The 123,514-nt window shown below is 32.4% G+C and overlaps 12 protein-coding genes, 1 long non-coding RNA gene and 2 pseudogenes across 14 annotated transcripts; 8 read left to right on the forward strand and 7 right to left on the reverse strand.

Moving 5' to 3' along the window:
- Nucleotides 1–271: 271 nt before the first annotated feature.
- LOC148191516 (uncharacterized) lies at nt 272–3,224 on the forward strand. 2 transcript variants are annotated; one of them, XR_015783081.1, is made up of 3 exons: nt 272–404; nt 508–599; nt 3,006–3,224. It is a non-coding gene; the product is annotated as an uncharacterized LOC148191516 (long non-coding RNA). The 2 variants fall into 2 exon arrangements; XR_015783080.1 differs by lacking the exon at nt 3,006–3,224 and adding an exon at nt 2,415–2,516.
- A 7,750-nt stretch (nt 3,225–10,974) lies between these two features.
- Nucleotides 10,975–16,448, forward strand: LOC148191517 (uncharacterized). Its single transcript, XM_088101398.1, has 3 exons — nt 10,975–11,378; nt 11,482–11,573; nt 13,390–16,448. The coding sequence occupies exon 3, from the start codon at nt 13,989–13,991 to the stop codon at nt 16,446–16,448; it is 2,460 nt and encodes an 819-aa protein (XP_087957524.1). The 5' UTR covers nt 10,975–11,378; nt 11,482–11,573; nt 13,390–13,988.
- Nucleotides 16,449–17,008: 560 nt separating this feature from the next.
- LOC148191518 (uncharacterized) lies at nt 17,009–21,401 on the forward strand. The gene is made up of 5 exons (XM_088101399.1): nt 17,009–17,093; nt 17,988–18,539; nt 18,932–18,998; nt 19,102–19,193; nt 21,011–21,401. Exons 1-3 carry the CDS (start codon nt 17,009–17,011, stop codon nt 18,958–18,960), a joined length of 666 nt encoding a protein of 221 aa, XP_087957525.1. The 3' UTR covers nt 18,961–18,998; nt 19,102–19,193; nt 21,011–21,401.
- A 20,435-nt stretch (nt 21,402–41,836) lies between these two features.
- LOC124841940 (putative GTP diphosphokinase RSH2, chloroplastic) lies at nt 41,837–45,732 on the forward strand. Its single transcript, XM_047318320.2, has 6 exons — nt 41,837–43,003; nt 43,113–43,298; nt 43,760–44,220; nt 44,608–44,766; nt 44,848–45,199; nt 45,280–45,732. The coding sequence occupies exons 1-6, from the start codon at nt 42,323–42,325 to the stop codon at nt 45,589–45,591; spliced, it is 2,151 nt and encodes a 716-aa protein (XP_047174276.1). The 5' UTR covers nt 41,837–42,322; the 3' UTR covers nt 45,592–45,732.
- A 7,620-nt stretch (nt 45,733–53,352) lies between these two features.
- Nucleotides 53,353–53,882, reverse strand: LOC124841939 (uncharacterized). The gene has a single exon (XM_047318318.2). It carries the CDS (start codon nt 53,829–53,831, stop codon nt 53,439–53,441), a length of 393 nt encoding a protein of 130 aa, XP_047174274.1. The 5' UTR covers nt 53,832–53,882; the 3' UTR covers nt 53,353–53,438.
- An 888-nt stretch (nt 53,883–54,770) lies between these two features.
- On the forward strand, nt 54,771–63,936 carry SPL2 (E3 Ubiquitin ligase family protein). Its single transcript, XM_088102189.1, has 6 exons — nt 54,771–55,226; nt 56,972–57,073; nt 61,867–62,040; nt 62,232–62,353; nt 62,818–62,937; nt 63,241–63,936. Exons 1-6 carry the CDS (start codon nt 54,861–54,863, stop codon nt 63,521–63,523), a joined length of 1,167 nt encoding a protein of 388 aa, XP_087958315.1. The 5' UTR covers nt 54,771–54,860; the 3' UTR covers nt 63,524–63,936.
- A 398-nt stretch (nt 63,937–64,334) lies between these two features.
- Nucleotides 64,335–66,422, reverse strand: LOC124819553 (GRAS family transcription factor). The gene has a single exon (XM_047291103.2). The coding sequence runs from the start codon at nt 66,146–66,148 to the stop codon at nt 64,529–64,531; it is 1,620 nt and encodes a 539-aa protein (XP_047147059.2). The 5' UTR covers nt 66,149–66,422; the 3' UTR covers nt 64,335–64,528.
- Nucleotides 66,423–69,709: 3,287 nt separating this feature from the next.
- MIA40 (Cox19-like CHCH family protein) lies at nt 69,710–72,662 on the forward strand. The gene is made up of 4 exons (XM_047291105.2): nt 69,710–69,979; nt 70,084–70,115; nt 70,203–70,328; nt 72,297–72,662. The coding sequence occupies exons 1-4, from the start codon at nt 69,880–69,882 to the stop codon at nt 72,474–72,476; spliced, it is 438 nt and encodes a 145-aa protein (XP_047147061.1). The 5' UTR covers nt 69,710–69,879; the 3' UTR covers nt 72,477–72,662.
- Nucleotides 72,663–75,577: 2,915 nt separating this feature from the next.
- LOC148191519 (auxin-binding protein ABP19a-like) lies at nt 75,578–76,395 on the reverse strand (annotated as a pseudogene).
- Nucleotides 76,396–83,554: 7,159 nt separating this feature from the next.
- LOC124837135 (auxin-binding protein ABP19a-like) lies at nt 83,555–84,396 on the forward strand. Its single transcript, XM_047312430.2, has one exon. The coding sequence runs from the start codon at nt 83,566–83,568 to the stop codon at nt 84,205–84,207; it is 642 nt and encodes a 213-aa protein (XP_047168386.2). The 5' UTR covers nt 83,555–83,565; the 3' UTR covers nt 84,208–84,396.
- A 4,127-nt stretch (nt 84,397–88,523) lies between these two features.
- Nucleotides 88,524–91,983, reverse strand: LOC124827000 (uncharacterized). The gene is made up of 2 exons (XM_088101400.1): nt 89,634–91,983; nt 88,524–88,729 (listed from the first exon to the last, which is right to left on the reverse strand). The coding sequence occupies exons 1-2, from the start codon at nt 91,981–91,983 to the stop codon at nt 88,524–88,526; spliced, it is 2,556 nt and encodes an 851-aa protein (XP_087957526.1).
- A 5,168-nt stretch (nt 91,984–97,151) lies between these two features.
- Nucleotides 97,152–97,964, reverse strand: LOC148191520 (auxin-binding protein ABP19a-like). Its single transcript, XM_088102236.1, has one exon. It carries the CDS (start codon nt 97,949–97,951, stop codon nt 97,325–97,327), a length of 627 nt encoding a protein of 208 aa, XP_087958362.1. The 5' UTR covers nt 97,952–97,964; the 3' UTR covers nt 97,152–97,324.
- Nucleotides 97,965–105,923: 7,959 nt separating this feature from the next.
- LOC124829609 (auxin-binding protein ABP19a-like) lies at nt 105,924–106,900 on the reverse strand. The gene has a single exon (XM_047303152.2). The coding sequence runs from the start codon at nt 106,879–106,881 to the stop codon at nt 106,255–106,257; it is 627 nt and encodes a 208-aa protein (XP_047159108.1). The 5' UTR covers nt 106,882–106,900; the 3' UTR covers nt 105,924–106,254.
- A 3,636-nt stretch (nt 106,901–110,536) lies between these two features.
- LOC124829604 (auxin-binding protein ABP19a-like) lies at nt 110,537–111,515 on the reverse strand. Its single transcript, XM_047303144.2, has one exon. The coding sequence runs from the start codon at nt 111,465–111,467 to the stop codon at nt 110,838–110,840; it is 630 nt and encodes a 209-aa protein (XP_047159100.1). The 5' UTR covers nt 111,468–111,515; the 3' UTR covers nt 110,537–110,837.
- Nucleotides 111,516–117,398: 5,883 nt separating this feature from the next.
- Nucleotides 117,399–118,437, forward strand: LOC148191521 (zinc finger BED domain-containing protein RICESLEEPER 1-like; annotated as a pseudogene).
- Nucleotides 118,438–123,514: the final 5,077 nt, after the last annotated feature.

The following is a 123,514-nucleotide window of genomic DNA, read 5'->3' on the forward strand; positions in this document are numbered from 1 at the left end:
CCTGATAAAATTAACACACTTAAATCCATTCTCTGATCACTGTTTTAAATTACCTGCCACGTCAAAATTCCACTAAATCCTCTCTACATGCACTGAATGCCATATGTCAATTTGGAAGCTTCTAAAATCAGTATTGGAAACCAGGTGGCAGTGAATAACTGCTCAACCGTTTGACGAGGGAGAGAAAGTGATTTCTCTGAAAAACACTTCTCTTCATTCCATGCAATCACCTTCTTCCTCTCCAATTTCTGATCTTCCATATTCTCTGCATTTTCTCTGCACTCTTTCATCTCCTCTCTGAAGTAACTCACCATAATCTACTCCAATCCCATTTCAGAACCAGTAGAAAAGTTCCCTGCACCGTGAGTATCAAGTTGATCCGAACAGAATTGAGAACTGAACTGGTAAGTTCTCATTCTGCATAATTGTTCATTTAGTTTATGCGAACCAAAATTCTGGTTGCATGCAGAATTAGAAATCTGATCTGTGATGATTTTGGTGTATTAGATTTAGTGGAAGTGGTTGAGTGATTTACTGGATAGAAAGCCGTGAGTGCTAGAGTGAAATTTTAAGCAATTTGGAGAATACTGCAGTAACAGGTAAGGGAAGCTTTAGTAATTTCATTAATATATGTTTGATCTGTATGACAGTAATGAATAATGTTGAATGTCTGAAATGTATGAAATACGTGATGTGTAATTATGTGTGAAAAGAACTTGTTGTACTGGTTGCATATGAAAGATGAATACTGTTGAAGTGTGCTGGTTGTCTGAAATGTATGCCATAGATGAATTTTGAGTGTGTGCATGAATCAGCAGAGTTGAACTGGATGTATATCAGAAATGTTGTTTGAAATTATGCAGAAAATGAAATGTATGGACTGTATTATGATTTGAATTCTGGATGATTTGGAATGATACGTTTGAATTGGGAAATTCTGTAAGGTATGAAATAATGTTGGAAATAAAATTCTAAGTTTATGAATCATATGAAAATCTGTGAAGTTATCGAGTTGAAAAATCTGGAAATTTCATCTTCTCTGATTGATCATGTGCGCTCGTTATCGAACGGTCTTATACCGTTCGGTTTCCCTGGAACATCACTTAAAATGAGGATCCTTTCATTTGGAAAGGACTCTGATTTAGAACGAGCGTTATTGGTGTTAAGAGTTAGGCGTGAGCGTTCGGCTTAGCCTAGCGTGTCCAACCATTGAAAAATAGTTAAGTATAGTTGGGACGCTCGGTTTTGTTTACCAGCGTTCGTCATAAGGGGCGCTTAGTATTTTACTGAGCGTTCGTCCAAAGTAACTCTCGATCTTAGATTGAGCGTTCGTCCTAGTTAGCGTTCGGTCTGATAACGGACGTTCGTTCAAGTGCACGTGCGTTCAAATGCGCGTTCGTTCAAAGTACACGTTCGTTCTACTTGGTGCTCGATCATTGATCTGGCGTTCGTTCTGAGCAGCGTTCGGTTTTGTAATTGAACGCTCGTCTTTCATGGCTTCGTGAGCGAACGTATCTGGCGTTCGTCCAAATTATTAATTAACGTTCGGTCTTAGACTGGCAGTGTTGTTTTCTGAATTCAATTATATTTGGTTGTTTATCTAAATAATTCTTACTGGTTTAATTCTTTGGATTCTGCCTGGAGTCTTTATACTTAAAATTTTTCTAAGTATTATCCATAAATTCTAAGATCAAGCTTTTTAAAGTATTAAGTGTCATCAAGTATCAAGGGATAAATGGCTCGTTTCTATCGTTCAGAAACGTGGATGTATGAGTACTGCAATATGTTCCTTCCTATCTATTGAGTGATGGTTGTTCCTTAAAAGTAAGAGAGTGAATACAGAATGAAAATTTGATTAAGAGAAATTGTGAATATGTGCGAATTATGGATTGAATGGATTTATTGGAATGGATTGTGAAAGAGCGTTCCAAGGAGGAACGTCTCCATGATGTGAATATGAGAAGTAGTGTAGTATGACCATGGATAAGCTACTGATGGCTGTTCATCCTGATATTCCGTGATTGCTCATCCTCATGTAGAGGAGAGTAGTTCATGCGTGGGAATGGCAGGAGGCCCTAGTCCTTATAGTACTTGGGCTGATAAGGGTTAACCTCGGGTGGCAGCTGTTGAGGGTATCCCAGTTACTACATCACCCGGGTGCAAAGAACGCCTGTAGATACATGGATCATACAGTCCGGACAGTCTATAATTATGAGAATTTGAATGAGTTCCTTTATGCGTGGATTTATGTTTAATGTTGTATGAACTGTATGATTGATTTTATTATGTTAAATCATGTTGATTGTATTGAATTAAATTACCTAAGCTTACCCTTGCAATTTTCCTTGTGTTGTCTACTGTTTCTGTATGTCCGTCTTGTCAATGCAATGATCATCCGTTGTGGATGTGAGCAGACGGTGAGGCTCCCCTTGAATCTATGCTGGAAGAAGAAAATTTGGAGGATGCCAACCTTGTGGAAGTTGAAGTTAAAGCTGAGCAGTAGAGGCTCGTTCTATAGCAGCTTTAGAATTTTGGGTGCTGTATTTTGATATTCTGTATGTAGTTTTACAGCACTGTTTATACAGTATTAGCAATAGTTAGTCTTCCTGTATAGCATTTTGGGACGTTGACTGTATAGTGTTGCAGAACGTTGGTCCAGTAACTGGTTCTGTTTTTTTTTATTTCTGAGTACTGTTATGTGCTGTATGTTCAGTTTTAGATTTCTGAACAGCTTCTGTAAATTACTGTACGTGCTGTTTTATTTTGGAACAGCTGTTATTTATATTAAGACTGTATTGTGTTTACTGTAAATGTGATTAGTTCTGATTAATGGTAATTATCATTTATTGGGATGTTACATTTATTGGTATCAGAGCAGTTTTGTTCTTTTAAGGACATATAGGGTATGAGTGCACTGTGCTTTTCGTTGTGTGCTTGATATGTGTTTGATGAGTTAGTAATTTTTAACTCTTGAACATAGCTAACGTACGTTTTCTCTGATCCAGAAAACGAATGGCTCCTAGACTTCCTCCCCCACCTCAGCCGAACGAATCTGATGCAACAGTTAGTGCCCGTGTGTTGGAGGCAGTCATAGACAGGCTTCAACAACAGAACGCAACTTTGGTGGAGCAGAACGCTGCCTTGATGAGGCAAAACCAGGAAGCAATGCAAAGTATGGAGGCTTCTCGTGTTCATTCAGAAGCAACGCAGAGACAACTAATGGATATTTTGGAGCTGGCAGCAGTCGTGTTTGCTTTAAAAATCTGGAGGCATTATCTGTATGGTGCAACGTTTCAAGTATTTAGTGATCACAAGAGTCTCAAGTACCTCTTTGATCAAAAGGAGTTGAATATGAGGCAAAGGAGGTGGCTTGAATTCTTGAAGGATTACGAATTTGAATTACTGTATCATCCTGGAAAAGCAAACGTGGTGGCTGATGCATTGAGTAGGAAAGCAGTAAGGGTTTCGGCAATGATGATAAAGGAGTGGAATTTGGTGGAGAGTTTTAGAGATCTAAGATTGCAGTTTGATGTAGGAACGGACGTTATCAGATGCTGTAATCTTAGAATTTCCAGTGATGTGTTTGACAGAATTTGGATGAAGCAACGTGAAGATGAAGAATTGGTGAAAATCTTTAACGTGCTCGGTAAAGATCAGGCTAAGGGATTCAATGCTGGAACGGATGGCATGTTACGTTACATGGGTAGAACGTGCATTCCAAACGATGGAGAGTTGAAAAGAATTATATTGGAGGAGGGACATCGCAGCCGTCTTAGCATGCATCCTGGCATGACTAAGATGTATCAAGACCTTCGTTTATCCTTCTGGTGGCCGGGTATGAAGAGTGACATTGCACGTTTTGTGTCAACTTGCTTAACCTGTCAAAGAGCTAAGGCTGAACACCAAAGACCTGGAGGATTGCTGCAGCCATTGGAAATTCCAGAATGGAAGTGGGATGGCATCTCTATGGATTTCGTGACTCATCTGCCACGCACAGTCCGAAACCACGATTCAATTTGGGTGATTGTAGACAGATTGACTAAGAGCGCTCACTTCCTTGCTGTTAATTTGAAGATGTCTATGACCAACTTGGCAAAGCTGTACGTTAAGGAGATTGTTAGACTGCATGGAGTTCCTTCAAGCATTATATCAGATAGAGACACGAGATTCACATCTCGTTTTTGGCAGTCACTGCAAGGAGAATTGGGAAGCAAACTGCAAATGAGTTCTGCTTATCACCCTCAAACGGATGGCCAATCTGAACGAACCATCCAGACTCTTGAAGACTTGTTGAGAACATGTGTGATAGATCATATGGGGGTTTGGGATGAAGTTCTGCCACTGGTTGAATTTACCTATAACAACAGTTATCAAGCAAGCATAGGAATGGCACCGTTTGAAGCTCTTTATGGAAGAAAATGTAGAACTCCTTTGTGTTGGTTCCAAGAAGGTGAAACTGCAGTAACTGGACCAGAATTAATCCAGCAAACAACAGAGAAAGTGAAATTGATTCAAGAACGTTTGAAGACTTCTCAAAGTAGGCAGAAATCGTATGCAGATAAGAGAAGAAGACCCTTAGAGTTTGCTGCTGGAGATCACGTGTTCCTGAGGTTGAATCCAGTCACTGGTGTGGGAAGAGTCCTGCGTCCAAAGAAGCTTTCTCCCAAGTACGTTGGACCTTATCAAATTCTGAAGAAGATTGGAGCAGTGGCGTATGAACTGGCTTTGCCACCTCAACTGTCCAACCTGCATCCAGTCTTTCATGTTTCACAACTCCGGAAGTATATAGCAGATCCATCACACGTATTGGAGTTAGAAGATATCCAACTTAGGTCAGATCGAACACTGGAGATGCAACCTGTTTGTGTGGAAGACAGCCGCACCAGACTCTACAAAGGGAAGGATGTTCGTCTTGTGAAAGTGGTGTGGAATGCAAAGACTGGTGACTCAACATGGGAGGTTGAAGAGGCAGTGAAGGAGTTGTATCCACATCTATTCCCTGGTAAGCCTTAGAATTTTCGAGGACGAAAATTTTTGTAGTTAGGGGGAATGTGAGAACCTGATAAAATTAACACACTTAAATCCATTCTCTGATCACTGTTTTAAATTACCTGCCACGTCAAAATTCCACTAAATCCTCTCTACATGCACTGAATGCCATATGTCAATTTGGAAGCTTCTAAAATCAGTATTGGAAACCAGGTGGCAGTGAATAACTGCTCAACCGTTTGACGAGGGAGAGAAAGTGATTTCTCTGAAAAACACTTCTCTTCATTCCATGCAATCACCTTCTTCCTCTCCAATTTCTGATCTTCCATATTCTCTGCATTTTCTCTGCACTCTTTCATCTCCTCTCTGAAGTAACTCACCATAATCTACTCCAATCCCATTTCAGAACCAGTAGAAAAGTTCCCTGCACCGTGAGTATCAAGTTGATCCGAACAGAATTGAGAACTGAACTGGTAAGTTCTCATTCTGCATAATTGTTCATTTAGTTTATGCGAACCAAAATTCTGGTTGCATGCAGAATTAGAAATCTGATCTGTGATGATTTTGGTGTATTAGATTTAGTGGAAGTGGTTGAGTGATTTACTGGATAGAAAGCCGTGAGTGCTAGAGTGAAATTTTAAGCAATTTGGAGAATACTGCAGTAACAGGTAAGGGAAGCTTTAGTAATTTCATTTAATATATGTTTGATCTGTATGACAGTAATGAATAATGTTGAATGTCTGAAATGTATGAAATACGTGATGTGTAATTATGTGTGAAAAGAACTTGTTGTACTGGTTGCATATGAAAGATGAATACTGTTGAAGTGTGCTGGTTGTCTGAAATGTATGCCATAGATGAATTTTGAGTGTGTGCATGAATCAGCAGAGTTGAACTGGATGTATATCAGAAATGTTGTTTGAAATTATGCAGAAAATGAAATGTATGGACTGTATTATGATTTGAATTCTGGATGATTTGGAATGATACGTTTGAATTGGGAAATTCTGTAAGGTATGAAATAATGTTGGAAATAAAATTCTAAGTTTATGAATCATATGAAAATCTGTGAAGTTATCGAGTTGAAAAATCTGGAAATTTCATCTTCTCTGATTGATCATGTGCGCTCGTTATCGAACGGTCTTATACCGTTCGGTTTCCCTGGAACATCACTTAAAATGAGGATCCTTTCATTTGGAAAGGACTCTGATTTAGAACGAGCGTTATTGGTGTTAAGAGTTAGGCGTGAGCGTTCGGCTTAGCCTAGCGTGTCCAACCATTGAAAAATAGTTAAGTATAGTTGGGACGCTCGGTTTTGTTTACCAGCGTTCGTCATAAGGGGCGCTTAGTATTTTACTGAGCGTTCGTCCAAAGTAACTCTCGATCTTAGATTGAGCGTTCGTCCTAGTTAGCGTTCGGTCTGATAACGGACGTTCGTTCAAGTGCACGTGCGTTCAAATGCGCGTTCGTTCAAAGTACACGTTCGTTCTACTTGGTGCTCGATCATTGATCTGGCGTTCGTTCTGAGCAGCGTTCGGTTTTGTAATTGAACGCTCGTCTTTCATGGCTTCGTGAGCGAACGTATCTGGCGTTCGTCCAAATTATTAATTAACGTTCGGTCTTAGACTGGCAGTGTTGTTTTCTGAATTCAATTATATTTGGTTGTTTATCTAAATAATTCTTACTGGTTTAATTCTTTGGATTCTGCCTGGAGTCTTTATACTTAAAATTTTTCTAAGTATTATCCATAAATTCTAAGATCAAGCTTTTTAAAGTATTAAGTGTCATCAAGTATCAAGGGATAAATGGCTCGTTTCTATCGTTCAGAAACGTGGATGTATGAGTACTGCAATATGTTCCTTCCTATCTATTGAGTGATGGTTGTTCCTTAAAAGTAAGAGAGTGAATACAGAATGAAAATTTGATTAAGAGAAATTGTGAATATGTGCGAATTATGGATTGAATGGATTTATTGGAATGGATTGTGAAAGAGCGTTCCAAGGAGGAACGTCTCCATGATGTGAATATGAGAAGTAGTGTAGTATGACCATGGATAAGCTACTGATGGCTGTTCATCCTGATATTCCGTGATTGCTCATCCTCATGTAGAGGAGAGTAGTTCATGCGTGGGAATGGCAGGAGGCCCTAGTCCTTATAGTACTTGGGCTGATAAGGGTTAACCTCGGGTGGCAGCTGTTGAGGGTATCCCAGTTACTACATCACCCGGGTGCAAAGAACGCCTGTAGATACATGGATCATACAGTCCGGACAGTCTATAATTATGAGAATTTGAATGAGTTCCTTTATGCGTGGATTTATGTTTAATGTTGTATGAACTGTATGATTGATTTTATTATGTTAAATCATGTTGATTGTATTGAATTAAATTACCTAAGCTTACCCTTGCAATTTTCCTTGTGTTGTCTACTGTTTCTGTATGTCCGTCTTGTCAATGCAATGATCATCCGTTGTGGATGTGAGCAGACGGTGAGGCTCCCCTTGAATCTATGCTGGAAGAAGAAAATTTGGAGGATGCCAACCTTGTGGAAGTTGAAGTTAAAGCTGAGCAGTAGAGGCTCGTTCTATAGCAGCTTTTAGAATTTTGGGTGCTGTATTTTGATATTCTGTATGTAGTTTTACAGCACTGTTTATACAGTATTAGCAATAGTTAGTCTTCCTGTATAGCATTTTGGGACGTTGACTGTATAGTGTTGCAGAACGTTGGTCCAGTAACTGGTTCTGTTTTTTTTTATTTCTGAGTACTGTTATGTGCTGTATGTTCAGTTTTAGATTTCTGAACAGCTTCTGTAAATTACTGTACGTGCTGTTTTATTTTGGAACAGCTGTTATTTATATTAAGACTGTATTGTGTTTACTGTAAATGTGATTAGTTCTGATTAATGGTAATTATCATTTATTGGGATGTTACACAAAACAATAAGATATGCGACGAAACATGTGACTTTTCTTTTAGTAGTAAACTTTATTTTTAATCTCTCGTTTATTCAAAAATTATAAAAACCTAATTATAAAAAAATTGTGTTATTGGTTGTTCATTAACAACAACAACATCTAAAAATTGGTAAAAGAGAAAACAATTAGTAATTCTGAACCAACAAAATTTAGATAAAAATGAAAAACATAAATATAAAATAAAAAAAAATAGAGGAATATCACTCTTTTTATTTAGTTCCCACACTTTAATCTCCTATAAATGAACCTGTCTGAAAAATTGTCGAAAATTGGTATAAAAACAATTTATAACGAACTTGTTTGGAAAATAAAGTAAGACTTTGTGTGTTCAATTCTTTAAAGAAAAATACTTAAAAAGATTTGAGATCAATACAAAATTAATGCACTCGTATAAAATATGGTTTTTAATTTAATTCGACGTGAATTTATGACCTTCTTTTTCTTTATATACTACTTTTACTGACCACTTTCACATAAAGTGAAGCTTCAAAACACCAAATTGGTTTTATAAGTTTTAAAAGTTTCTCTGAAGTGAGAACTCTTGAACTAACAAGAACGGGTCCTCTGGGCAGTTCCTTTTCTTCAAGAATGATGATACTATAAAGCAGCTTTGAATTCACAATCAATAAGAACAAACAAAACTTTCTTTCCATGTGTAACAAAAAAGGAAATCAACTTATAGATATACGCGGAGACAACTTTAATAACACAAGTTTATCATAGTTTGAGACAGTCAAAATTTAATACTTCTTAATTTCCCACTTTAATTTCTTTTTTTTAGTGCTGTGTGTGAAAAATTGAAGAATTGATTTAAGTGGTTAAGAGAAAAATAAACAGAAAGTAAGGAGGTTTGACTGATTTAATTAAATTAATAATGGTCAGTGTGTTATTTTTTAGTGTAATATAATTCTTTTTTCTTTATATTTATTTTTAAAATAATTATATTTAAATGTAAGAAATATAATTATTTTAAGAAACCAAACGTTGTGCATCAGAATAAATTATTAATTTACCAAATAATTCTCATAAATCCACTTGTTTCTTTTCATTTTGTATTATATCTCCTCTTTTCAAAACTTTTCTCGCAAATCATCGTAAATTACCTAAACTAATTATCATTATCATAAATCGTCTCAGGTTAATCTCAAAAATAATAAATTATTTGCCACTAACAATGCCTAAGAGTTGTTGAAAGAAATGGTAAATAAATCAAGTGATAAATTAATATTTCAAGGCGTGTGATTGAGTGTGATTGAGATCAACAATCTAAAGTATGGTGAATCGGTTGAATTTTAAAGTTTGTTTTTAAGTATGAGTTATAGGTTTAACGCTCATTCAAATCGTTTGGAGATACTTACATAAGATATTTTGATATCCAAGTCAGTTTAACAATGACAGTTATAAAATAGTGACGCAATAAATGCAATATCACATATTTCTTCATTTCAAACCTGTATTTATAGGTTTCAGACAGGTCTTCTTTTATTAATATTGGTCTAATCATGACCTAATTGTAGATAATCACATTTTATCTTTAAGTTAATCAACATTAATCAGTTTAATTAATGATCAACCGTTTTGCATCTTGATCGATCGATTTTTCAAATGGTTCATTGGATGATCTAAGTCAAAATTAAACATTGACTAATCAAATCATCATATGATATTACTAATAAATGGAAATATTAACAAAAGTAAAAATAAAAATTAAAAAATCAATGTAACATTTATCTTTTTGAAAGATTTCTTTGTACTTACGTATTTAAGCAATAGAAATTACATTTTGTAAATTTCCTAATCAAGACTAATAACAGGAGACATGCGTGGCGCACAGACACTCGGGTCCATAATAAAGTTTCGGCTGAGATGGGTCAACCCGTTTTTCAGTTGGTCCTTAATACTTCTTTTAATCAACTTTTTGAGTTTCGGTCAATTTATGTTGTTTGAATCCTTTTGAGTTGTGAACTGGAAAGCATTATTAGAACGAAACGACCAAGTCTTATGTGTTTCTCGCAAATTCATTACTATGTTTTATACTGTAGCAGCATGCTTGTGGTAATAAATGACAAAAGATAAAACGAAAACGAAAACAAAATCACTCTCAAAAATTGGTCAAAGATGGTTTGTAGTGAAAAGTAAAACCCAGAATAAAAAAAGAAATTTACCGAATTTATTATAAAAGTACAATCTATTGTTTTTAAAACATACAAACTTTAAAAAATTATCAAATAAAATAAAACACATTTTATTATATTTTATTTTATATCACCTTTCAAATAAGTCATGTTATAACTTTTGAACTTGTTAAAAGGGTGCATAAACTGACCTTAATTAAAATGAATTAAACGGTTCGCATTATATTTGCTTAGTCTGTGTAATTACTTCAATATTTACCATTATTGTTTTTTTTTTCATTTTTCATTCCTTTTTTTCAAACTTTATCTTTTTCACCCCCACCCACCCTTTCGAGTCAATAATTTGATTCTCCATTTTCAAAGTCAAATTGTTCTTATAGTATATAAGATATTAGGTTACTTACGTCACTATAGTCCTACAACCATGGTCATGTTATCATAAATTATTGAATATAGTATCATAATTTGAGTATATATTCCATTTCTCATTATTTTCTAAGTCTTCTAAAGTGACATAGTAAGTTACCAAGCATGAGCTGAACTGTGGATGATTGCTGGTTTATTAAAATGGAGTAGGTTCTTAAATGGAGGCAGATTAAAATTTCAAACCTTGGAACGGCGTCGTCGTTTTGGACAACCCTAAATTATTCCTAATTAATTACTGTATTAGTCAAGATTGTGAGTTTATGAAGGATCCCAGACTTTTCAGGGATGATGATAATACGTGGGGTTTTTTGTCCTCCATTTAAAGAACAATATTATTGAAAAACATATATATATAATTTGATATTATTCAGTGCTTATTCGTTGATGCATTACCAGAATTTATAGTAGATGAAATGTGCTATCTTTTGTGTAAAAAAATGTATATGTGAGAACCTGATAAAATTAACACACTTAAATCCATTCTCTGATCACTGTTTTAAATTACCTGCCACGTCAAAATTCCACTAAATCCTCTCTACATGCACTGAATGCCATATGTCAATTTGGAAGCTTCTAAAATCAGTATTGGAAACCAGGTGGCAGTGAATAACTGCTCAACCGTTTGACGAGGGAGAGAAAGTGATTTCTCTGAAAAACACTTCTCTTCATTCCATGCAATCACCTTCTTCCTCTCCAATTTCTGATCTTCCATATTCTCTGCATTTCTCTGCACTCTTTCATCTCCTCTCTGAAGTAACTCACCATAATCTACTCCAATCCCATTTCAGAACCAGTAGAAAAGTTCCCTGCACCGTGAGTATCAAGTTGATCCGAACAGAATTGAGAACTGAACTGGTAAGTTCTCATTCTGCATAATTGTTCATTTAGTTTATGCGAACCAAAATTCTGGTTGCATGCAGAATTAGAAATCTGATCTGTGATGATTTTGGTGTATTAGATTTAGTGGAAGTGGTTGAGTGATTTACTGGATAGAAAGCCGTGAGTGCTAGAGTGAAATTTTAAGCAATTTGGAGAATACTGCAGTAACAGGTAAGGGAAGCTTTAGTAATTTCATTTAATATATGTTTGATCTGTATGACAGTAATGAATAATGTTGAATGTCTGAAATGTATGAAATACGTGATGTGTAATTATGTGTGAAAAGAACTTGTTGTACTGGTTGCATATGAAAGATGAATACTGTTGAAGTGTGCTGGTTGTCTGAAATGTATGCCATAGATGAATTTTGAGTGTGTGCATGAATCAGCAGAGTTGAACTGGATGTATATCAGAAATGTTGTTTGAAATTATGCAGAAAATGAAATGTATGGACTGTATTATGATTTGAATTCTGGATGATTTGGAATGATACGTTTGAATTGGGAAATTCTGTAAGGTATGAAATAATGTTGGAAATAAAATTCTAAGTTTATGAATCATATGAAAATCTGTGAAGTTATCGAGTTGAAAAATCTGGAAATTTCATCTTCTCTGATTGATCATGTGCGCTCGTTATCGAACGGTCTTATACCGTTCGGTTTCCCTGGAACATCACTTAAAATGAGGATCCTTTCATTTGGAAAGGACTCTGATTTAGAACGAGCGTTATTGGTGTTAAGAGTTAGGCGTGAGCGTTCGGCTTAGCCTAGCGTGTCCAACCATTGAAAAATAGTTAAGTATAGTTGGGACGCTCGGTTTTGTTTACCAGCGTTCGTCATAAGGGGCGCTTAGTATTTTACTGAGCGTTCGTCCAAAGTAACTCTCGATCTTAGATTGAGCGTTCGTCCTAGTTAGCGTTCGGTCTGATAACGGACGTTCGTTCAAGTGCACGTGCGTTCAAATGCGCGTTCGTTCAAAGTACACGTTCGTTCTACTTGGTGCTCGATCATTGATCTGGCGTTCGTTCTGAGCAGCGTTCGGTTTTGTAATTGAACGCTCGTCTTTCATGGCTTCGTGAGCGAACGTATCTGGCGTTCGTCCAAATTATTAATTAACGTTCGGTCTTAGACTGGCAGTGTTGTTTTCTGAATTCAATTATATTTGGTTGTTTATCTAAATAATTCTTACTGGTTTAATTCTTTGGATTCTGCCTGGAGTCTTTATACTTAAAATTTTTCTAAGTATTATCCATAAATTCTAAGATCAAGCTTTTTAAAGTATTAAGTGTCATCAAGTATCAAGGGATAAATGGCTCGTTTCTATCGTTCAGAAACGTGGATGTATGAGTACTGCAATATGTTCCTTCCTATCTATTGAGTGATGGTTGTTCCTTAAAAGTAAGAGAGTGAATACAGAATGAAAATTTGATTAAGAGAAATTGTGAATATGTGCGAATTATGGATTGAATGGATTTATTGGAATGGATTGTGAAAGAGCGTTCCAAGGAGGAACGTCTCCATGATGTGAATATGAGAAGTAGTGTAGTATGACCATGGATAAGCTACTGATGGCTGTTCATCCTGATATTCCGTGATTGCTCATCCTCATGTAGAGGAGAGTAGTTCATGCGTGGGAATGGCAGGAGGCCCTAGTCCTTATAGTACTTGGGCTGATAAGGGTTAACCTCGGGTGGCAGCTGTTGAGGGTATCCCAGTTACTACATCACCCGGGTGCAAAGAACGCCTGTAGATACATGGATCATACAGTCCGGACAGTCTATAATTATGAGAATTTGAATGAGTTCCTTTATGCGTGGATTTATGTTTAATGTTGTATGAACTGTATGATTGATTTTATTATGTTAAATCATGTTGATTGTATTGAATTAAATTACCTAAGCTTACCCTTGCAATTTTCCTTGTGTTGTCTACTGTTTCTGTATGTCCGTCTTGTCAATGCAATGATCATCCGTTGTGGATGTGAGCAGACGGTGAGGCTCCCCTTGAATCTATGCTGGAAGAAGAAAATTTGGAGGATGCCAACCTTGTGGAAGTTGAAGTTAAAGCTGAGCAGTAGAGGCTCGTTCTATAGCAGCTTTTAGAATTTTGGGTGCTGTATTTTGATATTCTGTATGTAGTTTTACAGCACTGTTTATACAGTATTAGCAATAGTTAGTCTTCCTGTATAGCATTTTGGGACATTGACTGTATAGTGTTGCAGAACGTTGGTCCAGTAACTGGTTCTGTTTTTTTTTATTTCTGAGTACTGTTATGTGCTGTATGTTCAGTTTTAGATTTCTGAACAGCTTCTGTAAATTACTGTACGTGCTGTTTTATTTTGGAACAGCTGTTATTTATATTAAGACTGTATTGTGTTTACTGTAAATGTGATTAGTTCTGATTAATGGTAATTATCATTTATTGGGATGTTACATTTATTGGTATCAGAGCAGTTTTGTTCTTTTAAGGACATATAGGGTATGAGTGCACTGTGCTTTTCGTTGTGTGCTTGATATGTGTTTGATGAGTTAGTAATTTTTAACTCTTGAACATAGCTAACGTACGTTTTCTCTGATCCAGAAAACGAATGGCTCCTAGACTTCCTCCCCCACCTCAGCCGAACGAATCTGATGCAACAGTTAGTGCCCGTGTGTTGGAGGCAGTCATAGACAGGCTTCAACAACAGAACGCAACTTTGGTGGAGCAGAACGCTGCCTTGATGAGGCAAAACCAGGAAGCAATGCAAAGTATGGAGGCTTCTCGTGTTCATTCAGAAGCAACGCAGAGACAACTAATGGATATTTTGGCAGCTGGCCGAGGCACACCAGGAGCCTCTTCTTCTAACGCTGCACCTCATGCAGAATGGAGTTTAGAGAGTTTATTGCAGCACCATCCAGCCAAATTCAATGGCAAAGGGCTTCCGGATGAAGCTGATCAATGGTTGAGGGATATGGAGCGTATCTATGATGCCAAAAGATGTCCAAATGAAAATCGTTTGGCATTTACAGAGTACTTATTGACTGGTGAAGCTAGTCATTGGTGGGCGAGCATGAAGGCCATCCTAACAGATGCGCAGAATCCAATTTCCTGGGAGGTTTTTAGAACCAAATTTTATGAAGAGTATTTTCCTGATAGTGTGCGGTTTGCTAAGGAAGTGGAGTTCCTTCAACTGGTGCAAGGTGGTATGTCCGTCTCGGAATACACCAACAAATTTAAGCATCTGGTCCGTTTTAACACCATGGCTACAAACGAAGAATGGCAGTGCAGGAAGTTTGAGAATGGACTTAGAAGTGATTTGAAAGTGTTGATATCCTGCCTGTGCATTCGGTCTTTCCCTGCCATGGTTGAAAGAGCAAAGGTACTGGAGAAGAACGTTGCTGAGGCTGAACAACTGAAGAAGCAGCAGATGAATAGGGGGCAGGTGGTATCCAGAAACACAACGAACGTAAGAAGGTCCCCATACGTTCGTCCAACTCAATCATCAGGTGGATCACAAGCCTTGGTCACTGTTGGCCAAACTGGGCAGCAGAGGAGTCTGACGTGTTATCAGTGTGGAGGACCGCATTTGAGATGGGCGTGTCCTCAACTTGCTGGAGGGAAACATTGCAACAAATGTGGGAGGAACGGACACTCGGATCAGGAGTGTAATATGGGAGGCCGTGCAGTGATGAGACCTCCAAATGCTGGAAGAACTCAACAGGGAAGAGGTGGACGTGCACAAGCAACAGGAAGGGTGTATGCCATTACTGGTGCTGAAGCTGCTCGTTCAGGTACACTAATCACCAGTACTTGCTTACTGTTTGGGAAGCCGTGTGATGTGTTGTATGATTCGGGGGCAACTCATTCCTTCATCTCGAAGGCGTGTGTTGAGAAGCTGGGATTAGTGGAGAGCGAATTACAGTTTGATCTGGTGGTGTCAACCCCAGCAGCTGGTGGGATTAAGACATCTACAGTTTGTGTGAGATGTCCTATAGAAGTTGAGGGACGTAAATATAAAGTTAATCTCATTTGCCTACCCCTTCAAGACTTAGAAATAATTTTGGGGATGGATTGGTTGAATGTCAATCGGATCCTCATTGATTGTGGGAAGAAGGAGTTGATCTTCCCAAATGAAGAAGAAGAAGAACTGTCTATTACTCTTGGACAGTTTAAGGAGGACATTATGGAGGGAGCAAGCTGCTTTCTGATTATGACGTATGGAGATGATGAGATAGAGCGTTCATCCACTATTGATAACAGTGGAGGACGAACTGTAATAGATGAATTTTCGGATGTTTTTCCGGATGAAGTCCCTGGTCTACCTCCCATCCGTGAGGTAGAATTCACCATTGAGTTGGTAACTACTGCTGCACCCATCTCGGTTCAACCTTACAGAATGGCACCAGCTGAGTTGGTAGAGCTTAAGAAGCAAATTGAAGATTTAATGGATAAGAAGTTCATCAGGCCGAGTGCTTCTCCTTGGGGAGCGCCTGTATTGTTGGTAAAGAAGAAGGATGGCAGCTCACGGCTATGCATTGACTATAGACAACTCAATAAGCTGACCATCAAGAACAAGTATCCTCTTCCAAGGATTGATGACCTGCTGGACCAGTTGCATGGTGCGTGTGTATTTTCTAAGATTGATCTACGTTCGGGCTATCATCAAATCAGAGTTAAAGAGGAGGACATTCAGAAGACTGCATTTCGGTCACGCTATGGCCATTATGAGTATGTGGTGATGCCCTTTGGAGTGACAAACGCACCTGCAATCTTCATGGATTACATGAACAGAATTTTTAGACCGTACCTGGATAAATTTGTTGTGGTGTTTATTGATGATATCCTCATTTATTCCAAGAGCTTTGAAGAGCATGAAGACCATTTGAGGACTGTCTTGAGTGTATTGAGGGAGAAAGAACTGTATGCCAAGCGTTCAAAGTGTGAATTCTGGATGAAGGAGATCCAATTTTTTGGGACACGTTGTGTCTGCTGGTGGTATTGCAGTGGATCCAGCCAAGGTGAAGGCAGTGCTGGATTGGGAGAGTCCACGTTCTGTAACAGAAGTTAGGAGCTTTGTGGGGCTTGCGGGCTACTATAGGCGATTTATTGAGGGATTTTCTAAGATAGTAGCCCCTCTAACTTACCTCACCAGGAAGGACCAGCCGTTTGCTTGGACTGATAGATGTGAGGAGAGCTTTCAGGAATTGAAGAAGAAATTAACAAGCGCTCCTGTGTTGGTCATTCCAGACACGGCCAAACCTTTTGAGGTATATTGTGATGCATCGTATCAAGGTTTGGGCTGTGTACTGATGCAGGAACGAAGGGCAGTGGCATACGCTTCTAGGCAGTTAAAAATTCATGAGAAGAATTACCCCACACACGACTTGGAGCTGGCAAGCAGTCGTGTTTGCTTTAAAAATCTGGAGGCATTATCTGTATGGTGCAACGTTTCAAGTATTTAGTGATCACAAGAGTCTCAAGTACCTCTTTGATCAAAAGGAGTTGAATATGAGGCAAAGGAGGTGGCTTGAATTCTTGAAGGATTACGAATTTGAATTACTGTATCATCCTGGAAAAGCAAACGTGGTGGCTGATGCATTGAGTAGGAAAGCAGTAAGGGTTTCGGCAATGATGATAAAGGAGTGGAATTTGGTGGAGAGTTTTAGAGATCTAAGATTGCAGTTTGATGTAGGAACGGACGTTATCAGATGCTGTAATCTTAGAATTTCCAGTGATGTGTTTGACAGAATTTGGATGAAGCAACGTGAAGATGAAGAATTGGTGAAAATCTTTAACGTGCTCGGTAAAGATCAGGCTAAGGGATTCAATGCTGGAACGGATGGCATGTTACGTTACATGGGTAGAACGTGCATTCCAAACGATGGAGAGTTGAAAAGAATTATATTGGAGGAGGGACATCGCAGCCGTCTTAGCATGCATCCTGGCATGACTAAGATGTATCAAGACCTTCGTTTATCCTTCTGGTGGCCGGGTATGAAGAGTGACATTGCACGTTTTGTGTCAACTTGCTTAACCTGTCAAAGAGCTAAGGCTGAACACCAAAGGACCTGGAGGATTGCTGCAGCCATTGGAAATTCCAGAATGGAAGTGGGATGGCATCTCTATGGATTTCGTGACTCATCTGCCACGCACAGTCCGAAACCACGATTCAATTTGGGTGATTGTAGACAGATTGACTAAGAGCGCTCACTTCCTTGCTGTTAATTTGAAGATGTCTATGACCAACTTGGCAAAGCTGTACGTTAAGGAGATTGTTAGACTGCATGGAGTTCCTTCAAGCATTATATCAGATAGAGACACGAGATTCACATCTCGTTTTGGCAGTCACTGCAAGGAGAATTGGGAAGCAAACTGCAAATGAGTTCTGCTTATCACCCTCAAACGGATGGCCAATCTGAACGAACCATCCAGACTCTTGAAGACTTGTTGAGAACATGTGTGATAGATCATATGGGGGTTTGGGATGAAGTTCTGCCACTGGTTGAATTTACCTATAACAACAGTTATCAAGCAAGCATAGGAATGGCACCGTTTGAAGCTCTTTATGGAAGAAAATGTAGAACTCCTTTGTGTTGGTTCCAAGAAGGTGAAACTGCAGTAACTGGACCAGAATTAATCCAGCAAACAACAGAGAAAGTGAAGTTGATTCAAGAACGTTTGAAGACTTCTCAAAGTAGGCAGAAATCGTATGCAGATAAGAGAAGAAGACCCTTAGAGTTTGCTGCTGGAGATCACGTGTTCCTGAGGTTGAATCCAGTCACTGGTGTGGGAAGAGTCCTGCGTCCAAAGAAGCTTTCTCCCAAGTACGTTGGACCTTATCAAATTCTGAAGAAGATTGGAGCAGTGGCGTATGAACTGGCTTTGCCACCTCAACTGTCCAACCTGCATCCAGTCTTTCATGTTTCACAACTCCGGAAGTATATAGCAGATCCATCACACGTATTGGAGTTAGAAGATATCCAACTTAGGCCAGATCGAACACTGGAGATGCAACCTGTTTGTGTGGAAGACAGCCGCACCAGACTCTACAAAGGGAAGGATGTTCGTCTTGTGAAAGTGGTGTGGAATGCAAAGACTGGTGACTCAACATGGGAGGTTGAAGAGGCAGTGAAGGAGTTGTATCCACATCTATTCCCTGGTAAGCCTTAGAATTTTCGAGGACGAAAATTTTTGTAGTTAGGGGGAATGTGAGAACCTGATAAAATTAACACACTTAAATCCATTCTCTGATCACTGTTTTAAATTACCTGCCACGTCAAAATTCCACTAAATCCTCTCTACATGCACTGAATGCCATATGTCAATTTGGAAGCTTCTAAAATCAGTATTGGAAACCAGGTGGCAGTGAATAACTGCTCAACCGTTTGACGAGGGAGAGAAAGTGATTTCTCTGAAAAACACTTCTCTTCATTCCATGCAATCACCTTCTTCCTCTCCAATTTCTGATCTTCCATATTCTCTGCATTTCTCTGCACTCTTTCATCTCCTCTCTGAAGTAACTCACCATAATCTACTCCAATCCCATTTCAGAACCAGTAGAAAAGTTCCCTGCACCGTGAGTATCAAGTTGATCCGAACAGAATTGAGAACTGAACTGGTAAGTTCTCATTCTGCATAATTGTTCATTTAGTTTATGCGAACCAAAATTCTGGTTGCATGCAGAATTAGAAATCTGATCTGTGATGATTTTGGTGTATTAGATTTAGTGGAAGTGGTTGAGTGATTTACTGGATAGAAAGCCGTGAGTGCTAGAGTGAAATTTTAAGCAATTTGGAGAATACTGCAGTAACAGGTAAGGGAAGCTTTAGTAATTTCATTTAATATATGTTTGATCTGTATGACAGTAATGAATAATGTTGAATGTCTGAAATGTATGAAATACGTGATGTGTAATTATGTGTGAAAAGAACTTGTTGTACTGGTTGCATATGAAAGATGAATACTGTTGAAGTGTGCTGGTTGTCTGAAATGTATGCCATAGATGAATTTTGAGTGTGTGCATGAATCAGCAGAGTTGAACTGGATGTATATCAGAAATGTTGTTTGAAATTATGCAGAAAATGAAATGTATGGACTGTATTATGATTTGAATTCTGGATGATTTGGAATGATACGTTTGAATTGGGAAATTCTGTAAGGTATGAAATAATGTTGGAAATAAAATTCTAAGTTTATGAATCATATGAAAATCTGTGAAGTTATCGAGTTGAAAAATCTGGAAATTTTCATCTTCTCTGATTGATCATGTGCGCTCGTTATCGAACGGTCTTATACCGTTCGGTTTCCCTGGAACATCACTTAAAATGAGGATCCTTTCATTTGGAAAGGACTCTGATTTAGAACGAGCGTTATTGGTGTTAAGAGTTAGGCGTGAGCGTTCGGCTTAGCCTAGCGTGTCCAACCATTGAAAAATAGTTAAGTATAGTTGGGACGCTCGGTTTTGTTTACCAGCGTTCGTCATAAGGGGCGCTTAGTATTTTACTGAGCGTTCGTCCAAAGTAACTCTCGATCTTAGATTGAGCGTTCGTCCTAGTTAGCGTTCGGTCTGATAACGGACGTTCGTTCAAGTGCACGTGCGTTCAAATGCGCGTTCGTTCAAAGTACACGTTCGTTCTACTTGGTGCTCGATCATTGATCTGGCGTTCGTTCTGAGCAGCGTTCGGTTTTGTAATTGAACGCTCGTCTTTCATGGCTTCGTGAGCGAACGTATCTGGCGTTCGTCCAAATTATTAATTAACGTTCGGTCTTAGACTGGCAGTGTTGTTTTCTGAATTCAATTATATTTGGTTGTTTATCTAAATAATTCTTACTGGTTTAATTCTTTGGATTCTGCCTGGAGTCTTTATACTTAAAATTTTTCTAAGTATTATCCATAAATTCTAAGATCAAGCTTTTTAAAGTATTAAGTGTCATCAAGTATCAAGGGATAAATGGCTCGTTTCTATCGTTCAGAAACGTGGATGTATGAGTACTGCAATATGTTCCTTCCTATCTATTGAGTGATGGTTGTTCCTTAAAAGTAAGAGAGTGAATACAGAATGAAAATTTGATTAAGAGAAATTGTGAATATGTGCGAATTATGGATTGAATGGATTTATTGGAATGGATTGTGAAAGAGCGTTCCAAGGAGGAACGTCTCCATGATGTGAATATGAGAAGTAGTGTAGTATGACCATGGATAAGCTACTGATGGCTGTTCATCCTGATATTCCGTGATTGCTCATCCTCATGTAGAGGAGAGTAGTTCATGCGTGGGAATGGCAGGAGGCCCTAGTCCTTATAGTACTTGGGCTGATAAGGGTTAACCTCGGGTGGCAGCTGTTGAGGGTATCCCAGTTACTACATCACCCGGGTGCAAAGAACGCCTGTAGATACATGGATCATACAGTCCGGACAGTCTATAATTATGAGAATTTGAATGAGTTCCTTTATGCGTGGATTTATGTTTAATGTTGTATGAACTGTATGATTGATTTTATTATGTTAAATCATGTTGATTGTATTGAATTAAATTACCTAAGCTTACCCTTGCAATTTTCCTTGTGTTGTCTACTGTTTCTGTATGTCCGTCTTGTCAATGCAATGATCATCCGTTGTGGATGTGAGCAGACGGTGAGGCTCCCCTTGAATCTATGCTGGAAGAAGAAAATTTGGAGGATGCCAACCTTGTGGAAGTTGAAGTTAAAGCTGAGCAGTAGAGGCTCGTTCTATAGCAGCTTTTAGAATTTTGGGTGCTGTATTTTGATATTCTGTATGTAGTTTTACAGCACTGTTTATACAGTATTAGCAATAGTTAGTCTTCCTGTATAGCATTTTGGGACGTTGACTGTATAGTGTTGCAGAACGTTGGTCCAGTAACTGGTTCTGTTTTTTTTTATTTCTGAGTACTGTTATGTGCTGTATGTTCAGTTTTAGATTTCTGAACAGCTTCTGTAAATTACTGTACGTGCTGTTTTATTTTGGAACAGCTGTTATTTATATTAAGACTGTATTGTGTTTACTGTAAATGTGATTAGTTCTGATTAATGGTAATTATCATTTATTGGGATGTTACATATATTAATGTACTTTATTTTCTACTAAGTACAAAATTAAAAGACAAATTTAAGAATGAAGAAAATAAATAAATGTGTTAATTAATATACTAAGCATGAATTGTGATTTTTAGTGAGGATATGTGAGATTGAACAAACAAATATAAAAAGATGGCTAGAATTTAGGTGAAGAAGTTGAAAAGATGATCGAAAGTGGAAATATAATATGTGAAACATTATTATTAAATTATACGATGAATTGTAAACTGATCGAAATTATTGTTGAAGATGGCGGCGTCCACGTTGGGTTATGTTGATGAGTTTATCGTACTTTTGCACCCAACTTGAAGAATATTATGGTTAAAACAAAGAACAAAAATACAACAAATATCAAACAAAACAGCTCATGAATGGGTTGGGTGGAGTAGTAGAAATGTTCAAAGCAGTCATTGCAATTTTTTAGTAAATTAACTTTAATTTTAAAAGGTAAAATAACAAGTTATGCCACTTTAAATCATGCAATATTAATTATTAGGTTACATGGCTTGAGTGAAAAGGAGCATTATTTTCCTTTTTTTTCAAGGTCATTTTGACATAAATTTTACTGACTATCACAACTACATATATTATAAAAACAAAAAAAAAATCTAAATTTTGGTGGAATTGATTTAAACTAAAAAATAAAGTGTTTTTTGAAAAAAAAATTCTTAAAAACGAAGAATCTATTAATGCTTGGTTATGATTAAAAAAAACATTTTTTTCACCAACTATGTCCATTTGAAAACAACTTTCACATCAATTTATTTATTTTCATGCCTGTTTTTCTTTTCTTCTAAAAAATAAAAAAAATGTTTTGTTTATCAAAAAATGGTTTTCTTCTAAACAAACTCACTCTCAATCGGGTTCATACAAAATACGAACTTTTTAAACCCTAACCTAACCCACAAATTGAAAATTTAGTATTAGTTTTGTTACTGTTTATGATCAGTCTAGAACACAAATATATTCTTAATTAATACAAAAAAATTGGGGTACATTATACAATTAAAAAACAAAACTATAATAATGCAAATACGTTAAATATGTTTTGGTGTCAAAATATGATCATGGTCATTCAAAAAATAATACAACGTAAATACATAAAGTAAGTTAACTAAAATGAATCAATGTACAAAATTTAAATAATCATTCAATTAATTTCATTAATAACATTCATTTATCTCATTTAATCAAGTCAAGAATATAGTTAGACTACTAGTTAGAGATTAATACTTGTGTGATCAATATTTGTTTCAAGTGATATATCTATCTCACTAATAACCTAGATCCCCATAATTTACCTTTTGAAAACACTCTAAAACTTAAGAAATGTATGCAAAATTACGTAATTAACAAAGTAAAAACCTTCATTATATGAGGTTAAATTAACTTAATACTTGCATTATATTAACAATACAATTTTACTTTTTTAATAATAGTCAATTAACATAAATCACTTACTTATGCTATACAACTCATTTTCATTATTCACATTCATAGGGACTTAAACTAACATTTTTTTTCATCAGTTCAGATCATAACGAAATCTCATTCATGAAAAAAACTAAAAGTCAAGAATTAAATATCTAGATAGAAAAATTTACGCAAAAATAAAATTTATCTGGTTATATTATTTTTTAGTCTTTTTGTAGTTGAAAACAAAATAAAGGAACAGCTTCGAAAAGTAGAGAAAAATAAGAAATTTTTTACTTTAAAGAAATAAAAGAAATGAAAAAAAATTATATTATATTTAATTTTAAAATGATAAAATACTTAATACTCATGTAATTTAAGATACATCCTTTGAATTTATAAAATAATTGTTACCTTATTATATGTTTTTCAACTAAAAATTCATTTTATATTTTCATCATCTCACCCTTTTTGAAGTTCAAATTTGCAAAATCAGTCCCTTATTTAAAATACAATAGTTTCATTAAATAAGTTATTCTTTATCACCAAGATTACCATAAAAAATATATCTCATTTGAACAAGTTATGCTATATATCATCAAAAAATCAATAAAAATAGAGAAATGACAAAAATATTATCTAACAATTATTTGTGAGAACCTGATAAATTAATACACACTAATTCATTCTCTGATCATCAATTAATGCACCGTGACACGTCAAAATGCACTCACACTTCCACTGCATGCGCCTGCCATGTGTCACGGTTGGAGCACTCTGAGAATGTTAGTGGAAGACAAGTGGTGTGTGGAGAATGGGAGTTAGTTTCTGTGAAGGAAGGAAGTGAATTTTCAGGAAAACTCTTCCCATTCTCTGCGTGCAATCACCCTCTTCCTCACGAAACTCTAGCTTTCTTTATCTCTGCCTTCTCTCTAAACTCTTTCATCTTCTCTCTAAGATCACTCACTACCAACATCTCTGCTTCCATTTCAGAAACCGTAGAATAATTCTCGGTGTTGAAAGCTTTCATTAGAACCGAACAATTTAGAATTCTGTGGCTGGTAAGTTCTCTTCCCTTAACGTTCTCTTCTTCTGTTTCCGCAAACCAAATTCTGGTTGCATGAATGAATTATAGGTCTGAACTGTATGTGGTTTTGGTATCTTAGATTAAGTAGAAATCGTGGGGTGAATTTCTGGATAGAAAGCCGTGAGAGCACTAGAGAAACCATAAGCATTTGGAAGTGCACTGCTAGATCAGGTAAGGGAAGCTTGAGTAATTTAATTTAATACTTGTTTGATGTTTATGACAGCAATGAAGTGTACTGAATGTTTGAATTGTATGAAATCTATGAATTTTGGAGTATGCAAGCACGAGTCTATTGTACTGATTGTATATGACTGATAAACTTGGGAATTATATGTTGATGATGTTATTGGTTGAGCTGTATGCAGAGAATGAGATGTATATTCTGGAATGTGATTGAAATTCTGTATGGGGTGGAATGATATTGTTTTGAACTGTATGTAAATGATGAGATGTTTGAACTGGGAAACTGGAAAATACTGTATTGATGAGATTCTAATATGAATTCTGTAATGTATGAGATTTATGGTGAAGGTGAAATTATTAAAGTTCAAATCATATGAAATCTGTGAAATTATCGTGTTTGAAAAATCTGGAAATTTTGATCTTCTCTGATTGATCATGTACGCTCGTTATCGAACGGTCTTATACCGTTCGGTTTCCCTGCAATTTCCTTTAGAATAAGGGTTCTTTCATTTGGAAAGGACTCTGATTAAGAACGAGCGTTATTGGTGTCAAGAGTTAAGTGTGAGAGTTCGGCTTGGCCTAGCTTGTACCACGATTGAAAATAAATTGAAGTATAGTTAGGACGTTCGGTTTTGTTTACCAGCGTTCGTCATAAGCAGCGCTTAGTATTAGACTGAGCGTTCGTCCAAAGGAACTCTCGGTCTTAGATTGAGCGTTCGTCCTAGTTAGCGTTCGGTCTGATACCGAACGTCCGTTCAGATGAGCGTTCGTTCTATTTGGTGCTCGGTCATTGACCTAGCGTTCGTCCTAAGGAGGGTTCAGCTTCTACTGAACGCTCGTCCTTATCATTGCTCGTGAGCGAACTTCACAGCGTTCGTTCAATTTATTAATTAACGTTCGGTCTTTGACTGGCAGTGTTCGTTTCCGAATTTACTAATGCTCTGATTATTTATTTGAAATCATTTAAACTGTGATGGTCCTTTTCATTTAATCTCAAGTCTTTATACTTAGAATTTTCCTAAGTATTATTGGGATCTTTTAGACTCAATTTCAATTAAATTAGTCAATTGTCTCAACGTCCGTGAATGAATAATGGTGCGTTTCTTTTGTTCAGAAACGTGATAGCAGTGTATTGTAATACAATCATCTGAATCTATTAAATGATAAACTTTGTTTAAATTAAGAGAGTGGAACACAGAATGGAAATCTGAATAAGAGGAATGGTTAATAATGTGTGAATGATAGTGTGAATGAATTTTATGGGATTGGATTGTGAATGAGCGTTCCAAGGAGGAACGTCTCCATGATGTGAATATGAGAAGTAGTGTAGTATGACCATGGTAAAGCTGCTGATGGCTGTTCATCCTGATATTCCGTGAGTGCTCATCCTCATGTAGAGGGGAGTAGGTCATGCGTGGGAATGGCAGGAGGCCCTAGTCCTACTGAGTACTTTGGACTGATAGGGTTAACCTCGGGTGGCAGCTGTTGAGTGTATCCCAGTTACCACACCACCCGGGTGCAACAACGCCTGTAGATACATGGCTTCATACAGTCCGGACAGTCTTTAATTATGAGAATTTGGATAAGTTACTGTATGCGAGAAAATATATCTAATGTTGTATGAAATGTATGATTGATTTACTATGTTAAAATATGTTGATTGTATAAATTAAATTACCTAAGCTTACCCTTGTGTTTTCCTTGTGTTGTCTACTGTTTCTGTATGTACGTCTTGTCAATGCAATGATCATCCGTTGTGGATGTGAGCAGATGGTGAGGCACCCCTGGAAACAATGCCGGAAGAAGAAAATTTGGAGGATGCCAACTTGGTAGAAGTTGAAGTTAAAGCTGAGCAGTAGGGTGCTTGTTCCGTAGTGGCTGTTAGATTTTTCTGTACTGAATTTTGGAAGTTCTGTATATAGTTTTGCAGAACTGTTTCATCCAGAATTGATATTGTATTTTGATAGATCCTGAACGCTGTAATTGTAGTACGTTCAGTTTTAAATTTTGAGCAACTGTTGTAAATATTAAGACTGCACTGTAGTTTCTGTAAATGTGATTAGTTCTGATTAATGGTAATTACTATTTATTGGGATGTTACATTATTCATCTTGAACATAATCAAAATTTTCTAAAACGAGTAAATCATGAAAATAAAATTAACTAAAAATAAAATAATTGGTTATTTTTATTGCATTCAATAGTCTTATATTCTTTAAAATCCAAAATAATTTAAATATATATTTTTTTCAAATTATCTTTTAAAGATAAATCTGATGGAATTTTACACTTTAAAACAGATAATACTCCAAATATATAATGTCATTATTGATATTGATCTTGAGCACTTTTTGGCACCTTTGTTAGGTTAGTTTAAAATCTAACTCGTTAATGATGAAGTGTGTGTGGTCTAACCTATTTTATCATACTAAACTTTTTAACAATAAAAAATTTGAGCCAGTTTTATTTGAATTTTGTGATTTCTACAAGAGTGTTTGACAGCAAATTTTAAGTTTGAATTTCATTCATACATTTTTTTTTTCTTCTTTAAAGTTTATATGATTCTGTGCAGCTTGATTCATTCCACAAATTCGGTGTAAACAAAAAAAAAACTATTTCTTACTGATTTTTGACTTTTTAAAATTAGTATTGGAGACAAATTGAAATCATTATTATTGAAAATATATGCGTTGTGTGCTAAATTATATATATATATATATATATATATATATATATATATATATATATATATATATATAATGGTTATACATTGTGTAAATATTTTTATAATGGTTAATAAATAAATAAAATATTTCTTGGAATAATTATTTTAAAAATTAGTAGTTTCATCTTGATTAGATAATAATATAAAATATATTTATGCTAGGTTAAACTTTTCATAAGTGTTTAAAAGTTTAAATTAATTAAGTCAATTTTGTCTCAATTAATCTAAGTAAAGATAGGTATTTTAAAGTAAGAGAACGTTATTTTATGAATGAAATTTTTATTAACATATTCATACCCATTACATTAAAGTTATGATTTCTTATTCGTCAACAGTTTGAAATTTTGATGATTCCTGAAATGTGATTTTTCATTCTGATCATTAAGAAAATAATTCTCCAATCCCAACAATCAAAATAAAGAGTAATTTGTCTAAGAGTAAGTTGGAAGAAATTAAAAATAACACATGCAAAAAAACTAAGAGGGGTTATTTTTAAACAGAGAAAGAAAGTAAAAGGTGAAATTTGTCTAATTAGTTAAGTAAAATATTTTTTTAATCTTTCAAAAAATATTCTATTCGATTTGCTTATGAATAAATAAATAAATAAATAAAATTTGAATTAGGATTTTTCTTAGCGAAAAAGTATTCCACTAATGTTTTGAACAGTAAAATGAAATTGCGTGAAAATGTGAAACCATGTTTTGCACGGGCTATGACTGGAGATTGGGTCCAATAACCAACCCACTATAAAACCGCTTTTATACACTTATTTTGAATTCTCAAACCTCTTCTTTTCTTTCTTTCTTTCCTGAGTGTTTCATTATTTCATCTGTATTTCCAAAAATTCTACTTTTAATTTTTTTAAATTTTATTATTATCCTATATCTCTAATTTTATAAAAAAATTTATTTTTAACTTAATAAATATATTTTTATTTTTTTCTTTTTCTTGCTCTACACTACTTTAATAATAACTAAATTTAAAATTCAAATATTATTTAATAAAATTTTATATTCTGATAATTATTAAAATATAATTTGTTATAATAATACTTATATTAAAAATATAAAATAATTAAAATAAAAATAATAATTAGAAATTAACTATATATTACATAATTTTGAACAATATTTTATAGTGACTTGGAAATGCATGTGTTTTTAGTTCCTAAACTATCAATTAAATTTATTTTTAGTCCCTTTTTTAAACTAAGCTACATTTTGGTCATTTTCCTTAAAGAAACCTTAATTTTTTGTCTTCCAAAACCAACAACGTTAAAAATAAGCTGAGGTGTCTAACGTCTGGCTACGACATCTTTCCTTCCTAAATTTTACAACAAGGGTGAAGGGGTCGAACGGTTAAGGGAAGGAGGGTGAATGGGCCGAACGGTTAAGGGAAGGGGGTAAAGGAGCCAAACGGTTCAACACATAAGAAACCATTCGACCCCTTCATCCTCATTCCCTTAACCGTTCGGCCCTTACCAACATGGCAAAAGTTAGGAAGAAAAGATGTCATCGTGGTCAAACGTTAGCCATCTCAGCTTTTTTTCAACGCCATTGGTTTTAGATGACAAAAAATTAAGATTTTTTTAAGAAAAATGACCAAAATGTACCTTAGTTTGAAAGATGGACTAAAAATAAATTTGCTTGATAGTTTAGGAACTAAAAACATGTTTAACCCAAAATTTAATACAATCCAAATAATATTTTTGATAAAGGGTTATAACTTCCTTTTAGATGTTCTTTTATTTGAATGTAACAAGGAGGTGCATGTAGCAAATTGAAGGTCCAAACACTATATTTTAAGTTTTTAGTTTTACTCGGAGCTTTCAGGCAAAAATCAGTTACCACAAAGAAGGGTTGGGTGGCTGGGTGTTGACACTTATTCTATTCATTTCTTATGACTCAGTGTGGATTGACTATGAACTAAAATAATGTTACATGACATGTTTTTATTGGATCCATATGGAAGGACCCAAAACTCTTTGTTTTAAAAGACTCAAAAGAAAGGTCCATATACTAAAATTTTTAATGCAAAAGCGTCTTTCTACTCATAAAACTTTGCATGATAAAAGATGAATATGGAGATGGGGCTCTCTTTGTGTTAAAATAAGGGCAAGGAGGGAAGAAAACGACGAAGGTTGTTGATGACAGTGGAGGACAAAGGTATGAATGCAAGAAGGGTAAAATGGATATTTTAAAAGTTAAGGGAGAGTAGGACCAAAAAAATGGGAGTGTACGAAGAAATGGCCTTTCATAACTTTTGAAGACCTCGTAACTACCTTAGGACCATTCACTTAGGCCTTTTATATAACGAATTTAAAAATATATATAAAATATAATGGTTTTTGTTACTATGGGCTCATAGCTGACCGAACGGTAAAAGTGCAGAAGAGTCGTCCGACCGATGATACCTCGCAGGTTAATGGACCGATCGGTAAAATTAGCCCGACCGATGATACCTCTCAGGTCAGTGAACCGATCGGTTAAATCAGCCGTTAAGGTAATTAATAGTAATAATTGTCTGGGAGTTGATGAAAATAATTGTCATTTATTGACAATTAATATTGTCATTCATTGGTGGTTAATAAGTCAGACCTAACTGTAAGCTCATTATAATTTATAAGTATTTGTCTGGCAAAGGAGACAGGTAACTTTAACTTGAACTGAAACACTCAGAACTCAGATAACTAAATCTTGATTACAAGATTATGACGCAAAGTCACTGACTTGAGCGTCGGAGTGTCTTTTGCAGGCACCATCCCCCGCGGCTCGGACAAGGAAAAGAGTGAAGACAGCACAACTGGACATCGGAGCAGACAACTTTGGATGTTTTGGATTAGGGTTCCAAATCCTGCTGAAACATATTGACAATTATTTTCATTAACTCCCCGACAATTATTACTATTAATTACCTTAACGGCTGATTTAACCGATCGATTCACTGACCTGAGAGGTATCATCGGTCGGGCTAATTTTACCGATCGGTTCATTGACCTGTGAGGTATCATCGGTCGGACGACTCTTCTGCACTTTTACCGTTAGGTCGGCTATGAGCCCATAGTAACAGTTTTAATTATTATTTTTCTTTTGCCTGTTACAATTATAAAAACTATATTAAAAAATTATGAAGATTAAAACTTGCGTAGCGTTTGGTTGTAATATTCTCTTCTTCATTAGATATTAGGGATGTCAAAATAAGCTAATTTGGTTCACTTGAGTTAACTTACAAGGAGTTAAATTAAAAATAAGTCAATTCAACTTAATTTACTATTTAGTGCCTTAGAAATTTTGCAATATTGACCCATGAGAGATTAGTAGGTTAATCAATTAACTCAGTAGTTAAGAACATTTCATTCTTCTAATTCATTTTATATATTTATAGTTGTACACTCAAATTAACTTTTGTATAATAGAACGATCAAAATGATCATGCATTTCAACAAATAATATTGTTAAAATAGTAGTTGAAAATTAAAATATTAATATACATGTCAATCAAATAAACTAAATATTTAAACTATTCAAATATTCAAATATTACTAAAGAACATTTTAATATTTAAGAAAATGAAAAATATTAACCTACACAATTAGCAATTAGTGTAATAAATAATTATAATAAAAAACTAATATAAGATTGTTAACAGTAGTCTATAAACCAACTCACTTTTAACCTATTTAATCAATAAATAAGTGAGTCAGGATTTAATTTGACCCATTTTGATATATGTAATTGGACACATTACTTAAAATAATCCATAACTTATAAATATGTTTTTTTTTAACTAAAAAGCTTGTATGTTTTTCTTTATTAAGTTTTTTTTTTCTTTTTGAAGTAGTCTTGCGTTTAAATGCATTCTCCTTCGAACAAAAAACAAAAAAATGTTTGTGCTATGAAGTTGAAAATTTTAATTTCTCAACCGATGCCAAACCAAAAGTACAAATCCCTTTTTAATACTTAAAAAATTGACATGAATAACAAATGTACGATCTATTTTAATACTTCAAACATATAACGGAATAACTTAAAAAACATTTAACTATTCATACAAGATTTCGAAATTTTAACATTGTTAACAAAATTAAGATAATTACTCCATCAAGATAGCATACGTTAACATAAGTATAATTTTGATCACTCCTAACGCTCAAAACATTACATATATGATCTTCAAGAATTTTATCTGTAAAATATAAAAGAAAATCTTTTTACTCTAAACCACAAACTTAAATCACAGGTAATCACCAAAAAGTTAAGCATAAATACACTATGACTACTGCATTTGCATTTTACAATTAGTACATTTATTTCTTCCCCTTATAATTAAACAGCGCGACCAGTTCCGCAGACAACGTTTAATACAGGTTCTTAGAAAGTTCTTTCAAACGACAAAAATGTTGTGTAACCGTTGAGACTAAACTGACAGTTGTAATTGTAACCAAATAAGAACATGAATTGTCAAAGTTTGAAGCACAGTTGTCCATTACTCTGTCTTATACTGAACTTAGGTTTTATTGACAGAAAGGGTGGTAGAACACAACACTCAACAGTCACCATCTAAAACTAATAATAACACGTATATAAATTATATTTCTCTTTTAAGTTCATTTGAATATTCGGTAATGGGAAAAGGAAAATAATTATTAGAAGTCCCACATCGATTAAAAATAAGATCAATTCATAATTTATAAGTGAATGCAAATTTCACTTACAAGCTGATATTGGATTGAATTAAATTTAAACTTACTTTTTAATAATAATTAAATTCAACAAAGGGAAAGTGTATAAAGTCATGTGTTTTCCTAATTTTTTTTAAATATATATTTAAAAGTATATAAAGAAAGTTATTGATTAAAGTAAAACAGTTAATGTGACAGAAAATATGAACACATGTGTTTGAAGTGAATAAAATAATGGTGAATGCAAAGTGCAACGTCCAGCGTGTCAAACAATCGTACACACACGCTATTTTCTGCCTTGCACGTTTTTCTTACTCTCCTTCTCAAGTAACCACGCCCAGATGCATGCCATTACTCATGATTCCGTATATCTATTTTCAGAAATGATATTTTAATACACATAAATATTTTATATTTATTTAATATTATTCTTTATTATTTTTATTTTTAAAATAAATGTAAAAGTCTTACTATTACTTAATATGTTTTCTACTAAATACTATTCAAAACAAATGAAAAACAAGTAATTGTGATTTCTTGAGTTTAGAGTTTTACTAACAATTGCTTATTTTTCTAAGAGTGTAGTGATGCTAAAAATTAAATTGAGGCTGTACAATTTTAATTTAATTCAGAAACCAGGTAATTTATGTTTTTATTATGCTTGAAAGTATATAAGTTCTTTTACGAAATAAAAGTAAAATAATAATAATAATAATTTAAACTTTAATAAATTGAATTTGACTTATGAATAAATTTAAAAAGTTATTTAGAATAACTTTCAAAAATCAATTCATTGGACTTTGCTTCCGTTAAATGGGTAGGTAGCTGCTTTTGACAAAACCGTTGACAGCACAGTAGATTACAAAATTGAATTATGTATATAAAATGGTTTGCCCTTCTCTTCAACGTGTGAATTTAAGAATTTTATTTTGTGGAATGAGTTCTCACTTAAAATTTTGATTGTTTAGAAATAGTTTTAGGAGGATTTATTACAAAATTCATTGACTTGGAAGTTAAAAAAAAATAATGAGTTTATCTTTTATATGTTTTTTGGTGTGATAATATAATGTTATCTTTTTTTATTTGTTTTATTATCAGTTGTGAAAACTATAAAGGAATAAGTACTTTTATTATTATTATTATTATTATTATTTTGAAAGATTTAAATGATAAAAAAATCATAACAAATTTTACAATTCAACTGTGTTTTCTTCTATATTTTTTAAATTAAGAAATTATTACAAATGAATAAAAACAAATCTAACAAATATAAGAATAATATTGTTTCTGATTTTTTTTATGATAAAAATTTTCAATATTTACACTAAAGTAGAATGGTTTCATTTGTGGACATGAGGATAACTTTCATATGCTAATTGATTTAAAGTGAATATTAATAATGTAATACATATCCTTGTTTAGTTTCTGTTGAGAGATACAAATACCAATGAGATCTGAATGAGTCTGGGATTGACAATACTCTTTATAAAAAATCTTAAGGCAGTGAGTTAACGAGTCTTTCACCTTTTTATAGTGTTCTACTTTCTCACTTTATCAAATGTGTGTGGGATTTAGACTCACACTTAGATTCCTAACAGTTTCATGTATTGATATTTTTAAAGGAAGTCATGGTGAATATGTATGTATTTTTAAAACCTTTTTAGAGATAAAAACTTTTATTTATAGAGTTTATAATAAGATCATTTATACTGAGGAGTATTTTTGGAGGGAGTACTTTCAAATACTTTAGTTGAAAAGTAATTCTTTTCTGAGTTGTCATGATTTTTTGGATTAGTGAGTGATTTTTTTGAGTTTTAAAAAAGAATATAGCATCAATACTTGAATTTGTATACGTATACTCAATTCAAAATTTCTCATATTTTCATAAACAAAATCAATGTACTAAGTTAACTAATTTAACTTATTCATAACAATATAAGTGATTTCATATTTTACATATAAGTGATTTAATATTTTATCTCCATGTATTTATTAATAGTTTTTTTATAATAAATATAGTGTATCAATGTTTAACGAAATATCAATTTTATTATGAGTTAGATTTGTTCCTTCATACTTTGTATTCTTTTTATTTTTATTAGTGCTTTAATAGTTGACAAGCTTTTCAAATATCATCATAACTAACATATGAAAATTCATAATAATGTCTAACATTATTGTTTCGATTTATTGGATCGAGGTCAGCGGTCTTCTAAATTTTGTTCGTCCAATTCTTAACACGTTCAGTTCTAACCTAACCTATACAATACAATTATCTTATTGAAATTAATACCACTTTACTATAATATTTATAATAATTATTTGACATAATTTTTTAATTTTTTTCTCAATATTTTTTGTATTAATTAAAAAAATATAATATCTTTTATTAAATTGAAATTAATATTATTTAAAAGATAATAATTTGAAAAATGGACATGATACATAACAAATGCTTTAAAATAGTACTTTTAGGGTGCACATGAATGTCATTTCTTTAACTTTTTCTAGGTGGGGATTATTTTTTATTTTCTTTTTCTCTTGTCATTCTCTGTAAAAGTTTTGACACCTCCTGCAGAAAAGTAATTATCCATAGAAGAAACTTTGCTTTCAAACTTTATAAACAAACAACTTTATTTGCTTAAATATTGCAGTTGTTATCAATTTTTTCACCACTGTACAAAGTTTGCTTTCCACATAAATTTTGTCATCCATTACAAAAATTTCACTTCAAAATTTTGCAAGCATTTAGTTAACTGGTTTCTAAATCTCGCATTTGTTAGATTTTTTTTCACCTATCACTCAAATATTGCTTCAAACTTTCTGAAGTGTTTAATGAATAAACCAATTACATAATTATGAAGTCTGAAAATTAAGTAAAAAAAAATATTTAACTGAAAGAACCTACAATGAGAAATCTACAATTATCAATCTACAATTATCAATCGCCATAACACAAATTTAGTCTTCAAATCTCTCATATATTCCATCTGAAAAAAAAAACCTATTTTATTATTATTTTCAATCTTCATAAAAAAAATATTTTTACCTCTGACAAGTGAATACACAACTCATACAATATTCACCAAAATATAAAATGTCACATGAAAAATATTGAGGAACTACATTTAAATAATTATAATAAATTTGAAACTAAAGGTGTTATTAACTTTTTTTTAAAATAGAATTTAATGAGATTAGAAGATAATTGGTAGTCAAACATACGAAGAATGTTATAAAAAATTAATTATTTTCATGGAATGGGATTGAGTTATAGTTTCACATGGTTAAATTAAAATATAATTTTAATCAAATTAAATTTAATAAATATAAATTGATTTTATTTATGATTAAATTTAACTTAATAAATATAAATTAAATATTAATGTTAATCATTTACATATAATAAATATTTAAAAATATAAATGATATGATATTATATTTAATTCGTTTATAAATAAATATTAAATATAATTTATTTATAATAAATTTTATCTACAAATATTTATATATACATGAATACTATTGTTGTTTCTAATAATAATAATATAAAGAGATGTTTGAAGAGAAAATTGTAAGGAAGTAAGAATAGAATTGTATGGAAAGGAAAGGAGTATGAGTGGGTAATGGATCGGCACGTGGAGCGAGTGCGACACGGTGGAGCGTGATGGTGTCCACAAGAAGAAGTATCAGCGAAAGGTGTAGAAGATTCATTATTCAATTCAACTCGTCCAGTGGCAATAGTCGTCACTCCAGACCACGTGTCCACTAAACTCAATCTATCACAAAAAGACACACACATCCTCTTAGCCTAAATCTCCAACCATCTCTCTCTCATCACCATCAGCAATTTCCACTTTTGCCCCTCTTTCCCTTCATTCTCTGTTAATTCAAATTTAAAACCACTTCTACATTCTTACCTTTTATATAAACAAAAAATAAATGGAAAACTCGTGAAACCACTGTGTCAACCTTCTCAACTTCCTCTTGTTTCTATTATACTTTTTCTAATACTTATTCTACAAGTAAACTCCTGCGTCGGTGCTCAATTACACGTAAATCATTTTTATCTAATATTTTGCAAAAATAAATAGTCACACTTTTATTCTCATTGCAAAAAAAAATATACTCTGTGAATATACGCATTCTTTTTCTTTGAAGGGATTTGCACGATATATTAAAAAGATTATTAATACTTTTATGTTCGGAAAATCATGTCGGACTGCTATGTATGTAGGAAACAATCATTATACGCAGGGAATAATATCTTACAGATTTTTGGTTAAAAAATATTAAAGAATATTGTATGGTATACACTCAAATCAAACGGTTAACACTTAGTACTATTCGGTCCATCAGTTACATTGATCATAATTGGATCGACGTTTAAGTTATTATTGTTTAAATAATAACAATTATCTTTCTTTCGATTAAAAATACAACCAATCGAAGCGGGTGTCGAAAAATCCAGACTGAAAACAAACGGTTCTAATTATCAAGACGAGTATACGTTCAAAGATAAGAAGACACGTTGAAAATATTAAACTCTCGATCTAACTAATCCCTACCCAAACAAATATAAAATGTTTTTCAATACAATATTTTATAAAGGAGTATATATTTAATAAAAATATTTAATTTAATTTAATGTATACAAAGTGTTATCGGCTTTTTAAAATAATAGTTGGAATCATCGTATGGAAAGAAAGAAGACAAAACTGAAACATAATCTTATCATATAAAATTCGACCGAGACACTATCTATTTCGCTAGTTACTTGTCTGAGTGTGGAAGTTTAATTATGATGTCTGCAACAGTGTGTGGAATTAAGATGCACATATCTACTTGAAATGATACCAAATTGTGGAATAGATATATTCTATAAGTGACACCCAAAAAGTTTTATGGATACGCTATGATATATGCTGCATTAAATTAAAACTTTTATTTCATTTTCTCAACAATCATTCAAATCTAACATTCATGGACTACTTTTGCATTTTTTTATCATAAATATATTAAAATGAAGCAATTTATGATGTTCTGATAGATCAATAAATGGTGCTGAAATGTATTTTTGTGTCTGAAATATGATGGAGAGAATTCTGCAGGTGTTGACGGATTCAGAAGCTCCAGAAGTCAATTCTTGGAGATACAATTATGGAAGTTATCTCTGTATTTTAAATATACAAATGATGATTGAAGAGTAAAATATATATGTAACTAAGTTAAAAAAAAAATAATAATAAATAATAATGGTGTTAATTAAAGATTTATAGAGGATAAGTACGAAAATATAATAATGTTAAATGAAGAACTTGGGTGGTAGAAGATAAGAAAGTGGGAAGTGATTGGATGTACGTCTCAATTGCGTAATGCATTGTATTGACTCAAAATTGTCCCCACTTGCCCCTCGACATTGATGAGACTACCAACCTTCGAAGATTTTTTATATTCAATTTTTCACTGTTCTACGTCATTCATGTCCATATAATATATTCCTATCACTTATACTTTCGTATTATTTATCAATTAACGTTAATTATAGTTTAAATATTTATTTTTTTAATTATTTGCTGAGACGTAACTGTAACTGTAATGAATAAAATTATAAAAGGAACCGTATTTATAATACTTAATTTTAACAATATCATTTCACGAATTTAAGACTACAACAAATTATCGTAGATTTGATAATAAAATATTCGATAATTTTTTTAGAAATAACGAAATAATTTTTTTAAGCTCGGTTCATTTCTAAAGAAAATTTTGTTTACACAAATAGATTAAAATTAAAATTTTCATTTATATAAATTGTTAAAAAAGAAAATACGAGTATGTAAAGACCGGAAAGAAGTCAACTCTAGGAGAGAACACGTGACAACAGATAATGAAATTGGATATTTAAAATAAAATAATTTTAACATAAGAACTCTGGACTCAAGATCACTCCATTATCTGAGGAAAACCTTGTCACTCTCAAAAGCTCTTTCTCCCTTCTCTACCTTCTCTCTTCAATCTATTCTCACTGAGCCATCAGATTGTTGGTCAGGTGGTGTTTGAGCATTCCCAGCGTAGATGACTCCATTTTGAACTGATCACTTTCTTCTTTCTCACCGGTAAGTAGTTCTTCCTTTCTCCTCCGTTGCTTTGGAACCTAGGGCATGCGACTCTACCGGTTGCATATAACTAGAAACGTTTTTCTTCAAATCTTTGTCAAATTCTAGCTCTAAGAGTTGTTTTCTGCCATCAATGTGGTGGTTTGTAGGGTTTGCTTGAGTCCTTGCTGTGTGAGGAACTGTAGAGAAGTGTTCTTGTGAGCTGGGCAGTTCAACTCTGAGGTAAGGGGAACTAGTTGTTTGTTTGAATATGTTTTATAAGTATGCATGCATATTGAATGTTGAACTGGTGTGCTATTTTGGACTGCATTTTGGTTTTAATCATATTGGATGTTATGGATTGAAACGTGCAGTTGATGAAACTATAATGGCTTGCTTGTGAATTGAATTGGATGAACTTAGTTACTGTAAATTGAACAAGTAGGAAGTGTTTGGGGGTAAGATTTCTGTTGTAGTATTAATTAGATGGACAATTTAGCAATTAGGAAGTATTTTAGGTCATTTGAGAGAAAGTGGGATAGTGATTCTGAGCATATGAGGTCTAGAGTGTTTTTGGAGGGTTAGAACAGCTTAGATAGGCCAAATGGGACTTGCTGGGAACATAAAATTGGTATGGAATATGTTAAAAATGGTAGAATTGGATTTAAACCTCTAAGTTAAGGAAATTAGTGTTTTAAGAAGGAAATTTGGGTCTTAATCACTTAATAATCACAGTATGAATGTGTAAAACCAATTAGATAAGTTAATTAGGTTTATATCATCAATTATAGGTCTTAGAAGTTGGGAAAGATCATTGGAAATGGTAAAAGGGTGTGAGCGTGCATAATTCTGCAGAACTAGCATTCTGCCGAGTATGCAGACTCGCTATGCGAACGGTTTAGCATAGCGAGTCCCTGCAAGGGGTGCTCTCTGCCAGGGTCATTCGCTGTGCGAGCTGGTACGCTTCGCGAATGACCAGAGAGTGTTGCTTTTTGCCTGGTGGATTCACCTAGCGAATCCTTTCGCTATGCGACTGATGGTGGCCTGGAGTCACTACCATTTTAATTAGAAAAGCAAATGGGGCGCAAGGCGAGAAGGTTTGGGGGGTTGGTCTCTGTCTAGACTCTCGTTGTGTGACTTGGTAGCGTTATGCGAGAGACCTAATGTCTGTCACCTATGCGAAGTAATTCGTAAGGCGAGTGTGGTGCGTTATGCGAGCCACTCTGGTTTCGCCATGTGAGTAGTGTGCGCTGTGCGAGAAGCCCTGAGTTTAGTTGTTTAATTTCCTTTGATTTATGATTGATTAAGTGGTTTGCTGCACTGTTTGTGAAGCATGTTTTAATATCTATGGCCTTATCTAAAGGAGCTTAAACCTGTATGTTGATTCTAATTAAAAATATATGAGTTGAAAAGGAAAGTGGTATGATCTCAAGGTTGCAAGTATAAGTTTCAAAGTTTAGAATCTCTTGGTGAGATTCTTAGTTGTTTAGAATGAGAGTAGGAGCTCAGTCTTGGAGGTCATCCTAAAACTCCAATAGGCAATCATTCTCAAATAGAGAGGATTGAACCATGTCGTGAGGAGTAGTAGGAGGTCTTAGTCTTGGGGACTTCTAGTATGACTCAAGGCCTGGAACAGGCTAACCTCGTGAGTGTGGTAGGGTGAAACCCATTGGTAATGGTTTTGCAAAGCAGTAGAGGCCACCACGAGTGCACGACCCGCCATAGCTCGACTATCATTCTAAGTCTGGACGAGTCAAGTCTAGTACACAACATGTTAAGATGTATGATTTAGCTTGCTTTGATTGAAATTGAATCTGGTATGTTACACACTGTTATATTATATGTTTTTGTTTACTAGCTCACTCTTCTACTTGTTGCTGTGTCTACTTTGTGTGGTGTTTTCTTTTGCAATGATCATCCACTCGGATGTGAGCAGAGTTAGATGAAGTGCTTCTGGAGTAGGCCTTGGAGGGAGAGGACATTGTTGCTTAGTGTAGTTAGGATGCATATCTACTTTCGTATATTTTGAAATACTCTTTATACTTAAAGATTTAAATTTTAACCATTTTAGATAATTGTAAGTTAAATACTTTATTTTATAGGTTTTTAACTATTTTATAATATTATATCTGATGACGTTTATATTATATATTTACCTTATAATGTTACAGAGTAAATATGATATTTTTTTTATTATCCTATAAAAGACATGATTTGTAGGAATGTTGGAACAATTATCATATTTATGCTTGTCAAAATTCATAATTCTTAATATGCATATTTTATTAGATTCTAATTTGTTATCCAGATATTTTCATAATTAATTTTAATTATATTTCTTATAATAATAATAATAATAATACAATTAATTTTAATTTTTACAATCATATATAATTTTATATAATATTAATTTTTATCAATTAAATTACTTTTTTATTTATTATAATAATTAAATTCTATACTAATTTTTATAATTTCACTTCTAAATCAACTTTCACTCATGTTGATATGCTTTAAAAAATTAATCAATTCACTCTCAATTTTTTTTTTAATTCTTTAAAAAACATCTTTTAAGTTTGATTCTAGAAAACACTTAACAAGTGCATGTTTTAATTATATAAGTAACACCCATCCGATCTGAATATATGTCGGTGCTGTTTATGCTTCTTTTACTGTAAAATAATTAAATAATGGCGTTCCGTTTTAATTTAACCACCGAACAATTAATATTTAATTTTTTAAACGTACTATTTAAACATCAGTAGCATTAATACTTCCACACGCAAAAAAAACTATCACATTATTATAGATTACAATTCTTAATTTTAGAAACAATACGATTTATATATTTATTAAATTTTCATATACTTTTATACTTTCTTCGGAGTCATTTTGATGTTGGTGTGGAGTATTCATTATTTTCTAAATATTATTAATATGTGTTGAAAAATATATTGGCAAAACTATTAGTCAAAATTTGGTTCCTAAATTATAACAATGTTTTTTTAACTAACAATATTTTAGTTAAAAAATTTGAACAGAAATTCTATGTAAACCAATAACGTGACGGTAGCTATGCAGCCATTTTAAAATACGTTGGAAAAGTTTGAAATAGAGTTGAAATTAAACTTTTTAACTAGTAAATCGTAATATCATTTTTAAATTTTAGTACAATATTAATTATCAATTTATCGTTATAAATTATATAATAATAAGTTATAAAGAGTCTATAATATATTTTTTAATTCTCTATGATTCACATTATCTGCAAACTTAACCTCATATGCTATACAAAATAAGGGCACCGTTAAATAATAAAAAAAGACCTTTTATTTTAAATTATACGATAATGTATTAAAATAAAAATACTTTATGTATTTTATTTTTTGCTTATAATTTATTAACCTGTGATCTTGATTAATATTTTTTCAAATAAAAATAGTAAAGTACTTTGAATAGACAAATGTTTGATGCCTAACAAAACAACACTAAAAAGTCAATCAAATACACATTTTAGCTTGCTTAGGAAATTTGACGGTGAGAGAAATTTAGGTTAGGGAAAAATATATAAATAGACAAAATTTCTAGAGAGAAGGATTTGGCAATAAACATTTCAAAAATAAAACAATAAATGCAAAACACGTTTTATAACTAAACACTTTAGAAATTAATGTACACCATAAATACTGTGTATTATGATCACGTTAATTAATTAATAATCTTTGAGTTCCAGATAATAGAGATATTATTGATTTTTTTTCTGAATTAATTATATTTCTGGATAGTCCTACTGGATTGACGCAAAACTAAAATAACGTGTGTAGGAAAAATAAAAAGTGAGAGGAATAAAAGAAAATGAAAATTAAGTCCAGATTTTATTGTGATAAATATAGAGTTTTGACGGTATTTATGGCGTGGATAACACAATAGCCGTCTAGATTCAATGGGGCCCGCATCAAGCCAAATTGGGCATGACAGAAATAAATATCTTCTTTTGCAACAATCTCTCTCTGTTTTACCTTAAATCAATCTCTCACTACATTAAAAAACACAAATTAATCTCAAACACACCTTGCCATTACCATAATCTTCTGAGGACACAACCGTCATTTCACCTTTCTCTTCCATAGCTTCTGAGCCATTCCTCTCACATAAACAAACTCAGAGGGTAGTTTCTGCGAAAATCTTCTTCCAAGAACAACAGCTCGCTTTATCTCTCTCTCTCCGTCTCTCTCTCCTGCTTCCATTTCCAAACGTATTTGACTCTCTCACCTTCAATCCCAGGGTTATCTCTTGTAAATTCTTATCTATTTAGGGTTCTTTTCTCCACCCTTCCCGTAGAAAAGTTCTGTATATAACCAACACCCATCCCAATACAAAGAAAAGTTTTTAAATTCCTGAATTCTTCAATCGAGCAATTTCCATTTGCAATTCTTTTTTTCCCCACTCTGTACAGACATAGGGAAAGCTATTTCCTCTGTATGAGTCTTGGGTTCTTTCTTTTCTGAAATTGGCATCCCCAGAAAATTCTAATTATCCTCATATTCTTTTCTTCTTAGATTTCCCAAAGGGTACTTAAAAAATTGTGACTTTACCATTTGTTTCCGTGCTTGGGATTGAATTTCTGAAAACCCTAATTGTGATTTCCTAACCTCTTTTTCATGGCGGTTTCAACTATAGCCTTGTACGCGAGTCCGCCGAGCAGCGTGTGTTCCACGCCTCACCCTTGCCAGATCAACGCTCACGCTTCCTACGACTTCGAATTGGGGTCGCGATCTTCGTCGCCGGCGGCTTCGACGGCTCCTCCGTCGACGTCGCAGAAGCCTGTGATGGGCGGACTTTCGTGCCTGTTCTCGTCTCCGGCGGCGGCGATGAAACACGCGGCGTTGTCGTCGAACTTTACCGGTGAGGAGGACGATTTGAAGGAGTTGGGCAGTTCCTTCTCGTATTCTCCAAGCAAGTTTGGTGGGTCTTCTTGGAAGAGGGATCAGAGTCCCGTGTCTGTTTTTCATGGTCCTGTTTCGTGTAGTGGTAGCAGCAGAAGCCCCATTAGTTCTACCTCCGTGAGAAGTATCAGGGGTGGGACTAGTGGGTTGTTTCATGGGTTCGTGAGGAATGCGTTGGGGTCTTGTTTGGATTATGACTTAGATGCGGGTGATTCATCTGCCGCGCTTGTGGATGAGTTGACCTTCAATTTAGAGGATAATTTGGTGGAGGGTGGGTTTCATTTTGAGCCCTATGCTAGAAAGTTGCTGCTGGGGGCGCAGTTGAGACACAAGATCTTCTGCGAGGAGTTTGTCATCAAGGCCTTTTGTGAAGCTGAGAAGGCACACAGAGGGCAGGTACACGGAATTATGGAATGGAGCTTTATTTTGTGTGTTTTGGAGTTGGAAGGTGTGTAAGTGGTTTTGGACTTTTGGTGAATTGATTTTTTGTCTGTGTTTTTTTTAGATGCGGGCTAGTGGGGATCCTTACTTGCAGCATTGTTTGGAGACCGCCGTGTTGCTGGCTTTGATTGGTGCCAATTCCACCGTTGTGGCTGCGGGGCTCTTACATGACACGCTGGATGATGCTTTTCTGACTTACGATTATATATGTGGAGCATTTGGCGCTGGAGTTGCTGATTTAGTCGAAGGGGTGAGGAACTAGTCTCTTGTCGATTGATGAATGCATGTGGTTTAGGATTTTGGGAATTGATGCTTGTGATCTGCAAGATCATTTTAATCAGCACGTAATATTTAAGATATTAATAAACTTTACACATCAGATCTAGTGTTAGATTCTATGGCCTAGTGTATCATAGGACTTTTTCACAGTTTAATGAACCTTGATCTTGGAGCAAAACATAGTCGTGTTTAGTATACAGATCACGAATGGCAGGTTTGTCGTTCTGTAGGTTGGTGTCTTGTAAGTGGCAGTGTAATAACTTAATAACTGTCATTGTTGTGTTTTTGTTGCTGAAATTTTATTTTCAACTTTATAGGAATGAATTGCCATATTACCCATTCGATGCCCTGGATTCGTGTAATATAGACATATCTGATTTTTTTTTAATGGTTTTGTCTTCAAGATTCTAACTAATTGTTATGGCATTTTAGGTATCTAAACTGAGCCACTTAAGCAAACTGGCTCGAGAAAATAATACAGCTTGCAAGTCAGTTGAAGCGGACCGCTTGCACACTATGTTCCTTGCCATGGCAGATGCAAGAGCTGTCCTCATTAAACTGGCAGATCGGTTGCATAATATGATGACACTAGATGCATTGCCTGTGACCAAGCGGCAGAGGTTTGCAAAGGAGACTTTGGAGATTTTTGCACCATTGGCCAATCGCTTAGGAATCTCTAGCTGGAAAGAACAATTGGAGAATTTGTGTTTTAAGCATCTCAACCCAAGCCAGCACGAGGAGCTTTCTTCAAAGCTTGTGGAGTCGTACGATGATGCAATGATTACTTGTGCGATAGAGAGATTAGAGCAAGCCCTTAAAGATGAAGGCATATCTTATAATGTCATTTCTGGGCGGCACAAGAGCTTGTATAGCGTTTACTGCAAAATGTTGAAGTATGCTTTACCATCCCTTACTTTTTATATAGTTTCTGAATTTTAAATTCTGTTTTTTTTTTTTTTTCCTGAAATGCAAATACAGTACTAGAAATTTCTTTGTGGGTAGGGGGAGGTAAGATTCCTTGAAGAGTATTATTTACACAAAAAATGGGTGTCATATCAAAGGCAGTTGCTCTTACTGCAAACACACGAAAACATCAGAATGGATGTTGAGTTGTTTACGGGGCATCAACAATGTTGCTATTTTTATGGTGATATTGCTGTGAAAATACTGATGAAGTATCATTGTATAAAACTACTAAGACACAAAGTGTTTTGCCTGACATGGATTGTACTGTTTGTAGTACACTTCAATTTCTCACAATTCCTTCTTTGTCGGTGTAGGAAGAAACTTACCATTGATGATATCCATGACATTTATGGACTGCGCTTGATTGTTGACAAAGAAGAAGACTGTTATAAAGCCTTAACAACTGTCCATCGGTTATGGTCTGAGGTGCCTGGAAAGCTGAAAGATTACATATGTCGCCCCAAGTTCAATGGGTATGTTGTGGTTCTGTAGTTGGGATGTATATTTTCAGTTTACAATCTCATATAGTCTGATTTTGGTTTTATAATTCACAGATACCAATCTCTGCATACTGTGGTGATGGGTGAAGGCAACGTTCCCCTGGAAGTGCAAATTCGAACAAAAGATATGCACTTGCAAGCAGAATTTGGATTTGCAGCTCACTGGAGATACAAAGAAGATGATTGCCAGCATTCGTCATTTGTGCTTCAGATGGTGGAGTGGGCTCGGTGGGTTGTTACCTGGCAGTGCGAAGCAATGAGTGGAGACTGTTCATCTGTTAGATATGCTGATTCAGTGAAGCCTCCATGCAAGTTCCCTTCCCATGCTGCCGATTGCCCATATTCCTATAGGCCCGATTGTGGTCAGAACGGGCCCGTGTTCGTCATCATGATCGAGAATGACAAGGTTTGTGGTCGTAATTTATGTAATACTCAATTTTGTGCAACCAAAGTTGGATTTGTTGGATTGACTGTGTGTGTGTGCAGATGTCTGTTCAAGAATTCAGTGCAAACTCAACGATATTGGATTTGTTGGAGAGAGCTGGGCGTGCAAGCTCTAGGTTGACAACATATAGGTTCCCATTGAAGGAAGAGCTGAGGCCAAGGCTGAATCACAAGCCTGTGAGTGATCCGAAAAGCAAGTTGAAGATGGGAGATGTTATTGAACTTACACCAGCCATACCTGATAAGTATCTTACAGAATACAGGGAAGAAATCCAGCGTATGTATGATCGAGGGCTAACCGTATCAACCATGGGAACTTCTTCTTCAAGTACCATGGTTGGCTCAAGAAGTTGATCCCACCTTCGATTCCCTTTCTATTCATCAAACAAATTTAGTGACAGCTATGTATATATACAAATATTTGTACAGAACAACTGTGTCACTACCATGAACTTGCTAACTCCATTCAATTATGTGCTCAAATGATTTATTTTATGTTCTTGCTCCTCCTGCATTTATTACATCCCTCCTATTTCGATTATAGACTTCTGGTTTTATTTAGTCATCATGAACTCATCTACAAAATGTCAGGCGTTTCTTCCAAGCAACTTGTTAGCAAGAACGAAATAAATCTTCCAGATTTTTTAGACCAGTGTGTTGACCTTCGAAATGGGAATTGCAGTTTAAGATCTGTTGATTGAAAGATTTAACTTTGACGGTAACTCAGTCTACGAAAAATTTACCATTTAGACCAAAGACAATGAAAAAGTGGACGAAGATTAATTCTTGTATATTATTATTGTGTTTACTGATCAGGACACCGATAAATCAGTTTTCTTGAAATTTTCTTTCAACTTTTTGTTTTCATTATTATTTATTATAGGAATATAAAAATGCATTATTTATATTTTTTTTCTTGTCCTTTATTATTGGATTTCTTTGATGGTGAACAAGTCAACTAGAAAAGATACCACGTTGTAAATAGCGTACTGAGAGCGGCATGTACAGTAACAGATGCTTTTTAGCATGTATAAATGTCGTATTCGATTTAAATTCTACTGTAATTTTCACAATTTAAGTTTTGTTGAATCTTTCAAGTTATGTTGTTGAAATTGAACTATTTTTTGGTAACATTTCAAAAGGCTCAAAAACACGTCATAATTTATTGATTAGGGATTAAGTAAATTGGAACCTCTAAAATATGTGATTTGGGATATAAAATTTTGTCACGAATTTATTTTTAAAAATAAAAAAAAAATATTTAAATTGTTTTTTCCTTTAATTTTTAAATGATATAAGATTAATAGATATGCCAAAATATTTATCAATTATAATAATTAATAGTTTATTTCGGAAACCTGTGTCCAATCAAGTGTGCCAAACTTTACATTATAAGGACAACTTTAACAGAAGAACAGCACTTTAAGATGTGCAACTAAATATCTAAGTCTTATCATAACATTAATCTTTTTGGCATTGGATTAATAGCACTAGGTCCAGCTATTGTTTTGGACAATGATAGGTCTGTGCATGCTTTAATTTTATTTAGTAAATCAAATTAAAAGGTTATAATATTATATTCAAATATAATAAAAACAAAAAATAAGTAAAAATATTTATTTTTCAAAATTGTCTTGTTTTTTAAATCATTTTTAGAAGTATTACGTGTTAAAAAATAGTGTTATTTTCTCTTTAAGTGAAAGATAAACAATATAAAGAGCATCCGTTTTATTTATTTTTATTTCCATAATTTTAAGTAATGGTTTATGCATTTAAAAAAAATTAAATATACTTTTCATAATTAAAAACTCGTTAGGTTAGGTCAGATGTAAAAAGTAAAAGTAAACGAAGGTATAAAAACTAAAGACTTATGTAAGCTATAAAATAAATACAATAGCAGTGTTTTATGTTCAACGATATCATACACATACCTAAAAGACAAATTTAAAACATATTTAACCTAAATTTTTGAAACTATTTTTAACATAAAATTCAACATTTGTAATGAAAACATTATTGTTATTAAATGATTGGAAATAGAATTGTGTTGTGAATATTTTCCTCTATGACGAATGAGGTAAAGATTCCAAAGCTCTACAAAATGAAAAATAATCTAAACCTAACTCCACTTTGATAGTTGTTCCTTCCACAATCACTCAACGCTCCATACATCACCTCATATTTATTTTGTCTTTATTCTAAAACGGATATTAATATCCGTTTCAATTTCAACGGATGTTAAAATCTGTTTACATATTTTATATTTTAGTTTATTATTTTTATTTTAAAAAAAAAATCTTCAACGGATGTGGCACATCCATTTTAATAAATTTTTTAAAACTATTTTGATTATTATTTAAATAATAATACATAAATTAAATTAATAATAATTATTTTATTAAATAAAACAAAATTAATTTATAAATAATTAAGTAATAATTTAAAAAAATTAAATAATATTTATATATTAATTTAAAATATAACAAATTAAAAAACAAAAAACTAAAAAAAAAAAATATAAGGGATATAACCAAAAAATGTGTATACGTGGCAGCATAGGATAGGTTGGGCAAAATTAGTAAAGTAAAAAGACTTAATCTCCTAAAAAAATAAAAAGAAACCACTTCTAAATTGTGCTTCAGAAGAACGTTCCCCTCTTCTTTCTAGCACTCTCTCTTTTCTTCCTTGCCTTGCCACTCTCTCTGTTCCAACTCCAAAATCTAACCATTTGTTTCCCGAATTGAAGCTACCTAGACCTTCAGGACCCCAAGAGCTACGTTTCTACCTATTGATTTTCCGTTTTCTCCAACCGGTAAGAAAACCCCTTTCTCGTGTGCCCTAGGGTTGTAAGCATGCGATTGAACTTGTTGCATGCAACCCATTTCGTTTTCTTCCATAATCTAGCTTCTATTTGGTTCTAAGATTCATTTTCCATCATCAATTAATGATTTATAGGTGATTCTAACATTTTGGGAGTGCAAGCAAGTGGTCTAGGGTTCTTACTTGAGCTTGGTTGTCTACACTAGAGGTAAGGGAAGCTGGGGTTTTTGTGCTGTTCTGTGAAATTCTTGAATTTGCATGAGTTAGATTTAGTAGATGTAGTGATAGAGTGCATGTAAAGTTTATGAGTTGGATTTTAATTAAGGATAATCTGAAAACTTGTGATTTTGCCTATTTGATACAGGTTGATGTTGATATGAACTGTGAATTGGATGATTAGGAATTGGTATTGATACAATGCTGTGATAATTTTGAATGCTTAGAAGAAATGAATTCTGTTAAATAATTTATTAGGAAATAACCATGTGAATCATTGAAGTTTATAACCTATGAAGAGAACTAAGGTAGTCAAAATCTGAATTTTGTATTCCCGGCGGTTAGGATCAGTTTAGATAACTTGGGTAAGTTAATTGTGACTCATTAGGAGTGTTAAAAATGTTAAAAATAATTTATAAGTGGTAGATTCAGAATTGAGTACCTAGGTTGATGAAATTGAGGGTTTGGAGTTTAAATCAACATTAAATCACTAGATAATAAGATTAGGAAGTATTAGAATCAGTTATACAAGTTTATTTCGTCATATAGATCAAGTTTGGAGTGTTAGAAACCAATTAAAGTGTCTAAGATGCACCAAAACCAGAAAAATCACGTTGCTGTCAAAAATTGATAAGAATAATCGATTATCTCACTTAATAATCGATTATTTTAGTCAGAGAGTTGTATCCTCTTCAAAGCTCTCGCAAATAATTGATTATCACATATGATAATCGATTATTGTCGTCGAAAAATCATTTAGGACAGTTTTGGGTGGTTTTCGGGGTTTCGGATGTCCGTTTTGGACGTTCTTTAGGTCGTTCTGGGGGTTTTGATCCTTCTGGAGTCATTGGTGAGGGCCTCCAAGCTGTTTGAATTACTTAAGTATTGAAAATTAAAAGTCCTAAAGAAATTTGTGTTAATAAGTGATGATTTTGTGAAAGTATGTAATGTATGAGTTGTTTTTATAACATGGTTGATGTTGTATGATGGTGTATGAGTTTGGTATGAGACAATATAGTAAGAATGCACTTGAATGACTATGAAAGTTTATGTTTGATGAATCAAAGTGGTTTATGAGGTACATTATTGATCCAAGAGGAATATCATGTGATTTAAAGTGGTCGGATTGAATATGAAATTAAGATCTCTCGGTGGGATCAGTTAGTGTATTGAATGAATGTGAGAGGCTTCCATATGGGGGGTTATCCCTAACACTCCAACGGTCTTTCATTCTCACTTAGAGAGGATTGACGCGTGTGGTGGGAGTAGTGGGAGGTCCTAGGGTAGGCGCTATCACTGAAGGTCTATTCCGCGGTAACGGATTAGTCTTGTGTACGGTCGGGTGGAACCCCTCGGCAATGGCTTTGCAAAGCAGTATGGGCCATCACAAGTGCACAACCCGCCCTAGCTCTACATACATTCTATGTCCGGACGTGTCTAGGAGTCTTAACATGATGGGATGCTTGCTTTAATGAGTTTTGTGAAATAAATATTTATGTTTATGATGACTTAGATGTTTATGTGTGTATGGACGTTCTTGGAAATGCTAGATTGAATTGAAATTATCTGTATGTTTGGTTGAGACCTAGCTTACCCTTGCATTGTATGTGTTTGTCTTCTCCCTTGCGATGATCATCCAATCCTTTGGATGTGAGCAATAGGCGATGATGTACCATTGGAGCAAGCTTTGGAGGTTGAAGAAGACCTAGTCCCTAGTACTTAGGCTCTCTACTAGCTCTTAGTTGATTAACGTGTTATTTTGAAAAACTCCTAGCTTTTATTTTATATAGTTCGACACTTTTGGAAAACTTTTTAGGTCTCTTTAAAATTTCAATAGCCTTGTATTTTGGAGAACTTTGGAAACTTGTACTCAAGTTTGATTTTCGTTTTAATTCCCTCTATCTTTTGGATGACTGTATACATATTTAAATACTATTATCTCTATCTCTCAACTGCTTTTACATATTATAATAGCTGAATCCTATTATATTATATGTGTATATGATATTTTGGGATGTCACAGCGCCACATCCGTTTTAATAAATTTTTTTCAAAATATTTTTATTATTATTTAAATAATAATACATAAATTAAATTAATAATAATTATTTTATTAAATAAAATAAAATAAATTTATAAATAATTAAGTAATAATTTTTAAAAAAATTAAATAATATTTATATATTAATTTAAAATATAATAAATTAGAAACAAAAAAAACTATAACGCATGTGACACATTCATTTTAATAAATTTTTTAAAAATATTTTAATTATTATTTAAATAATAATACATAAATTAAATTAATAATAATTATTTTATTAAATTAAATTAAATTAATTTATAAATAATTAAGTAATAATTTTAGACAAATTAAATAATATTTATATATTAATTTAAAATACAATAAATTAAAATACTAAAAACTAAAAAAAAGAAAAAAACTCAACCTATGTCGCACATCTGTTGAAATTTTTTTTCTTCAACAACATCCGTTTAAAAAAAGAAGTGGAGTGTAAGATATTTTAAAATATAAAAAATAGTTTTGAAATTAAAAAAAAAATGTGGTGTTACAGGGAGAGCATGTAGGGAGTAACCCTCCTCACCTTTGTAGGCTTGGGTACCTTCACTTTCAATTTTCAAAAGTTACATAAATTTTTTTTTGTCATTGCGATTGTGATATTCTTTGCACCCACACCACATCTTCTACCCTCACTTTCATTCTCATCAATTCAGTTTTCCTTCAGTGCTTGAGTTTCATTCCAAATAACTTTATAGTAGTAAAAAAGTTATGATTTTTTTCATCTATTCAATTATTCATACCACATGTGATTTTTGTAGTCTTATTTAATATTCAAATGCTTATTAAATACTAAATTCATAAAACTATTGTTTTTAAAAGGTCATAAACCAATATTAATTTGTTTATAATTAAATAATTTAAATAAATTTTAACTCTTTGTAAATTTGATTATTTTTAATTAAGTTCATATTAAATTTTCTGGTTAAGTATTCAAAAGATTTATATATTTTAATTGAATTTTTTCATTAATCGGATGACATGATTATTATTTTATCTTTTTATCTTGTTTTATATATTTTAATATGTGGAGAAAAAAAGATAGAATAATAGTCACATTATCCCATTAAAAAAAATTAAACATGATTCAATTAAAAAATATATAAATTTAAAATGCATAATAGAGATAAAAAATTAATAAGAATTTAGTTTATAATATTTAAGTTTACGATAAACTTAAAACTTAATTAAATATAAATAAATTCAATAAGTGAAGTTCCAACCTTTCTTTTATGACTAATCAAATTCCAATTTTTAACTAGGTATATTTTTTTAACTATTGGGTTTGACAGGGTAAATCATGAATAAATTAAATTGTGAGTGTTTTCTGCATCATCTCACATTTCTTTTTTATTCCCACATTTCAAAAATATTTTTTTTCAATAAATTTTGAAATTTGTTGAATATTTTTTAAAGTTTTAATGGGTTTTTTTTAATTTTTTTTTAAAAACTTTTGAGATCTGTTTGAAAATTTATTTTTTAACTAATTTTGAAATCTGTTGAAGAAAAAAAAGAAAATGTAATGTTTTCTGAAATGCAAGAGAATAATTTTGAAATTTAGAAAAAATATGGGATGCAGGAAAAAATTTAGAAATCCACGTCACGGATCCAGCAATAACAAAAATCGGAGTCATATCCTTCTGGGATGTTGCTTCCTGCACTCTCTAATTGTTTTTCATATTCCTTCTGTCCTAAAATGACTATTTTATACTTTATTATTTTGTAATAACATGACTTATTTTATTTTTTAAAAAATTGGACATCAATGGACAAATTTTAAATGAGACGAAGATATTACACAAACTAAAATCCTTATAATAATATGTTTTAATTTTTTTTATATTATTAACTTTGTTATTTGTATTCAAACTCGTATTTGAAATATTAAAAAAATATATTTTCTCATATTTTTAAATATTTTAATCCCTTCTATATTTATGTTTTTAGTCTAATTAAACCTTCATCGTTTTGTAATCGATTTAATGTAATTTGTTTTTAAAAATTAGTAAAATAACATATTTTAAAAAATTACATTAATAGATGGTGTTTGGGGTTCTTGGGTTCTTAACTTCTTCACTTCTTCACGTTGAAGTAGTTATGATAGTAATTTGAGTGTGTGTATATATATATATATTATCAAAGTTTATTGTATAAAAATTATAAATAATATTTTAATTTATTAAGTAGCAAAAAAAGAATCAACATAAGTTGCACAAACATACATTTTTGCTTTATGTTCTAAGAAAATTGAAAATTATTTAATTAAAAAAAATTATTGCGCATTACTTAACACAAAATTTTCAACTTTTGGTTTGTTTTTTTTTACACATAAAACTCATGTACATTGAAAACAAATTTATAATTTGATTAATTCTTTTAATTAATGTATTATAAAGTTGTGCATCACAGAGAGTATTTCAATTTTTTTTTAAACCGAACTCTTGCATATCAAACATAATTTAAACTTTGGGTTAAATATGTTTTTAGTCCCTAAACTATTGGCCGTTTCTGGTTTTCGTCCCTCTTCCAAAGTAAGGTACAATTTGGTCCTCATTCTTTAGAAAAACGTTCGTTTTAGTCCTCAAAATTTTGTTTTTAGTCCTCGTTTTAGTCCTCAAAACATTCGTTTTTTCGACTAAAACGAACGTTTTTTAAAGATTGAGGACTAAATTGTACCTTACTTTGGAAGAGGGACGAAAACCAGAAACGGTCAATAGTTTAGGGACTAAAAACATATTTAACCCTTAAACTTTTTTAGTTTCCAACAAAACTTAAAATCTTGCATTACTTCAATTAAAAAAAATTAAAAATTATCTTTACCATCCAATGCACAAAGTAATTTTAAAAAATAACTTTTAAAAGTCATGTTCTAACACACTACTTGTTATTTTAATAATTTATAAATCTACCTATTGTCTTGATTTCTTTAAGTAATTGAAGCAAATGGTTAAAATCCTTTAAGGAGAGTAGCGTAACATTCAGGTAATAACAATGACAAGTAATAAACTAAAGATAAAACATTTATACTATCAGTTTGAACTTTTAAGGTATCAAAAATACAGAAACAAATAAACTAGAGATGCTTCTATCTCCAAAAGAATTCTTGAACTGAGGTCTGGCAGTGAAGAAGAAGCATGAGCATGACCAAAATCCCTCCCAAACCCCAGGAAGAGCTTCCAACTCTGAACACCCATGAAGGCTCAGGAGATGGTAGAAAGGAAGCTCTTGCAGTTGATGATGATGATGACGATGACACAGAAGAAGAGGTTGTTCTGATGGCAATTATGAGACCAGCAAGAAACATAGGCAGAACAAAACCAGCAGAGCTCCATTTTGACTCATAGTACTTTCTGTCACTCCTTGAATTCCCATACAAGGGAGACAACACCACTGCTGAGACCAAAGCCAACACCATGGCCAATGATCTTTGTGATGATGATGACGAAGAAGAAGCATAGGTGGTGGTGGTGTTGGCCATAACTTGAAGCTGAAGCAAAGAGTGAGTTTGTTTTTGTGAATGATGAAAATTTGAGGTTATGAATATATAGTGGGAGGAAAAGGTGATCAGGCTAAGGAATTAATAATGTATGTGAGATTGAATGATGGAGAAAGAGCCGGCCAAAAAGTGAGGAGGATTAAAGAATTTGACACAAAAGAAAAAAGAAAATATAAAGGTGAAAAGGATGGTAGAAAAAGGAGATTCAGCTTATGGAAGTAAGGTATTTTTCTTAGCTTTTTGTTTGTGTTCACATTCTTCTGTGTTGTTGAGGAAGAAAGTATAGCTGTAAGCCATGTTTTATAGATTGGAGATGGAGAGTAACTGTAATCAAAGTGGCATGCACAACATAATTTGCAAGAACAATTTAATATAGAGTAGTTGGTTTAAACAGTTTAATTGAACTTGTTTTTCTTTTATTATATACCTTGGTTTTACATTTCAATATTCATTTTACTGAGTACAATTAATAATGTGAGATGTTTGTGAATTAAGTTATAAATTGTACTAAAAGCTAAAAAAGAAATGTTTATAACAAATTTTATTTAGTAAGTCTTTGTTCGTTTAATGGATATAACAGAGACTGATTGAATGAATTTAATGTTAAATTTTTGTTGTTGTTTATTTGTGTGGATTTGGAATTAAGTGAGAGTAAATCTAGGAATAAACTTTTTTAATCTATCACATCAACTCAATCCTACACTAATTCTTACTAACTTTATTTCCAAATCAATTCTCACTTACCTCTAAATCCACTCAAATAAAAGACAAAAATTTTTACTTTCAAATCTTTTTAAATCTATTTAATCACTTTCTTCCAAATTCAAGTAATATCTAAAATTTAAAATAAAACAAAATTAACATATGATCGTAAAGAACTCTACTGTTATTTTATTTCATTAAATATGCATTGATACTTTTAATTTTCTTTTAGAAGCTGAAGGACGAAGTGGATTTAGCGATATTGCAGAAAACGTAAGAGTGTGTGTTGGTGTGAGGGATGAATGATCGATGTCCCATCAGGAGCAAGCCTTAGTGTCCCTTCTCTCCCAAATCGCCCTTTCCTTCGACGGCGCCGTTTTGGGCTTCGCCTTGGCCTACGCCGCTATTCGCACCCTCTTCAAATTCTCCGCCACCTCTGCCGCCCTCCGCAAGCTCCGCCGCGCACCTTCCTTATCTGTATCCGACCTCCGATCACTCCTCGCCGATACTCCCTCTGATGCTGACTCGACCTCTGACGGTGGTACAATCGTAATTGTTCGCGGCACCGTTAATGCCAAGTCTGCCGTCGACGGTTCCTGGAAAACTCTCAGACCGGGCGTCTTGGTCTCTCGAGAGTCCGGTGACAAAGGCGTCATCCTTCAAAGAACTCAAACGGTATTCTCTTTTTTTCTTGCTCGAATTTATTGAGATTAATGTGTTATTGAGAAGAGGGATTTGCATATTTCTTGAAAATTCGCTGTCGTGGAGGGTTTTATTCGAAACTTTGGGTGTATGTCAAGTGGTTAGTAGTGTTTTTAGAACAGTGGTCGACCTGTAATTTTGTATGCTTTAATTTAGGAAGCGAAAAGTTGAAATTCTGGTGTACTGTCAGTTTACACTTGATTCAGAACAAAAATACGTAAAGGTGGAAAATAAAAAGGAACTTAGTTTGTTTGTACCTTCAAAGTGGGTTGGTTGAATGCCAGTCCAACATTTTCTTTCTTCAACTATCAGTTGCACACTATTAGAGAATGTGTTCATAAAGAACTAGAATGAACCAAATTAGAATTCAATTGAGTGGAGTTAGACTTAAAGTCCACTTTGGTGGAGTGTGTTGTTCTTTCTAAGTTCTTTTCATGCATATATGTTTAGGAGATAGTCTTTTATTATACCCTCCATCTTGAGAAGGATTTGTCCTCAAATTGATACCACTTGAAGATTTCTTATCAAATTGTAAAATGGACCATGCAACTAAATTGAACTGACTTTGCTTCGCTCTGACTGCTTTGAACCGAATTGTCTTAGATCAATAAACTGATTTTGAAAAATGAAGTTTAAAGTTAGATAGCAATGCATAGAAGTTTTCTTTTATATTAATTATTTTCTCAATAATCACGCAAAATACCCAATGCATATATAGTGGTTATTAATATTACACCATCCATTGTAAAAGTGTTTGTATGTCTGCAGAAATGACTAGATAATTGGGAGTTTAAAACATCCTATATTAGTTAGTAGAGTTTACCATCTCCTATAATATGAAATGAAGAGACAAGAACTTTTCCTAAAAGTATTCATCTTCCGTATTCCAGAATTACTAGTTAATCAGTAACCAAAAAAAGCTATTGAATCAAATGGTTTGTAGTTTAAAAATAAATGGGTACAACGATATTGCATATATCCACATAAAGATAGATTTAATACAGAAACACGACAAAATAAGTGGGAGAACCAAATAAAAAGTGGTTAATTCATTTGAGCATATTTGTTTATTTTTCTTTACATGAAATTACACATCATAAGTTGGACACCAAGTCATGAACGAGGGTACTTTACAAAAATCAGAGGAAATCCTTTGAAACCAATAACATAAACTACTTTCTTCTAGCACTGAACTTTTTTCTATAACGGTACTCTTCAGTATTAAAACTGATTTTGAAAGAGTTTAGATTCAATTTATTTTAAAACAGTTTAGTTATTTTGAAGTTAATTTAGTTCGGTTGTTAAAGTTAGTTTAGATTAGTTACTTTTGGACAATCTTACATTTTGGATTGGCAATCGGCAAAAAAAAAAGGATTTATCAAGCACATCATCAATTGTGTGCTACTTTTTGGAAACGTGAGTCCATCTCTCTTAGTTTGTTGGTGTTAGTATGGCTCAATGACTTTTCAAACACACAATTACTTTGATGGATAGTGTACTTTGATGTTTTGGCCATAAGATGTTATTTGATATTAAGTATTGACATGCCTCTTCTTGTTCTCGATTAACTTATATGAACAACTTTTATGTCTTAAAGGAGTAGTATCTTTTTCGTTGTTGTAGAAAATATAAGTTTAATATCTGTTTTAATGTCTTGCAACTTAGTTATTTCTGAATTAGAGGTCTAATTTATTTATTTTGTGTTGATCATAATGAAGTGTATATACAATGAATGGAAAGGATTATTTGGATGGACTTCTGATCTTCGGGCCTTATTTGCAAGATCTTGGAGACAGCAAGAGTCTACATCTTTAAGGAAGGTAATGGGTGCATAACTTTGTTACATATTGAGGTTCATAATGTATAAAGAGAATTCTGGTATGATATGGTCAATTGATTTGTATTTCATGAGGTTAAATCATATATAATTGAGTAGGTTTGACAATAACTCTCTAGCTTATGTGGTAAATATATCCTAGTAGATTATTTTATATCCATAATCAATTAGTGGTTTTATTTTATTTTTTTAATAATATATAGTACAATCTCTTGCTGCAAAACGATTGTGCACCATGTAGATGCTTCAGTTGATCTTGGCCTAGGTTAGTAAAAACAGCTCAGCATTTCAAACAGGATGCACTTTCAGTTGCAATGACTAGAACACAAGCTAATTAATAGACTAGAGATTGAAAGTATAAAATAATTCTTGAGGGCTTAATTGAACCTCTCATAATCTTCTATTTATAAAAATAAATTGATACAAAATACATGATAAAAAGGGTAACTCTAAACACAATATAATCATGATAAATAAAGAATATAATCATGATAAATAGGGTAATTCTAGACACAATATAATCATGATAAATAGGGTAACTCTAGACACAATATAATCATGATAAATAAGGTAACTCTAGACACAATATAATCATGATAATTAGGGTAAATATTCTAACACTCCCCCTCAAGCTGGAGCATACAAATTGTATGTAATGTACCAAGCTTGGAATAAATAAACTCACTCCAACAAAATGAACTTGTCTCGAATGTCGAGACAATAGACATGGTAACTTTGGCTTCGAACAAGATGCACATATGCTTCAGACCATCAAGAGAATGTCTATAAACAAAAATGGACTCACAAACCAGCATAACCAAAGAGACTCCTCATAAGCTTATGGAGAATAATATTGGACAACTACGAAACTTCATCTAGCATCATGAACCTTCAAGTAGGATGACTAAATTGAATGATGAGTGGTAGACAATGACAAACTGCAAAGACTAGATTGCCATCAAGTAAGGATGAGGCCTGCATGGCTAAAAGCGACAAAAATGAAGGGACTGCTATCCCTGACTAGTTGGGGCCTGCAGTGGCTGAAAGCGACAAAACTGCAGGGACTGCCATCTCTGACTAATTGAGGCCTGTAGTGGCTGAAAGCGACAAAACTGCAGGGACTGCCATCTTTGACTAATTGGGGCCTGCAGTGGCTAAAAGCAGGGACTGTCATCTCTGACTTGTTGGGGCCTCTGACTAGTGTCTAACCAGTGGCTGGAAACATACTCCCCCTCACTACAGTGACTAAATTGCCATTACTGACTGATGGGGCTTGCAGGGACTAAATTGCCATCCCTCACTGATGGAGCCTGCAGGAACTAAATTGCCATCACTGCCTGATGGAGCCTGCAGGGACTAAATTGCCATCACTGCCTGATGGAGCCTGCAGGGACTAAATTGCCATCACTGCCTGATGGAGCCTGTAGGGACTAAATTGCCATCACTGACTGATGGGGCCGGTAGTGGCTGGAAGCGACAAAACTACAAGGACTGCCATCACTGACTGACGAGGTGATGGGGGCTTGCAGTGACTGAAAGGACAAAACTGCAGGGACTACCATCACTGACCGATGGGGCATGCAGTGGCTGGAAACATATTGCAGTGGCGGGAAACATACTCCCCTCACGCCAAACTACGGAAATGACGACGCACCCATGACAAATCGTGAAGGTGAAAAATCATAATGGTCTCTAGCATTGACTTTCCTTGGAGATTTTTTTCTTTTGGTCCAGCAAGACGAATGGCAGCGACAACCAGGGATGGGTCGCGTTCCTCAATGCGCACAAAACCCCTAACTTCGCCAGAGAAAACGAGACGGCAGCGGCAACAGAGGTTGAACAGATGTGGCGCATGTGGTAGTGCTTGGATGAGAACTAGCCCTCGACACAGACATGGTTGACTATGGCTCAAGGAGGCGATCCAGATCCATTGGTCGTCGGACTAAACTGTGGCGGTGGTCGGTGGCGGGCATTAGCGGACGACGTCGGAATGACAAAGGTTGATGGTGACAAACTTATGTGGACAACTAGGGTTTAGAGACTAGATAGAAACCAGAACATGACTGTTCATTAAGGTATTTAAGAAAAGATGAAATTTTTAAGGCCGCCGATGGCCAGCGCCGCCACCCGCGGCAACAAAGACAGAGTAAGAAGAGACTCAGACAACCTGCTCTGATACCAACTTGAGATTGAAAGTATAAAATAATTCTTGAGGGCTTAATTGAACCCTCTCATAATCTTCTATTTATAAAAATAAATTGATACAAAATACATGATAAAAAGGGTAACTCTAGACACAATATAATTATGATAAATAAGGAATATAATCATGATAATTAGGGTAAATATTCTAACAAATAGTAATTGTTGAATATAGTGAAAAACTATATTTGGATTAATCTCCCTTGTGTTAAATACACACATAGGGTTCTCTATTTATAATAGAAGAAATATAGGCTAAGCCCAAAATACAAATGAGAAATAATAACAAACTAACTAAAAGATAAAAGATATAATATATCTAACACTCCCCCTCAAGCTGGAGCATACAAATTGTATGAACTAAGCTTGGAATAGATGAACTCAGTGTTGAACTAGTTGATTTGTCTTCAAGAGTGTGAGGCAAACATAAATGGACTAACCGCAGCTTGTGAAACTTCAACTTCAAAAGTGGATGAAGGAAAGTAGTGGTGGACAATGACAAACTACAAGGACTGATTCCCAATCAATGATGGATGAGTGACGGGATCAACAGTGGTAGCTGAAAGCTAAGAGCTACAAAACTGCAGGGACTACACTAAATCCTCATCAATGATAGTTGGGTGACGGGATCAACAGTAGTAGCTGAAATCTACAAAACTGCAGGGACTACACCCATATATATGTGACTTGCAGTGTCTTGGAAACGTACTCTCCCTTAGTGTGAAGGGCGAAAATGTGGAATATCACAATTGCTGGACCACTAAGTTACAATGCTGAAACAAAGGCATCAAAGATCCAAAGATATGTTGGAGGTCCAAAATTCTTTGCTAGACAACTCCGAAGTGGTGATACTTAGCAGTGTATCACAAGAAGACCGGACTAAACTCTAGCCCAAGAACAACTGACGCAGTTGCGTCTGTCTGAGGCAGTAGCGACTGCAGCGGCGGTTGACTGCTATAAAACTGTAGGGACTAAATTGCCATCACTGACTGATGGGGCCTGTAGTGGCTGAAAGCGACAAAACTATAGGACTGTCATCACTAACTGACGAGGTTATGAGGGCCTACAGTGGTTGGAAGCACACTGCGCCTGGACAGCGGCAAACGGCGCGGGACAGCGGCAAACGGCGCGTGGACAGCGGCAAACGGCGCCGGACGGCGGCAAACGGCGCAGACAGCGGCAAACGGCGCCTGGACAGCGGAAACCCTAGGTATGAGCCCAAGCCAACAAAATGGAGAAACAGGAACCAAAACACACTCAAGAAGCTCCGGCGAGACGATCTGCAGTGACGCGGTGAAACTCCGACACCGGAAGGCGGCGCGTGCAGAACACGCGGCCGAGACTGGCCGAGAAGAAGCGGCGCGTGGAGGCGCGTGGAGAGGAGTCTGGTCTTCACTCCGGCGGGGTTGGCCGTCGCTCGAGGAGACGCTTCAGATCCGCTGGTCACCGGTCGAAACTGTGACGGCGGCCGGCGGTGGCCGGCGATGGCGGAGTGGCCTGAAAGAAGCATTGCGTGGCGGCGCGTGACTGAGAATCAGCTCTCGAAACCGGCGTGGTTGGCCATCGCTCGAAGAGACGGTCCAGATCCGCAGGTCACCCGTCGAAACTGTGACGGTGGCCGGCGGTGGCGGTGGCGACGGCAGCGGCGGCGACGGTGGCCGGCCGCAGACAAAGGTTGGCGGCGGACAGTGGCTTGCGATGGTCGACGGCAGAGGCGACTGGCTGCACTGGTGCTGACTGTGGCACAGATTTAAGAAGAAGAGAAAATGGACTGCCCATTAAAATTTTAGGGGCTGCCAGCGACCATGGCGCCCGGCCACCGGCAGACAATAGAGACCACCAGAAGAGGATCAGAGAACTTGCTCTGATACCATGTTGAATATAGTGAAAAACTATATTTGGATTAATCTCCCTTGTGTTAAATACACACATAGGGTTCTCTATTTATAATAGAAGAAATATAGGCTAAGCCCAAAATACAAATGAGAAATAATAACAAACTAACTAAAAGATAAATGATATAATATATCTAACAGTAATGAAAGAATTTGATCATAGTTAAATTACTGCAGTTAACAAATACAAAGTTACCCCTCTTCTGTTTTTTGAGCTGCAATGCAAGAGGTTGGAGAGGTAGAGAGACAGCTATATCAAGTTCCTGCTAGTCTGCCCCAATCCCCTGCCCCAGTCTCAAATAAGTGATTATTAAGAAACTGCTTATTTAAAAAATACTTACTTTAAGTGTAAACAAATTGGCCCATTATATATTCAAATTACAACACATTGGAGGAAAAAAGAGTTCAAGCTCAAATTTAAAAAAAAATGAATATTAATTTACTTTATGTATTGTAATGGTACTTTACAAAATAAAAAGCAGTAAGTTTTGTTTACACTATACTAGACTCATAATCTTACCGAAATAAGGAACAAATCATGGAATATATTTATTGAAATATGAAAATATAACAACTAAAGTACTGGTCCACTAAGAAAGGATCATGTAAGATATGGTAAATAGTTTTAGATATAATAGTATGAAATGTATTCAAGATATTCTGATTATCTTTGTTGTAGGTGCCTTTTGTTCTGATTGATGTTGGACGGCAACCATCTACTCCTGAGTATGTTGTTGTCAACATGGATGGCTCAAGGCACCCGTTACCTCTGACAACGGTTTATCATAAATTGCAACCAATAAATGCTTCTCCTTATACTTTCTTGCAAGCGCTTTTTGGGCATGAATATCCGGTGAGTTGATATTCTCATTACTTATTTGCTGTGCATAGCATAATCATGAGTAATTTTAAAGCTCAATAATTGTATTATTTCACTTCAAGAAGTCTATTATGGTGTTTACACATTTGACTATCTCTTGTGAAATTGTTGATCTTTGATGTATCACATTTGCTGAAATGTCATCATATGTTTCTTTTCTGCAGGTTGGACTGCTAGATGAAGAGAAAATACTTCCATTGGGGAAGGATATCACTGCTGTTGGCCTTGGCAGTTTAAATAATGGAGTTGCTGAAATTAAGTCATGCAAAGATCTACCATATTTTCTGTTAGTTTTAGTTGCAATAAATTATTGTTGATCATGAAAATATCCTACCAATCGGTATTGTTCGTTATAAAGTTAGTATAGTAGAGGGGATTTTTTCTTTCCAGGATAGCATAACACTACACCTTTTTTTTACCTTCTGTGGTTACATTATAGGAGAAATGTCACTTTACTGGTATGATTAATTAATTAATTGACACTGGTTACCATGAATGACGAGTTGTCCATGAATATGGTTTTGATTTTAATTTTCGTGCTAACAAGTAGAGGTGCACGTGCCATTTGTGAAGTATAAATAGTTATGATAAATGATAAACCTAATATTTTGTTTTGGTGGCGCATTCATATGAGTCTGAGTTTCTTATTTTTCTCCTTAAGTTCATTATCTGATTGCACATATCTCGGTAAATATTTATTAGTGATTCAGCCTGTGGAAGTGCTGCTTATGGTTGTCTTCTCTTTTGTAGATCTGACTTGAGCAAAGATCAGATGATAGTGGATCTTTCCATCAAAACGAAAATTCTGTTTTGGGGTGGCATTACTCTCGGTTCAATGTCAATTGGGATCCTTGGCTATGCAGTTGTGAGGTATGTTGGTTTGGCTTATCTGTCCATTTATGATGTTACTTCTGTGATCTGCATTTTGTTAAGTATGGTTGGCTTTAGAGTTTTCTGAAACAAATGGATTTTCCTGGTTTGGTAAACTGCCTTCATGATTATGTGTAATAAACTGACTGGGTCGTTGGTTAATATTGTTGGCACACTTTGATAACCTTAATTTTGATAATAATCAGAATACTGAAAATGATTTGAAATAATATCATTAGTAATTTTGGGTGATTAAAAAGACACAGTTGTATTGGGGACAATTACACACTGCTGATTTTTCAGGAACTGGAATAAGTGGAAACAGTGGAAGCTACAGAGGCAGCTCCAGCAACAAAGGCAAGCAGTGAATAATGTTGAACCTCAGGTGGATGATGAGATTGAAGATGTTCCAGATGGACAATTATGTGTCATATGTCTGATGAGGAGAAGGCGTTCTGCCTTCATCCCCTGTGGGCATCTTGTGTGTTGCCAAGGGTGTGCCATATCAGTTGAACGTGAAGTGGCACCTAAATGTCCTGTTTGTCGTCAGGAGATTCGAAATTCAGTGCGGATTTTTGAAACATGAACAGACACTGGCTGAATGTTCTGTTCACTCCTGCGGCAGGAAACTTTAACACCTTCTAATGAGAAGAATGTGCTTTTTATTTTGATAAGATCTGTAATATGGAGCTTTTCGGAAAACTTGCCTTGCTCCTGTTTCCTGTGAAATCTGGGGTAGATAATTGGACATGGCTTAAATAGGTTGGTCGAGGTTAATTCGTAGCTTCCTCACTCTCACTCTGCCAGGTCTTTTTTGGGAAACCTTGCAAGATTTTCCAACTATTCCAGTTGCAGTGTACACATATAGAATGAGCTCTGATATGCTCTTCTGCATATCATGCTGCTTTCTAGCTATAGGTAATCTCACGAGTAAACTTGTAAATCCTAATTAAAAAGTAAAAGCTCATGCTGGTAGTTATTAACCAGGTATTCAGTCAATTCAGCCTCTGGTTTCTTTGCTGAGCCTCATGCTCTTTTATTCATTGACAAATATTCGGGTTTATTGATTTGAGAAAATGATGTTGTTCTAGTTTTTAAATTTTAAACGTCCGTATAAAAATAGTAAATTTAAATATTTTAATGAAAATAATTTCACATGTTTTTGAAACTTACAAGGAAAAAGAAAACCAAGAGAATATTTTAGTGATTAAAAGTAAAATAAAAATGAAAGTAGAACTGTTTTTAATTTTTTATTTTGATAAAACTCACTACTATTCAAATAAACTAAGCTCAAATTACTATGAAGTTTTTCGTATACCCCATGTGCAATGTTTCTTTGCTTATGATCTAGATCTAACTTCAGATTTGTAACCGAAGAACAAACAGTAGATGGGAAACTCTGAAGTAGCACAATCTTGTTGACAGTTACCAGTCATTAAAAAGAACTGACAAAATAATTTGCATCCTTCTTTGTTACAAAAGGTTATACAATCAAGAATTTTACATGGTGGAGAAAATTAACAGTGGAAAATCTTTTCCTCACTAGAACCTGTTTGATACAAACTTGTGTTGAATTCCGAGTCATGAATCATCATGATGTGAATGTTGAGCTCTGATCATTCCCATCCAGCTTCCACAAGGTGCAGAAAGAAACAGGTTGCCCCTTCCACCATAGTCCTACACTTCTATTGTCATCTTCAACTTTCATCTCCCAATTAGTATCATACTTTCTCAGCAAAGCTCTACCTCCATCTATTGCATCCTCGCCAAGTACTTCCCCCACAAACCCGGCTTCTTTCATCCTCTCACACCATTTTTCCTTCCCTTCATTCATCTCTCGCTGGTTTGTCAATGCCTTTGCTGCCTCACCTTCCATCACTCTCCTTTCATCACTGTCACGACCCTTAAACGCTGAGCTTGTCGAGTCCAAAAACTTCCACAAGTACTCCACCCTTCGAGAGAACCCCATGGCAAAATCCCCACAACCACTGCAACAACATTCCATGTTGTTATCACTTAGTATCACCCCTTTGGGCTCCATGTTCCTCAGCACTTTCAGAAACTCACTCTTTTCATCAGTGCTATTGTGACTTAACTGATGCAGCCTAAACTGCGCACAAACAACAAAGATTTCATCCGGGGAGGTGTCAACACTTTGAGCGCTCAGTGTCTGTAATGGACAATTATCTAGCCTTTTAATCTGCAAATTCACGTTCATTAACTGAGCAAAACCAAGTAATCTAGATGAGAAGTTGTCACCGGGAGGACCAATAGAAAATGGGGTGTCAATTTCAGTGGAAGAAGCCGTGACAACAGTGAGGCGAACCAGTGGAGGAGGTCCACCAGGTCTGCGACTCAAGGCCTCTAGAAATGTTGGCCATTGCATGCCATGAGAGGCTCCAATGTCAAGGATGTGAAGGGTGCGCGAATTGTCATTGTCTTCCCCAAGAACTTGAAGGATGGAAGCATTTGCTATGTTGTTTGGAAAAGAAAACCAAGGGCTAACCTCATAGAACTTGAGTAGTGTCTTTTGAAAGAACCGTGGCTCAGTAGATGCAAAAGTCATGTACCCTGTAGAGGTAGATGCTAGAGAAGACGATAAGTGGTGTGTCAGTGCTTTAAGACCATGTGCTGCAAGCCTGTGGTTAGCATCACCCGTAGGTGAAGCTAACTCATGGAGAACATACAAGAGGTGTTGCACACGGGTCAGATTTCCACCAGTTATGGCTGCAGCACAAGGGTTGAGCAACTGTTCAGCCCACCTTCCTTCCTTCTTGTTGCAGTTATTTGCCACACCCTTAGCAGCGCCTTTCTTGTTCCCACCAGGTTTTCTAACTGTGGTTGTCCCTTCTGCGTCTCCACTATCTGCTTCATTATTCAATGGTTTGCTCTTGATTTTCTTGTGCTTGTGGTTCTGTGGTTGTCCGAGACTTGAATCATCAGTGGCACTTCTTTTCTTGGGCAAATCAGAGAGTGGAAGGTTGTTAGAAGCACAAGGCTCAGGGGGTGTTGTGGTAGTTGCAATGTTGGTGGCATTAGGGGAACTGGTATTAGCATCAGTTTGATAATGGCTGCTTATGTCTTGATCCCACAGTTGGATGTCACTACAGTTATATGGATCGTCTAAGAATGGAGGAAGTGGAAAGAAAGAAACAGAACCTTCAAACCAGTCCAAACTATGATCTGACGTTGGATTTGGTTCCATGATCATTGTAATGGGAGGGGCTGTTGTGAGATATTGAGCAAAGATTGAAAAGGGTTTTGAAAGCTTAGTACTGTATGATCATTGACTAAAAGATAGGAGGAGGGTATAGGACATATGAGCCATAAAGTCTCACAAGTTTTTCCTAAAGAATTTAAAAATAAAGCATGGTGCAGTGATGCTTCCTAGTGGTGACAAATAAGGGAATTTTCTAATTGTTTGTGTGCTGTTCGTTTGGAAGATGTGATGTTTTATTGATGTTTAATATTGGTTACATAGGCAACTAGGAGACGATAATGTCTCTTCTTTATGTTGGGTGGTTAACTTGTTCCTTTGTATTATATGGCGAATGAAATCTGCTTACTGTTTTTGATTTAATTAAGGAATTTCAATGAGTTTGAGGATTGTGATAGGTTCATCCAAAACTCTGGCCGGCACATACTGTTTGACTAATTGAAATTTGGTGAAAAGTTTGTATCTGGCAATGCCTTAGCAACTTTTTGTGCTGTATTTTGTTCTTATCTGTTTTCCTTTTTTCAGTCATCTTCTCCAACTCTACTTTCTCTCTGTTACTGATTCACTCACTCTCTCCAATCGATACCATGCAAAGGAAAATTTGTAGTTGCATCTTCTTAAAACTCTGCATGTCTCAGTCCAGAACTCCAATTTTCTCTTATTCTAGTTCTGTTTGATTAACTGGAACATGATTGATTGCTTTGAGATTATTATCAATATTAATCTTACTATCACTACTGCTAATACTATTCTTATTATTAATATATATATATATTAATAGAAATATCTGGGAATGTAGTTTGGTCGCTAAAAAGTATCAAATATGATCATAAAAATATTAATTATTCTCTAAAACGACGATTTGGCGTAAATAACAAGAACCTGATGCCGTGTTAAAAGTAACGTCCGAAATAAAAATAAAGTGTGCATTTAAAAATACCACGATAAGACAAATCCTTTTCAGTAATGCGATCGAGGAAGAGAAATAACACTTACATAGAAAGTTTAACTATTGTTTAAATATTCGCATACACATTGGTAGATTGAGGACCTTGAGTCAAAATTGCACAGTTTGATAAATACATTTAAATCTGTAAAATTATTATTATAAAATAAATATACAAACAGGTACTAAAATCGTATGAAATTTAAATATGCCTGATTAAATAAACTACGCATCTTGCATTTTTTTTTAAATGGAATCTTTAAATAATGTTTTGTGTAAGACTTAAGGAAAATTAAATATTTGAAAATTATTATAGTTATAAGAATTTTTATTTAAAATAAGAAAATATAATTATTATAAGAGTGAACAGTACTTCAGTTGGTTAGAGTTGTTTATTATAATTTTAAGTATTTCTGTTAGGTTTTATCATATGAAAATATAAGAATAAGATATTTTCATTTTTTTGTATATTTTAGGAGATGAAATTTGTTTTTATAGGGTCTGGGATTCTATACATTTTAATAATTAGAAAAATATATAAATGTGATTAACTATTTTAAATAAAAGATAAAATAGTTTGTTATTTTTATTTAAAGGATTTATTTTAAAGGATTTTCTAAAAATTAAGGTTTGGTGAAGAAAAATTACTATCATATATTATTAGATATATTATTAGATATTTTAAAAGATATTCTTAGATATTATTATATACTCGATATATTTACAAATTAAAAAATATTTTGAGATATCATATTATTAGATATTATTATTAGATAATAATAAGAAAATAAAATGTATTATTTAAGACCTTATCATAACCAATTAGAATAAAAATATTAAGATAAAATATATTATCTAGAGATTTATTAGAATTAATTTTATTATATTATGAAAATAATGAGCTTGTTTTTATAAAATAAATCTAATTGGGTTAGATATGTCTTCTGTTAGATGGATTATTATTAGATATCTTAGACATATATCTTATTTTTATCTTTTATCTTTAGTTAGTTTCTTATTATTCTTTATTGGTATCTTGGACTTAACTCATTTATTTTATTATAAATAGAATATCCTATGTGTATATTGAAGAAAAATTAGTCTCATATAGTTGGTACTATATTAAACACGTGACCATTAGGAAGAGACAAAAACTTTGAGGGTAAAAGTGAAAGTGAGAGTTTGATTGAGTGAAAGCCTCTTAGAGCTTAGGGTGTTCTTGAAAGACATTGTTTATTCTAGGAAAAAAATCTTAGCAGAAAATCTAAGTAAAGAGAGTTTATATTCTTAATTTTTTGTTTTCTTTTTTTCTTTTCTTGTCTTATTTGTATCTATACATGAATAATTGAGTAAAATTGTTGTTTGTTTTGGTATTGTTCTGAATGCATTAATCAATTTATGACGATGTTGTAAGGGAGAACTTACATTCTTTATTTTTTTTTATTTCTTGATTTTTGTTTTCTTGTTTTCTTTTGTATGTGTATTGTTTGATTGAGTTGTTTGTGATTATTATTGAATAATAGGTGTTGTTGGCTATGTTTTTGGTTGGTTGTTGTGATATTTAAACATGAATGTATTTCTTATTGTTGGTGGTATGTGTGCGAGGATTTGGAAAAAGATCTCTTTAATCGCGTGATGCGGGGAAATAATGACTCAAACTAATCATTTGTGATGAACAAGTGGTATAGTATAGTAAGATATATTTGTGAAAAAGCAGTATGAATTTTTTTTGAAATCTTTTAGAAAAGTAAAAAAGATTATGTTTATATTTTTGTAATATTATAAATTGTAATTTAATTAATTATTATTTTTTGCATGAATTTAATTATTTTCACAATAAAATATTTTATTTTTATTTTTTATTATTCCATGATAGTATAAGCAATCATTTTTTTAACTTAATTTAATAATACTGACATCCTGAAATGCTAGATTTTGTCTTGGAACATGTAGATTGAAAAGTTTTTATTCCAAACGTGTATAACGCGTTTCTGAAAATCACTTTTTTATAGGTTTCTCTAAATTTTACCCTGCTCCCCATTCCTTTACCAACATTCCACAATTTAAATTTAAATTGTTGATTGGGGAAATGATTAATTGATAAATAAACAACGGTAATGTAGGGAAAGAGCCAAAAGTCTGATTTAGTTTTTAGCATGTAAGAAAAAAGAAATACAATACTTATGTTTTATTATATATTTAATGACAAATTAATCCCTAAATTTTGTACTATTATATTATATATAAAGGAATACAACTTAGTATCAAATTGATTTTAAACATTAATAACAAAACGACTCTACTAATTTTATATGCAATTGTCACGCTTTTTATATATTTAAAACTTAATCAATTTTATAGACCAAAATGATCACTTACATATTGAGATGAAGGATATTTAAACTTACTTTGAGAAATGAAATGCATTTCTTCATGTTGGTGAACTGTTTAATTTTTCAATATGTTAATTTGAATTATTATTTTTTTAATTCTTAAGTTCCTTTTATCATTTTTATGATTAAGTTGCTTTCATGATTTTACTCTCTCGTAAATTAATGATAAACTATTTATAGTTGATGTTAATTGTTTAAAATGCTAATTATTCATTTATATAAGTACAATTTCATAGAAGACTATAACTAATTACAATTAAGTTTATAGATAAGCAATCTCAGAATTTCACTTTCCGTGTAGAGAGGAGATACCAATTCAGAATTGGCTTCAAAGTTTGAATTTTTAACGCACCAGAAAACCAGAGGTTCAGAAATTAGGATTCACGATGGGTCAAATTGAAAGCGCAGAAGCTGCGGCGGAGACTCAAACCACCATCATCACCACCGACACCTCCAAACCAACTTCCTTGGAATCCGCGCTCGCAGGTTGTTTTTCCGTGTTTCATTCCTCGCGTACTTCAACTGTTTGTGTAAATGTGCGGCTGAAACGAAATCTCAATTTGTGTCGTGTTTTTATTTTAACATTGCAGAAGCTGCAGAATATGGAAGTCAACATACTGAGGTTTGCACTAACTTGCTTTGGTTATTTGCTTTCAACTGTGAAATTGAGTGAATGAATGAAAACAATAGAAAATTCTGGATTTTTCAGTCCATCGAGGCAATGGCTCAGAAAGCTCTCGAATGCCCCTGCATTGCTGATTTGCGAACTGGTTCCTGTGGCTCTCAGTTCTCAGAGGCATTTCTGTGTTTTCTCAAGAGTACCTCTGAAGAAAAGGTATATCTTACTTCATAATTCTCTTTCATTACTGTTAGTGATAGCTTCGTTTCCTGAAGCAAGATGTAGCTACAATTACAAGTATGAAGTGAACTGGTTTATAGCCGTTTGTAGGTCACAACTTCAGCGTATATCTATCTACCTTGATCAGACTTTTAACGTATCCTGTTTGATATTAGATTAGTGAGCTCAACGTTGTGTTCTTTCAACTATTTGTAGTTTTGGAGATTTCTCATTGACTTGAGTGAAAGACAAAGCTAGCTCTATAAAACGAGATAGGTTTGGATAGAGCTTTAACAATACTTCAGTAAACTTTTTGCAGAACAGTCCATTAGACGATGTATGGAGGTCATCTGATTCTGTATAAATGCATTCAAAATGTTTTCATTACCTTACTGTCAAGAGCAAATCCAGACGTGTAATAGACAGCAGCATGAATGCATAAATTTTATACTAGTTCATTTGAAACTTGAGCTATGTCCAATTACCCCTTGCAAATTGCAATGTGTTCCACTCTACAATAAAGATTACAAGTATTTTTATTACTACAGAAGTTATTTGATACAAGGTTCACACCCAAAAGAGTGGATATCAAATAAAAGTTTCTTGTTCTAGCGATATAATTTCTCAACAGTGAAGGATACACAGAATATTCACTCTCTAAATTGTTTAGAAGATGAACTATGTCTAAGAACTTAGAAGCTTTTTTCTGATTTTGTCACAAGCACGCAAAAATCACTTGTATTTTGGATACTTCACTTTTATTGCGTGGGAAAACTTCCTTTTATAGACGTCTAGAAATGAGCATTGCAGGTTGCATGCTTTAGAGGATCTTCTATTATAGCTTTATCAAAAGATCACGACTTTATGCTAACATCTTTTACTATTGTAGTACAAAGAGATGTGTAAGCCACATTCTTTATCTATGTAAGGTTTCGGCTTTTTGTTGACAATACCATGTTAATCATATGACATCAATGAATCTTATTTGAAAGACATTCTTGGTCAACTTTGTTGTCATTAGACTCTACTACAATGTCTAATTCTACTTGACTTTCTCTTGAACACTTCTTCATCTTCATAAGAATCTTCTAGACTTGCACACTTTGTCTTGCTGAACTTGCGTTCGATGCTTCTACAAGTCTTTCTTTGGTCTTGTGTACATGCATTAGCAATACTTGCATTTTGTACTATGCCGGTTACGTCTTATCTTCATAGGACTTGCATCTAGAGCTTTAAGCTCGTCTGTCTTATCAACATATTGACATTTTGATCATACTTTAAGATACATCCATTTAGCATATTGCATGTCGTCTAATACCTGTTTCACACTGAGCAGATACATTAGATGTACCGATTAATTTAATTATGATTAAAACATGGGTGTTTTAGACATAACTTTAAGATTAAGACCTACGTCTTATCGTAACTAAATTTGTTTGTCATATTATAGAGACATGACTAATTATAGTATATAAATGAATATAAACCTAATTTTATAATTAAGATCCACTTTCTAAATATGAGAGTCTATCTTAGATCCATTAAAAATGGTCAGTCACCAAGTTATGTATATACCAATCACAATGGTACTAGACGTGAGGTATCTTCGAATCTCATGTCAATTAGAAATATGACTACATTACATAATATATAAATAAATATAAACCTCATTTTTTACATATTGGTTTTCATTTTTTACATATTGGTTTTATGAGATTGAGTTAAACTTAAATTTATTCCTTTACATCCTTAAAATCTAGCTATAAAGATTATACGTGCTCTTTCAATATAATGTTGTGATTAAGAATTTAGTGTAATGTGCAAGTCTGTCTTACTGAAAGGTCGCATATACTCTGTAATAGCAATTAACAACCACTATGGGAAAATTTAAAGTATTATTTTTTTGAATCTTGATTTCTGTATTATTGTATGGGTTGCTATGTGAAATTTGTTCCATATATGTAGGGCTCAGACTGCGTACATCCGTTCATTGCTCTGCAGAGCTGCATCAAGGCCAATCCAGATGCATTCTCTAAGGACATTTTAGGCGAAGAAGAAAGCAATGAGTTGGGGCCAGTCCTAGAATATGAAATACTTCCTCCCAGATGGGCTAAGGAATCTGAAAGACCAAAATCCAATCTTTAAGGGAAAAGTTGGACTCTCGTTCGGCAATTTCTTGGAGAAGGTTGTGTTAGATTAATAATGAATTTGTATTAGTGTTGCCAGCTTAGAAAAGTGACATGATGTATCTCTTCCACAAAATGCTTCATCTCGTGCAATGGCTTTATACCACAAAATATAATTTATTTTCTATATAGTTTTGGGAATACACTCAAATGCTTGCATCTTTCTTTCTATCTACTGGAAACCTTTAAAAGAGAGCTTCTTTCTGCTTCTAAAAAATACGTCTATATGCAAACTACCCAAATTTTAAACTCATCCCTCCTTTCGATCTGTTTAAATTTTAAAATAAAAGGAACTTAAGTAATATTCCGATGCTGAAAAGATGCATAATTTATTTTTTCATGCATGATAAAATCTAAATAATTTTAACCACTGCAGCATGTTGTTTTTGTCTTTTACTTTCTAGTTTTTAAGGGAGAAGAACCAAACTACTTAAGAGTCGATGTCTCACTTCACTCCTCAGAATTCTTCATAGGTTACTTTTTCTAAGACATGATCAACTTTGGTACCAACTAATAAACATTCATGTGTGGTCTTACCACACCCAATGATATCTTAGAAGTCGAAATATAAAAATCGCGACTGGAAAAGGTTTCAAAGTGACATTGCCTTTAAAGTGAGAACTAATGGAGAAAAAAGACTGTCCTTGAAGTGAGAAATAATGGAGAAAAAAATCTGCTAATTATCCTTAATGTTGTGACAATGTAATAGTATTGTATTATCTGCTTGAATTTTAATAGAGTGGATTAGATAATTACTGACTCCAAATGAAGAGCGGGTACATCTTTACTTGTTTTATGTTCATATTTTGTTCTACGATTTGCTTGCCTTAAGGTAGGAGTCGTGTAAGTTAACAGTTCAAAAGTAACAATGCAATTATTCAGTGATGTACAGAAATTGGTCCATGAATTGTTTATAATGCACTAGCCATGTGCATTAACATTGTTCCAAAATAACAATGTTTGAGAATACAGAAATCTAAGTGCGGCAGTTTGGGAAGAGCATGGACATCCTTCATAATGTCGCAAATAAAAAGCCTTAACTTATTCTGAAACTTTAAAGTTTGGAATGCTTGGGAAAGGCATCAAGCAACAAGATAACTAAAACATCAATTTACCAATACCATCAGCAATTTTCATCTGCTTTTTTATGATGCACATAGCAAAAATGAGCGCAAACCTGAGACAAATTGCAATGAAAAGAGGTGTAGGGAAAAGCATGCCTGTTGATATAAAGAGCGAGATCCAGAGATGAATATGCGTTCAAGATCAATGACTCTAACATCCCTGAGCTGCTCGCTTGCAATGCCTATTGAAAGAATCTTGTGATTAATTATTTAATTAGTGATACAAGTATTGCATTTCTGCTTTGGTGATCTCACATGTTAATTAGCATGTTATCTTGCAATGTGTTTTCATTTGTCTTTTAAATAACATATTATCCAATAATTAAACTTTTCATGCCGTGTTTTACAGTATCTTCATTTCCATATTGTTTGTAATAAGCGATTAAAAAAGGATCGGTGGACGTGAGGGAAAAGTGATTTAGATAAGTAAATATGTGAAGTAATGAATGAAAAGAAAAAAGGAATATTTTACATAAACTTGTACAAATAATTGATTTTATATTCCATATAAACAATATATTATGTTCTACAAAAATTTGATTATTTTGCTAAAATAAGATAGATAAGTGGTTTTTTATAATTATAATTAATTATGTGACGTCATATATATTAATAATTTTTTATTTTTTTATTTTTATTACAATTGTTATGAATACATTTGTAAGTTTGGTAGTCTCATTATTTTCTTCTCTGGCTTTCTATGTTTTGATTACTTTTACATTTATTGTTATCAGCAGTCAGCTGATATTTTCAACAATGGTCATAAAAGGTAAGTAATCATCATCTATTAAATAATTATATAAGTGTTAGGATTATAAGGATGGATTATGTGAATCGGTTCCTAAAATATTAGGACGGGTCGAGGTCCGTTGGCTTGTTTAGACTTTTATTGCATAATTAGTTCACTTAAAAAATTTAATTTATGTAATTAATTTAGTTAAATACACCTACTATTTAATTTCTAACTTTCTTGTACTTAAAAATTAAAAATGATAAAATTGTGAATATTATTTGTTTTAAAAAATAGATAATATAATTTATTTTTTTATTAATTTTAATTAAATAATGTAAAGTTATTAAAATATTACATTCTAAAATTTTACATTCTAATTACAAAATAAATAATTCTTTTATGTAGATTGACCTAAATTGATATACAAGGTTGTAAACCAAATATTACATTGAATATACTAAAAAAATTAGTTTGCATTTTTTTATATAAAACGGATTGGACCATTTCACTGAACCAAAATAGAACGAAACAGGTCAACCCACATTGCTAATTTGCTACTCCTACATGAAGTCATAATAAATGAAGGGTGCCTAACTCATCACTACAACTTTAATGCAATTAGTAAAGAGTATTAATGTAAGGACACTCAACTTAACTTATCAATATAATATAATAATTTTTTAATATTATTTATATTTAAATTAATATAAATATAATAAATTTAACTATATACTACTGAGTGATTTATAGAGTAATATAAATATAATACTAAAAGGACACCCTAAACCATACTTTTAACATTTGATTTTAGGTTTTGATTTTCTTTAACAACCGAAGTTTAATGTTTTTCATTATTTAAAAAATGTCACCATATTTTTATAATTTTCCTTTTCTAGAAAACAAAACCTATAAGACGATTTTGAAAAGGTTTTTTTCAAGGCATTTATTGGGTGAAACATTGTATACCAAAGTTAGCCTTAAGAATTTATGCATGTACCATGATATTTCTTTATTTTATACAATCATACATTACTACTTTATTTCAAAAAATTATTTTTATTAGAGAGAGTATCAAATAAAAAACAGATGTGAAAAAATACTTAAATTTTATAAAATCCGTAGTTGTGAAACAAACAAAAAAAGTCAAAAGATTGATCATTTTGCAAAGTGAGAAAACAAACAAATGTACTCATACTATGCCAAAACACATCTTAATACAATATCATTATTTTAGAAAACTGCAAGTAACAGAAATTAACGTTGACATAACATAAATAAGTAACTTGATCAAGTACATGATCAAAACCTCGAAAGGAAAAAGACAAGGACACAGACAACATTATCATGGACAATGATTAGCAACAAACTTTAGGAATCAGCAATTCCTATGCCACCAAAACGAGCCTTAAGCTTCTTCACTTGTTCTACATCAAGGAAGGTAGTTTGTGCAATCACGTCAGAAGGTAAGCTGTTACCAAACAACAAAAGGTCAAGAAGTTGTGCTCCAGGGTTTGCACTACTGAAAGCCAGATAAGCAGTGGCTTTATCGTTTCCAGAATTCACTTGAAATGCAGTTGTCCTTGTGGGAAAACCATAACATCTCCTGGTTTCAGTGTCTTCGAATAAAGATGAAATGGTGTCATAAAACCAGCAGTGATTTGACCTTCCGCCAGTATCAAAAGTTCAGTAGCTCCAGGGTGTGTGTGCATTGGGATTGATCCACCTTTTGCTATGTCTAACCGTGCTGCGGAAACACCAAGACCATTCAAACCTGGAAAATCAGTGACAAATGCAGAGGTTAATGCAGCATTGAAAGTGTTTGTGGTGTTTCCCGCAACCAAGCCAGAGAACACAAAGTCATCATCCGCCGTCACTGTGTTAGGTGGTTTGCACTGATAGCCTGAAGGAGTATCTGGACCCTTTAGGTCTGCTACACAGAAATCATTCACAGCAGCATAGGAAGTGGATGAGAGAAGACTGAAGAGGAAAAGAATCTGAGTTATGTTCTTCATCTTTCAACTTCGATGAATGAATTTGGTGTGACGGTAATGTGAAGTTGGATAGCTATTTATAAAGCTTTTCTTACACGTTTTCAAGGTACCTGGCTCTTAAATCCTCCACGAAAACCCTTATACTCTTAAAACACATAATAAAATAATAACATTTATATTTTTTTAATTAATTCATTCTAATAAAATTGCATGTGTAGGAGCTGCATAATTACATTTTGTACACTGTACATTTTGTTCACTATTCTCTCGAAAACCTTTAAATTATTTTTTTTGTAATAAATTATATTAAGTACCTGTAGTTTTGAATAGAGGATGGTTTTCATTACTAGTTAATGCACACTTCATAAGCTATTTATCTTTTGAAGGATAATAAATTTTAGTATTTACTTTCCATTACAATAATTTTGTTAATTATTTGATTGAATATTATTCACGGTAACTGTTAATAAACTTAAATTTATTGACAGACTATTTAAATAAATTTTTTATTTTAATTTATAAACAAAAACATCCGTCAATATAAATACAATAGAAAATGTTAATGGTAAAGTACAATTATTCTTATTGATAAAATTCTTTTGTTAATAATTAATTATCACAACTATGAATAATAGTCTAATGGATTCTTTTTATGTTAAAGATATATGAATGAAGAAAAAAGAAAAAGAACATAAGAAGAAAGAGGAAGAGATGATGTTAGTATAGTGGTAAAGATGATAGGTTGAGCGGTTGTCAAAGTTAGAAGGAGGTTAAAGAAGAAAAAAAAAGAGAATAACAAAAATAGTAAGAGGATGAGATCCTAAAAGATAAAAATGACTTGAAAATGATGGTAATATCATTGACAATCAAAAGAAAAAAAAAGATAAAAAAACAAAAAAAAATTATAAAAAAAGAAAAGGACTCAATTGTGTATTTTTATACAAATTTTACTCACAAGTATTTATCAACAAAAATAATGATGAATTTTTGACTATCAATACTTCTTAACAATACATCCATAGATAAAGTTGATGAACAATCACTTTATTAACCAATTTTTATTTATCAGTAATTTGTTGATTAACACGATTTTTATATAATTTTTTGTTATTATACGACCGATAATTATTAAAATTTAATTATTTCTAATTAAGCTTTAAATATCACCACCTTATTATTCAATTTAATGCATAGGGAAGGGTAGGTGGACTGACATCAGGTTCAGGTCCATGAATGTGAAAAAAACATGTTAACTTGGATATTTTAGAAAACTTAGAATTTTTAAAATTATACTTTATTTAGTTAAAACTAAAATTTGTATACAAATAATCCTTATATATCATTTAAAAAACGTAAAAACTAATTTAATATTTTAAAATTTTATGTATTTAAATGTTAAAATTAAGATTTATATATACATACAAATCCTTCTTTATTATCTTGACATCAACCATAAAAAGGACGAGCTTCGTAATTAGTTAATAATATATATTAAACTCTTGTTTTTTGCCGAATGATAACTCCTATTGTAATACATCCTGATACAAAAATGCAAAATTAATATAGTCCTCAAAACAAGGTTAGTTATATAAACCAACTTATTATGATCGTCTTTTCTTGTTGGTCAACATTTAATTTACTTGGTTATATTGATGTATATATTAGATACCAACTCAATTCTATTTTATACAAGCACTAATATCCGGCCATCTAATGTGCATATAGTATAATTGAAATGAATTATACTTAAATAAGGCTAACTCATTTATTTCTTAATATAGCTTTGTTTAAAATAAATGAAGATATAATTACACGCATGCACCCCTTGATCAAGTTAAAACATTAGCAAACAACTTTACTATATTTCCACTCCTTACTTTCTATCTACCATTCTCATGCCTAAAAATAATTTTCTCAACCAAATGTAAACTATGCAGATACAATTATTTTCCATTTTCACGTGAAATATGTATGATGTTTTGTTCAATTATTAAAACTATGACAGAAAAGAAGAGGAAGTCCATCTTTGGTCCATACGCTGGACAATGAAGGGAAAACCCATGCTACCAACTTAATTATATTTTATACAACCAGCACCTACATGCCAATACTGCATATAACACATGGCAGAAAACATTCAAGTGCATCATAAGATGGAATGAAATGACATCTTTTGCTACTCTAGATAAACAACATCTACACTTATCAAACAAAACTTCTCACAACAAAACGACTAAAGCTGCACGTTATTTGGAAAAGATTTTCTTAAAATCATTACGGCTTAAATAAAATACACTAAAAGATAACAAAAACCAGTATCCTAACACTAGTAAAAAATTAGTTTTTAACGCGTTATACATGCTTAGGTTTTGTAGAAATCGAAGCGTATCAAAGTGTGGTGATATTTTTTTAGTTTTAGTGAAACTATATACTTTGATTGTTCAAGAACCGATGCTTAAAGGGAGCTACTGCCTTAGTTCTTTCACCAACTAAGGCAGAAAATCCTGCTAGCCTCCTACAAATCAGACTTTTCACCTGACAGTCTTTTTGAAATAGTGCTAGTGCTTCTGTTCTCTGACCAACCGAGATAGTAGTGGTTGACAAAAGTATATGGAACGTTCTATGCAGAGGTTGTCATATTATGGCAGGACATACTGCTTCGTTTCCCTAGAGAACCGAGACAGTATGTCCTACCAAAAACCCCTGATTCACGACGTTCTAAGTTCAATTTGTCACAGGCTCTACTTCTTCTGTTGCCTTTTAATCGAAGCAATATCCCCTTGTATTAATTCTATCCAACTATCCAAAAAACTTCTATCTCCCAATTTAAATCATTTCACTATATTTTGAAATTTTCTTAATAATTTCATCACACCAATCCTTACCATAAATAGCTTCAATTTCATATGTGACAACATCTATGCAATTATGTTAAAATCTTATTTCATGTATACCCAATGTCCTTTTCTCTTCAAAAAATTTCTATAACTTTCCATGTCAACTACTGTAACATCTTCAACATATGTGACCAAAATAAATTCCTCCACACTACCCATTCAATTACGTAAACAACCCCACATCATATATCAACTAAAAAAACAAAACCATCGACCAACATCACTATACCAAAAGAGAACCAACTACATCCATCAACTAATCAAGGATATTTTTTCATGATCCTACCAATTTTCCAAATCAGTTTGCAAACATATATACAATCTCGAAAACTTTACTATACGTAAAACCTATTAATGTATCAACTTTCAATGAAATGTCCAAGGACTTGTAAAACAAAAACAGCCACCAGAGTACCATAAATAAAGTCCTGCATATTAATTTTTCCCTTTCAAAATTTCACTGTGTTACACTACTCCATTCAACTATCTCATCTTCACTAAGTAAACAATATCAGAATTTTGTTTGTCTAGAAAATATACTACTATACTATAAGCTCATTTCTATGTATTGAACCACTAAAACGATTGCATCATTACAACAAGTAACTCTACACTTAATCCTGTACTAAAAACAACATGCATTCTAGAGTATTGCTTTCATACTGCAGGAGTGATTGGTTCAAATCCAATAGTAGGTAAGGTGTAGTTATAACTTATTAGATACCTTTGATTGTGGTATCTAATAAGCTTTTCTATTTACTTTTTTCTTTCTTTTTTCTTTTTATTGTTTTCGGATATTGGGACGCATCAATTTCAACTTGTTATGAAATAACATTGATAGCCTCTACTCGTGTTCTAGCTGGTCTAAGAGCTAGATTTACTTCAATTGTTTGTCTCTTGCCTTCAACCTTATTCAAATTAGTTTTTGCTATTTCAAGAGTCTTTTCCAAAACAGAACCGGCAAACTCAAAACAACTAATATGCAGGACTTTATTTATGGTACTCTGGTGGCTGTTTTTGTTTTACAAGTCCTTGGACATTTCATTGAAAGTTGATACATTAATAGGTTTTACGTATAGTAAAGTTTTCGAGATTGTATATATGTTTGCAAACTGATTTGGAAAATTGGTAGGATCATGAAAAAATATCCTTGATTAGTTGATGGATGTAGTTGGTTCTCTTTTGGTATAGTGATGTTGGTCGATGGTTTTGTTTTTTTAGTTGATATATGATGTGGGGTTGTTTACGTAATTGAATGGGTAGTGTGGAGGAATTTATTTTGGTCACATATGTTGAAGATGTTACAGTAGTTGACATGGAAAGTTATAGAAATTTTTTGAAGAGAAAAGGACATTGGGTATACATGAAATAAGATTTTAACATAATTGCATAGATGTTGTCACATATGAAATTGAAGCTATTTATGGTAAGGATTGGTGTGATGAAATTATTAAGAAAATTTCAAAATATAGTGAAATGATTTAAATTGGGAGATAGAAGTTTTTTGGATAGTTGGATAGAATTAATACAAGGGGATATTGCTTCGATTAAAAGGCAACAGAAGAAGTAGAGCCTGTGACAAATTGAACTTAGAACGTCGTGAATCAGGGGTTTTTGGTAGGACATACTGTCTCGGTTCTCTAGGGAAACGAAGCAGTATGTCCTGCCATAATATGACAACCTCTGCATAGAACGTTCCATATACTTTTGTCAACCACTACTATCTCGGTTGGTCAGAGAACAGAAGCACTAGCACTATTTCAAAAAGACTGTCAGGTGAAAAGTCTGATTTGTAGGAGGCTAGCAGGATTTTCTGCCTTAGTTGGTGAAAGAACTAAGGCAGTAGCTCCCTTTAAGCATCGGTTCTTGAACAATCAAAGTATATAGTTTCACTAAAACTAAAAAAATATCACCACACTTTGATACGCTTCGATTTCTACAAAACCTAAGCATGTATAACGCGTTAAAAACTAATTTTTTACTAGTGTTAGGATACTGGTTTTTGTTATCTTTTAGTGTATTTTATTTAAGCCGTAATGATTTTAAGAAAATCTTTTCCAAATAACGTGCAGCTTTAGTCGTTTTGTTGTGAGAAGTTTTGTTTGATAAGTGTAGATGTTGTTTATCTAGAGTAGCAAAAGATGTCATTTCATTCCATCTTATGATGCACTTGAATGTTTTCTGCCATGTGTTATATGCAGTATTGGCATGTAGGTGCTGGTTGTATAAAATATAATTAAGTTGGTAGCATGGGTTTTCCCTTCATTGTCCAGCGTATGGACCAAAGATGGACTTCCTCTTTTCTGTCATAGTTTTAATAATTGAACAAAACATCATACATATTTCACGTGAAAATGGAAAATAATTGTATCTGCATAGTTTACATTTGGTTCAGAAAATTATTTTTAGGCATGAGAATGGTAGATAGAAAGTAAGGAGTGGAAATATAGTAAAGTTGTTTGCTAATGTTTTAACTTGATCAAGGGGTGCATGCGTGTAATTATATCTTCATTTATTTTAAACAAAGCTATATTAAGAAATAAATGAGTTAGCCTTATTTAAGTATAATTCATTTCAATTATACTATATGCACATTAGATGGCCGGATATTAGTGCTTGTATAAAATAGAATTGAGTTGGTATCTAATATATACATCAATATAACCAAGTAAATTAAATGTTGACCAACAAGAAAAGACGATCATAATAAGTTGGTTTATATAACTAACCTTGTTTTGAGGACTATATTAATTTTGCATTTTTGTATCAGGATGTATTACAATAGGAGTTATCATTCGGCAAAAAACAAGAGTTTAATATATATTATTAACTAATTACGAAGCTCGTCCTTTTTATGGTTGATGTCAAGATAATAAAGAAGGATTTGTATGTATATATAAATCTTAATTTTAACATTTAAATACATAAAATTTTAAAATATTAAATTAGTTTTTACGTTTTTTAAATGATATATAAGGATTATTTGTATACAAATTTTAGTTTTAACTAAATAAAGTATAATTTTAAAAATTCTAAGTTTTCTAAAATATCCAAGTTAACATGTTTTTTTCACATTCATGGACCTGAACCTGATGTCAGTCCACCTACCCTTCCCTATGCATTAAATTGAATAATAAGGTGGTGATATTTAAAGCTTAATTAGAAATAATTAAATTTTAATAATTATCGGTCGTATAATAACAAAAAATTATATAAAAATCGTGTTAATCAACAAATTACTGATATATAAAAATTGGTTAATAAAGTGATTGTTCATCAACTTTATCCATAGATGTATTGTTAAGAAGTATTGATAGTCAAAAATTCATCATTATTTTTGTTGATAAATACTTGTGAGTAAAATTTGTATAAAAATACACAATTGAGTCCTTTTCTTTTTTTATAATTTTTTTTTTGTTTTTTTATCTTTTTTTTTCTTTTGATTGTCAATGATATTACCATCATTTTCAAGTCATTTTTATCTTTTAGGATCTCATCCTCTTACTATTTTTGTTATTCTCTTTTTTTTTTCTTCTTTAACCTCCTTCTAACTTTGACAACCGCTACTATCATTATCACCAACCTATCATCTTTACCACTATACTAACATCATCTCTTCCTCTTTCTTCTTATGTTCTTTTTCTTTTTTCTTCATTCATATATCTTTAACATAAAAAGAATCCATTAGACTATTATTCATAGTTGTGATAATTAATTATTAACAAAAGAATTTTATCAATAAGAATAATTGTACTTTACCATTAACATTTTCTATTGTATTTATATTGACGGATGTTTTTGTTTATAAATTAAAATAAAAAATTTATTTAAATAGTCTGTCAATAAATTTAAGTTTATTAACAGTTACCGTGAATAATATTCAATCAAATAATTAACAAAATTATTGTAATGGAAAGTAAATACTAAAATTTATTATCCTTCAAAAGATAAATAGCTTATGAAGTGTGCATTAACTAGTAATGAAAACCATCCTCTATTCAAAACTACAGGTACTTAATATAATTTATTACAAAAAAAATAATTTAAAGGTTTTCGAGAGAATAGTGAACAAAATGTACAGTGTACAAAATGTAATTATGCAGCTCCTACACATGCAATTTTATTAGAATGAATTAATTAAAAAAATATAAATGTTATTATTTTATTATGTGTTTTAAGAGTATAAGGGTTTTCGTGGAGGATTTAAGAGCCAGGTACCTTGAAAACGTGTAAGAAAAGCTTTATAAATAGCTATCCAACTTCACATTACCGTCACACCAAATTCATTCATCGAAGTTGAAAGATGAAGAACATAACTCAGATTCTTTTCCTCTTCAGTCTTCTCTCATCCACTTCCTATGCTGCTGTGAATGATTTCTGTGTAGCAGACCTAAAGGGTCCAGATACTCCTTCAGGCTATCAGTGCAAACCACCTAACACAGTGACGGCGGATGACTTTGTGTTCTCTGGCTTGGTTGCGGGAAACACCACAAACACTTTCAATGCTGCATTAACCTCTGCATTTGTCACTGATTTTCCAGGTTTGAATGGTCTTGGTGTTTCCGCAGCACGGTTAGACATAGCAAAAGGTGGATCAATCCCAATGCACACACACCCTGGAGCTACTGAACTTTTGATACTGGCGGAAGGTCAAATCACTGCTGGTTTTATGACACCATTTCATCTTTATTCGAAGACACTGAAACCAGGAGATGTTATGGTTTTCCCACAAGGACAACTGCATTTTCAAGTGAATTCTGGAAACGATAAAGCCACTGCTTATCTGGCTTTCAGTAGCGCAAACCCTGGAGCACAACTTCTTGACCTTTTGTTGTTTGGTAACAGCTTACCTTCTGACGTGATTGCACAAACTACCTTCCTTGATGAAGAACAAGTGCAGAAGCTTAAGGCTCGTTTTGGTGGCATAGGAATTGCTGATTCCTAAAGTTTGTTGCTAATCATTGTCCATGATAATGTTGTCTGTGTCCTTGTCTTTTTCCTTTTTGGAGGTTTTGATCATGTACTTGATCAAGTTACTTATTTATGTTATGTCAACGTTAATTTCTGTTACTTGCAGTTTTCTAAAATAATGATATTGTAATAAGATGTGTTTTGGCAGTATGAGTACATTTGTTTGTTTTCTCACTTTGCAAAATGATCAATCTTTTGACTTTTTTTTGTTTGTTTCACAACTACGGATTTTATAAAATTTAAGTATTTTTTCACATCTGTTTTTTATTTGATACTCTCTCTTTTATAAAGTATCGCGCATATAAAAAAGGATTTTTTTTTTTATTTAACTGTGAGTTTTAAAATTTAAGAAAATAACAATTATTTTTTTATTATCAGTGTCCTTTTTCTAATCTTTAGTGCGTGTATATAATTTTTAATAAATAACTTATTTTGAGTTAAACGAATTATCATATTTTTTGATTTCTCAAAACACTTTAAAGAATTAAGGAATTAATTACTATTTTCAAAAAAATTACTCTTATAATTATAAATGAGGTAAAAGTATGATATGAGAAGATAAAGTTAGAAGATCTTATATATGATTTTAACACCTTCTATCAAATAAATACTTGACAGATTTATTTTAACAATATAATTAATTAATAATTTAATTTAATTTAAAATATAAAATACTTAAAATATTAACATAATTAATATTGTTAAGGTACCAAAGCTTTTCGTATGAATTATGAATAAGGAAATGCATGCCATTTCTTTTAGCAGTAAGTTATGTTCCTTTGCACGATGCTTTCTTTGAAAGACTAAATAGCTGTTGTACAAATACTTACTAATTTTACTTATGACTGTTTCTATAATAGAAAAATTTACATGATCTTTTTTAGCATAGTTTTTTTTTTCAATCATGTTTTTTTTATTTATAGAACTTAATTTTAATTCCACATATTTTTAAATATGTTATTTTTAAATGTTAGGACAATAATGTTTTAAGTTATTTATGAATGATAAAGATGGTTTTAGTTAATTTTTGATAAGTATAATAATGTATAAGTTTTGATTAAATAATACATATTCGTAGCTGTTTTGTCTTTTGATACGTGTTTCCTTCTTTTTTTTAACCCAAGAGTTTTAAATAAACTTATAGAATTTGAAATCCATTTTAATATTTTGTTAAACTTAAAAATTTTAATTATGAAACCAAAATAACTATTATTTTTCCTTATAAAATTTAAATTTCTATTAGCTAAATTTGATACTTAAAACATTATAGTCCTAACATTTAAAAATATGTGGAATTGAAATTTAGTTTCATAAATAAAAAATAAACACAATTGAAAAAAAAAAAAATTCAGCTAAAAATGCTCATGTAAATTTGTCTATTAGTAGAAAGAGTCATAACACTATAAAAATTATATATTATAGGAGATGTTTTTTTTTCTGTGGCCGGAAAAACCTCTGGAAAATTTCGAGGTTTCAACCGCAATTATATTTTAACTTTTTTTTTATTTAAAGAATTACGAATAATAGCAGTGAAGTTATTTGTTTATTTTTTTTAAAATAAATTATCGACACGTGCTTAGTGAAACGCTGTGATTTTGTTGGATGTTGAGTTGGGTGCAAAATGGATTTTGAGATTTTGGGGTATTTTAGTGAAATTGTAATGATATTTTAAGTTGTAAGGTGTTCGTAAAATTACTCTAGGGAAAAATCACATTTAACCTAAAATATCTTGCACAATTCTTATTTTATCTTCTTGATGCTTTACGAATCACCATTTCAATGATGTATGTATATGCAAGTGCAACACTATCTCATTTCTCTTTAAATCATGGACACATTCCAATGTTGTGTTGTATCATGCTGAACTTTTATCACTTGTGAAATTAAATAAAATTGTTGGTTGCAGGATTTGACTATTGTTTTATCAACAATTTTACCTCTGATATCTACGAATAATGACGGCAAAGACCAATCAGATTTCTCTGTGGGACTAAAGGTAATACTATTGATTTCATTAGTTGGATACTTAAGTTTTCACACATATATTTGTAAGTGTTATATATCATAAGGAGCATATGCTTGATAACTTTTTGGCAAGTATACCAAATCGTTCCAAGTAATACAGTGAATAAGTAAAAGAGTATCGTTCTCCCAAGGGAATTTGAGTTACGTTAATCAATTATAATTGTTTATCAAGGTCAATTACTGATGAAAATATTTATGATTTTGGACTTAAACATGAAATTAATCAAGTAGATGAAAATTAAGATTGAACAATACGACAAACGATCACTGGAATTGGTCTTTGACTAATATTAGAGTAAAATCCTGGACAACATATATTCTTTGTTCAAGCATTCACATGAAAGTATCTTGGTTTAATTCCTTAAAACAAGTTCTGAAATTATCTGTTGAATTATTAATTCCTTAATTAACTCATCAAATAACTTTGCATTAAGTTCAGATGTTGAGAATGACCAAAAGCACAGAAACCATTCCTAGCGTAGTTACTTTTAGTTTCTTTTCTTACGTTTCTGATTCTAAAAATACTTCCCAGTACAAAAGAACCTTTAAGAAGATTAATACTTCCGTATAATCAAGAGTAAGTCAAGAAAAGAACAAGAACAGAAACATATATTGCACAGGAAATTTACATTAATAATTCGTCATACAACCAATTCCAATGAACAGAAAATTTAGCCTATCCTAGACATCTCAAACGTACTCTTTACAGCAATTCCTTGCAGAAAGTGAAGTCTTGATGTCTTGACAGGTCTCCTGATCGTCTTCTGAATTCTCCAGTATTTTTCTGGCTATGTTCGTGTGTCAGAAGATGGTTTTTGCCTTTCTGTCACGTCTTTTAAAACCAAAAACTTCCTTAATTCGCACAGCGCACATGTGTGTGTGCGCTATGCGAATTTCATGTAACTGCTGCCTCTCAACTGATGTTATTCGCACAGCGCACAAGTAATGGTGCGCTATGCGAATTTATGTTTCCTGGCAATGCGAGTTTTGGCTTGCGCTATGCGAGAATTGGCTGACAGACTCCCAACTATACATCCTTTCCTGTACAATAATTTATAAAAACATTCTACTACCTATTACAACATTTCACTGAGTAATAACATGAATAATTAGAAGATTGAGATCATTTATAAGTGTAAAAACAACTCTTTTTTCACACTTATCAACTCCCCCAAACTTGAACTATTTCATGCCCTCAGGAAATCACAGAAAGAACTGAACAACACAACAGACATTTGACACTTTGATAAAATGACTTGGCACATCAGAAAAATCACATGTATTCCCAAAGATTTCAACAAGTATGACATGGTACATCACTCACAAAATCATCTGTGCATAGAATATGAACAACCAGATCAGCATTTCATTACTCACACTCAAGTGTTTGTCCTCCTGACAGTAGAATTGACATAGAACTTCATCAGCTTTTGCATTTCATTTGATTCACACACTTCACACACTATTGGTTAAGTCCAAAGGTCTTTTTAGGATAAGGCTTGGCTTGGCTAGAAAAAGAATCATGGTTTTTCTTGGATTCAAAGACACCTATTAAGAAGAGAACAACTTCAATTCCCAATCCAGTACTCAAATCCCAAAATATATCATTCATCACATACCATTTTCTTTCACAGCTCAACCTTCTTTTTTCATTTTGAGCTTTTTTTTTTTTTTTTTTTTATCATTTTTTTTTATTGATCTTTTCTTCCCACAAACTTGAATTCAACCTTAACCTCTTTTAAAGCATAATACATGTTCTCTTCTAAGGTGTAAGGTAGGATATCATCTAATAGGCTCAAGGTGGAAGGAACAAAATTTTTTTAAGGCTCAAAAGGTTTCACAAATGTATCACAGTGTCTAAAGGTAGGCTATCTGGCCAAGTAGCTATATAATCAATAATAAACATGGCCTTTTTCATCCTTAACCAAAAAGTGTGTATATACGTAGAATCAAAATCATGCAAAAGCCAATTCCATATCTAGACAACTCAATATCTCTCAATCAATATATATGCTCTCAACACTCACAGATCTGGTCATATTCATACACACAATAAAAATTTGTAAGCACAGTAACCACAAACATACATGTCATCATCCTCAAGAATCACATAACTTAATCAGACAATGCCAAATCATTAAATCAAACACAATCGTCTTTACAACCACAAACATAAATCAACTAAACAAAGTTCACATACGAACAACTGAAAACATGACACTAAACAAAAACAAAGAAAACAACATGAGTCTGTGTCCATCTGCTCTACCAAGACCCATCTGTCCTGGATCTCCACTGGCTCTCCTGCGAATGATAACTCTGTTGTACCCATCTGGGATCTGGCTCCTCTTCCTCCTCGTCACCATCACCTGCCATCATGTCCTCCTGCTCATCTAACTCTGGCTCTGGTGCTCCTGGAAAGGCACTCCCCCACCTGGACTCAGGCCTGCCCTCAGGCCATAAAAGGAGTGCTGCAAACTCAAAAGAGAAGTCATCTGCATAATATTGGCTAAGTGCACCGGATCTGTGCGCTAAGCGAATAAACCAGTTTTTTTTTTTTTTTTTTTTTTTGCACAAAATTCGCTCAGCGCACCACATACTGTGCGCTATGCGAATTAGCATTTAATTTTTTTTTTTTTTTTTTTAAATTTTTTTTTTTTTTTAAAAAATTTTTTTTTAACAAAATTCGCTCAGCGCACCAGATCTGTGTGCTGTGCGAATAATTTTACTTTTAATGCACAAGACAATTCGCATAGCGCACTTCAGCTGTGCGCTGTGCGAATTAAAATAAACAAGCACTTTAGAATTAATTCGCTTTGCACAAAATTTCGCCTTGCGAATATTTTGACAGAGAACTCCCTCAAACTTTGAATAGCAGAGCGGAAAATTTGCGCTATGCGAATTAATTGCTCAATTTCTCCCAATTTGCTCCAGTGATTTTTATTCGCCTTGCTTATCCAATGCGCTATTCGAATTCTTTTAAAGAGAGAAAATTACTTTTTAAGTCGCAAAGCGCATGTGATGCGCTGTGCGAACCACAATCTCTGAACAATTTCTTTGTCTCTCTCGCCTAGCGCATGCAATTCGCTGTGCGAATAAATCACTGCTTCATAAAATCATCTAGTCGCATAGCGCACCTCAGCTGTGCGCTGTGCGACTAAAACGTCAGAAATCAATCCTCACGCTTTATTAACACTTCCTCTCCACCATCAATCTCAACAATTTACTGAAACACAATCAACAAACACATATATACAAACATGTGCTAGGGTGCCTCCTAGCAAGCGCTTCTTTAACGTCACTAGCTTGACCCAGAATCTCATGGTTAATTTGGATTGTTGATGTTGGTGTGCTTCTTCCTCTCATGACACCAACATTTTCTGAGTAACTTTCTTGTCACCAACTTAATTCTTCTTGAATATGGAGCCTCAATTTCGAGTACTCCATTTTCCTTTATGTCCTTGATGACCCATAACCTGTTCTTAAGAGTCACAGGTTTTCCAGGTTTGAGTTCATCACTTTTCACTTCAATTTGTTGGTGAACTCTTTGCTTCTCCTTATCCTCATCTCTTTCCTTCACTTTTGGATTGAAACAAGTAAAATTCTGCTTGGCCAACTTGACAACTTGCCTTGGAAGACTAGTAATTGCTAAAACTTCATCTTTTACTTTGGAACTAGTCTTTTCCTCTTGATTTTGCTTCACACCTTCAAAGACATTCAATATCACCTCTTCATCTTGGTCTTTTAATTTCACAGTTCCATCATCAACATGAATGACAACCTTAGCTGTCTTCATGAAAGGTCTTCCAAGAATGAGAGGTATATCTACACCTTCCTCCATTTCCATTACTACAAAATCAACAGGGAATTTTAATTTATCAACTTTAATCACCACATCTTCCACTACACCGTAAGGATGCTTAATGGACCTATCTGCCATTTGCAAGATCATTCTGGTTGACTTGACTTCAAGGTCACCAATCCTTTTGAGCATAGATAGGGGCATCAAATTGATGCTAGCCCCTAAGTCAACAAGAGCCTTCCCTATATCATGATTTCCAATGGTGCAGGGGATAGTGAAACTCCCTGGATCTTTGACTTTTGGAGGTAGAGATTTCTGCATTATTGCACTGCAATTTCCATGCACTTCAATTGTTTCCTCATTTAAATACTTCTTCTTTTTACTGAGGAATTGTTTCACATATTTCGCATAAGCAGGAATTTGTTGCAGTGCTTCAGTCAAGGGCAAAGTAATCTCAAGTTGATTAAATATCTTCTTGAACCGATCCATTTGTCTTTCCTTATCCTTCTGTGAAGTATTTTTAGGATAAGGAAGTTGCTTCACCAACTCTTTCTCTTTTTGTTTTCCATCTTCATTCCTGTTTCTACTTTCTTCTTCTTCAATCACCTCCATTTGATCATCCTCTATGTGTGCTTCAACCTCTTTATTTGTCGGCTTCTCCTTGGAATCAAACCCCACTTCTTTTCCACTTCTGGTTATTATGACATTACATTCCTCCCTGGAGTGAACTTCATTCTTAGCCATAAATTTCTTTTCCGATGTCTCATCCAGCTTCTTTGCAAGTTGACTCACTTGTGTCTCCAAGTTTCTAATAGAAGCTTCAGTGCTTTTATGGTTAGAGATGGATACTTGCATAAATTGTTGTAAAGTTTCTTCAAGCTTGGATGTTCTATCAGAAAGAGTAGGTTGTTGTTGAAACTGTTGTTGTGGTGGTCTACTAGAACTAGCCTGACCCATGCTAGGATGAGGTTTCCAGCCTTGATTATAATTTCCATAATTTCCTGAACGGCCTTGATTTTCCATGTAATTGACCTCTTCCTTTGCATTAGACTGAATAGCACACTGTCCATTTTGGTGCTCTCCACCACACAGTTCACATCCTTGCATAGTATGTTGTGCCTGTGATACATTTTGAATTTGTAGTTGTGATACCTTTTTCATCAGAGACTCAAGCTGTTGAGTCATAATTTTATTTTGGGCTAATAAGGCATCTTGGGATTGCAACTCAAACATTCCCTTCTTTTGATTTTGTCCTCTCTCACATTGAACATCATTGTCACTAGATGCCATATTTTCAATAATTTCATGAGCTTCATCAGGTGTCTTCCACCTAATGTTACCTCCTGCTGAGGCATCTAGCATCAATTTTGTGTGAGATTTTAAACCTCCTAAAAACAGGTTCAATTGAGTGGGGACATCAAATCCATGTATGGGAGTCTTTCTTAACAATCCCTTAAACCTATCCCATGTCTGACTCAAAGTCTCTTCAGGTTCTTGTTGAAAAGAGGATATCTCTTGCTTGCCTTTGTTTATTTTTGATTGAGGAAAATACTTCTGCAAAAACTTTGACACAACGTCATCCCAACCTGTCAGACTTCTCTCAGGAAAAGAATTTAACCATTTCTTGGCATTGCCTGCCAAGGAAAATGGAAAAAGACTAAGTCTGATTGCATCCTCTGACACATTCAACATTTTCACAGTGTTGCAATATTCATTAAAAGTTGCCAGATGATCATAGGGATTTTCGTGTGACAATCCTGAAAACTGATTACTTTGAACAAGATGTATCAATGCCGGCTTCATTTCCATGTTAGCCGCAATTATCACAGGTTTGGCTATACTGTTGAAAGATGTAGGTACAGTCACTGAAGCATAATCTTCCAACGTACGCCTTCTTTGTTCATTATCCTCGTTTTCCTCCATCTTTTTACTCTCTCGGTCAGATGAAGAATAAGCGTTTGAAGACAAGCTGGATTCTCTAGCTTCTTTTTTTTTTATTTTCTTTTCTACGCCTACTATTATTTCTACGGGCTGTCCTTTCAATCTCAGAATCAAACAATAAATCCTCAGATTTTGTTCTGCGTGGCATGCAGAACAAAAATCTCCAATGACAAACCCAAGAAATAACAACAGGAACAAAACACAATATATACAGATACACAGAAAACTAAAACAATGAATTTACAGAGATAGGAACAAAATTGAAATTGATAAACAACTAATTGAAATAACAAAACAATCAAATTCCCCGGCAACGGCGCCAAAAACTTGATAACTTTTTGGCAAGTATACCAAATCGTTCCAAGTAATACAGTGAATAAGTAAAAGAGTATCGTTCTCCCAAGGGAATTTGAGTTACGTTAATCAATTATAATTGGTTATCAAGGTCAATTACTGATGAAAATATTTATGATTTTGGACTTAAACATGAAATTAATCAAGTAGATGAAAATTAAGATTGAACAATACGACAAACGATCACTGGAATTGGTCTTTGACTAATATTAGAGTAAAATCCTGGACAACATATATTCTTTGTTCAAGCATTCACATGAAAGTATCTTGGTTTAATTCCTTAAAACAAGTTCTGAAATTATCTGTTGAATTATTAATTCCTTAATTAACTCATCAAATAACTTTGCATTAAGTTCAGATGTTGAGAATGACCAAAAGCACAGAAACCATTCCTAGCGTAGTTACTTTTAGTTTCTTTTCTTACGTTTCTGATTCTAAAAATACTTCCCAGTACAAAAGAACCTTTAAGAAGATTAATACTTCCGTATAATCAAGAGTAAGTCAAGAAAAGAACAAGAACAGAAACATATATTGCACAGGAAATTTACATTAATAATTCGTCATACAACCAATTCCAATGAACAGAAAATTTAGCCTATCCTAGACATCTCAAACGTACTCTTTACAGCAATTCCTTGCAGAAAGTGAAGTCTTGATGTCTTGACAGGTCTCCTGATCGTCTTCTGAATTCTCCAGTATTTTTCTGGCTATGTTCGTGTGTCAGAAGATGGTTTTTGCCTTTCTGTCACGTCTTTTAAAACCAAAAACTTCCTTAATTCGCACAGCGCACATGTGTGTGTGCGCTATGCGAATTTCATGTAACTGCTGCCTCTCAACTGATGTTATTCGCACAGCGCACAAGTAATGGTGCGCTATGCGAATTTATGTTTCCTGGCAATGCGAGTTTTGGCTTGCGCTATGCGAGAATTGGCTGACAGACTCCCAACTATACATCCTTTCCTGTACAATAATTTATAAAAACATTCTACTACCTATTACAACATTTCACTGAGTAATAACATGAATAATTAGAAGATTGAGATCATTTATAAGTGTAAAAACAACTCTTTTTTCACACTTATCAATGCTTCAGCACTGCCAATTCATATCAGTCTTTGACCTGTTGTTATACTACCCCTTTATAGTAGAATAAGTAAATTGGACTACGCTTTATTAAATGTGCACATGTTATACCTGCTAATATCAATTTTTTGTTTCATGGTTTGAGTAGGTACGAGATCTTGTTATTTCCCGTGGTCTTAATCTCATCATTGAACCAGGGAGATCACTCATTGCTAACACATGTTGCTTAGTTAACCGGGTGACAGAGGTTAAAACTAATATGGATCTAAAAACTTCATTGTAATTGATGGAAGTATGGCAGAAACATTGCTGGAAGGAGTTGTTAAGAGACAAGTATAAGAGCATAAAATTGAGGAGTTTAATGCCATGGAAAAAGGGAAGCGTAACCGGAAGCTGGTATCTAATCCTATTATTTATGTCATTGTTTTCTTTAATTTATTTATGCTTCTTTTATTCTATTTTCTATCTAAGCATTAATATTTCCTATTGATATATTGTGATTTACTATTGATATTAATAGCTAAGCATTAATATTGGAAGATGTCAGCTCTAATAATAATTATGAAGCAGAGCTTACTGATGGTGATTGAAATTCCATTCGAACTGGAACTACTGCTGCTAAAAGGCCTTATAAGAAAAAAACGCATAGTATGTGTAATTTTTTAATTAATTTTTTTGGTTTTTGTATTGATATGATGCGCCTACATTATCTGTTTGTGATGTTAATATTTAATTTATTAACAGCAGATAGCACAGAGCCACTTCCTCTGATGCAAGGTGAAGGAAAAACATTCAGTTGGGTCGGAGTAGTATCTGCAATTGATAGAGGTGAGGAACAATTTGGGAGAAACCCTAGTTTACATAGCAGTGTTCTTGGAAAGACAGACTTGCTCAGCTTTTTCCCATGCCTTATAGTGATTATTTAAAGAAGATGAGAAAATATGTTCTTATTTCTCATCATGCTATGTTATTTTTGTTGATGTGGCTTCATTAGATTATGTGTTTAGTGATAGCTTCCTGTGTGGATGTACTAGGAGTGGTGAATGGGGTGATCATGTCACATTGCAGGCAGCTGCAGATTGGGTACGAGAAAATAAATGTTTTCTATTTTATTTGCCTCCCCTATAATACTTTTCTTCTTTTTTTATTGTCTATGTTGTCTAATGCCTTTTGCAAACGTAGTTGAGATGTCAAAGTGGAAAATCTTTCCGAATGTATTAGTTAAACAAAATAGCATTGGTTTTTTGGGCATTTATTTTATGTTCGGAGAGAAATAAGAGAAGAGTTTTTGTATTCTCAGGTACAATGAATTAGCCAACTTACAATAGGTGAGAGACAAGTTGTATATATGTGTCTAACTCTAGGAGTTTAATAAGCTATAACAGATTAACATATTATAACAGTACAGCCGTCACGAGGCCTAAACATAAAAAAACTAGCACTAGAAATAGTTTACAGAGTAAAATACTACTGTTACTTCTAAGGTTCAAATGTTTCAAGCTATTATTTTATTTCATCACTGGTTTATCTAAGGTTTTAAATGATTATAATTAGAATCTTTATATTTAATGAAAAATGATCTGAGGCTTTAAAATTGTCATAGAGGTCGGGAGCTAAGAGAGCTCTGTCCCCTTAAGTGAGTCTGTCCATCTTGACTGAAATCAGTGAAGGTACAAGGTGGCTTCAGGATACCAAAGTTCTAGGACTAAATATGAAAGTGGTTATGAATGGTGATATTTACTTTCCAAATTTGTTGATGTAAAATTTTATAGTTATATTATTGTTTTGGAGATCTATTGCTTGCATTCCGTAGGAATATGAACAAAATGAGTATCCTAGGTAGAATTTTAACGGTATATCATATGTTGAAATGGTGTATAAAATCTGATAACCATTTTGTTAACTGCTGGAAAGTAATATAAAATGTTTTCGTTGTTTGATTTGTGAATTGATTAATTTTAGGGGCAATGATGATCTCCTTGTCAAACTTTGCCATGTTTGATATAGATGTCATTAGTTTTATTTATTTGTGGCCTAAATAAATATATGATTGATTGTTTTTACAAATAATGTACTAGATATTTCTTTTAAGCAAATTATATACTAAGTTACGAAAGTAAACTATAATTTCATATCCAGTGTCCTTTTTCGTTTATGTAACAAAACTTATTTTAGAATCTCAAATTCTTTAACTCATTTATATATATATATATATATATATATATATATATATATATATATATATATATATATATATGAGTCTTTCTAATTAATTATTCTTTTCTTATTTTCAAGTGAGCTAGACTCACAACTAAGTATTTTGTTGACAGATATTTCCGTTCATATCACATAATTATAGAGAAACTAGTCTCCGCGCTACTGTTTTTGTTTATACATGTGTAATTTTATTACTATTACTTAAACTTGTATATAAGAGAATGAAAAGGAATCTGATTCAGAACATTTTTATTGTTAATTTTCAGGATTGAACTTGTTATTATAATAATATTTGATTTTGGTTTCAAATTATTCTTTCTGACTTATTATTAAACATATTTTATCTGACTTATTATTAAACATATTTTATAATATTCAAATCATTTGAATTAAAAGAAAATTAAATTATCTTCAGCGAAACTCCAACTATGTAACTCAGTAATTCCCGCTTTTGAAGAATTCTAGAAAATATCATTGATTTTTATAAGAAACTCCTGTAAATAGAGGTGGTTTTTGCAACCCCACAAACAAACAGTAGTGTTTATATACAAAACCGTCGAAATATATTTGTCGATGGAGCTTTTCCGAACAATTTTCCCAACCACGAAAAATATACTAGGAGTTAAAACCGCTGGTAAAAAAAAATTCTGATAAAATTTCGAATTTTCGTAGTGTAAATAAAATTAGTTAGTATTTGTACGATAGCTATTTAGTCCCCTGACTTTCTAAGAGCATCGTCAAAGGAACATAATTTACTGCTAAAAGAAATGGCATGCATTTCCTTATGCATAATTCACACGAAAAGCTTTGGTACCTTAATAATATTAATTATGTTAATGTTTTAATTATTTTATATTTTAAATTAAATTTTATTAATAATACATTATATTGTTAAAATAAATTTGCCAGTATTTATTTGTAGAAGGCGTTAAAATCATAAGATCTTCTGACTTTATCTTCTCATATCTTATATTATTAACTAATATATTATATTGTTAAAATAAATTTGTTATTTGATAGAAGGTGTTAAAATCATAAGATCTTCTGACTTTATCTTCTAATATTATACTTTGACCTCATTTATTATTTTATATATTTAGAGTAATGTTTTTGAAAATAGTCATTTAAGTCCTTAATTCTTTAAAGTGTTTTGAGAAATCAAGAAATATGATAATTTGTTTAACTCTAAAAAAAGTTATTTATTAAAAATTATATACACGCACTAAAAATTAGATAAAGGATACTGATGTAAATAATAAAAAAACAATTAATATTTTCTTAAATTTTAAAAAGTACAGTTAAATAAAAACAACTTTTTTTATATGCGCGATATATACTTTACAAAAGAGAGAGTATCAAATAAAAACATGTGAATAAATACTTAATAAAACTTAAATTTTATAAAATTTGTATAGTTTTGAAACTAAAAAAAAAACGTTAAAAGATCGATCATTTTGCAAGTGAGATAAAAATACAAATGTACTCATACTGCAAAAACACATCTTAATACAATATCATTATTTTAGAAACTGCAAGTAACACCCATTAACGTTGACATAACATAAATAAGTAACTTGAATCAAGTTTACTTACATGATGATGAAAAGACAAAGACATAGACAACATTATCATGGACCATGATTAGCATCAAACTTTAGGAATGATCAATTCATTTGCCACCAAAACGAGCCTTAAGCTTCTTCACTTGTTCTACATCAAGGAAGGTAGTTTGTGAAATCACGTCAGAAGGTAAGCTATTACCAAACAACAAAAGGTCAAGTAGTTGTGCTCCAGGGTTTGCGCTACTGAAAGCTAGAAATGCAGTGGCTTTTCCCTTTCCAGAGTTCACTTGAAAATGCAGTTGTCCTTGTGGGAAGACCATTACATCTCCTGGTTTTAGTGTCTTCGTATAAACTGCAAATGGTGTCATAAAACCAGCAGTGATTTGACCTTCCACCATTATCAAAAGTTCAGTAGCTCCAGGATGTGTGTGCATTGGAATTGATCCACCTTTCGCTATGTCTAACCGTGCTGCGGAAACACCAAGACCATTCACACCTGGAAAATCAGTGACAAATGCAGAGGTTAATGCAGCATTGAAAGTGTTTGTGGTGTTTCCCGCTACCAAGCCAGAGAACACAAAGTCATCCGCCGTCACTGTGTTAGGTGGTTTGCACTGATAGCCTGAAGGACTATCTGGACCCTTTAGGTCTGCTACACAGAAATCATTCACAGCGGCATAGGTAGTGGATGAGAGAAGACCGAAGAGGAAAAGAATCTGAGTTATCTTCTTCATCTTTCAACTTTGATGCATGAATTTGGTGTGAAGGTAATGTAAAGTTGGATAGCTATTTATAAAGCTTTTCTTACACGTTTTCAATTACGTGGCTCTTAAATCCTCCACGAAAACCCTTATACTGTTAAAACACATAATAAAATAATCACATTTATATTTTTTTTAATTAATTGATTCTAAATAAAATCCATGTGTATCATCACTCAATCTTTTGATCAAACTTGAGCATGAAGTTATGAGCTGCATAATTACATTTTATATATGAGAGAATGACGTGAAACATGAACGGCCACAAGCAAAGATAACTGGTTGTCATATTAAAATTAGTGAGGATATATTAGAATGAAACCGTAGATAGAAACTTTTATATAACTTTTTTATGAATTTAATAAAAATATATAAATTATACACTGCACGTTTTGTTCACCATTCTCTTGAAGACGTTTGAATTATTTTTAATCATTTTTTGTTTGTAATAAATTATATTAAGTACTGTAGTTTTCAATAGAGGATGGTTTCATTATTAGTTAATGCACACTTCGTAAGCTAATCGTATTTTATCTTTTGAAGGATGATAAATTTTTGTATTTACTTTCCATTACAATAATTATTGACAGATTCTTTTAGTAAATTTCACATTTTAATTTATTGTGAGAAATTTTTGTCAATGACTTATTATTACAATTATAAAAGTCTAATTTAATTTTTTTTTTATATTAAGAGTATATGGATGGAAAAAAAAAAGAAAAGAATAGAAGAAAAAAATGAGAAGGAGGTGGTAGTGGTGGTAACGATGGTGGCTTGGTGGTGACGATGATTGTGGTTGTGAGAATTAGAAGAAGATGAAAGGAAAGAAAAAGGAAAGAGAAGACAAAAATAGTAAGGGATGAGATCTTAAAGGATGAAAATGACTTAAAAATTACGACGGTAACACTACGACTCAATGACAATCAAAAGAAAAAGATGAAAAAACAAAGAACAAAATAAGAAGAATAGGAAAAGAAAGAAAAAAATACAATTGCATATTTTATAAAAAAATGTTACCCATAAATAAATTGACAAACATTTAAGGATAAATTTATGATTGTGATAGGGTATATCATTAATAAAGTTTATCAATAATTACTTTACTAATAGATTTTTACCTATTGGTAATCTATTGATAAAAATAATTTTCTGATAAATTTTTACTATTACCGATAATTGTATTCGTAATTTTCATATAATGTTTGTAATTAAATAAAAATATTTATTTCTAATTAAGCTTTAAATATCGCCACCTTATTATTATAGGGAAGGGTAGGTGGACTGACATCAGGTTCAGGTCCATGAACGAGAAAAAAAACATGTTAACTTGGATATTTTAGAAAACTTACAATTTTTAAAATTATACTTTATTTAGTTAAAACTAAAATTTGTATACAAATAATCCTTATGTATCATTTAAAAAACGAAAAAACTAGTTTAATATTTTAAAATTTTATGTATTTTAATGTTAAAATTAAGATTTATATACATACAAATCCTAAAAAGGACGAGCTGTTTAATTAGTTAATAATATAAAAGCTTTTAAACTAATAATGCAATTGTGCATATTAAACTCTTGTTTTTTGACGAATGATAACTCCTATTGTAAGACATCCTGATGCAAAATGCAAAACAATAATAAATATAGTCCTTAAAACAAGGTTAGTTATATAAACCAACTTGTTATGATATAGTCTTTTCTTGTTGGTCAACATTTAATTTACTTGGTTATATTAATGTATATATTTGTACGTTTCCAGCAAATCTTATCTTTTAGAAAAAGAATCAATTAAAAATATGAGTTTAAACAGTGATCACTTATCAGATCTATAGTATACATTTGTTTTTGTGCAGACTTAATAGGTTATTTAGTTTCCAGATCTATAGTATACATTTGTTTTTTTTTTCAGATTTAACAGGTTATTTAGTTACTAAGTTAATAACTGAATTTTCATTTAGTATCCAATTTTAAAAATGAAGATATTAGGTTTTCAAGTTACGAAAATTGTGTAAATTAAGTCATGTCTGTTAGAGTGATAGCAACGACGTTAAAGGTTAAAAGATGTGGCAAATTATTTATCCAACGTAGTAAATGCACATATTTTAGGTTTGGCCAGGTATGAAAATGTCCTTTTTATTTGGAAGAACCAAATGCATACAGATTTGGCCCAACATTTTAATCTCCAACGAGCTTAGGGGAAGGAGGTGATTTGAAGGTTTGGAGCTAAGGTGGGGTGTCCTAAGTTGTTCGTCCTAACTCAGTCTGTGAAGTTTGTTGTTTCTGAGGTGGGTGCCCTAAGTTGGGTGGTTGGGATTGAGGTGGTTTTGTACGTGTCGAGGAAGCAATATTGTGCGGTTGGTGGAGGCAAGGTTAATGAATCAATGCTCGTCTTGCTCATGGGGGACCTCACGTTGTGGTTCATCAGGAGGAATGGTTGGCAGGCAAATATGCTACTGTGGAGAGCTTGCCGTATTAAGAGTCGCAAAAACTATAAAGAATCAGGGGAAACATTTTTGGGGTGCCCTAATTACAAGGTATTTTTTGTACGTTGTGTTTTGATTTTGGGGTACATTAGTTCGGTTTATCCTGAGATGTTTTCGGTTGGATGTTTTGAACAGCGGAGTCGAAACGAGGAAGAGCGAGGATGTAATTTCTTCAAATGGCGCACTGAAGATTACATAGATGAAAGGGATAATACAATTGGATGGCAAATGAAAAAGATAATTTGTTTGGAAAAATCACTTGTGGTTTGTCAGAGAAGGGAGAAGGTGTTGTCGGGGTTTGTATGTTTGATGGAGTTGATTAACATCATCTTTGTATGTATTTTGTTTTAGTTTTGTTCTAGTGGTGTTTGATGGGGTTACCATTCAAATTCTAAATTTATGAAAAAAGGCTTTTTTTATTTATTTATTATATTATTTGTACTAATCCTGAAAATAAATAATAAATCACTAAATATTTAATATTTCATTTTAATAACATATCACTAATAAAATAAATATAGCATATTTTAATATTTCAGAAAAAGATAATTCACAAGTAGACGAGGCTATTACAATTAATTTAAAAAATAAACCATAATAATCTAATGTGCAAAAAGATAAACTCAAGAAGTTCTGAATGTGTATAACCAAACTACAAAAGATAAATATAAACAAAACAAACTCTATTCTAAGTAAGTAATGGCACCATAGCTCTCTTAAAACATCAATTTTTACTTCTTCACCTACTTATACTAATTAATTAAGGTGTTAATTATAAAATAAGAAAACAAACAAAAACCTTAACAACACAACAAAAAGATAAAGTAATTTATAAAAAACGTTTTCATATAACAAAACAAGTTAAAATCAAACAAATATATCTCAAGTAAAGATTAAATCAAACTCAATTACTAGATACATGCATTGATATTAGATCTTAGCAAGTTTTGCACTTTTGGTAATATCTATTGTTCATTACACTAATACAATAAAAAAAACAGCGGTTATTTTTGTTTAGACACAGCGGTTCCGCAACTGAGGCATATATAGACGAGACATATACAGGCGAGGCAAAAAGGTGTGTGCTTTTGTCTCAATTCAAATCCAACCGAGGTAATAGAGGGGTTTTTTTATCTTTTTTTGGTGTTTTTTTTTTGTTTTCACAGAACCAAAACTAAAACCCTAAAATCACATAACCAAAACCCCAAATCACAGTGTCATTTTTTACGTTGTCGTCACCGGATACTCAGCCCTTCTCCCTCGTTGTCGTCACCGGAGGTTACTCGCCACGCGTCACCGTCATCTTCACTCACCACTCCAACGCTGTTCACACAAAGGCTCGGTCAGAACTGAACTCACGTTTGCTTCGAAGGAGGAAAGCATCTGCGATCCCACCACCACAAGAACGCCCACTGAGACGCCATAAAAAGAAAACCATCCTTGTGACGCTTGAACGAAGACGAAAGAAAAAGAGGAAAAGGGGAAGAAGAGAGTGGCGCTACCCCCTCTGACATTGCAAGCCAGAAAAGAAAGGGGAAAGAAGAAGGTCTACCCGCGCAACCAAGGACCCTGGAAGTCCACCGCGGCAGAGGGGACCGAGACAATGGGGGCGGTGGTGCAACAGCAAGGCGGCGAGGCAAAGAGTAGTCGTGAGTGGTGAGGCAGCGTTTCGCGCAAAGATTCGGGAAGAAGAGCAGTGAAACTGAAAATGAGTTTTCGTTTTGAACCCTCAAAGACGTTATTACCTCGGTTAAGTAAACAACCGAGGTAATACGTCCCTTATTGCCTCGGTTAAAATTAAAACCGAGGCATAAACCCCTCAGAATAATATTCAAAATAATAATAAATTGACAAATTTGAAAATATCTTCCACTATAGGCATCGGTTCGCAGTTAAACCGAGGTCGTATCCCCATTCGAAAAAGTGATTTAGTTCAAAAGTTTGATCTGCAGTGTCAGTGGAAGGGTTTCTGCCACAGTTCTTTGAGCAACCAAGGTAGTAAACCTGTTTCCAAAAAGCTATCAAGTCAAATATTGATTTTTTAAAAAGTTAGCAGGGTTTTCTGCATCGGATGTTTACATAACCAAGGTAGTAGCCTCCTTTTGACATCGGTTCATGTACAGCCGAGGCATATATTTTTGCTAAAACTACGAAAATGCCATCGTTCTTTGTACGCTTCGGTTTAAGTAAAACCGAGGCGTATATAGCGCGTTAAAAACCCTCTTTTTTACTTGTGTTACCAATAAGTTTCACTCTATCAAACACAAGGTTAGTCATTTCTCATCTTATGTCAAGGTAAAACCTTTAGACTAGGACATTTTGCTACTCTCAATTCATACTTTATCCTCTTCTACATGAATCTAGATGGTTATTAGAGTGTAAGGATATCTTCCTATACTGAATCCTTAAATCAATGTAAAAACTAAATAGCTAATGCTTAATCCAACTTAGATTAGAGCACACTAATCTCAAACAACTTATGCTCATAGGTTTACAATGCTAACACCCAACTATCATTCAAATAACAAATAAACTTACAAATCTTATATAATTGAAAATACTGAGAAGCTCTACTAGTCTCGCTTAACAAAAACATACACTAGCCCTGCAAGTAGTATTTGAAGGTTAACTTGCTCAGTGCCTAGAGGTCTTTCCCAACGACTTTATCACTGAAACAAATTTCAAAATAAATCGCCAAATGAGAGCACCACTGAAGCTTCAAGGAATTTACGTGCCAAAATTCTCCCAACGAGAACAACAGATAAAGCTCTCTGGAATTTGATTTCATTTTCGCCCAGTTGAGCACTTTTACTCACTCAGTGAGTCTAGTCACCTAACACTACTTCTAGCAATCTCGCCTAACGATCAAGTCTCGTCCAATAACCAAATCTCTCCCAATGACTAAAAGTCTTTGAAAAATTAATTATGTGAACTCATCTATTATACGTTTTAGAAAACTTGTTCCAAAATTCTGTTATGGAAAACTTATTTCAAAATACTTCATGCTTTACAGAACTTCTATTTTAAAGAACTTATTCTGAAAAATTGATGAGTGTTGCTCTCTCTACCATCCTAACTCTAACGGCTCTTTACACCTCTTCGTTAATTTTTTTTATTTCAAAAGTACTTATACCTCTTCAACAATTTCTCTCTTTCTCTCTGCATTTGACGGAACATTTACATGGCATATCAGATGTTAGGAAGAAATAAATCGTGTTAAAAAGTGATCGCACATTATTTGATTGTCAACCAAATAACTCAAGAGACCATCCAACCCCTGCCAAAGGGTCAAAATGCGACACATATGACAGGAGAAAAATATTGTCACTGTAGACACAAACAAAACAAATAAACGAAACAGTGTAAGCAAAAACAAATTCTCTTCTCGTAACCACACAAATCCAGCATAACGAAAGCCCAGATTGTCAAAGCTTTGGGCACAATATACAAGACAAAACAATAAAATACAGTCATTCAGAAAATTAAAAACCAGAAGTTAGTCGTAAATATGATATGTGGTTATGTGAAGTTGCCATGTAAATGCTCTGAGAAAAAAAGAGAGATTGTTGCGGGGAGGTGTAGAGGTACTTTTAAAATAAATAAAAAAATAGTGAAGAGGTGTAGAGAGCAGTTGCAGTGGTAGAGGGAGCAAATCCCAAAATTGATTAGTGTTAAAACTCATATTATTAAAATTCTAAAATCCTTGTTCTGAAAATTTTCAGAACAGACTATTCGGAAATCACTTTCATAAAAAAGTAAAATAGCCATTTTGAAAATTTAGGAGGTGTGCCAAGAAATTGTGGGGCTTCAAGAAGCCAAAACCCTCTTTCAATTTGCTCTATTTGGCCCAATCAGTTATCGTGTGACTACCAAAATTTTGACCCTATATCCATCTTTCCCCCAAAAACGCAATTTATAAGATAAGATTTTGGTGCACGAAAAAAAAAAAGAAAAAAAAAACTTAATGAATAAAAGAGTGTTTATTGAAGACAATTAGTCAGATTCTTTTTTCGGAAATTAAAACAAATCTTAGAGACCAAAAGGTTTATAAAATGGTTTAGAAACCATTTTCAAATGACTGTGACTGATTTAAAAACCAAATTTAGAATTGATTTGAGATACTGATTTTTTTTTTTTTTCATTTGATGCTTAATAGTTGCAATCACTAAATCAGCTAGTCTGATATTATGTAATCTAGGATAAAGTATAATTTGCATATAACATCTTATAGAACATATTTTCACATTGATAAAAAAAATGCATAATAATACATTAAAATCAAATCAAAACATTTGGTAGTGGTTAATACATATGAAAAAATTATATCTAAATTAGAGAACATTTTATATGGGACATACTAAATTAAAGAAACGGGTAATTACACAATTTAGTAATATTTAAGGTTGAGGTATAATGTGTGGTAGATCCGAAGCCTCAATAACGTTGTTACGTGGCTTAAAAACGACGTAAGGAACAGTATTATTATAAAAAATAACAGGAAAAAATTGACTAAATCTACCAGGATCTGAATCAATTTTTGATTTTGACAATAATTATCAATACCAATTAAAATAGAATTTAGACTCTTTATTATACTGATGTAATAACTTAAATCTCACTCTTCGTTGATAAAACAATTAATTTTTTTCTTATTCGTTTATGATAAGAGATAGACTTGTTAAAAAAATCTCTTCGTTTATTTTCATTATCTTTTAAATTTAATAATTTCTCAAATTCCTAACTATTTTTCTCGTTATTAAAAAACTATTATTTAATAGAAGTTTATTTTTCAATTTGTGAAAGATTTTATCCTTCGCAGATTAATTTGCGCGAGTCTTTTAAACCTTCATAATTAGAATCATTATAATTGATTTACAGAGCTTTTTAGTATTAAATTTATATTATGGAGATTTTTTTATGAAGAATTTTATATGTTTATTAGTGGATTATTATTTTGTGGAGGGTTGAACCTTCTTTATTTATATTACTCATTTATATTCATAATTTCTTTATTTAATGAAATTTAAGATTTTTAGAAATTAAAAAGCAATATTTGTTTTTATTTTCTTTCTTAAATATCAAATATCTATAGACAACATAATGCATAAATTAACTATATCATGTAATATTGATGTTGTTAAAAAATATAGGTCTATTCTAACCTTACATTTATTATCGGTTAAAAAGGTTACACATTTCTTCAATTTTATCTAAAATTTAAAACCATATTTTCAATCAAGTATATGCATATTATAAACATATTGTTAAATATTTAAAGTTTTTTTGGATTACACATATTTACGTATGATTTTAAAATTTTAAAATATTTTAAAATTTATATTTATGTGAGTCTTAATTTAAATTTAAAAAATCTATGTAATAATATGTTTAGATATTTGTACCCCTCTTATGTAATCTGTAATTAATATAATAAATAATATTAATTTTTTTCACCTCCTTAATTCTTAGAATTTTATTAGAGTGTGTTGATATGCAAATGCACTATTATTTGGCTTAGTTGCAAATCATCTACACAAGACACATCTTGGTACAGGTGATACTACGACATCATTCTTGAATAACACAAGTAAACAATATCAGATGGAAGATAAAATTAAGTAAACTAATCAAGTTTAAGCAGATCTTAACTTAACCCTACTTCCCAACGTGCTCCCTATTTCATGAAATCTTCAACATCAAAATGGAAAATACATGCAAAACATCATTATTGACTGTGATCAGAAACAAAACAAACATAGGAACGATGAAGGATGAACTCATGAGAAATATTCCTATCCTCTGCCACCAAAACGAGCCTTGAGCTTCTTCACTTGTTCATAATCAAGCAAAGTAGTTTGAGAAATCAACTCAGAAGGCAAGTTGTTGCCGAATAAAAGAAGGTCAAGTAGTTGAGCTCCTGGGCTTGGATTACTGAAAGCAAGAAAAGCAGTGGCTTTTCCCTTACCAGAATTCACTTGGAAATGCAAGAGTCCTTGTGGGAAAACCATAACATCTCCTGGTTTCAGTGTCTTCTGATAAGCTGCAGAAGGTGTTATGAACCCTGCAGTGATTTCACCCTTCACCATTATCATTATTTCACTTGAAGCAGTATGTGAGTGCACCGGAACAAATCCACCTTTGGCTAGGTCTAACCGTGCTGCAGATAAACCAAGACCGTTCACGCCTGGAAGTTCAGTCACAAATGCAGGTGTTACTGCAGCATTGAAAATTCCTGAGGTGTTTCCAGCTACAAAACCTGAGAACACAAAGTCATCCACTGTCACTGTGTTGGGTGGTTTGCACTCGTAGCCTGAAGGGCCATCACGACCCTTTAGGTTTGCTACGCAGAAATCATTGACAAAAGCATGGCAAGCTGATGAGAGAAGAGCGAAAAGAAAAAGAGTGTAAATCATCTTCATCTAAGAATTTCGATGAATGAAAATGGATTTGGTGTGAAGGTGGGGTGGGATTAGGAAGCCTTTTATAAGGCCATTGTTACAAGTTGGAGAGTAAACTAAGAGATGACCATGCAGTAACGTAGAATTTACTTCCACATGGCATTAACTATCAAGTCAAATCATGTTAATTAATTTCATAATATATATGAAAAATGTTGAACATTGACTGGAAGAATATAAAAAATATCATTAGGAATTGTAAATCTTGATGAGAAAACACGATAGAAGTAAAAGGAAAGTAAAATACATTGCTGCAAAATCTTTCGTGAATTTTGCTGCATAATACAAATACGGTGCTATATGCCATCATGTGCCATAGTTGTGATTTTCTTTTTCATTTTTTTAGCGAGACTGTTTATGTTATTATGAATAAACAAGAATTAAAAAATGTGGCAGTATTCTAATAATTTGAAATAAGAATTTTCCGTTAACTTTAACCTATAGAAAAATTACTTTCACTTGTTTCATTTGAAGTATTATATGTGCTAGATCCAATGCTCGGAAAAAGTGGCTTAAAGAAGGAGGGATGGTTGACATTAGGGTCATGAATTGTCATTATAAAAATATTAAAATGATGATTCATGCATGATCACTATAATACAATAAGATAAACTGCCATTATATAAAAATATACTGCACCACTAGAGAAGAAATACAACTAACAGTTCTTTTAGATATTAAATTCCGATTCTACAATCAAAATATAGTAAAATGAAATAAAAAGAAAAAAAATTGACTTTGGTTATAACCACTTACCGAAGTAGTGTAGTCTATCTTGATAAATTAAAATAAAACCAAAAATTGTTTGGACATGTGACTAGAAAAATATACAAACATAAACAAATTATTAGGTTTGATTTCTAATTTCAACTAGAATCACTTCAAAAGTTAATTTTTTTACAACATTTTTTTTAAAATAAACTCAACTAATTGAAAAAATAAATTTTACTTAAAAAGTGTTGAGGATATAAGTATAAGTTTAATTCTCACATGAGAAAATTAAACATATTATATAATATTAGACCCTTAATTGTATTTTAGAAGGAAAGTTGTGTCAATTTTTTTTATATGTAAGTCTTATCGATGTTATATTTTTTGGTAGTACCTATTCATCAGAATACTTCAAAAAAATTATATTAATATAAAATGAATTCACTCTTATAAAAGATTCTTGAAAAATATAAATATAAGTTTAAGTTTTACCTTGAATAAAAAAAATATGGTTTCAAAATTGATTTTATTAAGGTTTGACTTGGTCCATATTTTTTAAAGGCTTAATACCCTATTTTGTCCCCAGTTTCGCTCGAAAATGTCAAATTAGTCAATCCTTTAAAAAATGCGTCAATTACGTCCCCACTTAATAAAATTTGCATCAATGAAATCCCTTCCCTTAAATCCGTACAGACGGCGTTAATTATTTTTCTCTCTTATTAAGTAACGCCGTCTGTACGGAAGGGATTTTATTGATGCAAATTTTATTAACTGAAGACGTAATTAACGCATTTTTTAAAAGATGGACTAATTTGACATTTTCGAGCGGGGACAAAATAGGGTATTAAGCCTTTTTTAAAATAAAAACTTCAAGTAAAAAACCAAAAGGTAGTTTTTATAGGAAAGAATGATTTAGTTTTGAAATTTTATTTACATTTATATGCATGATTTTAATATTGAAAGAAAAAAAAGACAAACCATGCAAAATGACTAGTGTGTAGCCTAGCTTTTTACATAGAAATCCAATTTTGCATGTGATACCTTTATCTTCTGTCGCATTCCGAGCAACAAATGGTCCATAACCAATATCACTTGTAAAAGGAGATAAACATTGGCATTAATAATTTATTTTTTTCAAATAGAGTTTATGTTAAAATTTAAACATTTTACATTCCACCTGATAAATTAGATACATTGGGAAAATGCTACTCCTATTTTGCTGTTTCCTAGTTTCCCTATTTTTTTAAATGTTTAATTTCTTTAAATAATTAAGTGTCAACACATTTGTTAATATATTTTTTTTTACCGATATTCAAGTTTATAAATATTATTTCTCTCTTTTCCCTTTATCACCAAACTAACTTTATATCATCTTTAGGTTTTCTTAGAATATTTGACATACTATTACTTAGTTCTATTACATAGTTTCATCATAATCCTTAAACTTTTGAAAACAACTCCGATTTTGTGCATACAAAGTATAAATTGTTCAATAATATAAAGAGAGATTATTTATTTTTGTCTCTATTCATAATATCAACTATTTCAGATCTTTATCATCCTTATCGTGTACACTTTATAGATATCAACTTCTAGGATGTAAAAATGTAGTGATTGAATCACTTTCATTTGTCCACATTGCATACCCAAATTTAGATATCTCAGTTTGGTTTCTTTTATATTATTTGAAATCCCTCATTTAAAAAGTCTATAAAACAAAAATATTTATAAAAGTTCTGTGGATCAGGATCAATTCATATACATTCTTTTTAAAAAAAAATATTCTTTTATAATTCAAAAAATATATATAATTAATTCTTAATCTATTACAAATATAAGTGTTTTTAATTTATTAAAAAAATATATATATTAATTTTCTTTTAATTCGTTAAACATCTTTTTTCTTAAAGTATATAAGATACATATTTAATTTTGTTATGCGAAAAATACATCCAAGATCTAAATCAAAATCAAAATTAAATAAGACACCTTCATTTAAAAGTTAAATGAAGTTTAAAATAATGAATTTATGAATAATAAACTTATAGACTTTTTTATTATATATTCTTTGTTTAATTTATGATTTAAATTTACACTTAAATCTTATCAATTGTTTATTTCTCTTTAATAATTAATATATATATATATATATATATATATATATATATATATATACTAATTATAAAATTTTAGTGTGAATTTTATTAGAATTAATTCAACATTTTCATATTTTGGTTAAACTTTATATTTCTTTTGTTATGTACAGACTTTATCACAATATCTTATTTACTGCTTTCTTAAACACTATAAATTATTTTTCTACGGTAAAATTAATAAATAGATTATAGTTAATAACGATATTAAATTATATATTTTATTTAATAATATAATAATAAATATGATATAAAAATATTAATTTAAATGATATTGTTTTGAAAAATTATATATTATCATGACCGACTGATACATGTGGCTTTGTGGATAGAATTCTTTTTTATCTCCACTTGATATATCCTCTTAAAAAAGAATTCTTGTAAGAATGGACTAAACGATTAAATTATAAACTGAATCTGCGTCACATTTGTACACTTACTTAATCTCAAAATTTAAGGGGTATAATTAAAAAAGGTATTATGTAAATGGAAAATGTTATTTGGACAACAAAAGTTTGACACAATTTTGACAACGGCGACGTGGCAGCTGTGCATTGGCTCAGTGAATTGAAAACAAACCAGAAAAAACCCAAAATACCCCTCACCCCGGTTCACTGAGCCAATGCACAGCTGCCACGTCGCCGTTGTCAAAATTGTGTCAAACTTTTGTTGTCCAAATAACATTTTCCTATGTAAATATAACTAGTCAAAAAGTTAAGAAACAAGACTGAGAACGAAACACAATTACGAGATAGTAAAAGGACAAGCAGAATCTTTTTTGAAAAAGAAATAGCACACCAGAAAACATTGGATAAACTTGTTCAGCAATTAACAGTGGCAAACCCATCTAAACATGGTCATGCTCAAGTCTCAAGAGACATTCTTCACCTTTGGAACAGAAATGAAAAGCAAAAATTAAGCACTCCGCATGACACGAATAATTCAATGTCCAGAAGACCTGACAAGTCTAAGGAATCTAAACAACACAAGGTAATGGATTAAGCAATACAATGAACAATTCATAAATCATAACCATGAGACTGCTCTAGCTAATTAACCACTGCCCCCAAGAACACCCTTAAGCTTCTTGACTAGAGCAGGATCAAGGAAAGTTGTCTGTGCGATCAAAGGTGTAGAGAAGTCGCTGGCAAACAGTGCAAAGTCAAGGATTTGGAGGCCAGGGCTTGCACTGCTGAAAATAGCAAAAGCAGTGGCCTTCCTCTTATGAACTGCTATTTGAAAGTGCAACAACCCTTGTGGGAAGACCATAAGCTCTCCCTTTTTCAGTAACTTCTGATAAACAACGTTACTTGATGAAATAAATCCAGCAAGGATGTAACCCTGAGTCACTAGTAGAAGTTCATTGGCACCAGGATGAGTGTGAAGTGGGATAACTCCAGCAGGACCAAGGTCTATCCTTGCTGCTGATAGTCCCAGACCATTAACACCTGGGAACTGACCAACAAATGCTGGGGTCACAGCACCATTGATTATGTTTGTGACATTTGCAGTTTCAGTTAAGCCAGCAAACACAAAATCATCTGAAGTAACTTTGGCAGCTGGCTTGCAGGGAAAGCCTGCAGGGCCATCTGCACTTTTTAGGTCTGCCACACAGAAGTCTTGAACAGTAGCATGGGAAGTGGATAAGAGAAAGGAAAGGAGGAACACAGTGTGAAGAAACATCTTGGCTTGGTAGTGTTGAAGTGTGAATGGGAATGTGAGAATGGTAGGCTACATGATGGTGCTATATATATAAAGTTTGTTGCAAGTTGGAGCTGAACATATATACCATGCAGCTAATAATGACAAAAGCAAAATTAGAGCCAGAGTTACACTTTTTGGATTTTGTAGAACTTTCCTAAAGAGGTCCCCTCTTGTGGCACCAGACAGAGAAAATGAAAAGTTGTTCTCACAATAGTTAAACCTTTTTGGTAAGTAAAGATTGCCCTAATTAATACTTGACTTTCTCTGTTATATTTATTTTCATTTGCTTCTCCAAAGTTTTATAAGAAAAAGTTCATCAATGTTTTATTTATGATGCATGTTGCTAACTAACGAACTTACTGCAATACCAAAAAGGAAAGCTGCATTGGCTACTTTGCAAGTCCTTGCTAGTATAATTATCAGATAACAATCAATCAACATCATGTGGAAATTACTCTCACGAATATGTCATGTCAAGCAGCTAATTACCTTATTTTTCCCAATTTTGGAGAATCCAAAGATATTTTGAGTGAGCTAATGCAAAATACTATATCAGATGGAGAAAGAAACTATATAGGAATGTGGTCCAAAGTCATGTGGGAAGGATAGGAAGGCCATGAATACAGACATTTGACAGCTAAAAGCTTTGCTGTTCTTTCAATATGAACCAAGTGAATGTGTGGAAAAGAGAAAACCCCTTCCTGCTAAGATTTCTTATCAGTATCATTTGGATTATATACAAGACTTTATGGAGTAACCAAAGGGCACAGAGAAAGTTTACATTACCGGTTGTCCTTTGTGATATTAGCTTTTGGCATTCAGTATAAGCTTTTATATTCTGACATAAGATTTATTAACTTTTACATAAATATTTTTAAGAAGCTCAAAGTCGAAAGTAAATATCAAGAATTTTTTTACATTAATTTCTTTTAAGACTTATTTATACTTTATGTAAAAAGTTGATTTTAGCTTATAATTTCAGTTCATTTTTTTTAATTCTCTCTTGTTAATGTGAAGAAATTTATCAAACATATGTTTATCTATAAAGTAACAATGGAGAATATTTGAATAATATATAAGAGAATGAAATATTAATATATTTGTGAGATTTGAAGGGTTTCTTGAAGACAAGGTAAAAGTGAAGAAATCAGTACTGCAAGATGAAGATCTTGTTTCTGATACATGAAAAGCAGAATCTGAGATGTATGTTTACTGAAGTTTCCTTTTCACTATTCACTTCAACCTGCCACTGTGAACGAGATTTTCTTCCCTTTGGACTTTTATTGGACAACGACTTGGCCAGAAATCTAACCATGCAAAGTGAATGATGGATGATGCATCACACTGAAGCGTATAGTATCTGTCTTCCACTAGATTCCGCTGTTACACTATTTCTAACAGTTTCTTTGCTGTCTTTCAAATTCTTTTCAAGAGCAAAACCAAAGAGGAAAGAATAGTAAGGTATTTCACTGGAAGGCATATATAAAAGTACAAAACCTCTGGTGAAAATTGGAAGAGAGTGAAACCGAAAACAAGTTACTCTGATACAATGTTTGTTGTTGCTTAAAAAAATATGGACAAAAAGTTAACTTCCTAGGTAAACCAAAACTACATGGACAGAAAAAAAAAATTCTACTACATGACTATCTAATGATTTAGTCCTTTTTGTCGTTTTGGCTTAATAGATGCATGGAAGTACCATAACGTTTGTGGAAACAATTCCTAGAATCAAGCTTATAAATTTTGCAATTTCGTGGAACTTCCTGATATGTTATAAGAAAATTTGAACAATTTTGAAATTATGTTCTCAATCATGGAAGGGTATTGTCACATGACTTTGCAAAAAGAGATTGTATGAAAGTTAGAATATAGAAATTTGCGTGTATATACATGAGAAAATAGAAAAGTTGAATACGAAACAAAAGAAGAAGGTGATCATATAAAGTATGCAAGATTTAGAATTTGAGAAAAAACAAAAGTTGAAGTTGTTAATAATATTAACTTTCTGCATTAACGTGGAAAGGAAATATAAAGCAAGTTGGTTTGTCATAATCTATTTACATTGAGTTTTTAATTGGTGATTTTCCCTTAAAAGATTACAACTTTGGTATATTTTTCAAGGTTTTACTAATAGATAAAGAATTGGTATGCCTATTGTTCATTTTAGGTAAGCAAGAATTTGCTAATTTCATCACAAGTGTAAAAGGTGTAGATACAACTTCTATTATGTCTTAGTCCAGAATAAACCAGTAAAGTAACTATGTACTAAATATATGTTTTAACTAACCTGCATGTAGTCAAGTTAACAGCTACTTCAATTTTAATAAATTATTTTAGTTTTACATAATAATAATAATAATAATAATAATAATAATAATAATAATAATAATAATAAGAGTTTAACTTGAATCACTCCATTATAATTAGGGATGGCAAAAAAATCCGCGCCCGCGGATATCCGCAGATAAAATCCGTGACGGATAGTTGGTACCCGCGGATATTTACTACCCGCGGGTTGCGGGTTGCGGATTTTTTAATACCCGCTTATAAACGGGTCGGGTGCGGGTATTATACTATCCGTACCCGCGGATATCCGCTACCCGCAAAAAATAAAAATAAAAATTTAATTTATATTTTATTAAGTTAAATTTAATTAAAATTAACATTAATTTATATTTTATAAAGTTAAATATAATTAAAATTAAATTTTAATTTATATTTAATTTAATATATATTATATTTTATATATTTTTTGTAATTTTATTTAAATTTTATTATAATATTTTATAAAAATATATTTTTTTAAATATTTGTGGGGTATCCACGGGTATCCACGGATATCCGCGGGTTTTAAAATATCCGCGGATATTTTTTAAGCGGATATCCATGCGGGTAACGGGTCGGGTAGCGGGTGGATTTTTTTTTTGTCGGGTCGGGTTGCGGGTAGGCACTATCCGTGCCCGACCCGATCCGTTGCCATCCCTAATTATAATTAATGAAATTTATGTTCTCATAATTTTTAAATTTAGAGAAATATAATAAAATTCTAATGTTTCTCATTAGGTATGACTTTAATTTTTTAGATTATATAAAAATTTAAATGAAAAGAATATAACACAATGAAAAATATTAGATAAAAATTGCTAAAAATTTATCACGGAGTTTAATATATAGAATTTTTTAGATGTGGTGTCTTAAAAAAAAGAAAATGATTAAACAAATAAGATATATTTAAAAAGAAAGAAATAAGAAAAAAATAGAATTCAATAATTCAAAGAAAAGAAAAGAGAAAATAGAAGGAAAAAGTCTCCAAAGAATGAAAGTTGTCTTATCACTTATAGAAACTCTAAGACAAGTGTTGATAGAGTTAACGTTTGATTTATTTAAGACAAGAGTCATCAAGAAGATAATTTTTCATTTTCAAAGTATCATACAAACTTTTTAAAAAATAGGCTCTCATTCAATTATATCAAAAGTTCTTTTATAAAGAGAAGAATGATCTATTTATAGCCACTTGAAACGTTCAAATACTAATTCTTCTTAAATGAAATAAAATTTTAAATTAATGCAAAATGAAAGAAATATTTGAAATTCAAAATGCAATGAAAAGTGAAAAATTTTGGTCAAAAATTTGCATTGCATATAAGCTTGCTATTCATGTCTTTCATGCTTCCTTTGAAGCATACTTCTCATGCCTTTGAATCATATTTCACATGTTTTTTATTTTTACTTTTCCTTGATCATCTTTGACTTAGCCTTGCCAAAAATATTACTATGCTTAGCTTGATTTGCTTCTAATGTTCCTTACTGCTTAACCTTTACACACCTAACTTATTGGGCTTCATATAGGTTAAACGTAATAATTCTAAAAATTTATAATAAAAATACTATTTTATTCCTTGAGCATTTATTTATTGGAGAATTATTTAAGATTTTTCTTATTTATGGAATAATCACCCTTAAAAAACGATTTAGTGAAACACATTACTAAAAAAAAGCAATCAATTAAAATAATTATAACAAGACGTGCAAGTGGTTTGTTCCTAAAAGCACCTATACTAGTGACATCATTGCATGCATGGTCATGCAAACCTTATGCTACTTTAGTTAAAATTGTCAAAACAAGTTTGAACTCGCTAGCCAACACAACCCATCACAGATTCGGACTAGATTGGGTTTAAAAGAAAGTTGAAATTTTGATATGGGCCAATTTTGAGTTCGGTCCGCTATGAACCCGGCTCACCTAGATTGAACCTATGGTAAACCAGGTTGGCTCATCAACCTACCTAATTTTTTTAAGTTATGAAACCCTAAACCTAAAATGTAAATGCTCTCATCACTTCTATCGGTGCAGAACATACCAAGGCATACATAGACCATGCTTCTCCTAAAAACTAGACTGAGCTCAACGCAGACCAACCTCCCCACCCTCTATAGACTGAGTTGCATAATGCAGACTATGGTGAACAATGCATATCGTCGTGCATAGTACAAATCGTTGTGCATGACTCCAACATATAGACCCCTCTGGTTCGCAGACCGTGGCGAATAATGTGGATGATTCCAGCACAACATACCCCTTCACTTCGTAGACCATTGTGAATAATGTGTACAATTATAGCGTAGCGCAGGCCATGGTGTAGACAATTATAAGCTTTGCAGACAGTACTACATAGTGCGACTGTAGTGTGCACGATTCCAACGCAATTTGCTTCACATATCGTGGTGTGGTGTGCCTGATTCCTTATTTCTTTTCTCATCATAATCAAATTTTTTTGCACATTAATTAGTTAATTATTTTACTTTAGACTTGAATCAATGAATTTTGAAACATTGTATTGTACAATTATTACATAACCAAATGAAACCATAGATGATCAATGTGTTCATGATAATTTGAATGATTATTTGCCACCAACCATATAAGAGATTGAGAATGAGGGTAGGATTTTGATAGAAAAAGTAAGAGACCTAGGGTAAGTACTTCAAAAGTTTGAGATCATTTTACGAAAATTGGTATTAAAGATGGTAAAGAAAAAGCAAAAGACATGCATGTGGTGTAAAGTATGTTATTGGTGGTACAAAAATAGGGATCTCGACAGTGTTGCATCATTTGTCAAAGTGTTCGGTCCTAAAGAAATTAAAAGACAGTGGCGTGGGAAAAATGATAATTAATCATGCTGGAAAATTAATATATAGGGAAATTGACCAAAAAGTTGTAGATGACCTTGTTTTAATGGCTATTAATCAACATGGACTTCCTTATATTTTTGTTGAGTATAATTGGATTAAAGAATTATTCGTATATCTAAATCCAAAAGTAAGAGTTCCAAGAAACAATGCAAGTGTGTCTAATATTTCAAAGAAATTTTATGAACACAAAGAGAGGATGAAACTTGCAATGTGTAAATCTCATAGTCGAATTTGTTTGACATCTGATTGTTGAACTTCTATAAATCAAGAAGGATTTATCTGTTTGATTGTTCATTTTGGTGATGCTAGTTGGGGGTTGAATAGTAAGATTATTGTCTTTTGTAAAATGGAACCTTCACATGTTGGTCATGATTCGGTACAAAAATATAATGTTATGTTGCTTGATTGGGAAATAGATAGGAAGATTTTTTTTCTATCACATTAGACAATGATAGTGTCAATAAGGTGTTGCAAAAAATTTTGACTGAGCATTTGAAATTGAAAAATAGTTTGATATGTAATGGTGATTACTTTCATGTAACTGTAGTGCACATGTCTTGAATATTATTGTGCAAGAGGGATTAAATGTGACATCTGATACTTTCCAAAAAGATTAGTATGAGTATAAAGTATGTGAGAGGATCGAAGACAAGAAAAATTGCATTTAAAGAATGTGTTATTCAAATTAAGGGTATTGATACCAAAGTAGGTTTGAAAATGGATGTTCCTAATAGATGGAATTCTACTTATCTTATGCTTGAAAGTGCAATTAGATATCGACATGGCTTTGGAAGTTTGACTATTCGTGATAGAAATTATGTGCATTGTCCATCAAATTATGAATGGAAAAGGGCCGAAAAAAATGTGAGTTCTAGAAACCATTTTATGTGATGACTAACTTCATTTGAGGTTCTTTTTATCCAAGTTCTAATCATTACTTCACACAAGTTTGGAAAATTAAATGTTTGTTGCGAAAAAATGTAAAAAGTGATTATCGGACGATTAAATATATGTTTTTGAGTATGATGAACGTGTTTAGTTAGTATTGGGATCAATATTGTGACATTCTTGTTATTAAGATTATTTTTTATTCACGGATGAAGTTTGGAGCAATTTGATATTGTTATAGAAAGATTAATCCTTCTACTTATGAAGAAAATATTAATGTTTTAAAGGATAACATGTATAAGTTTTTTGAAGAATGTCAAAACTCAAATTAGTCAAATACTTCAAGTTCTCAAGTTTTCCTTCCAATACAATAAGCTTATTTTACTAATGATGAACCAGTGACAGATGCATTTGATGTAAGTTTTCAATTCTCAACTTTCTTTATTTTATTTTATTATATATACTTTATTTCTTACTTATGAATGACATATTAAATTTGTTTCATGATATCTTAGGAATATGTTGATTATTTGAGCCAACATGTTAATGACATCGAAGGCCTAAATTGGATCTTTACTTAAATGCAGGGAATCTTGATCCAAAGTTTTTTTATAAGTTGGATGTATTGAGTTATTGGAGGGATCGTCGATATCATTATCCAAACTTATCTAAAATGGCTTGTGATGTTCTTATCATAATAATCACTGTTACTAGTGAGTATGCCTTTAGTCTTGGTTCTTATATGCTAACCAAATATTGTTCCTCCATTATTCTAAAGAATGTTGAGGCATTAACTTTAACTCAAAATTGGTTGCATGATTTTGAACTAATAGGTAACATTATTGTTAGTACTATGAAATTAATTTAATTCTTTATTACTTTGTGTTTCAATATTATTAATTAACATTCTTTTTATTGTATTGTAAATGGGATAAAGAGGAAGATGCTTCAAGAGAGCAAAATATTATGGATTTATTCATTTAAGACTCTAATTTTATAAATGGATAAGTGACAACAATTATTAATGTTAGATAGTTATTTGTTTCATTTTTGTGCTTTTGGACTGTATATGGAGTTTAAAGTGATTCTGGATTCTATTTGGATTGTGTTGTATTATTTTTATTTTGGATTATATATGAAGTTTAACATCATCTTGGATTGAATTTTATTTAGATTTCAATTCGGAAAAAAAATTATTTAGGAAAAAAAACTTGTAATTAAGTGAGTCAATCCATTTAATCCACTAACTCATGGTGGTCGATTCGGGTTCGAACTTTTTCGGCTTGCTAATAAATGAGTCGGGTTGGGTTGACTCACTAAGTGGTCAACCCATGGTAGGTCAAGTCAGGTCGGGTGACTTGTTTTCACAACACTAAGTCTAGTTCATATCAAGCAGAAGCTCAATACATCCTTCGGCACAGATTTAAGGATCCCACTATAAATCTCAGTCTTGTCAACACCGTTTAGTATCTTACCTTCACTCACCCTGACATTTTGATATGTTGTTCAACATGTATGTCTTCACATGCATGTCCTTTATATCAAACACATGCTAGCATTGAAACACATTCAGTGTTATATATGTTTAGGGTACTCTACAACATGGTTACACCTATATTCGACCTCTATTGAGAAACTTCTTGTTTATACTGATGTTGGTTAAGGTAATGTCCTGACATTAGATGTTTGACATCTAGTTATTGTGTGTTTCTTGGTAACAACCTCATCTCCTGATCATCGAAGCGCCAGCACACTCTTTCTTATTCTAGTGTAGAGGCTGAATATAAAGGTGTTGCAAATGTTATTATTTAATTTTGTTGGTTCCATAATATCCTCTTGGAACTTCAAATTTTCTCTCCCTCGGTCTACTTTGGTGTACTGTGAACATTTTAGTGTCATTTATTTATTTGATAATGTTCAACATCAACACACAACACGTATTGAGATGTATATTCACTTTGTTTAGGAAAATGTAACACATGATCACACATGGGTTATTCATGTCTCTTCTGGCTACCATATCGCTGACATCTTCACAAAAAGGCCTACCTTAAAATTCTTTTTAGACTAATCTAAACTTTAGTAAACATCCCGCTTAGATTGCAAAGATGTGATAAAATCCAAATTATTCTTCTCAAATTAATTTAATTAGAAATTAATCTTCTATAATTAAATTAATCAAATTTCCTCTTATTAAGTTATTGAATATCCAGTATTGTGTTGTGCATAATTACATACCTAATTTAGATTATATTATCATGTATATATACCTACGTTAAATGAATAATAAAACACACATTTAAATTATCTTTCTTTTACAAATTTTATAAAAATTAAATAAAAAAATCATAACATAATTTGAATAAATGTCCTTGATATTTTTTTATCTCCAATAATCTATTATGTAATTATTATATTACCTACGAGTTTTTTTCCATTTTATTATGATAATAACATTAAAAATAATAATATTATATAATAAAATGATATCATTTTATTAAAAATAATTATTTTATTGATTTATTTTAAACAAAGGTGTATGTATTTTTTTTTACTTTTTCTATTTTATTAAATTATTATTTAACTGATTCAATTTTATTATTATATATATATATTTTATTTTTTTTCTCAAGTACTAAAATGACTTTTATTTATACGGTTATTGTTGTGGGTATGATATTGTTATTATAATAGTTTAAGAAGTCATCATAACAAATCATCACTTTAATATTATTTAAGGTTTTTTCTTTTTTTATTTGAAAAGATTATTAGAAAAAAAGTATATATATATATATATATATATATATATATATATATATATATATATAATATGACATGAGTCTTATTCTATATAAAATAGTTTACATATTTTTAACATAAAAGTCTCTAAAAATGAGTTTATGAGTTTTTTATTTGATATGATATATAACTTTGTTATCTCTATTTGATATAAATATTTTATTTGAATGATATATAATTTTATTATCTTTTTTTTATATTATACTTTGACTCACATTTAGATTATTTTTAATAATTATATTATTTGAGGGTGAAAAAAAAGTGCGCATATTTTGTATTTAAAATTTATGGGCAGTAAGGTTGAAAAAGGTAGGTGAGGAAAAGAGGAATATGGCATTGTAGTGAGAAAATAGTTGTTGGAAAGAAAAGTTGTGTTGAGAAGAGGAGACATTTTCCTCTTTTGAGGACAGTAATGATGGTAAGATCTATACATCTAAAGAAGAGCAACGAAACCCCCTTAAGCTCAAACTCTCACTAAGGAGTGGGTCACCAATTCCACTCTTATATTCATACCAATCAATGTCAAATCTCTTCTTTACAATCTTCTTCTGGCTATGGATGCCCAACAAAAAAACAAAACATCTACACACTACATATTTATTCTCAGTCAAACTTTTTATTAAGTAACGTTATTATATTTGTACCTTTTATTATTATTAAATCATTATTATATAAGATGTATCTGTCAACATCGAAGTACATAATAAGTGTTTTCCAATGTTAGTTATGTTGTAAATTGTCTGAATTAACTTACGATATTTTATAAGCTTTTGAGATTTATTTTTTAATATCTCGAAGAAAATAATTTTCAACATTAAAGAATGGATTTTGAAATTTGTTTATATCAATTTTTGTTGCCACATTAAGAACATTACACACATCGGATACATTTTTATTTGATGTTTTTTTCTCGTCTTGTTGTTAATCATCGGTAATTGTTGTTGTGGTTGTTGACTCTTAGTACATTTTATTTGTGTTTCATGATTATACACATTATCTTTTTTGCATTTTCCTTTTTAGATTTTGTTTTTCTACTCGTGTTGTTATTATGATCTTTTCTTATGTTAGTCACTTTAAAGAGATTGTTTTATTCATTTTTTTTATTATTGTAATTTGATTCCGTCATTTCTAATTTTTTACCGAAATGATTGAATTTGAAATTTTTTTATTTACATAATTATGGAATTTTTCATGTTTAATATGAGATGTTATTATTATTGTTGTCATTTTCTGATTTGACATACTTTCTTAGTATGGTTGTTGTTATTATTTGTATGTAATGAAAATGATAATATGATTATTGTAATATTATGCTAAAACAAAAGAGTTAAATAATTTGTATGTTGTTATAAAAAAGAATAATTAATATAAATTAGTAAATAATATAAAAGATATAGAAAGTTAGAAACACAAAAAAATATGCGTTCACTATCAAAATTAGTTTACAAAATCTTGGGTAGCCACAGATATAAATATGAACTTAACAAAAGTTAATGCAATCCAAAATATACACTTTCCTCGAATAACTTTAATATTTAGTAGGTTATAAAGAATTTTTTTTAAGTAACTTAGTTGTATTTATTTATATAATTAATTTATCTATATGACCAAATCAATTTATCATTTCACCATTTTATATATAACATGAAACTAGTGTATACAATTTGTGTTATTTAATTGTTTTTATAGAGTATAAAAGTACTCTGTAAAGATTAATTACTTCAGGAACTTTTTCAACTATAACAATATTAAATGTATAACTAATAAATCGTAAAGAAGATATTTCGATAATTGTATGTTTGTGGATCTTTACTTGGATAATCTCAGCTTAAGTTTATTGATCCCTTTACTTTGTCTGAATCAGTTGTTAGATTATATTATGCTCTTTTTACCTTGTCTGAATTAGTTGTTAGATTATATTATTGCTTAAGTTACATATCACCATGTGAACTGAGCCTGTTTGGATGTAAACATTTAATTATTTTGTATAATATCATTCTAAAACCAAACCAATACTAATGAGAATATTTGTCATATACAGTAATAATTATTTGCAATATTTTTTTCATTTATTTATATGTAACCTTACCAAATAAAAAGAAAACATCAAACCGACAAACTTTTTAATAATATAAATGACAAAAATATTTAAATTATGTAATATATAAACCGTATCAATAATATATGATTGTTTTTCTTTTTGCTTGAGTGATTGATTTAATCTTTATTGTTTTGTAAATTTTAAGTTAAAATTTATAGAGCGGTGGAAAAGATTGAGAGAAATAATATTAATGATAGATAGAGCGGTGGGGAAGATAGTAGTGATATTCACACGCTTTCTCCAATAATTTATTCTTCTGAACTTCTTTCAATATCTTGCGATGACTATTTTTTATAATGGATAAATAACAAATACAATAAAGATAAAATTTTAAGATAAATATAATAGAATGAGAACAGTTCCTTATTGTTACTTTCAATAAGTTTCGAGTTATGTTTTAACTTTCTAATATTTATTTTAAGAAATTAGTGTATCGAATTGATATTAGTAAAAAAATCTTCAAAAATATATTGGATCATATATTTACTATAGTAAATGTATATTTAAGATACATGTTGATTCACCATGATTCACCGTAATAATAGGAATAATGGAAATTAATTTGCTTTAAAGAGACCATTTTCTATTGAAGTAAATAGTAGAAGTTGATGTAAAGATTATATTAACATATGATTAGTACATAAAATAAAAGTAAAGAAGTTGAATATATTACTTTTATATTATTACAATAATAAAATATGAAATTTGATTTTATAAGTATTAAATTTTAAATAAATAATAAAACTTCATTTAACCGAAGAAAACAAACCTTTTAATTATGTATATATATTCTACCTAATAGGATAGAAGTAAAATCCCATAAAATATTATTTTAGAAGTGGTGATAGTCTAAAAAAGTAAGACTCAATTATTTAAATATTTATTATAAATAGTTTTGTTATAAACGAGTTTCATAATTTTAAAACATAGTGTTTCTCTAAAAAACATTTTTCTAGAGTTTTCTACATTTTCTCTAACTGTTCTTACTCCTAAGTCATTTGTTTGACGATCAGGAGGTGTCTAAACGATCAGGAGGTGTCTAGAC

This window comes from Vigna umbellata, chromosome 11 (genome assembly GCF_029865625.1).
Source record: "Vigna umbellata cultivar VRB3 chromosome 11, Vumbellata_1.0, whole genome shotgun sequence".
Taxonomy (NCBI): Eukaryota; Viridiplantae; Streptophyta; class Magnoliopsida; order Fabales; family Fabaceae; genus Vigna; species Vigna umbellata.

Bases quoted from the DNA above. Each gene is read 5' to 3' on its own strand.
- LOC124827000 (XM_088101400.1), bottom strand. From the start codon at position 91,983: ATGGAGGAAAACGAGGATAATGAACAAAGAAGGCGTACGTTGGAAGAT. The intron at 88,730-89,633 runs GTTGGTGTCATG...TTGAGTTTGCAG, and splicing joins AAGAAAGTTACTCAGAAAAT to CACTCCTTTTATGGCCTGAG.
- LOC148191520 (XM_088102236.1), bottom strand. From the start codon at position 97,951: ATGAAGAAGATAACTCAGATTCTTTTCCTCTTCGGTCTTCTCTCATCC.
- LOC124837135 (XM_047312430.2), top strand. From the start codon at position 83,566: ATGAAGAACATAACTCAGATTCTTTTCCTCTTCAGTCTTCTCTCATCC.
- MIA40 (XM_047291105.2), top strand. From the start codon at position 69,880: ATGGGTCAAATTGAAAGCGCAGAAGCTGCGGCGGAGACTCAAACCACC. The intron at 69,980-70,083 runs GTTGTTTTTCCG...TTAACATTGCAG, and splicing joins CTTGGAATCCGCGCTCGCAG to AAGCTGCAGAATATGGAAGT. The intron at 70,329-72,296 runs GTATATCTTACT...CCATATATGTAG, and splicing joins AGAGTACCTCTGAAGAAAAG to GGCTCAGACTGCGTACATCC.
- LOC124819553 (XM_047291103.2), bottom strand. From the start codon at position 66,148: ATGATCATGGAACCAAATCCAACGTCAGATCATAGTTTGGACTGGTTT.
- LOC148191517 (XM_088101398.1), top strand. From the start codon at position 13,989: ATGGCTCCTAGACTTCCTCCCCCACCTCAGCCGAACGAATCTGATGCA.
- LOC124829604 (XM_047303144.2), bottom strand. From the start codon at position 111,467: ATGTTTCTTCACACTGTGTTCCTCCTTTCCTTTCTCTTATCCACTTCC.
- LOC124829609 (XM_047303152.2), bottom strand. From the start codon at position 106,881: ATGAAGATGATTTACACTCTTTTTCTTTTCGCTCTTCTCTCATCAGCT.
- LOC124841940 (XM_047318320.2), top strand. From the start codon at position 42,323: ATGGCGGTTTCAACTATAGCCTTGTACGCGAGTCCGCCGAGCAGCGTG. The intron at 44,221-44,607 runs GTATGCTTTACC...TTGTCGGTGTAG, and splicing joins GTTTACTGCAAAATGTTGAA to GAAGAAACTTACCATTGATG. The intron at 44,767-44,847 runs GTATGTTGTGGT...TATAATTCACAG, and splicing joins TGTCGCCCCAAGTTCAATGG to ATACCAATCTCTGCATACTG.
- SPL2 (XM_088102189.1), top strand. From the start codon at position 54,861: ATGTCCCATCAGGAGCAAGCCTTAGTGTCCCTTCTCTCCCAAATCGCC. The intron at 62,041-62,231 runs GTGAGTTGATAT...TCTTTTCTGCAG, and splicing joins TTTTTGGGCATGAATATCCG to GTTGGACTGCTAGATGAAGA. The intron at 62,938-63,240 runs GTATGTTGGTTT...CTGATTTTTCAG, and splicing joins CTTGGCTATGCAGTTGTGAG to GAACTGGAATAAGTGGAAAC.
- LOC124841939 (XM_047318318.2), bottom strand. From the start codon at position 53,831: ATGGCCAACACCACCACCACCTATGCTTCTTCTTCGTCATCATCATCA.
- LOC148191518 (XM_088101399.1), top strand. From the start codon at position 17,009: ATGATGATAAAGGAGTGGAATTTGGTGGAGAGTTTTAGAGATCTAAGA. The intron at 17,094-17,987 runs GTAATCTTAGAA...GGTTCCAAGAAG, and splicing joins AACGGACGTTATCAGATGCT to GTGAAACTGCAGTAACTGGA. The intron at 18,540-18,931 runs GTAAGCCTTAGA...ATCCCATTTCAG, and splicing joins GTATCCACATCTATTCCCTG to AACCAGTAGAAAAGTTCCCT.